This window comes from Schistocerca nitens, chromosome 6 (assembly GCF_023898315.1).
Source record: "Schistocerca nitens isolate TAMUIC-IGC-003100 chromosome 6, iqSchNite1.1, whole genome shotgun sequence".
Lineage (NCBI taxonomy): Eukaryota > Metazoa > Arthropoda > Insecta > Orthoptera > Acrididae > Schistocerca > Schistocerca nitens.
This window is the reverse complement of record NC_064619.1, coordinates 228,122,763-228,266,941: the sequence shown is the minus strand read 5'-3', so window position 1 is coordinate 228,266,941 and position 144,179 is coordinate 228,122,763. Positions and strand designations below refer to the sequence as shown.

Here is a 144,179-nt window from a genome sequence, read left to right as displayed (position 1 = left end):
CAGTACTGCAATGCGTGCCAAATGTAAAGTGGATGCTGAAGTAACTTTCAGGAGGAAGAAAAATACGTGTTAAAACGTCTATCGTTCTCCCAATACCTAAGACATATGGTGGAATAATTCCATTTCTGTATTTTAAACATAGCTGCGCAACAGCAACGGTTCCACGTATTAAGATTAAAAAACAGCCGACCAGTTGCAAAGGATAAAGTAATCTTTACCTAGGTTTCGATAGATTTAAATCTATCTTCTTCAGAAGGCGGCCTGAGGACAATGAACATCGTAATTTGTATTAAAGGTATGAAGCAAAAGTCAGGAATAGAGTTTAACATATATTAGGAGAATCTCGTATTACAAAATATGAGAAGAATTCCTGGTACTTACAGTATTACATTAACATGGAGTGATATGTCATTGTCATTTTTACAAACATCTGCATAGCTCCATTAGTCCAAATAAAATATAGCCCTGAGAATAGGATTTGTCAGACAAATAAAAATAAGTACATGGAAGTTGGAGAGCGCATAAGCGACTGAGTAAAATCGGCCTGCGTAGTGGCACTGCAGCCAGGGCAGGTGGCGCTCAGGTCGAGAACTATGTGCCAATTGGCGTACTGAAGCAACATGTAAAATATCAATATTAATTGCGTCCTTAGATAGAGTGACAATAAATAAAAGGAAAGCATTTAACACTCCCGTTATGACATTGTGGGAGCCTTAGGAATAGTAACGTAGATACATACATCAAAAAGGCAGGTGGCGCTTACGCCGTGAGTCACATGCAGTGGCATATACAGCCAGAATATAAAAGTAATATTACCATATGAGTGAAGTACATAGGATGTATATAAATCAAAACTTTAAGAATAATCAGTAATGGCTCTTAAGAAATAGATTACGAAACATGGTCAACAATCCAGTTAATATACATTCTCAGGGAGCCAAGGTTTTAGAAAAAGAGAAAATTACATGAGGGCCGATGTAGTGGCAGCCATACATCGTGAGGAAACCACATTACATAAAAGGTAGTGAGCTTAAAGATTTGAAAGTGCATTATAGCTTCCTGAGGAAATAGACTACTGAGGTTACCAACATTAATGTTATATATTAAACAGTACAGGTTTAAAGCCTTCGAAGAATTGTCTACAGGCAAGGTTCAACTGATCGTTCAGTATATTACCATCTTTGAGCTGTCTAAGGCGTGGCGACATGTCCTGAGATGTACGCAAGGTTAGTGGCAGATTGAGCGACAGGCAGGCGCTTAAGTACTCTATCGGGGTCACCGCTATTGGCCGCTGGAACCATCTGTTCCACTGTGGCACCCTCACTCCAAATGCGGGCCAGGAGGAGCCACAGCTTACGGCGCGATGGTGCAGAGACAGAGACCTCTGGGGGTCTTCGACGTCCTTGACGTCCAGCGGGGATTCAAATTCCGCGGCGCGCGGTACTGGATAAGAAAATTAATTTAATATAATGGACATAAGAAAATAAAAAAAAGAATTGGTTAATGAAAATTATACACTAGCAGTGATGAGATTTTTATAAAGAGCAGTTCGTAACTGTCTTTTTCAATAAGGTCGGTTTACAGTTTTACTACTTTCACATGTAACTTTAATTGTTTGGTAATAATATACACTTTCTCTATATATATTTCAATGTTCATCTCTTCGACATATTATCTTTATGAAAATCAGTAAAAATTTTTCATCCGTACATTGACTACATTGCTTTAGCTGTAAGGTATTGTCCATTTAAGGATTATAAATTACATAAAATATAAAAATTCACAGCATCAAGAACTCTATATGAGAAATTCATTACTTTTATCTTTAAATTTCTTCATGCTTTTACATCTCAACTTCATCTTTTCATTTTCAACCAATTCTAATTCCAAACTAGTATCTAATTTAGAAAATCTATATGGTAAAATAATCTTAAACTTAACATTAAGCTCCATAAATTTTTTTCCATATCTAGTATTCAGATATTCGTATCCAATAACAAGACATAAGACATTTGTCTCTAACTCACTTACTTTTTGAGCTCTTTTGATACACTTGCATTGTTGAGCTTCTTGATAAGAGTCTCCATTCAGTTAGGAAAAATTTTAATAGAGAAATAATTATTTTTATTTTTAACTATTAAATATTATATTTTGTAAATGGACTCAGAAAACAACAACACTAATCCTACAATGGTTTATACTGTTGAGATAGCAGAAATGCTATATAATACATCTATATGAATTTCCTTATTTTTTGAAGAATAAGATGATTATGATGATGACAATAATGAGTAATGTCAATGAGGTAATGTATCAATTTTATTTTCCAGGACATACCTTTTAATATCAAGAGGGCTCAGTACTTTCTTGTTTATTTCAACTGTGTATATCTCATGCTTTTCACTTCAAATCGTATTAATTCTTCTGTACTGTTCTCAATTGTTAAACAAACAATTTTTATAATCTTCTAAACTTATTCAATTTTTAACAACACATTTCTTAACTCCTTTAGATTTTTTCTCTATTTTATCACCAACTTTATAAGTATACATTTTTGCTCTTAAACCACAGAATTCTTCCATTATTTTGCCATTACATTCATCTTTCATTTTTCCTATAACTTTCTCGTTTACTTGTGGAATTCCATATATATTACTTACTGGAAAATCACTTGTATCAAAGCAATCAATCATCGATTTCATGTATTTGCAGAAATCTTCAGTTTATATATGTAATTTCAGTATTTTCTCCATATTTTGATTTCATTATTCTATAGTGGAAGTCAGACAACAATTCTTTAGATAAATCGACATTTCAACATAGATAGCCTTATTAAATCTGATTTATGTCTGTCCATATCGATGGCAACAAGATTTTCATTAAATATAGTTCTTCCTTTAATGTTTGGGTTTGTTATTAATTTATCACATTTTTCTGCGATACTAATTTTATATCATCTCTATTAATAAGATTTTCCAATGTTTTTCCGAAGAGCGAATTATTCATCAAATTATAGAAATCTTTCTCAAAGTCTTTTGTAGCCTTGGTCCCCATTTAAGTATTCAAATCTATACTATTCTTCAACCAATGTGACAGATTAAATTTCAAAACTCTGTGTATTTTTGTTAATATCATCAAGATAGACAAGCCCATGCCTACTACAGTAGTACAAGTTTATATGCCAACTAGCTCTGCAGATGATGAAGAAATAGATGAAATGTATGGCGAGATAAAAGAAATTATTCAGGTAGTGAAGGGAGACGAAAATTTAATAGTCATGGGTGTCTGGAATTCGTCAGTAGGAAAAGGGAGAGAAGGAAACATAGTAGGTGAATATGGATTGGGGGGGGGAAGAAATGAAAGAGGAAGCCGCCTTGTAGAATTTTTCACAGAGCATAACTTAATCATAGCTAACACTTGGTTCAAGTATCATAAAAGAAGGTTGTATACCTGGAAGAATCCTGGAGATACTAAAAGGTATCATATAGATTATATAATGGTAAGACAGAGATTTAGGAACCAGGTTTTAAATTGTAAGACATTTCCAGGGGCAGATGTGGATTCTGACCACAATCTATTGGTTATGAACTGCAGATTGAAACTGAAGAAACTGCAAAAAGGTGGGAATTTAAGGAGATGGGACCTGGATAAACTGAAAGAACCAGAGGTTGTAGAGAGTTTCAGGGTGAGCATAAGGGAACAATTGACAGGAATGGGGGAAAGAAATACAGTAGAAGAAGAATGGGTAGCTTTGAGAGATGAAGTAGTGAAAGCAGCAGACGATCAAGTAGGTAAAAAGACGAGGGCTAATAGAAATCCTTGGGTAACAGAAGAAATATTGAATTTAATTGATGAAAGGAGAAAATATAAAAATGCAGTAAATGAAGCAGGCAAAACGGAATACAAACGTCTCAAAATTGAGATCGACAGGAAGTGCAAAATGGCTAAGCAGGGGTGGCTACAGGACAAATGTAAGGATGTAGAGGCTTGTCTCACTAGGAGTAAGATAGATACTGCCTACAGGAAAATTAAAGAGAACTTTGGAGAGAAGAGAACCACTTGTATGAATATCAAGAGCTCAGATGGAAACCCAGTTCTAAGCAAAGAAGGGGAGGCAGAAAGATGGAAGGAGTATATAGAGTATATACAAGGGCGATGTACTTGAGGACAAGATTATGGAAATGGAAGAGGATGTAGATGAAGATGAAATGGGAGATAAGATACTGCGTGAAGAGTTTGACAGAGCACTGAAAGACCTGAGTCGAAACAAGGCCCCGGGAGTAGACAACATTCCATCGGAACTACTGATGGCCTTGGGAGAGCCAGTCATGACAAAACTCTACCATCTGGTGAGCAAGATGTATGAGACAGGCGAAATACCCACAGACTTCAAGAAGAATATAATAATTCCAATCCCAAGGAAAGCAGGCGTTGACAGATGTGAAAATTACCGAACTATCAGTTTAATAAGTCACAGCTGCAAAATACTAACGCGAATTCTTTACAGACGAATGGAAAAACTGGTAGAAGTGGACCTCGGGGAAGATCAGTTTGGATTCCCTAGAAATGTTGGAACACATGAGGCAATACTAACCTTAAAACTTATCTTAGAAGAAAGATTAAGAAAAGGCAAACCTACGTTTCTAGCATTTGTAGACTTAGAGAAAGCTTTTGACAACGTTAACTGGAATACTCTCTTTCAAATTCTGAAGGTGGCAGGGGTAAAATACAAGGAGCGAAAGGCTATTTACAATTTGTACAGAAACCAGATGGCAGTTATAAGAGTCGAGGGGCATGAAAGGGAAGCAGTGGTTGGGAAGGGAGTGATACAGGGTTGCAGCCTCTCCCCGATGTTATTCAATCTGTATATTGAGCAAGCAGTAAAGGAAACAAAAGAAAAATTCGGAGTAGGTATTAAAATTCATGGAGAAGAAGTAAAAACCTTGAGGTTCGCCGATGACATTGTAATTCTGTCAGAGACAGCAAAGGACTTGGAAGAGCAGCTGAACGGAATGGACAGTGTCTTGAAAGGAGGATATAAGATGAACATCAACAAAAGCGAAACGAGGATAATGGAATGTAGTCAATTTAAATTCTGTGATGCTGAGGGGATTAGATAAGGAAATGAGACACTTAAAGTAGTAAAGGAGTTTTGCTATTTAGGGAGTAAAATAACTGATGATGGTCGAAGTAGAGAGGATATAAAATGTAGACTGGCAATGGCAAGGAAATCGTTTCTGAAGAAGAGAAATTTGTTAACACCGAGTATAGATTTAAGTGTCAGGAAGTCATTTCTGAAAGTATTTGTATGGAGTGTAGCCATGTATGGAAGTGAAACATGGGCGATAACCAGTTTGGACAAGAAGAGAATAGAAGCTTTCGAAATGTGGTGCTACAGAAGAATGCTGAAGATTAGATGGGTAGATCACATAACTAATGAGGAGGTACTGAATAGGATTGGGGAGAAGAGAAGTTTGTGGCACAACTTGACTAGAAGAAAATATCGGTTGGTAGAACATGTTTTGAGGCATCAAGGGATCACAAATTTAGCATTGGAGGGCAGTGTGGAGGGTAAAAATCGTAGAGGGAGACCAAGAGATGAATACACTAAGCAGATTCAGAAGGATGTAGGTTGCAGTAGGTACTGGGGGATGAAGAAGCTTGCACAGGATAGAGTAGCGTGGAGAGCTGCATCAAACCAGTCTCAGGACTGAAGACCACAACAACAACAACATCATTCCTAGATATAAATACAGTTTTAGATTTCTATAATGAACTACATATTCATGTTTGTAATTCAGAGTAGCAAACAACTTGCTTCCTTTCGTGCCTGGCACAATTTTATTTTCAGAATCTAAAGGTAAATCTTAATGTAAGTCATGTAACTCTTTTGGATATTCTAAATCTACTTCAAAAATGTCTACTTTTAGCAGTATCTGATATTTCACTTATTTTCGTACAACCGCACTTCGCACTCAGGTCATCAGACCAATCAAAATGATTCGGTTCATTCCACTCAATTCCAGAATGTGCTAAATATTGCCTTACAGCATAACCATATAAATTTTTTGCGTCTATATATGCTAAATAATTTGATATTTTTATCATCAAAATCTCCAAAGTATTTATTACTTTTTTACATATCTTTTACAACATTGGGACATTTCTCCTCTTATTCCATTTTCAACCATAAGAATCATATCATATTCATTTAACAAATCAAGTGGTTGTTTAGTCATTTGCAACATTGCATCAAAAGATAAACCAGGTGCAGTAAAATACCAAGAAGGTTCCAAATCATATGCTTTTTATAAGGTTTTCTAAAATTTTCCAACACCTCAGATAACAACAGTACATCAGTTTTAAGATATAAATCAGGCTATTCAGCAAGATTATTCATATTAAATTTTTCCAAATTGCTTTTTGCATGTTTATAATCTTCATCACTTGTTTCACTGTCACTCAGTTCATACAGAATTCTTTTTTTTCACTGGTAATTGGTTTCTTCAAATTTTTACCAAGAATCCATGTAATCATATGAATAAACACCTTTTCTGATCACTAGATTGAACAACTAATCTGAGTAAATTTTTCTAATGCTTTTCATTTGACCCTTTTTCTGATTTGATGAAAGTTTGTCAAGTGAAGAACCCATAAATTTAAATGTGTCAACAAATCTCATCTTCAATGATTCTGTCTTCTTTCCAAAAGTAATATACCTATCTTCATTGTTTGATGTTAAATCTATGTCTTTATTATCATAACCAACATCTTTCACAAACAAATGAGAATCATATACAGATAAATTAAGTAAATAAATTGGTTCCAAATTAGGATGTTTTAACTGTAAATTATAATTATTACACAATGGATTGATGTATTTTCCAGTCAAATGAGCATGATGAGAACCTATTTATTATTATTTCTATAATAATATTCACACAGTGCAAAAACCTTAGATTTACTATATATCAGTTGTTCTTCAGAAGATAGAGGACTCATTTCTTTAATTTGAGAATAAATTTTTCAAATTTCTTCAACTTCTATTTTTATATATTCAATAAATTTTTATGGCGATTTGGTCCTCTATAAACAACAGGATCTTTATATTGGCCATTTGTATATTTAATATTATAACAGAATCCACTTGGTTCATGTGTCTCCTATTTCATTATATATGAACTTTCTGGATTTGGTTGACAGTTGTCCACCTTCAATAGTAAACTTTCAAAATCTGTATAAATAACAGAAGGAACTTCCTGTGTATGTTGACAATGTTTATGGTGAACATATGAACCTTTTTGGATCACTTCTTTTAACAATTTGTTGATTAAGTAATTTTTGTGTGATCATCTAATTTTTTCTTACTGTTGAAATGTAGTAAACATACTTGACAAATAAATTTTGCTTCTGTGTGTTTCGTATTTTGACTTGAAACAAGTGTAGATAAATGTCTTATCAATAGTGTGAACTTCCACAGTTTTTAAAATACAATAAATTTATATGTTTCTCAGTCTTACATTTCGTAATTTTTAGTGAATACACTTGATATTTTTCATCAAATGAATAAACATTAACAGATTTTTGGAATATGTTCAATCACTATAGGAAAATAAAAATTTTGAAGTTTCTGATCAAGATCAATCCCAGCATTTATAATTTTGTAACTCTTTGTAAATTTTTATCTACGGGATACAATGTAGGAAACATTTTCGATCTTTATTTTTTACATTAATACAGGCTTTTTTACTTTTTATTGTATCTGGTAGTTCAATTTAAGTTGATCCTCTCAATGGAACATATCTGTTAATTCCTAACTGAAGCCCACTAATTCTGTTTAACGTCCATCCTGATCCACGAACTTAAAATCACCCATTCTCGATGAAATGTTTCTTTTTCCTCTCTTAAATTTTTGAAATTATCTATCTTTCATTTGTGATCCTCTAGGTCTGTGTCTGGAACTGAAATTCCATGATATTCCTATCAGAAACTGTCTGGAGACTGCTTAAGAAGTCTGTTGTTTGCATTTGGTACTCACAAAATAGTAAAAAGCTATTCTGAATCGGAAACATATTTTTAGATTATCTTTCACAATTTTAAAAATTTTCGGTTTTACTGTACTCAAGAAATCATTAGGTACAATTGAGTTTATATTATTATCAAAATCTATAGTTTGTAATCTGTTTGAAAATGCAGTATTAGCTAGATAATCTCTAACTGTTCTTCTGTCTCTCAATTCCTCAAACAAATTAGTACAAAAACGAAATAATACTTCATCATTAATTCCAATGTTTTGTTTCACAAATACGTCGGTAAAGAATGGAAATACATTTCTCAGTGGTTTATCCTCTTTAATTTTGAAAACATCATCATTTTTAATTTTATGATAAGGTAATTGTTTTCAAAGATTTACTCCTTCTGTTATTTGATGTCTTTTAATAAATGTAATTGAACAACTTAGTTTAATTTAGTATAACCTCGCAAATTATTTCTTTTACAATAATCATGAAGTTGAACAAGTGTGAATCGGCGACTGTCAATGTACTCTTTAGACTGTACTTCCTCCATTTGGTCCTTCTATTTATAGAAAATAAAAAAATTCAATAGATATTTCAAAGTTAAGCACAAGATATTTCTAATTTCTTATTAAATTACATTTCTTACATTTACTTTCTGGTTTATCTTTATGTAAAGTATTTATATAAAAAGAACTTAAATTCTTAAGTTTTTGACAATATTTACATTTTTTTGTAGATGGATCAACAACAGCTTCATCATTATTCATCGATAACAATATTTTCCAAAGTTCCTTACTCGGAATTCCATGTAAATGATATTTATAATAATATTTAGCAATATTTCTTCCACATATACAAGGAATATTACTTTCATTATAATTTTTTACATGATATTTATTTACACATTGTCTGCACAGCGTTTTATAATCATCTGTTGTATATTTCTCAAAAGTAAAATTATCAATTGACTTCGCAGAATTACAATATTTACAAAGTTTGGATTGGATAGGTTGCTCCATTTATGTATCTTTTAATATATTTGTTGCCTCAACCATAAAAAGTTGTACATTTAATACCAAATAAAGATAAATCACTTTTACCAACTCTAAAAACTTTTTCTAATTCATAATATTCATAGAAAATATCATCCTAGAAAAAATACAACAATCCATTAGTGTACCTAAATGGAAAATTCATTTTAGTTGGCAATTGTGGAAATTCTCTTGTTGTAACTCTAAATGTTTGTATATAAAATTACACTCATCTAAGTCCATATACAAAAGTTCATTAAAAAGTAAAAACCTTCTTCCTGAATAAGTGTTGAATACACCATGTAACAAAATGTTTTTACTTAATACTGTACCAGAAATTGGTTACAGGTATTCTACAATTAATTGCAATGTTTGTAAATTTACCATATATATCATAATGTCAATTAATAATACGACTTTGCCACTTGGTCTTTGATCTATTCCATCAATTTTTTGGAAATAGAATGCTAACCAATTGGTTATCAATTGTGGCTTATTATCACCTATTGAAACCAAATGCTTATGAAGAATATATAAATCCCATTTACAAAAAGGATTTCATCCAACTTTATCATTTGACATAATGACTCAATTGGATCATTTGGTATAGAAAGTTGTGTTGATGAAGGCTGAACCAGTATTGTTAGTTGTGTTACTATGCTTTTACCATAAAAACTCCGAATAGCATCAATATCACCTTCAAATAATTCTAAATGAGAACCATTTTAGTATGGATAAATTATTGATTTATAAACATATGCATGATATAAAAATAATGAGTGACCAGTTTCAGAAACAAAATTTGACACATGTTTTGGTGTATTTTTGTCACTTTTGAGTACCATAACTCATCATCATCCATATGTATCTCTATTGTATCTTTATTTCTGTTTGGAAAAATGCATGACGTAACACATTTTCTTTTCCATTTAGATCCTTTGGAAATTGATCATCAAATTTTCCTTCTTACATCATCGTCTTTTATTTGAAATTAAAATAAGAGGGTTATTGTTAGTGAGATGAAATTTAAATCAGTATATTTTTGCCATAAATGAAATGCTTTTTCTGCTTTTTCTGATTCGAATTATCTTGAAATTCGTGTTATCTAATTTATCTCGCTTTTTTCATATAAAATCTCTAGGTATCTCATGATTTCATAGCATATAAACGAACTCTAATTTATCATAAAATCCTCTCATACATTTTTCTCGCAATTTCAAACATGCTGAAATCCTTGTTTCCATGTAAATTTACAAATTGGATTTTCATTTATAATAAAATCAACAACTATCTTTCTATGCATTTCATTTGTTACATACAAGTCATGTAATTAATCAACAGGTAAATGTTCACACATACTATGGATCATTTGAGCAAGTTGTTCTTCACAGGTTTTTAATTCAGTCACCTCATTTTTAATGATGATATTAATAAGCTCTTGTTTTCTCATTTTAGAATAACCTCTAATTCCTAACTGTTTTACGCTAGGTCGCAGTTGATTGACTTTCAGATTGTTTAGGCTCACCATTTATTAGAAATAAATTTTAATATTATTTAAAAAAGGGAAAGGAAAAAATGTGTTAATTGTGACTGATATCACAAAATCTACCACAAGTGAAATGTAAGTCAAACACTTACGTTTGAGAAAATACATTAAACACCACTTTTATCAACGAATTAGCTCCATAAAAAAATCCAGGTTGTAAGTTTTAAATAGTTTTTTACAAAAGGAATAAAAAAATTTCTCTTAAATGAAGGCCATTGTAGACCTCATCATCAACAAGCTTACACATAACAATAAGCAAGAGTTCATGGTAAATCATTTAAAAGAGCTGAATCAAATTATGTATAACTATATAAAAAAATCAGATGAAGTACATGATAGAACAGTAGAAATTTTAAATGAAAGAAATGAACAAATAAATACATTATTACCTCACTTTGTTCCCCAAACTACTAATGACAATCTAAGACTAAATTATGTTCTTTTGAAGTTACTTGATAATGTATGTATTTATACTTACTATGTCATTAGGACACATCAAAATAATGTAGTGAAACAGCTATATAGAATCGAAGATAGGAATCCAAATTGCGAAGAAATGTTAAGACTGAATTATAATCCTAACTAAATAAATTTATACCAAAGAATAAAAGAAACATTAAGAATTATTTGTTGACACAATTATTTCAATATTTTGAATAACTATACACAAGAACAATTGACTAATGATATTAATATACTTGCTGCTCATCAGACTGATGCAGTCTAAAACTTTTTAATTTACTGATCCTAACTTCATCACCTTCTTCAAATTTCGCTTTTTAATTAGCAACAATGGTACCTAGTTTGTAATTATTTTCATTTACTTCTATTGCTTTCATTTTTGTAGCTGAATCTCTTGTGTTGTTGTTCTTGTTGTGGTCTTCAGTTGAGAGACTGGTTCGATGCAGCTCTCCATGCTACTCTATCCTGTACAAGCAACTTCATCTCCCAGTACCTATTGCAACCTACATCCTTCTGAATCTGCGTAGTGTATTCATCTCTTCATCTCCCTCAACGATTTTTACCCTCCACACTACCCTCCAATACTAAATTGGTGATCCCTCAGAATATGCTCTACCAAGCGATCCCTTCTTCTAGTCAAGTTGTGCCAAAAATTTCTCTTCTCTCCAATTCTTTTCAATACCCCCTAATTAGTTATGTGATCTACCCATCTATTCTTTGGCATTCATCTGTAGCACCACATTTCGCAAACTTCTATTCTCTTATTGTCAAAACAATTTATTGTCCACGTTTCATTTCCATGCATGGCCATGCTTCATTCAATTACTTTCTGAAACGAGTTCCTGACACTTAAACCTATACTCGATGTTAACAAATTTCTCTTCTTCAGAAATGCTTTCTTTGCCATTGCCAGTCTACATTTTATATCCTCTTTACTACGACCATTATCTGTTATTTTGCTCCCCAAGTAGCAAAACTCCTTTACTACTTTAAGTGTCTCATTTCCTACTCTAATTCCCGCAGCATCACCCGATTTAATTTGACTACATTCCATTATCCTCGTTTTGCTTTTGTTGATGTTCATCTTATATTCTCCTTTGAAGACACTGTTCATCCCATTCAGCTGCTCTTCCAGGTCCTCTGCTGTCTCTGACAGAATTACAATGTCATCAGTGAAACTCAAAGTTTTTATTTCTTCGCCATGGATTTTAATTCCTACTCCAAATTTTTCTTTTGTTTCCTTTACTGCTTGCTCAATATACTGATTGAACAACATCGGGGGTAGGATACAGCCCTGTCTCACTCCCTTGCCAACCACTGCCTCCCTTTCATGCCCCTTGACTCTTATAAATGCCATCCGGTTTCTGTATTTTACCCCTGCCACCTTCAGAATTTGAAAGAGAATATTCCAGTCAACATTGTCAAAAGCTTTCTCTAAGGCTACAAATGCTAGATACGTAGGTTTACCTTTCCTTAATCTTTCTTCTAAGATAAGTCATAGGGTCAGTATTGCCTCACGTGTTCCAACGTTTCTACACAATCCAAACTGGTCTTCTTCGAGGTCGGCTTCTACCAGTTTTTCCGTTCGTCTGTAAAGAATTCATATTAGCACTTAGCAGCCATGGCTTATGAATCTGATAGTTCTTTAATTTTCACATCTGTCTACACCTGCTTTCTTTGGGATTGGAATTATTATATTCTTCTTGAAGTCTGAGGGTATTTCGCCTGTCTCATACATCTTGCTCACTAGATGGTAGAGTTTTGTTAGGCCTGGCTCTCCCAACGCTGTCAGTAGTTCTAATGGAATGTTGTCTACTCCTGGGGCCTTGTTTCGACTTAGGTATTTCAGCGCTCTGTCAAACTATTCACGCAGTATCATATCTCCCATTTCATCTTCATCTACATTGTCTTCCATTTCTATAATATTGTCCTCAAGAACATCGCCCTTGTATAGACCTTCTATATACTCCCTCCACCTTTCCTGCTTTCCCATCTTTGCTTAGAACTGGGTTTCCATCTGAGCTCTTGTATTGTTGTATTCATTTACTAATATCAAAACCAAGTCAACCCATTTGTAATATCCTTGAAGAGTAAAATTTTTTCCACATCTTTTCTTTCAGTGTTCTGTTAAACCTTTTGACAACACCATAATTTTAAATCTTTAAAAGTTGAATAATGGTTAATGCTATATTTTTCATTATACTTGAAAATTTTTATTATAAAATTCTTTACCATTATCTGTTTGTAAATTTTTTGGACTTCTCAACTGAAATACTTATCCAAAAGCATCAACTATACTATTGTCTCATTGGACATAGGCTTTCACGGCCAGCGTCTTCATTAGTAAACACTTCCGGGCAAAGTTGCCGTGGTCGATCTGTAGAACTTCTTCTCCCTGATGTTTCGTTCTCAACTACGGAGAACATCTTCCGAGGTGAGTCAACGACTGGCTGCTAGGAGCTGGGGCCACCGTTTATACGGATATCGTGGGGGGCGCCACCACACGTCACATGGCGTCGATGTGCAGCTATCTTTGGCTATCGTCTGTTCTCTCGATTGCAGGCAATCGATTGTCACGTGACTGATGCAACATCGACTGCCATATCTTATTGTCTGTTTTATCTTTATCTGGAATAGCCCACGCAAATTTAAAAAAAAAACATTAATAACAGTTAATAGATATTTATATCCTTTATTTATCTTCTAAATTACTTTCAGATTACCTGAATCCACTTCAACGAAGTCAGTTTGCAATAAATTATCTATACCAAAATAAACAACATTTCTTCTTTTAAATTTTTTTCACACTGGCTTATGTAATTCATCAATAATTTGTTCACAAACCTTTTTTAGACCTTCACCAACTGCTGAAGCAGTCTTAGAACTATGCTTCCCTACAAAAAAATTTTATCGAATCTGCTATCTTTAGTTTTACAAATTGAACAAAGACCTTCGATTCTTTGTCTGCCATTTTTAGTTGAAACTCTGTTAGGATTATGCATTTCAGTAAATTTTTTACTCTTTAAACAATAGATGTGATTGTGTTTCAGTATTTATGTAGAATAAAAATTTAATGATATATTTTATTATGCTTCCATTCTGTCATCATCATTATATTCCAAAAGCAATTCACTAAACATGATTAATTCACTTCAAACAGTTACAGTTTTAGGAGATTCAATTTGAAATCTTTGACACAGTTAACGCAGAATGGGGGAACAGCAATCATAAAGTAGTTACTGCATCGATGATTTCAGCCATAAATGGAAATATTAAAAAATGTAGGAAGATTTTTCTGTTTAGCAAAAGTGACATAAAGCAGATTTCAGAGTACTTGATGGCTCAACACAAAAGTTTTGCCTCAAGTACAGATAGTGTTGAGGATAAGTGGACAAAGTTCAAAACCATCGTACAGTATGCATTAGGTGAGTATGTGCTAAGGAATATCGTAAAAGATGGAAAAAGCCACCGTGGTACAACAAGCAAGTTAGAAAACTGCTACGGAAGCAAAGGGAACTTCACAGCAAACATAAACATAGCCAAAGCCTTGCAGACAAACAAAAATTACGCGAGGCGAAATGTTGTGTGAGGAGGGCTATGCGAGAGGCATTCAATGAATTCGAAAGTAAAGTTCTATGTACTAACGTGGCAGAATATCGTAAGAAATTTTGGTCTTATGTCAAAGCGGTAGGTGGATCAAAACAAAATGTCCAGACACTCTGTGTCCAAAATGGTACTGAAACAGAGGATGACGGACTAAAGGCCGAAATATTAAATGTCTTTTTCCAAAGCTGTTTCACAGAGGAAGACTGCACTGTAGTTCCTTCTCTAGATTGTCGCACAGATGACAAAATGGTCGAAATCGAAATAGACAACAGAGGGATAGCGAAGCAATTAAAATCGCTCAAAAGAGGTTAATTCCGCTGGACGTGATGGGATACGAGTTCGATTTTACACAGAGTACGCGAAGGAACTTGCCACCCTTCTTGCTGCGGTGTACCATAGGTCTCTAGAAGAGCGTAGCGCTCCAAAGGAATGGAAAAGGGCACAGGTCATCCCCGTTCTCAAGAAGAGACGTCGAACAGATGTGCAGAACTATGGACGTATATCTTGCAGACAAACATTTGTAGAATTTTGGAATACATATTATCTTCGAGTATAATGACTTTTCTGTAGACTAGAAATCTACTCTGTAGGAATCAGCATGGGTTTCGAAAAAGACGATCGCGTGAAACCCAGCTGGCGCTATTCGTCCACGAGACTCAGAGGGCAATAGACAAGGGTTTCCAGGTAGATGCTGTGTTCCTTGACTTCTCCAAGGCGTTCGATACGGTTCCCCACAGTCGTTTAATGAACAAAGTAAGAGCATATGGACTATCAGACAAACTGTGTGATTGGATTGAACAGTTCCTAGATAACATTATGCAGCATGTCATTCTCAATGGAGAGAAGTCTTCCGAAATAAGAGTAATTTCAGGTGTGCCGCAGGAGAGTGTCGTAGGACCATTGCTATTCAAAATATGCATAAATGACGTTGTGCACCACATCGGAAGATCACTGAGGCTCTGTACGGATGATGCTGTGGTATATCGAGAGCTTGTAACAATGGTAAATTGTACTGAAATCAGGAGGATCTGCAACTAATTGACGCATGGTGCAGGAAATGGCAATTGAATCTCAGTGTAGGCAAGTGTAACATGCTGCAAATACATAGGAAAAAAGATCCCTTATCATTTAGCTACAATATACCAGGTCAGCAACTGGAAGCACTTAATTCCATAAGTTATCTGGGAGTAGGCATTAGGAGTGATTTAAAATGGAATTATTATATAAAGTTAATTGTCAGTAAAGCAGATGCCAGACTGAGATTCATTGGAAGAATCCTAAGGACATGTAATCCGAAAACAAAGGAAGTAGGTTACAGTTCACTTGTTCACCCAATGCTTGAATACTGCTCACCAGTGTGGGATCCATACGAGATAGGGTTGATAGAGGCGATAGAGAAGATCCAACAGAGAGCAGTGCGCTTCATTACAGGATCATTTAGGAACCGCGAAAGCGTTACAGAGATGATAGATAAACTCCAGTGGAAGACTCTGCAGGAGAGATGCTCAGAAGCTCGGTACGGGCTTTTGTTGAAGTTTCGAGAGCATACCTTCACCGAGGAATCAAGCACTATATACGTCCTACATATATCTCCCGAAGAGAGATTAGAGAACACACAGAGGCATACCGACAATCTTTCTTTCCACGAACAACACGAGACTGGAATAGCAGGAAGAACAGATAGAGGTATTCAAGGTACCCTCCGCCACACACCGTCAGGTGGCTTGCCGAGTATGGATGTAGATGTAGATGTAGAATATAAATAATTTATCTTTCTTTTTTATTTCAAGGGATGAATTATTGAAATGTGTTGGATATAAAATTTGCAGTCATCAACATTGAATCTTTTTGTCTTTATTTTAAAATTATTAGGTGGCAGGTCACGAATTACATTGGCTCCAAATAAAATAATTATCTTGATTTTCACATCGTTCCCAAATGTGTATTTCTATATTTCTGTACCATTATTAAAATCAAATTTCAGTTTATGTTCATCACATAGTTTTTCTGAGGATCACTTATTTGACCTAGACATGGTGTTAAATCTGCCTTTAAAAATAATCTGTAAAAGCTTTTTCTACTTTCTTTTATGTAAAGAAGTTGTTTATAGTGTTGTAGTTATTAACATGAATCTGATTAATTTTTTCGTTAAGCTATGTAGCAGCGACATAGGCATTGAACTGTGTTAAAATACTTGTGTATTCAGGTTTTCTAACGTATTCTTTTTCTATGTATTGTTTGGTAACTCCATCATAAACATTTATCAGATCTTTTATATGTACGACTCTTCTACCTTTAAAATCAGTATAACTTTTAGTTGTTCTGAAAATGGTGTGAAGTTCTTCATGAAACTGTCTGATTAAACTTTTAATTTTTTCTGGATCTCCTTTTTTAATTTCTTATTATTTAATCCACTTTTAGGCACTAGTTTAGTTCCAAAAATGTGAATTCATCAGATTCAAAATATAGTTAAAATTGTAATTATCACACATAGTTTTAAAACAGACACAAATGACTGCAAATTATTTCATCAAAATTTTGAGTTTGTTATCCATTATAACAAACTCAAAATTTTGATGAAATAATTTGCAGTCATTTGTGTCTGTTTTAAAACTATGTGTGATAATTTTGAGTTTGTTATCCATTATAACTTCCCCCATGAACCATGGACCTTGCCGTTGGTGGGGAGGCTTGCGTGCCTCAGCGATACAGATGGCCGTACCGTAGGTGCAACCACAACGGAGGGGTATCTGTTGAGAGGCCAGACAAACATGTGGTTCCTGAAGAGGGGCAGCAGCCTTTTCAGTAGTTGCAGGGGCAACAGTCTGGATGATTGACTGATCTGGCCTTGTAACATTAACCAAAACGGCCTTGCTGTGCTGGTACTGCGAACGGTTGAAAGCAAGGGGAAACTACAGCCGTAATTTTTCCCGAGGGCATGCAGCTTTACTGTATGATTAAATGATGATGGCGTCCTCTTGGGTAAAATATTCCGGAGGTAAAATAGTCCCCCATTCGGATCTCCGGGCGGGGACTACTCAAGAGGACGTCCTTATCAGGAGAAAGAAAACTGGCATTCTACGGGTCGGAGCGTGGAATGTCAGATCCCTTAATCGGGCAGGAAGGTTAGAAAATTTAAAAAGGGAAATGGATAGGTTAAAGTTAGATATAGTGGGAATTAGTGAAGTTCGGTGGCAGGAGGAACAAGACTTTTGGTCAGGTGATTACAGGGTTATAAATACAAAATCAAATAGGGGTAATGCAGGAGTAGGTTTAATAATGAATAAAAAAATAGGAGTGCGGGTTAGCTACTACAAACAGCATAGTGAACGCATTATTGTGGCCAAGATAGACACAAAGCCCATGCCTACTACAGTAGTACAAGTTTATATGCCAACTAGCTCTGCAGATGATGAAGAAATTGATGAAATGTATGACGAGATAACAGAAATTATTCAGGTAGTGAAGGGAGACGAAAATTTAATAGTCATGGGTGACTGGAATTCGTCAGTAGGAAAAGGGAGAGAAGGAAACATAGTAGGTGAATATGGATTGGGGGGAAGAAATGAAAGAGGAAGCCGCCTAGTAGAATTTTGCACAGAGCATAACTTAATCATAGCTAACACTTGGTTCAAGAATCATAAAAGAAGGTTGTATACCTGGAAGAATCCTGGAGATACTAATAGGTATCAGATAGATTATATAATGGTAAGACAGAGATTTAGGAACCAGGTTTTAAATTGTAAGACATTTCCAGGGGCAGATGTGGATTCTGACCACAATCTATTGGTTATGAACTGCAGATTGAAACTGAAGAAACTGCAAAAAGGTGGGAATTTAAGGAGATGGGACTTGGATAAACTGAAAGAACCAGAGGTTGTAGAGAGTTTCAGGGAGAGCATAAGGGAACAATTGACAGGAATGGGGGAAAGAAATACAGTAGAAGAACAATGGGTAGCTCTGAGGGATGAAGTAGTGAAGGCAGCAGACGATCAAGTAGGTAAAAAGACGAGGGCTAATAGAAATACTTGGGTAACGAAAGAAATATTGAATTTAATTGATGAAAGGAGAAAATATAAAAATGCAGTAAATGAAGCAGGCAAAAGGGAATACAAACGTCTTAAAAATGAGATCGACAGAAAGTGCAAAATGGCTAAGCAGGGATGGCTAGAGGACAAATGTAAGGATGTAGAGGCTTGTCTCACTAGGGGTAAGATAGATACTGCCTACAGGAAAATTAAAGAGACCTTTGGAGAGAAGAGAACCACTTGTATGAATATCAAGAGCGCAGATGGCAACCCAGTTCTAAGCAAAGAAGGGAAGGCAGAAAGGTGGAAGGAGTATATAGAGGGTTTATACAAGGGCGATGTACTTGAGGACAATATTATGGAAATGGAAGAGGATGTAGATGAAGATGAAATGGGAGATAAGATACTGCGTGAAGAGTTTGACAGAGCACTGAAAGACCTGAGTCGAAACAAGGCCCCGGGAGTAGACAACATTCCATTAGAACTACTGATGGCCTTGGGAGAGCCAGTCATGACAAAACTCTACCATCTGGTGAGCAAGATGTATGAGACAGGCGAAATACCCACAGACTTCAAGAAGAATATAATAATTCCAATACCAAAGAAAGCAGGTGTTGACAGATGTGAAAATTACCGAACTATCAGTTTAATAAGTCACAGCTGCAAAATACTAACGCGAATTCTTTACAGACGAATGGAAAAACTGGTAGAAGCGGACCTCGGGGAAGATCAGTTTGGATTCCGTAGAAATGTTGGAACACGTGAGGCAATACTAACCTTACGACTTATCTTAGAAGAAAGATTAAGAAAAGGCAAACCTACGTTTCTAGCATTTGTAGACTTAGAGAAAGCTTTTGACAACGTTAACTGGACTACTCTCTTTCAAATTCTGAAGGTGGCAGGGGTAAAATACAGGGAGCGAAAGGCTATTTACAATTTGTACAGAAACCAGATGGCAGTCATAAGAGTCCAGGGGCATGAAAGGGAAGCAGTGGTTGGGAAAGGAGTGAGACAGGGTTGTAGCCTCTCCCCGATGTTATTCAATCTGTATATTGAGCAAGCAGTAAAGGAAACAAAAGAAAAATTCGGAGTAGGTATTAAAATTCATGGAGAAGAAGTAAAAACTTTGAGGTTCGCCGATGACATTGTAATTCTGTCAGAGACAGCAAAGGACTTGGAAGAGCAGTTGTACGGAATGGACAGTGTCTTGAAAGGGGGATATAAGATGAACATCAACAAAAGCAAAACGAGGATAATGGAATGTAGTCAAATTAAATCGGGTGATGCTGAGGGGATTAAACTAGGAAATGAGACACTTAAAGTAGTAAAGGAGTTTTGCTATTTAGGGAGTAAAATAACTGATGATGGTCGAAGTAGAGAGGATATAAAATGTAGACTGGCAATGGCAAGGAAAGCGTTTCTCAAGAAGAGAAATTTGTTAACATCAAGTATAGATTTAAGTGTCAGGAAGTCATTTCTGAAAGTATTTGTATGGAGTGTATCCATGTATGGAAGTGAAACATGGACGATAACTAGTTTGGACAAGAAGAGAATAGAAGCTTTCGAAATGTGGTGCTACAGAAGAATGCTGAAGATAAGATGGGTAGATCACGTAACTAATGAGGCGGTATTGAATAGGATTGGGGAGAAGAGAAGTTTGTGGCACAACTTGACTAGAAGAAGGGATCGGTTGGTGGGACATGTTTTGAGGCATCAAGGGATCACAAATTTAGCATTGGAGGGCAGCGTGGAGGGTAAAAATCGTAGAGGGAGACCAGGAGATGAATACACTAAGCAGATTCAGAAGGATGTTGGTTGCAGTAGGTACTGGGAGATGAAGAAGCTTGCACAGGATAGAGTAGCATGGAGAGCTGCATCAAACCAGTCTCAGGACTGAAGACCACAACAACAACAACATCCATTATAATACAGCTCATTTGAACCGAGACATTTAACAAGTTCTTCAGGAATATTTCAACAAAATGAATCAAATACACATTTTTATCATTATTCTAATAATAACAAATCCAGTGAGTACCAACATAATCAGATGTATCTAAATTAACTACTCCACATTCTAAATTTTTCGACTTATTTGGCAATTCATCAATCATTAATGAAAGTGTTTAATTTTTAATTATTTAACTAGTTTTTCTATATCAAAATTAGATACAGGATTGTCTTATTTTTAAATCATTTTTAGAAATTTGTTTCGTCATCTAGTGCCTGCTTTCTTTTCCCTTTTTAAATTATGTTTCTTCTGTTCTTCCAATTCTTTATCTGCTTTCTTTTTATTTATAACTACATTTGCGATTGCTGGAGATCCGCCAGCAAGTGAACCATTTGTTGCAAGACATGGCAAAGCTGCTAATAATAAAGGAAGAAATCCACGTTTGTTATTTGTTAGTAAAGCGCCTTCTTTCTTTTTTGTTTGGTATTCAATGATTTGTTTTTCATAAAAGGAATAGTTAGAGAAACAAGCAAATTTTCAACCATTTTTTTCTCTTTCTTTCTTTTTTGAACATCAGTCAAAAATGGTTCAACCACATTTAAATGATCTTTATTTAATTTAAGTTTAACTGATGTTGGCTTAGTCTTGCCACATAGAAGCAAAGTATAATCGATTGAAAAGTTGTTCATTTATATAGATAAACATTTTTTAAAGAATTATAAACCTCATCATTTTTATTGATATCTAAACCCATTCCTAATTTTCGTTTTCCGTACATTATTCCTCGGACTGTAGTTGCCACAGTATTTCACCTAAAGAAGAATCACTTGCAAGCATCCCTTCCATTGCAGCAAATTGAAGTTCTTTATCTGGTTCATGTCTTTACCTAAATCTTTATGATCACTATAAGCAATATCGTATTGTTTACAAGGTTCATCTAATTTGTTTACTCCTTGGTCTCCTTTAGCTCATATTTCTTCTAATTTTGTTCCTGGACCACAAAATCGATAACCAGGAAGATGCAACTCGAATGGTAATTTGTTAATTAAAGTGTTTACTAACCTTTTTCCACATTTTTCACATTTCAAAATGTTTGTGATAAATTATTCAAAAATCTAATCATCAATGGGTTGCTTCTGGATAATTGATAATAAAGTCACTACACTGATATGTCAACACCTACATTACTCCAACTTTTTCAAGTGACAATTTTATTTCCTGCTAATTCACCATGAATTACTGCTAATCTGTTGATTAAATATCTAACATCATTTATCCAAACATATTCGACTGGTTTTTCTGTATATTTTTTTAATTAATTGTTTTACCCAGTTCCTCAGGTATACTTATTTCTGAATAATCTAAATATCTGAATCTGAAGGTACTTGATATACTTTTGGAAAGCAGACATTAACAATTTCTTATATCAGTTTATCGGATTTTTTGCCTCTACTTGATGTCATTTTATTTGGATTATTTTCAGAATATAATTCACTGAGTGGTATAATATATCTACATAGTTTGATAAATCTTCACCATCATATTTATCATTCAAATCGTCTATAGTAATTTGTTTCTAGTTAAAAGATTCATTAATCCATCTGTGCCTTCATTTTCTTTTCCTCTAACTGATAAATAATCATCATCAAAATTAACAGGGAAATGTCCAATAAATTTAAATCTATCAACAGGTCTTTATCCCAAAGTTGGATCTTCTCTCTGATTAATATACTTTAATATTCTTCCACTTCATTTATGTTTTAGCATCTTCATCTGTTCCTTTCTTACTGGTGCAAATCTCTTTTAATTTTTGAACATATTAGGGCTTTTTTTCTCTTTTTCATATTTATTCAATGCATTTTGATTTTCTGATTGACTTAATATATAGTCATATTTTCCTGGAATATAGTCAGACCTATCATCTAATTTTCTTCCACTTCATTTATTTTTTAGCATCTTCATTTGTTCTTTTCTTACTGGTGCAAATCTCTTAATTTTTGAACATATTAGGGCATTTTTTCTCTTTTTCATATTTTTTCAATGCATCTTGAATTTTTGATTGACTTAATATATAGTCATTTTTTTCTGGAATATCGTCAGACCAATCATCTAATTGTCTACTTGGTGATAAATCTCCAAAACCTTCATGATCGCATTATGGAATCATTTGTTTTTCAACTTCTCTATTTTCTTCAATAGCTTTCAGAATATTGTCACCTAAGCCTTCGATTCCTTGAGTAACTTGTTCAGTACTATCGATAACTGGTTGGCCTTCTTTTTTTGTAGTTTTCATATTGTGTTCTTGGTTGTTTCTTCCAAAGCTTGAATTGTTATTTCTGTTCTTCAGCTTTCTTTCTATTTCGTTTGGATTTTTAACAGCCTCCTGATCATACATTCCAAACATTTATTAAGGATGATAAAACATTAATTATACATTATTTTTTAAGTTGAACATTGTGTTTACATTTTCTTAAGTTGTTATCAAATGTAGTATTTTATTTCTGAACTTTCATCCATTTGGTTTTCTAGTCAGGTCTATCGAAAAAAATCCAAACTCATCATTCAACATTTACTACACAATTCTTTAAAATTGTCATACTTAAGATCACCTCCAACAAATTCATGATAAATATGAGTTAAATTTGTCTCATCATGTCTGAAAATATTTAGAAATTTTTCATTATTTCTGATATACTGTTTGGGCATTTTTGAGTAAGTTTGAGAGAAGTAAAAACAATCTATTCTGTCATGTCTCCCTCTAGTAAAATATTCTCTAACTCCATCTTGATTTTCGAGACTGAAGTCATCAAATACAACAACTGAACTTTCTTCTGTATCATATAATGGAATAATTTCATCCTTATTTTGCCCTTCAGTGTTTTTACATATTTTTATAAATTCAGAGTATTTTGGCTGATCTAAACTTTTGGAGTAAACATAAAAGTGATTATTTTTATTCCATACCAGAGCTAGAGTATAATTGTCAATCATTAATGTGGTTTTCCATAACCACTTGGTCCCATGATTGCACATCAAATAGAATTTGGTAAAAGTGTACAATGTTTATTTTTTAATTTTTTTTGGGACTCTTATTTTTGGTTTCCAATCAATTTTGTTCATTTATTTAAAAATTTTTTAATAAATGGTCCAATTATTTCAATGAAGTAGTAAGTCATCTGTTCTTAAAAAAAGATTGACTGCTACAAGAATGTTATAAAAATGTTTCACTTGTTGGTTTTTATTCAACCTCTTTAACTCCAAATACGACATGGAAAAATAATAAATTATGTACCAATGGAGGAACAATAGAAATTCCAACTGGTCAATACTCTCTGAAAAATTTAAAAAAAATTATTCACTCGAAAAGGCCAAATATTCACATTAAAGCAGATGAAATTTTAAACAGAAATACTATTCCTTCATTCAAACCTAATGCAGAATGTGGTAGACTAATAATTGATGAACCACATTTTCTTGTTCATATTCGAATATTTGATCCAATTCAGGATTTAGCAATTACTATAACTGACGAAAATGATAATTTGATTGACTTTAATTGAGCTACTATGACAGTTATTTTTGAAATGTCTTAGTTTTAATAATTTTTTCTCTTAATAAATCAGCAACAGCTAAAGTAGTCTTTGTCTGTCTCGTTAATAAAATCGAGAGTTATCAATTCTACTCATTCCCTGTGTAAGAGAAAACTAAAAATAATTAAAATGCGCCAAATAAGGATATAGAAGTTGAAATAAATGTTGGCAGTGGATGGCTTCTTCCGAATCATGCACAACTTTACATGAATTTCAGTGTCTTGGAAATGATGGAACAGATTATCCAACATATGGTAGAAAATCTAACAAAAAATTAATCGATAATTATATGGCAAAACTGTTTGATTTTATAAAAAGAAAGAAAGAAAATTATATTTTATCTAGAATCGAACATTCTTTTATTTACTCATCAGCTCTGCTGCATTTCATTTCATCTGTTACTGATAAAATAAGCTTAAAAGGGCATATTCCTAATAATGGAAAAATCAAGAGTAAGAGAAATGAAGTATTTTATCCATTACCAAAGCTTGGTGGATTTTTTAAAGATTATAAGGAAATTATGTGGGAAGGAGATTTAACTATAAATTTTACTAGAAGTTCAAGTTCTGAAGATGTAATTCTTCAATGAGTTGATTATAATGACACTGGAATTGAAATATAAGAAACTCTCCCAAAAGAGGGAAAAATTGTCATAAAATCGATAGAAATTCGTGTACCAGCCATTAAATATGAACCAAATTACGACAACAAGAAAATATTCTGAAAAATACAAACTTTCCCATATCTTTTTATGATCTACAAACTATAGAAGTTGGTGGATTAAGTGGCAAGAAAAATTTGAGTTAGATACCACAAATCACTATAACTTAGTGGAATCTGGCATAACATATTTCGTATTTGTTACAGTTCAGACAAATCGTAAAAATAATCATCTAATTGATTCATCATTATTCGATCATGTTAAACTACAGGACCTATATTTGAAAAATGGAAGAAACGAAATTTTCCCACAGGAGATGTGGAATGTTAATCGTCCAGATAATTTTCTCAAAGCATACAAACATTTCTCGATTTTAAACGAGTTACTCTACTAAATGGAGATGTAGATATTAGTCCATTTACTTTTATGACAATTTATCTGATATATGTGATTTACATGACTGAAAGAAAAAATATTGCATCTTCACAGAAAATGACTATGAACCTTTGTGCAACTTTAAATGATAAAATTCCTTAGGATGTATAGTAATGAATGGGAAGAAGAATCGTATATACGAATGACAACACAGAATACTTGCTGAAAATTTTTGAATAGCTGTTTGTTAGCACTCTGAATTTTTAAAAAAATCGGTTAAGCTGATCTATTCACTTAGGATACATATCGCATAATATTAACTGAAAATTTTTTATTATGTATTTTCCAGATAGCTCTTTTCATGTACATCATGTTAGCACTTTGAATTTTTAAAATCGGTTAATATTTGGCTGAGAAATTAACTCCTAACTTTCTTCAAGAATTAAATGAGTGTAGATGTTTCTCTCTCAGTGGCTGTGTGGAGACTAATGTTCAGAGAATGTGTGTGACTCGAGTTGCTGATTGCACTTGGCCTCTGACAGATAAAGATAACTGACTTAACTCAACAAACAACAAGTGTTATATCAAGAATGGACTCATGTGTGACTAGGCAATTAGCAAGCATGAAAGTGCACAACCTCTTTAGACATTCTGCTATCCTAGTACAGTAACTCAAAATATTCAGTATCAGTTAAAATTAGTGCAAAATTCTGTTTACAGATGACAGCGCATTTAAATTAATATGGGAACAGTCTTGATTTTAAATTCCAATAACTTTTTCTCTAATGATAATTTGAGTATTTTAACTATCATTACATTTTATTTACAAATTCGAGTCTTCAAATAAAAGTATATTTTGATGAAATAATTCGTGTTTTACATAAAAACAAATTGATGAAAAATGGCACTTTTAGAAAGTACTTTGGCACTCGAATACCAACTACATATACGATTCGTACATAGAATTGCTTTGCCCTGCATGGCAAAAAGCTAAATTGCTATAGAAATTGGTTTCGCCAGCCAAATTCTGTTGTAATTTGCTATCTCGTTGTCCACTGTTTGAGCTCATCACAGAAGAAGATGTCAACATCTGACAGCAGCTCTTCCGTCCACGAAAGACATAGATGACGAGATGCAACAAGAAGAAGATGTTTGGGTGACAAGAAGCAATCCAAGTTGCAGAACAACACCGACATTCAGCAGAACTTGGAGGGTGAATGAAATGAAGAGAGAAAAGGCAAGAAAAAAACACTCCAGGTTCGAAAAGTGCACACTCATTTTGCACTTTTTAAGAATGAATTTACTTATTTTATAGTTAGGATCTTAAATTTATTTTATAGTCTTTAAATGGAACAGCTAAAGCATTGTGCTAACTGTACAGAAGAAAAAAAATTGAAGAATTTCATAAAGACATATATTGAAAGGCAGATATAGAAATAAATGTAGAGAATGTGTATATTATTACCAAACAACTAAAGTTACTTGTGAATGTGGTAAAACTGTGAACAGACCTTACCTCAAAAAAGATTTACAAACAGCTGTTCATAAAAAATCTCATGGCTGCTAAAGCAAAAAGTGAATAATTTCCAGTTTCTCAATGTGAAAGTATCATTCACCTTTTTATTTTCTTACGGTCACCTTTTACAAAAAAGCCATTTTATTTATTTTCTTAAATTCACTTTTCTTACAATCACATTTTATAAGAAATCATATTTAATTTATTTTCTTAGATTCATCTTTTATAAAAAATTTGAAATTTATTTTCTTAAATTCATCTTTTAAAAAATATAGTGAATTTGAGCTGAAAAATGTATGTAATAGTACCTACATTCTGTATGTTCTGGCTAACTTTGGTGAACTGGCGAATGAACTCGTGAGTGAACTAGTGAGCCAAAAGTGAGCAGGAACATACAGAATATAGCTACTTGTAGTACATACCATACTGTCTACCCTATTGTACACCAGACTTACAAGCAACTCTAGAAACTCTTCTCTTCCCCTCAATGGATGTGGATACATTATGCATCTGAATTGAAACTGTCATAGAACAGAAACATTAGATTTCTGGACATGGCTTGCTGTTCAAAATATTATGTACTCACTATCCTCTACAAGTCCTTAAAGTTTGTAACGGGAATTTCCGAACATCCTGTATATATATATCACAGTACCATCTGATCTCGAACACACTGGAGAGGATAATGCGAGAAATTTCAAAATTGTGCAAGCTACACTGTCACAAGCGACATCAGAGATGGGATATGTATCTGGAAGTCTTTCAGAATGTGCTGAACGATTGACAGCATGAAGCTACAGGAATGGCGTCCAGATTACGTCTAATGAACCAAGCACCTCAGGAAAAAACTGACTTCCATCCATCTTGACGCAAACGCCACGAAGAAGTCGTGAAACTAGCTCTGGATAGAATTATTGCAAAAGGAGAAAAACAGGGAAGAAGAACCAAAAAGGACCAACAAGGGAGATGAAACTAACTGTGGGAGATAAAGTTTTCTTAAAGTCAAGTATAAGATCAAAGAAGAATCTGTATTTGAACAGAAATTTTTTCTAAATATTTTGTGGACTTTACTGATTGCAAAGAATTGTCCACCACAATGCCATTGAACTGAAATCTCCACGAAGTCGAAGTCTTTTGAAACCCACCACATTTCGCACATTAAAGCAATTAAAGGAATAAGAAATATGGAAAGAACAAACAGAGACGGAATATCTAGTTTTCAGTCTGACATAAAAAAACAGTGGTCCTAACATGAGGTGATACTAGGAAATAGGACAGATATGGAGTTGAAGACGAATTTTTTTCATGGACCAAGGGCCATAGTGTCAGACAGGGTCATGAAGATGGTGCAGGAGATAAAAGGAAGAGAAAAATTAATCAGATCATTGGATGTTAGTTGCCCTGAATAGATGATGTGCATTAATTTGAAACTTAATTTTTGTAGAAACACCAGATGCAATAATACACTGAACCAGAAGCCATGGTGCATAATGATTTATTGGTTGGTGTGAAGTAATGTTTTGCACTTAGGATTTAGCATATGTTGGATACACAGCCATATGTGAGTGGTTTATGTGAATGTGTGTGAGTTTTGATATGCTGATTTAGATTATTTTGTGAGCTGATGAAAGTGTGATGTAATGATTTTACATATCTGCATAAACTGTCGAAGTGACAGGGAGCCGGAAGATGAAACTTAATCATGTAAAATTGAAAAGATAAGTGAGGGTAAAAAAGTATATAGTCCATGATGGAGGAAAAAATTATTTTTCAGAATGAAAAGAGATACAGTAAAGGGACATCTTCATTTAAGGATGTAGAAAATAAAGTGAGCAGACATAGAGTAGATATTGTATGTGTTGACAGCCAAATTATGCTTGTGATCGTTTTGATGCAGATTTGCGGTCTCCAATTTAAGGGAACCCGCAATGAGCAGCAACAGAAGTAAAATGATGGATGAATGAAAACTGCGTTTTCTGAGACAAAATAAAGAAGTAGAAGAACTGAAATAAAAGGAATGAGTAAAACTTGGGGTAAACTGTAGTGTGGCCACGGCAGTCTTGAAGTGAAGAATACCGTATAGCAAAGCACAGGTAATTGAAGGAGAGCTGCTCAGTATTGGTAGGCCTCTCATGCATAAGTTGTAGTGCATAAAACCGAGAAGTAACTGCATGAAGAACTAATCATTAATACAGGGGTAAGTCAATTATTATCTGCAAAGTAGTTATAAAATTTTATTGTAATCAAATAGGACACTTAGAAGAACATAATTTTTCGACATAGTCTCCTTGCGTTTCAACGCACTTGGTCCATCGTTGTACAAGCTTTCTGATGCCCTCATAAAAGAAGGTTTTCGGTTGAGCTGCGAGCCAGGAATGCACCGCTTCTTTCACTTCTTCGTCCGAGGCAAGTCGACGGTCCCTTAATGCCTATTTGAGAGGACCTAACAAGTGTTAGAAGGGGCAAGATCTGGACTATATGGAGGATGATCCAGTACTTCAAATTTGAATTTCTCGAGCGTTTCAGCAGTGTGGGTAGCAGTATGCGGACGAACATTGTTGTACAACAACACAATACCTTTTGGCAGCAGTCCTCAGCGTTTGCTTTGAATTGAAGACTTTAGCCTGGCAGTAAGCATCTCACTATAACATATACTATTTATTGTTGTGCCCCTTTCCTCATAATTATCCAGTACTGGACCTTGTGCGTCCCAAAAAACCATAAGCATCAGTTTTCCTGCGGACGGTTGGGTCTTGAACTTTTTCTTGCATGGCGAATTTTGATGTTTCGATTCCATAGTCTGCCGTTTACTCTCCGGCTCGTAATGATGGATCCATGTTTCGTCACCAATAATGACCCTGTCTAAGAAGTTGTCCCCTTCGTTACCATAGCGACCCAAATTTTTTTGCAGACGTTCAAGCGTGTTTGTTTATGCAACTGTGTGAGCTGTTTTGGGACCCATCTTTCACAAACTTTATAAAACCCAAGTCTGTTGTGGATGATTTCGTAGGCAGAACCGTGACTAATTTGTAGACGATGTGCCACTTCGTCACTAGTTAATCGTCTGTCTAAGGGAATCATTTCACGTGAACGTTCAATGGTTTCTTCATTCGTCGCTGCAAACGGTCGTCCGGCTTCTTAATCGTGCGTAACACTTGTGCAACCAATCCGAAATTTTTCAATCCGTTCGTAGACACTCCGTTGTTGCAAAACACTTTTCCCGTACTGTACCGAAAGTCTTCAATGATTTTCGGCCCCTGATACGCCTTCCGACCACAAAAACGGACCACTGAACGTTGCTCTTCTTTGGTTCAAATAGGCAGCGTGGCAGCCATGATTAACAGTATGGCAGTGATAACGAACCTAACCTAGCAGCTTGAAAATTGCAAAGATATAGCAGCAAATAAACAAAGCATGCGTCATCAACATAAAATGACAGTACTACCAAAATAAACAAAAATATAACTAAATTGCGGGTAATATATCCAAATCTGAGATTCCAAACAAAAGGATCTTGCACTATATTTTTAAAAACTTTCTAAAAGTTAATATTTTATAATGAAAACTTGTATAGATGGAAACTGTCAGAAGTTATTATATGAAAGAATTAGGCAATAAAAAGAAATAAGAGTTAATAAACTTTTATAGGTGTGGAGAGTTTCAGTAATAAAGGTTTCTCAGGCTTCCAGCTACGTCAACTAGCTTAAAATCCACGAGCTTTCGGCCGAGTATTCCTCGGCCATTGTCAAGTGGTGACTGTCTTCTGGTTGCTGCTGCCGTCCTTATATAGCCGCGCTGCCTTCCGTGACGTCACTGGTACCCGCTCCGACACCATATGTGGTAATGTTTGCGTTGTGCAGCCGTTGCACCCGCATCAACCTTTTGATGGCCGGGTCCCACCCTGTGCTTAGCTGCAGGCCACCGTCTTTATTGAGGCTGTTGTCACAAATTTTTATTTGGATCGTTTCTTTTATTATGCTATCCCAAAAACTGTTAGTCCATGTGATAATAGATGTCTCATCGAATGCAATACGATGACCGTTTTCTAATGCAAGCTCTGCTACCCCTGATTTCTCTGGGTACTGTAGAGGAAAACATCTCTCGTGAAACTTCCTGGCAGGTTAAAACAGTGTGCTGGACCGAGACTCGAACTCTGGAGTCTCGGTCAGGCACACAGTTTTAATCTTCCATATCTTTCATATCAGTGCACTGTCTGCTGCAGGGTGAAAATCTCATTCTGGAAACATCTCTCGTGTTCTACACAGCGCTGTTGAATGGTATGCGCAGTCTATAAGATATACTGGTATTTTATATACTCCTGGCGCTCTGAGGTCTACGTCGTCTTTCACAGGCCTCAAGAGTTGTCGAATTTTTGCTGGAGCCCCGAAGACCGAATCGATTCTATGCCTCCTTAGGAGCCGGCTTATCTTTCCTGTTATTGAGCCACTGAACGGCAACAACTCAAACTTCTTCGAGTCCTCCTTGGAGTCTTTCTGCTTACGTATTTTCGGAAAGATAGCTTGCGAAATCTGGCGGTTGTTGGAGCCGTTTTCCTTTAATACTTTCCGTAAATAGCTCAGTTCCTTCGTCAAATTTCCAGAATCTAAGACAGTTTCGGCACGATGCACTAAGGTTCTCTGAACATAACTTTTCTGCGACAGAGGTGTTAGTTTGCAGATATCCGGTCTGTGTGGGTGGGTTTCCGGTAAACGCCGTGTCTGAGACACCCATTTGCTTTTCGGCTGACGAGAACATCAAGGAACGGCAAGGCACCATCTGTCTCTATCTCCATCGTGAAGCTGATGTTGTCATCGATGTTGTTGATGCTGTCCAAGAATTCTTCCAGCTTTTCACGTCCATGTGACCAAACAACGAACGTGTCGTCGATGTAACGATAATAGCAATCAGGCTTTTCAGGAGCCGTGTCCAGGGCGATGTTTTCAAAGTATTCCTTGTACAGATTGGCTACAACTGGAGCTAATGGGCTTCCCATCGCAATGCCGTCCGTCTAGTTGAAATATTCTCCATCATACAAGATGCGAGGCGGTGTACGTGCGAACGCCCTAACTCCCATTCGACAGATCCGGGTTCATTACTCGGGTCAGCCATCCAGACATCTGTTTCCTGCGGTCACCCGGATCATTCAATGCAAACGCAGTGATAGTTCCTTAAAAGGCCCATGGCCGCTTCCGCTTCCTCCAGTGGTAAGGAATCCAAGCAAAACTCCGTCTCCATTACTCTTAATTAGTTATAGACGGAACGTAAAACGCCAATCTTCCTCCTTTTCTTTTGGTCGTGTCTGTATTTAAATGAGCAAATTTAGGCGAGTCGTTCTTCCGAAGTGACAGAGTGGATTATTCGCTTGTGGCTGATATAAGATGGCAATAGGGTATCTCAACTGTCTTTCTATACTCGCTTACCTAGACGAGTGAATGAAGCTCTGGAGCTCCTGATGATTTTATCCTGTTTTGACTCTCAGCCAGCGTTCACGACCAAGTGTCACAAGTACGCCGCGGCCCGGGAATGGGAAACTGCTTAAGTAGAAGTTACACAGAGAAACTCGACTGTGCCGGCGAGGATCCACCTCATTGGCCACGTGGAAGATGGAAAGAGAGTGAGATTTCTTTTTTCAGTGTTAATTGGTAGACGCACGTTATTGGTTCGCCGCCTAAGGAAGAGCCCAGGAAACGGAAGCAGAGTTTTCTGAGGAACATTTTTACCGGTCGACTCTCAGACGATCCATAGCCCAAACAATCCGAATAGAGTTTTCCTTTTAACAAACTCTCGGTACACGATTACTTCTTCTCAAGGCTTGTTCTAGGGACTTCTTCGGAGAGAGTTTTAAGCATATGTACTCTGGCACAAAGAGAAATTTCAGGCTGATTTGCATTTAGCCGTTGGCGACAGTCACTGGTGTGGTGCCAATGACTGATTCTGCAGCCATTTCATAATCCACCTACAATTTACTCGTGCTATGGTGAGATCGATCTGCAACCACGAGACGATGCATGGGGACATTAAAGTCATTTCATACAGTTTCATAACTTCAAGCTTCACTTTGAAGTCTTTCGTTCAGGCTCAATGATCAACTTTCTTTCAGCTCCGACCACAGGTTCGATGCATTCCCTTCTTTAGTACTATGTGTCTTTTCTGCTAATTTCAAGACAGTCACGGTACAACTTAACGGTTGCAATTTTTCATTCATGTGATTATCAGAATCTTGCCCCAGACCTTTTTATTAGACGGCCCAAGGTTTAACTAGAATAATATTATCATTGCTTGTCAAATGTTTTTTATGATGGAATAAACCAAGTTGTAATTCCTGCTTCTTTCAAAAGTCATTTCATTGCCAATTCATTATTTTAGAGGGTGTTCAGTCAATATATCTCAGATACAGGGCTCAGTTTCCAAACCTCCAACTGGAATCACACGACCATAAATTAACAAAAATGTGAGTGGACAGAGCGATTCGCGTTGTAGATACTTGCAATTCATTCAAGTCACTGCTAAGGCTTCCCGGGAAAATGATAAGACAGCAGCTTCCTTCGGAAATCCGTTCACCGCGTTGCCTGTCTGCAGGTGCGAACGGATTCGATGTGACAACACAGAGTGGATGATTCATCTACATGTTCTGAGACGTTTGCCCGCTAATGATGCGCTCTGCAACTGCGCACGGTGTAAGACGAGTCAAAATTTGCCGGGATGCTCATCCACCGATATGTCTCGTAGTTTTCGCGCAGTTGTCTTTTGAAATCCCATACATGATTATGAATAACCGTGTACTTATCCAGTAGGTTGAAACATCAAAAACCATGGGACACATACAGCATAAGGCAAGAAAAACGGCGCCCCATGAAGGAATTATCTGAATTGGACGAAAATCGATAGATGTGAGGTACATGTGCAGACAAACAAAATGATTACATGATAATTAATCGGAATCCTCAGCTGCTGACAGGTGTTGTCGATATACCTCATTGGGGCAGCTGAAAATGTGTGCCCCGACCGGGACTCGAACGCGGGATCTCCTGCTTAAATGGCAGACACTCTATCCATCTGAACCACTGAGGACACGGATGAATAGCGCGACTGCACGGACTTATCCCTTGCACGCCTCCCGTGAGACCCACATTCCCAACTGTCCACAATCTACATTCGTAATGTTCCTAATAGACATTTGCCCATCTACTCATTACTCGCGCCAACTCAGGTGACGATTCCCGTAAGAGTTTGGGCAACCTGTGCTCATTCGCATAGACAAAGTTCAATGGTCGTGTAGCCTTTAATTATACACTCCTGGAAATGGAAAAAAGAACACATTGACACCGGTGTGTCAGACCCACCATACTTGCTCCGGACACTGCGAGAGGGCTGTACAAGCAATGATCACACGCACGGCACAGCGGACACACCAGGAACCGCGGTGTTGGCCGTCGAATGGCGCTAGCTGCGCAGCATTTGTGCACCGCCGCCGTCAGTGTCAGCCAGTTTGCCGTGGCATACGGAGCTCCATCGCAGTCTTTAACACTGGTAGCATGCCGCGACAGCGTGGACGTGAACCGTGTGTGCAGTTGACGGACTTTGAGCGAGGGCGTATAGTGGGCATGCGGGAGGCCGGGTGGATGTACCGCCGAATTGCTCAACACGTGGGGCGTGAGGTCTCCACAGTACATCGATGTTGTCGCCAGTGGTCGGCGGAAGGTGCACGTGCCCGTCGACCTGGGACCGGACCGCAGCGACGCACGGATGCACGCCAAGACCGTAGGATCCTACGCAGTGCCGTAGGGGACCGCACCGCCACTTCCCAGCAAATTAGGGACACTGTTGCTCCTGGGGTATCGGCGAGGACCATTCGCAACCGTCTCCATGAAGCTGGGCTACGGTCCCGCACACCGTTAGGCCGTCTTCCGCTCACGCCCCAACATCGTGCAGCCCGCCTCCAGTGGTGTCGCGACAGGCGTGAATGGAGGGACGAATGGAGACGTGTCGTCTTCAGCGATGAGAGTCGCTTCTGCCTTGGTGCCAATGATGGTCGTATGCGTGTTTGGCGCCGTGCAGGTGAGCGCCACAATCAGGACTGCATACGACCGAGGCACACAGGGCCAACACCCGGCATCATGGTGTGGGGAGCGATCTGCTACACTGGCCGTACACCACTGGTGATCGTCGAGGGGACACTGAATAGTGCACGGTACATCCAAACCGTCATCGAACCCATCGTTCTACCATTCCTAGACCGGCAAGGGAACTTGCTGTTCCAACAGGACAATGCACGTCCGCATGTATCCCGTGCCACCCAACGTGCTCTAGAAGGTGTAAGTCAACTACCCTGGCCAGCAAGATCTCCGGATCTGTCCCCCATTGAGCATGTTTGGGACTGGATGAAGCGTCGTCTCACGCGGTCTGCACGTCCAGCACGAACGCTGGTCCAACTGAGGCGCCAGGTGGAAATGGCATGGCAAGCCGTTCCACAGGACTACATCCAGCATCTCTACGATCGTCTCCATGGGAGAATAGCAGCCTGCATTGCTGCGAAAGGTGGATATACACTGTACTAGTGCCGACATTGTGCATGCTCTGTTGCCTGTGTCTATGTGCCTGTGGTTCTGTCAGTGTGATCATGTGATGTATCTGACCCCAGGAATGTGTCAATAAAGTTTCCCCTTCCTGGGACAATGAATTCACGGTGTTCTTATTTCAATTTCCAGGAGTGTATATGAAGATAGTAAGTGATGGATAGAGCGTCTGCCATGTAAGCAGGAGATCCCGGGTTCGCGTCCCAGTCAGGGCACACATTTTCAGCTGTCCCCATTGAGGTATATCAACAACACTTGTCGTCAGCTGAGGGTTCCGATTAATTATCATTTATTCTAGAGAAACTGCACGCTCATCAAAGGTATCTGTTCTTTCGAGAACAGTTATTATCTTCATAAAATGATTACAATTTCAGAAAAGTTAGATCATTTATTTCAGAGAAAGAGCTTCACCAGCTGAGCAAGTCAATAACGCGTTGGTCCACCTCTGACCCTTATGCAAGCAGTTATTCGGCTTGGCATTGATTCAGAGTGTGAGTGAATGTCTCCTGAGGGATATCGTCCCAAATTCTGTCCATATCGCGCGTTAGATCGTCATAATCCCGAGATGACCGTTGAGCGATGCCCATAATGCTCCAAACGTTCTTAACTGGAAAGAGATTCAGTGACTTCGCTGGCAAAGATAGGGTTTGGCAAGCACATAGACAAGCAGCACAAACTCTCGCTGTGTTCAGGCAGGCTTAATCTTACAGAAATGTCAGACAGGATAGCTTGCCATGAAGGGTAACAAAACAGGGCGTAGAATGTTGTCGACTTACCGCTCTGCTGTAAAGGTGCCGCGGATGATAAGCAAAGGGGTACTGTTATGAAAAGACATGGTACCCTAAATCGGCACTTCTGCTTGCGGGCCGTATGGCGGGAGAGCGTCAGGTTGGTATCACATATATCTCCGGGGCGTCTCCAGACACATCTTCGGCCTGGAGTCTCATTGACTGGAGCAGAATTGTCTTCCGTGATGAGTTCCTCTCCATATTGAGCCCCGACGTTCAATGAAGAAGTGTTGGAGACACCCCAGACAGTGGTGGGATCCCAAGGACTCTCGCCCGCCATATGGCTTAACAGCCAGGAATAGTTTGCAATGCTGTTTGGTTTGAACAGCACAGCGCTTTAGTAGGCATGGTCCCATTGGAAAGAGAATGCTGTTGTCTTCCTCTGACCTTTGAGCTGATTTATCCAGGACTTGGAGGGACTTACAGCTTAATGTGGACAGGGAACCACTGTGCATTTCGGCATTCTTCATCTATCAACCACTGCCAGAGATGAAAGAGGTTATACGTGACAGATTAAATTCCTAATGGTGACAGGAGATCGTACCTTTGGCATTTCATCTGTCGCCCACCGTCTTCAGACTGGCGTTTATGACATTGCGTACGCAATGTCACAAATTTCCAGCCAACCCGTTGCAAACAGAATTTAGAATTCTTTAACCAGTTTTCAATGCCAACTAGGGGCGCCTTCTTCAGAAGAAACTGTTATCTTACATCTGGTTAAAAGGAAATTTGAGCGACATCGCTCTAGTCAAATAATTAAAACCACAATTGAAACATTTTCCACAAAAATGGCTCTGAGCACTATGGGACTTAACTTCTGAGGTCATCAGTCCCCTAGAACTTAAAGCTACTTAAACCTAACTAACCTAAGGACATCACACACATCCATGCCCGAGGCAGGATTCGAACCTACGAGCGTAGCGGTCGCGCGGTTCCAGACTGTAGCGCCTAGAACCGCTCGGCCACCCCGGCCGGCGAAACATTTTCGACCTGAGTAAATAACACGTATAGTCAAAATTTTAAAACTCCAGAGCCGCTGTTACTCACTCGTGTCCTACACCATTGCAGTGCACTTAGTGGCACATTTATATATTGTTTTAAAATTTTGGCTATACCTGTTATGTATTCAGGTGGAAAATGTTTTAATTGTGGTTCGAGCAATGTGGCTCAAATTTGCTTTTAACCACATGTTAGGTAACAGTTTCTTCTGAAGAAGGCGCCCCTAGATGGCACTGAAAACTAGTTAAAGAATTTTAAATGCTGTTTGCAACCGGTTGTCTGGAAATTTGTGACATTGTAATTATTATGGTTGCTGATCACAGCCATGTTCAAAACATTAACATTGCGTATGTCTGTTCATCGTCTAAGATGTCTGGATATTTTTTATTGCTCATGTAATCTCTTTATTTTCTTGCAAATAAGGATGATTTTTCTTTTCTGTTGACACACGGCTGTCGTTTTATTTTATCTTTTGCCGTGCTATTATTTTTATTATTTTTGTTTTCTCATTTATATAGCTTTAACTGAAAATTAATTAGTTAAGTGCCCATAAAATGGATTATTTTCTTGGTTTCTTCTTTTCCGTTATACGAGACATTTATATTACAAAGTAATTATAATGAAACTGAGGCTTATGTCTTTAAGCTATGTTCTATAGTTGCACATCAGTGGGATGAGCAACTGCCTTCATACCCTTAGGTATAGGTATTCCATTTGGCTTATGTTACATAGAGAAAGGGTTATCCATAAAAATAAACACAAAGGGAAAGAGAAAATGCAGTCTGTATATTTTCCTCCAGGTATAAGTTTGGGGATCATTGCGAATGTGGTTAAGTTCAATATAATATCTGCTTACATACGTAGGTCTTTATTTATGTGGTTTAGTTAATCGGTACTATCAACACTCCTGGGTCTAGAACAGTAAATAGACAGTTTTTTAAAGGACTCCTCATTATTTTTAAAGTACGATGTAAAACGATGTCCATGCATTTTTGTTGTAAACCTTCAATATTTCAGCCTCCTGGAAGTGGATGCAAAGCTAACGTCTGAAAGGAAACTTCAAAAATATTCCCTAGCCAAATAAACCAACAAGCAGCCGCTAATATTCTTTCTATGATTGTTGTTCGAACGGGTAAAACATACGACTGAGCCACTGAAACAAACAATTTTCCTCGCTACAACGTTTATTTATATCGGTAGTCATTTTTTTAAAACGCCCTTCAGTTCACTAATGCCATGAATCAGTTTTTGGTGTTACCGAATCGTTGCGATTTCACTTCTCACAGTTTTCCGCAGATAGTACGCAATGTGATACTCACTATTAAATTCGTCCTTTTAGGGTTGCTCAGGAAGCGTGTCAGCCGAAAATCCTGGACGTTGATACAGCAGGGCTAGTGAACCCGGTATAGTTGTCAAACGAGAATATTTTGAAAAAGAAAATGTTTTTTAAAAATTGATAGTCGCGTTTTTATAGAACATCAAACTACACTCGTCTAACTGTTCTACGGCTGTCTTTTCATCGGAACTCATATTCGCAGTTCCGCCGTGACCGTTCCGCTACAGCTGGGCAAATGTGAGGAACTGTCACTTCCTTATCACGTGAGGCGGGGCTCATGCGTGGTTCCTGAACGTCCCCGACATCTAGCGGCGTCGTGTTTAACTACACGACGGTTGCCTTCCTGCCCGTCAGTAGCTGCTAGCTGCTCGGAGTCTCTGAAACTGAAAACATGTCACAGGAGTAAATGAGTTTGTATTTACATACTAGCTCTACAAGAAGTGTTTCAACGTTTGAAGGTCATCGCTGTAAACAAGTCTTCTGGATGCAGTCGTCTCCATGTATGTTATTGCTAATACTTACTCATCGATTTAGCCATTAGAAAAAGTGTTTCTCGCATGCTGACGTGCCGTTCTATCGTCGCACTACACACTAACACACCGTAACTTCCCGAATAAGCTGTGGTTAAGTGACGTACCCTCTAGCGCGTCATCTCCTAAACACGCTTAGTCACGACCCCATCAGGAAACGTAGTCCGTGACAGTACGAGCAAGTCGACGGTGATCGGGTGAGAAACTTTTCAATGTTGTTTCGCCTTATGTTCGCCTTCGTTGCTATGAAACAAGTTCAGTTTTCAAAAACCTGCGATTAACATTCTAGACGTTGGCTGCGAGTGGCCAATACACATTTCGTCGATTCCGGTTCAGGAACAGGGCTCCTTGGCGTTGAAATGTGTTACCAAAGTTGGTCTGAGTGGTATACGAATATTACGTCAGCGTTGTGACAGCAAGATTAAGTGTACACAACGGAAGCAATGTCACGAACTTGGGACAGATCAGCTGAGAACTTTTTACTCGGCTAAAGTAGTGTAAGGGAAAACTGAGCGCGACAAATTTTGGATGAACGCACTGATACGAGAACTCGTCTCCTCTCGGTCGTAGGGGTGCACTTCACTGCAGTACCTCATTCGGTTTCATCTAGGACTGCAGACCGTGTTGAAAATAAATATACAGGTAATCCAAATGAATGGTGAAGTTGCAAAGCGACTTAAGTCCACATTTTCATGGTTTTGCGTTATGAATACAGCCACGTTCAGATGCCTAACTCGCCTAGCTTAGACCAAAATCACTTTAGTCCGCATTTTCTGTGCATTAATTATTTCCAGTGGCAGAATACTCGTTTTTACCAGCAAAACAGCCTTAGTCCAGGACATTAGACGTTTCGTTTATCAGGCATGCAGTTTCCTCCTCCATTATTTCAATGCCCACCAGAATAAGAACAATACTCTCATCAGGTTTTTAATGGCTATAAGTGCTCAGAGGCATTTTTTTTAACATCAGACACATTTTCCCTACCTGAGGACAATTCTTTCTGCCAGCAGGAGATGACTTACAGTTATGAAAACACACTATACAATGACATGTGAAAACCTAGGTCTACAATTGGCGGCCACATTATTAAAAAATAAATTTCAGTTCCTAGTGACTTCTTTTAAGGACCCTCCTAGAGAAAAAAAATCTATTGTTTACTATTCCAACTTTTCTGGAATTCTGCTTTTCTGTGGAACACAACGAAATAATTTTGGCAATACCATTCAGTGCCGGAAAAGTTCAACATTCTTTCATCCTCAGTTCAACATATCCTTATCTTCTGGGACTAGCAACTAGACATGCTTATCCAAATGATGCGTGTCCAGTCAATGAAATCAAAATTCAAGATACACGCAAAATCCTCAAGTACATCCTGACAGTGATGAATCCAAAGCATTTTGTGAAAAAATTGAAACTTAGGAAACAAAGTTAGATGAGTAAAATTGCAATTCCATTTTGGAAAGATTTTTCTGTATGTTTATTTCCCTTGATGATTTACTGTTCTCTGGATTCTGAATGTGATTTTCAATTAACAAAATACATATGTGTTTATATATCAGACTTTAATTGCCTGAGAAGCACAACAGAAGTTCATTTCAAAAACGACTTAAGTTCCACTTTTTTTAAGAAAAAAAGGTGGAAGAAAGAAAGTTTAACACGAAAATGGCACCAGATCTTGTTTTTTATTAACAGTTTTATGTCATTTATTGTTACGTATCATACCGTACGACAATATAAAGCGGTTTTCGCTTCAGTCAGATAATAAACCGTTCTTTGTTGTTCCTGAAAATTTACCTCTACGGGCTTAAGACGTTTTCCAAATTCATGATTCAAATATAATAACTGCCAATATTTTCTGTGGAATGTTTTCTAGCCTCCAAGTTAAGTAGTCGTATATTTAGTAGTTTAGGCCCCATACGTAATCGCTAAGGGGATTACTCTATAATTTATTTTACATGATTTCCTTTTGTGCGGCAGCATTACTTATTGATTCAGTGAAAAAGTCGCTACAATAACATTTTTGTCTTATATTCTGTATAGTTACTCAAATTCCCCAAGGAGATGAGGTAGCAAAGCCTCGCTTCAGCCAAAGTGTTAACAAACATGGTTTACCGATGTTGTATTATATAAGACAAGTGAGGCTATAATTTTGGCTTTAAAACTAAGCACAAATGACAATTTTACAAATTTTAAATACTGACGTGCAATTTAAAATACATTCTAAGACAAAAAAAAGGACGCACCACGAAGGAATTATCTGAATGGGACGAAAATCTGGAAGAGTGAAGTAGTTATATAGGCTAACAATAGATTACAATCTCATAATAATTGGGTGATTTATTCAGTAGAAAGGTTTTCTCAAGTTGAACAAGTCGATGACGCCGTGGTCTACCTCTGGCCTTTATGCAAGCAGTTATTTGGCTCGGCATCGATTGATAGAATTTTTGGATGTGGCTCCTGAGGGGTATCGTGCCAAATTCTGTCCAACTGGCGCTTCAGATAATAAAAATCTCGATTGGTTGGCGGGCCCTGTCCATAATGCTTCAAACGTTCTCAACTGGTGAGAGATCCGGCGACTTTGATGGCCGAGGTAAGGTTTAGTAAGCGCGAAGACAAGCAGTAGTAACTGTTGCCGTGTGCGGGCGGGCATTACCTTGCTGAAGTGTAAGACTAAGATGGCTTGCCATGAAGGGCTGTGCTGTAAGGTCTCTGCCTATGGCTCTCCGTAGGTTGATTGCTTTCTTCTCAAAGTTGTGTTCGGCCTTATTCCACCTATTTCTGCCAACATCGTCGAACAGTGGCTTCGCTCCTATTCAAATATCGATTGATTCGCCGGTTACTCCGGCCGGCGTCTCTGGGCCCAACTACACGTCCTCTAACACTGACTGCGTTTAATGTTCACGCACCTGTCTGCAGGGCGTAGTTACCGTCCAACTGAAAACACAGAATCGAATTCGAAAGACTTTATTTTGTATCCCGCCTGGAAGGCGGCGCATGCGTCTGCTCCTGTAAACTGAATAGGTAGGCCGAATGTAGGAAGTGAGTAGGAGCAGGTGAGGTAAGATTCTCGGTACAGCTTTTTACGTGAAAATACTTTTAATAGAGAATATTAGTCAATGACATACGTAACTTTGCAACTGAAGAGCCCGTAGGTGCGAAACTGGATAGGCATCAACGTTAATAACCACTAGTAGTAGGAACAAACTATCATTGAAGTAACAAAGTCAGTAATGGCCCCCTATGAAGTCGAAACAATGTTGCTAGGTCGTCTCCTCGGAATCAAATGGGCTGAATGCGGAGCTGCGCTCGTAGAGTTGCACAGCGCCGGCTAGAGGGCGCTGTCGTCGGTGTCGTAGTGCCAACCTACGAATTGCACCTACGTCGTGGCATCTTAGCTATCGATACCACACTTTATGTCCTGGTATTAGCATGTGCTCTGTTTACGATCCTAGCCGGCTGTGCGGTGAAACTGCACTGCAGCGCACATTCATCCATCGGCCGTCAAAATCCACCATTTTGGTTCTCCATTGATGTCTGTACTAATATGAATTTGTGACCAATCTGCATAACTCCTTCGTGGTGCGTCGTTTCGTTTGTGTTAGAGTGTACATAGCGATAACGATGTTGATGCTGCTATGAATTAATGGTGGTGCTGGTGATGTCAGAAGAAGGATCAAATTCGCGATGGACATGAAAAGATTTTTGTAGCAAGGGGATTGTGGAGGATTAGACCCGCCAGGTTAGCCGAGAGCGCTATTGCGCTGCTTCCTGGACTCGAGTAGGCGCGTTGGCCCAGGATCGAATCCGCCCGCCGGATTAACGTCGAGGGCCGGTGTGCCGGCCAGCCTGGATGTGGTTTTTAGGCGGTTTTCCACATCCCTCTAGGTGAATACCGAGCTGGTCCCCACGTCCCGCCTCAGTTACACGACTCACAGACATCTGAAACACATCTGCACTTTTCCATGATTTACACTAGACACAGACAGATGGGGTACTCTGATTCCACCCTGGGGGGTACGGGGTGGCGGCAGGAAGGGCATCCGGCCACCCCTCCACATTAACATGCCAAATCCGAATTAACCCCGTTCACACAGTGGGAACAAGACGCAAACGATAGAATAGACTGTGGAGAATTGCAGGAGGCGTATGCACTGCTGGCTATTAAAATGACGACACTAGGAAGCATAGAGCTTAGTAATTTTAGTTATTGTGTGAAAAAAGTAAAGTGGAAAGAATGCACGATGAAATGAGTATCTGAAATGAGGTGTACAGCGTGCGATAGTTGGTACGCAGGGCTGATACCCTGACAGCAACAATTGCTCCAGTCCATCTGGGCATCGAGTCGAACTGAGCTTGGATGACAGATACGAGTACTTCATTCCATGCTGCTTCAACTGCAGAGTTGACCAGTCGTAATGGCTGGCGAGTAGAGTGCCAGTTCCTCATCAACCCACGACCGCGTGGTTTCAATGGGTGAACGTGCAGGCCAGTGTCACAGTCGAACACCCTCTGTATCGAGTCAGATTAGGGCAGCATGGGCAGTATTGCCACCTTTAGTTACATTGTTGAAAGATGGCGTCACGGAGACCTCTAAAACAGATCATAGCCATTGGACTTAACATGTCAGAAATTTAACAGCCGCTGTCCAGTTTACCGGCTATTCAAACTAGAAGTGTACCCAGTGGCACCCCATACTATCACACCAAGTGCTGATCCCGGAAGACAATGACAAATGCACTAGCAATGTTCGTTCGCCACGGAGTTTCCACACACGGATAGGTCCAACCCGATGCTGTACGCATAACCAATACTCGTTTGAACAGAGGACATGATGTCATTCTCAAACCAGTTTTATTGAGTGCAACGCTACAGGCGTGTCTGTTTGCTGCCGTGTGATAGAAAGCTGGAACAATAGTTGCTATAGTGGCAACACGTGATGTTCCATACGTCGTTGCTCTGTCCATGTGTGCACTTGTCTTGCAGCAAACAATTCCAGTTGCTGACTCACGGTACGTGAATTATCTGTATGATCCTGCACAGAGGAGTTAACGATACGTCTGTCCACTTAGACCCTAGTCGCGTGAGAACGTTGAGATCCTGTACAGCGTTGATTAAGGCCCTCCTGAACCCACTGATTCCCAACTCGCATGATAGTCATCGTGTCCCCACCAATGCGCCGGCAATATACGAGAGCGGTTTGATAAGTCTGGTAAAAAAGCAAGAAAAAATGTTTATTGCATAAACAACTCACCTTAGTTCTTGAATAGCCTCCTTTGAGGGATACACACTTAGTCCAGTGATCCTACAACTTTTTCATTCCGTCGTAAAAAAAAAGGTTCTGTCAAACTCTGCGAAATATTCATTAACTGCAATTATCACTTCCTGATTTGATGTTAATTTCGTTCCAGAAAGCCAGAGTTTCAAGTTATTGAACAGTAAGAAATCACACAGGGCTAATTCTGGGGAATAGGGTCAATGAGAAACCAATTCAAAGCACAATTCATGAACATTCGCTGATGTGTGGGTTGATGCATTATCCTGGTGAAAGAGCACTTTTATGCGTGTCGAACTTGGTGTTTTTTCAGCCAACGCAACAATGAAGCAAATTAGTGTCCAGTTATGGTTCTGACTTTTTTCGGGTAATTTATGACAATTATTCCTTGAGAATCCCCCAAAAATAGCGGTCATCACCTTGCCAGCTGACAAAATTATGTTTGCCTTCTTCGTTACAGTATCAGACTCTGGTGTGTAATGATGGATCCAAGTTTCATCAAGTCACATAAAGGCGCAAGAAGTCTCGCGGATTGCGATTAAGCATCACAAGCGATTCTATTGAAGTTTGTGCCGGATGCGCTTTTGGTCGATTGTGAGCAATCATGGCACCCACCTTGCACACAGCTTCTTCATAGCCAATTCTCAGTGCTAGCTGCTATGCACTCACTCAGTTGAGATGCCTAAAGTGTCAGCAGTCTCACGAATTTTAATTCGTTGGCCCTGCGTTATCATATCATGGATTTTATCAATGGTCTACTTTTTGATGAACTGAGCTGAAAGGTCCGTAGCTCGCTTCGTCGTCAGTGTTTGTCCGACAAACGTTTAAATTGCTCTGCCCCACTACGGTTTCCTTGACTTCAAGCGCTGGCGTTCTGCTTGTGCAATATCTCGATGAATGGATAGTTGAGGATTCATCTGAATGTTATTCCGGACCTTCAGATCTTCTTATAGTTGGAGGTGCGAAACTGCTCAGAACAGTAAATCATGGAGTGTTTGTACTCCGAATACATCTCGTAATTATTTGCACTGCCATATTGAGTCGCATGTCGATCTTCTTAGTGAGAGCACTATTAATCCAGGTCGAACAGGAGTATTCACCAACAGAATATGACAGTGCTAAGGCTGTGGATCTTAAGAGTTGAGCATTAGCTCCCCATGAGATACCAGCAAGTTTTTGAAGAATTTGTTACATTTTGAAGATCTGCTTGTAAGTCGGAGTTCTATCTAATGTTATCCCTAGGTATTTTGATGTACTGCAGTTCGGCAGGATTTAGCTTCTTAATCTGACTCCTGGTTTGTAATTTGCCTGTCTGTTGGCTAGGTGAAATGCGGATATACATGTTTTCTGAAGCTTTAGGCAGAGGAACCAAAAAGTGAACATCCAAGGTCTCCATATCTGTGGATAAAGTGGCTTCAGCATCAGAAGTGTTGCAGGTCTGAGACATCAAAAAAAAGTCACAGCATAAATGAATTTTCATGAACGTGTGTGTACAGACTGAAAGGGGAGCCGGAACAGATCCTTGAGGCAAACCATCATTTGGTTTGAATGCTCTGCATCTGTCACTCTTAGAATATATCTGAAAGTACTAGTATCTATTGCTTAACGTGTCGTTAAGTAGGTCTGTAAGTTTGCGACGTGTAATAACCTTAAATCATCCTATACGTGATTCTCAGATGGTGATAAGATTGGACTGAACTGGCTGAAAAGATCCTTCGGTCAAAGGACATATAACTAGTCGGAAGGAGCCACGAGTTCATAGAATTGGACTATCTTTGTGCATTTGTTGTAGCAAGAAAGTTTAGTTTTATGTTGCACGACTGTCAACTTGATTACGGAATAATCTCGCTATACGCCTTTTTAAAACTACTCCTGTTATGTTTGTTTCATTCAAATTAATAAACCGGTATACCACTCTGTGATCAAAATCTCTCCTGTGGATCGTTTACTGCGAAGGAGAATTCATCCTAAATGTTAGAATTCCCTTGATATACCAGAAAGACATGTACTCCAACTGACGTTCCCCGTTAGCCCACTCCCACTCACTGGTATCCTTAACCAAGTCATCCATTTTGCACACCTCTTTCTGTTTGTAGAATACTTTCGAATCCAGTTCAGCAACCAAAAAACTCAGTCCCAGCTTCCTAAATTCAACACAATAATCACCCACTTGGGTCCCCTGGTGCGCCTCTACATCCAAGACTCACCTTCCATACGTTATCCATCTGTTCTTAAATCAACCCCCACTTCAAAACCACGAGAATCGTCCCCGGCATATGCCCTCCCTAACAGCCGCAACCTACAATGCCCTATCCTGTTATTCATTTCATATTGATTGATCCCTGCTTTCGAGCTCATATTTTGGTTACATAGCATGACAAACATCGATGTGTTGTACTTTGTCGGAATTGCGGGACTATCAGCTATTATTTGGTGAATGAAAATTACATTTTAGATGAAAATAAGGCGACAAACGCGGTAATGTCTAAGGGAATGCGTACTTTTTCGAACATTTTTTGGCGAGTGTCAAATTCGAGGAGCTATAGAAAGCAGACCATAATTAGGGGAGAAAGTTTCTTTGCACAGTTTGAAGATATAACCCTTTTTTGCAAGCGTATTTTCGTTATTTTCCGATATTAGCCCTATATCAAACGCAAGACGCTGCGCTTGAGCTTACCGTTGTAGCTATCGTAGCAGAGAAAGCACGGGCGTAAAGCTTGAACTTTTGCTGGTTACATCGCATGTCATTACTAGTCAGTACTTCCCACGTTTGTCACTTACGTGACTGTAAAACCTGCAGGGCTGTGATGGAGCTAGTTATCATACCGATGTGCTGCCATTATTATACTGTGTAATGAGCGCCTATTCACCCGCGAAGAATGGCAACATCGTACTCGCATTCCAGTACATTCTGCCGCTGACATTAAATGAACAATGAAAGGTACTTTAAATTTAACAATGAATGAAAAATCGATTAGCCCGAATAAAATTTTGCAGAAAAGAATTATGAATGAAATGGAACCTACCTTAACCGCTTTCGCTGCTGTCTGAGGTCTTGCTGCTCCTATTACAGTCATCTACTTGGATCAGAAAGCAGAAAGGTGGAAGGAGTATATAGAGGGTCTATACAAGGGCGATGTACTTGAGGACAATATTATGGAAATGGAAGAGGATGTAGATGAAGATGAAATGGGAGATACGATACTGCGTGAAGAGTTTGACAGAGCACTGAAAGACCTGAATCGAAACAAGGCCCCCGGAGTAGACAACATTCCATTGGAACTACTGGCGGCCTTGGGAGAGCCAGTCCTGACAAAACTCTACCATCTGGTGAGCAAGATGTATAAAACAGGCGAAATACCCTCAGACTTCAAGAAGAATATAATAATTCCAATCCCAAAGAAAGCAGGTGTTGACAGATGTGAAAATTACCGAACTATCAGTTTAATAAGCCGCGGCTGCAAAATACTAACGCGAATTCTTTACAGACGAATGGAAAAACTAGTAGAAGCCGACCTCGGGGAAGATCAGTTTGGATTCCGTAGAAATACTGGAACACGTGAGGCAATACTGACCTTACGACTTATCTTAGAAGAAAGATTAAGAAAAGGCAAACCTACTTTTCTAGCATTTGTAGACTTAGAGAAAGCTTTTGACAATGTTAACTGGAATACTCTCTTTCAAATTCTAAAGGTGGCAGGGTTAAAATACAGGGAGCGAAAGGCTATTTACAATTTGTACAGAAACCAGATGGCAGTTATAAGAGTCGAGGGACATGAAAGGGAAGCAGTGGTTGGGAAGGGAGTAAGACAGGGTTGTAGCCTCTCCCCGATGTTATTCAATCTGTATATTGAGCAAGCAGTAAAGGAAACAAAAGAAAAATTCGGAGTAGGTATTAAAATCCACGGAGAAGAAATAAAAACTTTGAGGTTTGCCGATGACATTGTAATTCTGTCAGATACAGCAAAGGACTTGGAAGAGCAGTTGAACGGAATGGATGGTGTCTTGAAGGGAGGATATAAGATGAACATCAACAAAAGCAAAACGAGGATAATGGAATGTAGTCGAATTAAGTCGGGTGATGCTGAGGGTATTAGATTAGGAAATGAGACACTTAAAGTAGTAAAGGAGTTTTGCTATTTGGGGAGCAAAATAACTGATGATGGTCGAAGTACAGAGGATATAAAATGTAGACTGGCAATGGCAAGGAAAGCGTTTCTGAAGAAGAGAAATTTGTTAACATCGAGTATAGATTTAAGTGTCAGGAAGTCATTTCTGAAAGTATTTGTATGGAGTGTAGCCATGTATGGAAGTGAAACATGGACGGTAAATAGTTTGGACAAGAAGAGAATAGAAGCTTTCGAAATGTGGTGCTACAGAAGAATGCTGAAGATTAGATGGGTAGATCACATAACTAATGAGGAGGTACTGAATAGGATTGGGGAGAAGAGGAGTTTGTGGCACAACTTGACCAGAAGAAGGGATCGGTTGGTAGGACATGTTCTGAGGCATCAAGGGATCACCAATTTAGCATTGGACGGCAGCGTGGAGGGTAAAAATCGTAGGGGGAGACCAAGAGATGAATACACTAAGCAGCTTCAGAAGGATGTAGGTTGCAGTAAGTATTGGGAGATGAAGAAGCTTGCACAGGATAGAGTAGCATGGAGAGCTGCATCAAACCAGTCTCAGGACTGAAAACCACAACAACAACAACAACTCGGATCAGCAGTAGTTTTATTGCAATGCCAAGACAGTGAGCTTTTTTTGCGTATCTGTTCTCGCGTTTGTTCAGATGACTCGGAATTCCTTCCGGGTTTGATGAAGATCGTGTAAACGCATTAATCCACAATGATCCAGGTCGGTGTACTGGACAACTAGTGGTGACGAGAAGTGGTGTCTTTATTCTGTCAGAAGGAAAAGAACGGAGTGGTTGAGCCTAAACAGAGCAACAATTCCATTTATAACGACCTGCATGTATCCACAAAAGACTGCGGAACGGCAACGGTATGGTGTAATACGAAACGCATCCCCAAGGTAACCATCACTGCTGAGAGTTACTGTCAACAACTGAGATGTCTTGCAGGCGTCATCCAAGAACAACAACCAGGGAGACAGCGTGATGTGACGCTACTGCACGATAACGCCCGCTCGCATTCTGTTAGACTGACAAAAAACGCTATACATGAGATGGATTGGCAAGTCATTGCGCAACCACCTTATTCACCTGATCTTGCGCCCTCAGCTTTTCACTTTTTCCGCTCTCTATCGAATAGCTTTCAAGAAATTTCCTTTCCGGATGAAAAGCACTCCTAACATGGCTCGACTAGTTCTTCGCCTCAAAACCACGTGATTTCTACAGTCGCAGAATCGAAAAGTTACCCCAGTGTTGGCAGAAGGTTGTAAATAGTGAAGGAGAATGTATTATTGATCAGTAAAATATTTGTTATGTGTATCTGTTGAGTTTATTCAACTTACAGAATAAAGACACGAAATTATACACCAACCTAATAAGTATGCCCACCGGTCAGTTGATCTCCATGGTTTCACATATTACTACCCGGAAGGGCAGACATATTGTTCGCTAAGCCGCTTAGGATAGCTCAGCTAAGTCACATATTTTGAATCATAAACAGGTATTTTTCAGTAAGGCATGTAATCACACAGTCAGGCCGATTTCGTTGTTATCCTTCACAGTCTTTCAGTTTTAATGGCCAGTAGCGTAAATATCTCGTAATACCGTTATCCCATGCACGTCTTAAAAAATGGCTTAGGTCATCAGTCCTCTAGACTTAGAATTATTTAAACCTAACTAACCTAAGGACATCACACACATCCATGCCCGAGGCAGGATTCGAACCTGCGACCGTAGCGGTTGCTCGGCTCCAGACTGTAGCGCCTAGAACCGCACAGCCACTCCGGCCGGCACAGGATTGCATATGTAACAAGATCGTATCAAGTTTCTATCGTACCACTACGATTATACTCAGTTCAGCCAGAACATTATGACCTCCGTCCTGGCGATAGCAGCATCACGTGGCGAGGAATGAATGCTAGTCAGACATACGCACGAGGCATGCAGTATTAGTGAGCGTGCTGTACGTGTGTAGAATGGGGAAGGCGCGCGTTCTGTCAGAGTTTGACCGGGGGCTGACCCAGAGACTCGGCACGAGCATTTCGGAAACTGCTCGACTTTTCGAGTGTTCGAGGACTGCTGTGGTGAGTGTCTTCAACATGTGGCGAAACCAAGGCCAAACCACAGTTCAGACGTCTTGAGGCTGGGCGGCCACCCCCCACTACAGATGTCGAACGTCGTGCGCCGGGCAGACTGGTAAAACAGGAACTAATATCAGACTTTAATGCTGGGTAGAGTGCAAGTGTGTCTGAATACACAGCGCACCGAACACTCCTAACGATGGTCCTCCGCAGCCGACGACCTATACATGTGCCAATGTTAACACCAGGGCATCAGCAACTACAACTGAAATGGGCAAGTGGCCGTCGGCACTGGACGCTGGCGCAGTGGCAGAACATTGCGTGGTCTGATGAATCCCGATACCTTCTTCATCATGTTGATGGGAGGGCGCGAATCCGTCGTCTTCCAGGTTAACAGCCAGAACAGTATGACCAGGTATCTAACATGTAGTGTGGATCGGAAGCAAGCTGGCGTCGGCTTCATTATGCTCTGGGGAATTTTCAGATGGGCATCGATGGGTCCAGTGGAGCTCGCGCCAAGCCCATGATGGCCCAGGAGTATCGTACACTGGTTACAGACAACGTGCACCCCTTGCTGACGACCATGTTTCCTGACAACAGTGGCATTTTGCAACAAGATAATGAGTCATGTCACAAGGCCAGCAGTGTGATAGAGTGGTTCGAGAAACACAACGGCGAGTTTCAATTGATATGCTGCCCCCCCCCCCCCCCTCCCCTACTCGTTAGACGTGAACCCGACCAAACTGGGATGTGATTGAACGTGGCGTCAGAGTTCATCGGCCCCCTCCCTGGAATTTACGGAAATTAGGTCACTTGTGTATGCAGATGTGGCTCCAGTTCTCTCAAGCGACCTACCAAGGACTCATTGCTTGCATGCCGTGTCGCGTCGCCACAGTTATCCGTGCCAAAGGTGGACATACTGGCTATTAGGTAGGTGTTGATAATGTTCTCACTGATCGGTGTAAAGGCGCCACTAAGAAGATTCACAGAAATAAAAAGCTATGCGTGTGACGTTCGGATCGAAAATAAATCCCAAAAATTCGATATACTGCAAAGAAGTGACCTGATTTGCATCTTTGCATCTGTCAGTTAGCTCCCTTCCAGCAGTGTCAAGTTATTCTCTTCAGTGGACAGTTTTGCTCTCTGGAAAGCTTAAACTCACAGATTGTTGCATTGGCACATTTAATCTCTGGGCCTTTGGTAGATAATGACTTTCTCCAACGTATTCGTTGCACACAGCCAATCCTGGAGTATAACGCGTTATAAATGGATACGTGGAAGGGCTGATATTTAAATGTAACATTCAAAAAAATTTATGTCAGTATTTGCATTAAAATTGAAAGTGCAAGTTCAATGTTTATTTTACTGTAATGTGCTTCTTCTCGGGTACAGCATCCATTTTACACTAATATCGTTTGCGAGATTATAACCTCCTTAACGCTGAAGAAGAAACAGAACTTTCCTTGAACATCTGTGTGTATGTACATTCGTACATTATACTTAATAACGGATTTGCCTGATTTGTTTTATTGTTAAATACACTGACAAAAACTTCTTTCCGATTTTGGCTAAATTGTAAACATGGAAGGGGCCACAAAAATTAAATAAACTCTCAGATCCAGCGATACTCTTTCGTTCAAAAAAGGATATTGATCTATATTAGTGTATGTACATCATTAGTCGAATGTCTGTGAATACACGCATCTGATAGTTCGCTTCTAACCCTGTTCTCCGCGGTAAGTGGTGAAGATTGCAGTTAATCATTAGAAGTCTCGATTAAAGGTGAGTTCTGTATACAAATGGTATAGCATAATTGTGATCCGAAGTGTATAAAATGAAGAGCAGTGAAGATTTCTTTTAGGTAATATTTCTCCTCTGTGAGTTATGGAGCTTCGTAGATGTCAATTTGATTACCGTGACGTGAATTAATTCCTGGACGTGGAAGTAAGGAAATCCTACTAGAAAAAAATCGAAGCTCATACTATTCTAGCACCAGAAGCTTATTTATTACAGTGGTGGCAGCACTGACAATGAGCAGTCCTCTGTGAGACTACTAACAATACTCCCGAATAGCGGTCAAATATTATCCCACGGTGAGAGTCATCCCGAACATCGATGTAAAATAGAAGATCATTTGCAGATCTAGCTCTCATCTACATCTACATCTACATGAATGCTCTGCAAATCACATTTAAGTGCCTTCACAATTCTCTATTATTCCAATCTCGTATAGCGTGCGCTGATTTCCCTTATTTTATCATGATGATCGTTTCTCCCTATGTAGGTCCGTGTCAACAAAATATTTTGGCATTCGGAGGAGAAAGTTGGTGATTGAAATTTCGTGAGAAGATTCCACCGCAACGAAAAACGCCTTTGTTTTAATGATATCCACCCCAAATCCTGTATCATTTCAGTGGCACTCTCTCCCTTATTTCACGATAATACAGAACGTGCTGTCCTCCTTTGAACTTTTTCGATGTACTCCGTCACTGCTACCTGGTAAGGATCCCACACCGCGCAGCACTATTCTTAAACAGGACGGACAAGCGTACTGTAGGCAGTCTCCTTAGTAGATCTGTTACATTTTATAAGTGTCCTGCCAATAAAACGCAGTCATTGATTAGCCTTCCCCCACAACATTTTCGATGAGTTCCTTCCAATTTAAGTTGTTCGTAATTGTAATTCCTAGGTATTTAGCTGAATATATGGCCTTTAGATTTGACTGATTTATCGTGTAACCGAAGTTTAACGGATTCCTTTTAGCACTCGTGTGGATGAGCTCACACTTTTCGTTATATAGGGTCAATTGCCAATTTTCGCACCATACATATAGTAGTAGTAGTAGTAGCTTTATTCATCCGTAGATCTCATTTTACAAGGATATAGGACATGTCAAATTATTTACAAGTTTAGACCAATTTGAAATAAGCTAATTCGTATGCGCATATATTTACAGACTTCTAGTTAGACATAATCATTAGATTTTCACCTGGTATACAATACTTTTTTTTTACAAATAATTTATTAAAATAATGTAATGCCACACCGTTCACTGATATCTCACTATCAGTCACTGCACACATCACAAACACATTGTTTCATAACACTTCACTCACTACACACACACACACACACACACACACACACACACACACACACACACACACACACACTGGTGATTTCTGGGCCATTTTATGTACCGCAACTTCCCATCCATTTGATATCCTGAAGCCCGCATCTCGTGGTCGTGCGGTAGCGTTCTCGCTTCCCACGCCCGGGTTCCCGGGTTCGATTCCCGGCGGGGTCAGGGATTTTCTCTGCCTCGTGATGGCTGGGTGTTGTGTGCTGTCCTTAGGTTAGTTAGGTTTAAATAGTTCTAAGTTCTAGGGGACTTATGACCACAGCAGTTGAGTCCCATAGTGCTCAGAGCCATTTTTTTGATATCCTGAAAAACTGAGCCAGCACCCCCTCCCCCCCATAATGAGTGAGATGTTGAGCTCAGAAAGACGAAAAGGTGTTAGTATTGTGCTATGCATAGCTTGGGGGTAAGTGTTTCTAGAAAGGAAAAAAGAAGGAAACAAATGTGAAGTGAAGGTGTTATGTGGAATGTTGGATTTTTATAATCATTATTATTATTATTATTTATTTATACAACATTTTTTATCAAACCCCTACTCTGTTTTGTCTAAGTAATCCTTCAATGTATAAAATGTATTGCATAACAGGTACTTTTTAGCTGCCTTTTTAAGTAACTGTATTTTTGCAATTTCTTTAATCTCTTTTGGTAATTTATGGTACAGTTTTATTCCTTGGTGGAAAATACTGTTTTGAGTTTTATGTTTATTTTTTCTTAGTAAATGTAAGTTGAGTCTATCTCTTGTTGTATGGTCATCGACAGAGCTGTTTGTGCAGTAACTACCAATGTTATTCTTGATGTGTTCAACTGACTGGTAAATGTGTTCACATGGCGCAGTTAAAATCCCCAGTGTTTTGAACAGATCTTTACAATGAGTTCGACTAGTATTTTTGGTTATTATTCTTATGGCTTTTTCTGGAGTTTGAAAATTGTGTTCATATTTTGTGCATTTGTTCCCCAAAAAGGAACGCCATAGCTAAGAACTGAGTGTACATATGAATAATATGTAACTAAAAGACACTGCATGTTACACACTGATGATAGGATTCTAAGGGTATAACACGCTGATGACATTCTGTTTGCAAGTACCTTTGTGTGTTCACACCACTTCAACTGAGAATCAATGTTCATTTCTAGAAATTTTGTATTTGTTACACAGTTTATAGAGGTGCCATCTACATTTAATTTAACATTGACATTTTACCTCTTCAAACTGAAAGTCATGGCATTAGTTTTCTTTATGTTCAATGTCACTTTATTGCTTATTGACCAATCATGAACTTCCTTGTGAGTTTCATTTGCTTTCTCAGCAACGAGTTCTGTTGTTTTCTCAGTGACTATAATATTGCTGTCATCAGCGAAGAGAATTTTTTCACCATGAGTAACACTAGTGGGAAACTCATTGATGCATGTCAGGAACAGTATTGGTCCTAATATGCTACCTTGCGGATCCCCTATATTAATGTATTTTGGTTCTGATAAGTGTTCTACTAAATGTTTAGATCCATTTGAAGTATGTGTTATCTCTACTCTTTGTACCCTATCTGCTAGGTATGATCGAAACTAGTCATTAGCTACCTCTCTTATTCCTAATGCTTCTAATTTATTTAATAGAATCTTGTGGTCGACTGTATAAAACACCTTAGAAAGATCCAAAAATATGCCTGTGACACACTCATCGTTATCAAGAGCATCAAGTACAACTTTTGTGAATTCTACTATGGCTGACTCCGTATTTTTGCCACTTCGGAAACCAAACTGTGATTCGCTTAAAAGATTGTATTTATTCAGGTAATTCATTAACCTGTCTTTCATAATTGCTTCTATTATTTTTGAGAAGGCTGACAACAGGGAAATGGGGCGGTAATTTTCTATGTCTTCTGCAATACCTTTCTTAAGCAAAGGTACAAATCTGGTCTGTTTTAACTGCTCTGGAAATGTCCTTGATGTGAAGGATTCATTTATCATATTTGTTAAGGGGCCTTGTATAATCCCTATGCATTGTTTCAGTACACACATTGGTACTTCCTCTAAGCCTATTGACTTTTTATTTTTTAGTTTTCGAACAGTTTTATTGACTTCATTCTCTTTGGTTGGAAGTAACATCATTTTATTTAGTGCAACATTATTTACTGGTGTTATATTTGTTTTGGGGAATTTTTGCTGTAACTTCTCTGCAATTCTTGAAAAATGCTCGTTTACAGAGTTTGCTAAGTGTTGTGGATCATTTATTACCTCATCCCCCTCCTTTAGCAGTATGTTATTTTGCGATTGTTTGCCTCTCCCCGTTTATATATTTTCTAAATCGCTTTGCAATTTGTTTTGATCTTTCGATGACTAATGATTAATAAACGACAGGGTCAACTGCAAACAACCTAAGACGGCTGCTCAGATTGTCTCCCAAATCATTTATTTAGATAAGGAATAGCAAAGGGCCTGTAACTACCTTGGGTAACACCAGAAATCACTTCTGTTTTACTCTATGACTTTCCGTCAATTACTACGAACTGTGACCTCCCTGACAGAAAATCACGAATCCAGTCACGTAACTCTGACGATATTTCATAAGCACGCAATTTCAGTACAAGCCGCTCGTGTAGTACAGTGTAAAAAGCCTTCCGGAAATCCAGAAAAAGGGGATCAATTTGAAATCACTTGTCAATAGCACTCAACACTTCATGTGAATAAAGAGCTAGTTGTGTTTCACAGGAACGATGTTTTCTAAACCCATGTTGACTGTGTCAATAGACCGTTTTCTTCGAGGTAATTCATAATGTACAAACACAATATATGTTCCAAAATCCTTCTGCATATCGACGTTAATGATATGGGCCTGTAACTAAGGGCATTACTCTTACTACCTTTCTGGAATATTGATGTGATCTGTGCAGCTTTCTCGTCTTTGGGTAAGGATCTTAAAAAATCTTTAAAAATCCAATGAATGGCAATCCTCGCGCAGCTACATCGTTCCTTCCGAAGATTTGGCAGAAAATTGACCTGATTTACATTTTAAAATATTTTTTTCGGAAATTAATTTTAGTGCATACCAAGCACAGGAAAACATCGTTTGAAAATCAGAGCTTGAAACTTTAGTAATTTACAATTCTAGTCGTTCGAAAAATGTATTTATCTACTTGTTATTATTCCCCACTGATTACTATATTAATCCTCCTGTTCCTACCTATTTCGAGACGCACAAAATAGAAATTAAAAATAACCGCAGAACGCTTTTGGGAATCGAACAATGATTACTTGTTCCCAAGTCACATGCCTTGGTCGCTACACAAGAGACGCTTTCTTGTGCGGCGCTGTCCTTAAGGGTACATAAGCGGCAGTCGTAATAGTTTCTTTCATCGATTTCTAGGAAAATATACGTTTATGGACCCAACATATGATGATGAATAATGCTCACTTTTCAATTATCTATTGATCCTGCCGGTTTCGAGTCGACTGCGGGTCATGAAATTAGGGTTGGTTTCCTCAAACCGGGGGAAGGCTGAGTCAAAGTGTCTTTCGTTTTAGGTTGTACACAAATGACCTGTAAAATATGATGGAATCGGTTGGCTGTGTCTGAGGGCCTCTCCTTGTGAGTCAAAGAAAATGGCATCTCGGCTTTGAATAAGAGCGAAAGCCTACACTCTGTAATTCCTGCGTTGAATATCTTCACCTCAAACAACAGTATCTCATTTCTCAACTAGATGTATTTCTTTGTTGTTTAGGTCTCCAGTCTGAATACTAGGTTGTTGCAGCTCTCCACGTCAATCCACATTGTGGAAGTCTTTTCACATCTGCATTACCTATATAACTAACCTCCATCCACTTGAAATTGATTGTTGTATTTAAACTTTAGCCTCCTGTACAATTTTTATTCTTCACACTCCCCTCCATTGTCAAATTAACTATTCTTTGATGTCTCAGGTTGTGTTCTATGTACTTGTCCCTTTTATCGTCAAGATGTGCAATAAATTTCCCCCCTCCCTCCGAACCCTCTTGTTTAGATTCAGTACCTCTTCATGGGTTGTCCAGAAATGTATTTCAAAAGCTCGTATTCTCTTCTTGGCTCTACTACTCATCTTCCATGTTTCACATCTGTATAAGGCTACACTGCTGACAAGTACTTTCAGAAGGGACTCCCTAATAATTAAGTTTATATTCGCTGTTAATAAATTTCTCTCATCCGAAACTCTTTTTTTCCTATTGCCCCTCTACTTCGGTCATCGTCAGTTCTTTTGTCGTTCAAATAGCAAAAATCACATACAGTTTTTGGTGTTTCATTTGCTAATGTAACTCCCTCGGCAAAGCCTGATTTAATCTGACTTCACTCTATTGTCGTAGTTTCGTTTAATTTACCTGTTATTGGGAACTGGCCATCGCCACGCAGTCTACGTTGCACGATATACTATTATTCTTAAAACAGATTGTATATACGTCCCATTCTTCGTACCGAGTGAGGTGACGGAGTGGTTAGCACAGTGGAATCGCATTCGGGAGGACTGCGGTTCAGTTCCCCGGACAAACGTTCAGATCTCCGTCTGACCATTCAGATTTCAGTTTTCTGTGATTTTCCTAAATCGCCCCATGCAAATGCCGCAATGGTTCCTTTCAGAATGACTCGTCCGATTTCCGTCCATAATCCGAGCTTGTGCTCTGTTTCTAACGACCTCTTTGTCAGCGGGATGTTAATTATAATCTTCCTTCCCTCCTTCCGTTATTTCTGCTAGCTCACTTGGACATTGAAAGTAAAGTAAATCGGCTATGTTCAAAGGAACAATACCAGCATTCGCCTGGACTCGTTTACCGAAACGACATTGAGCTTACGTGAGGTTCGCTAGACGCGCGTTTGGACTCTGATTTTGCTTGTGTGAATCCAGTGCCGCAACCAGTGCGTTACGTCACTCGATTCCGCAACGTGTTGTGCACTAGAAACTAGCGGGGCTCCTGCCGGTCTGGTGCGTTTATCAGGCAGGTCTAGCCTTGCGGCCATTCCTGGCAGCTGTTTCGCCACGGCTGCCGTATACAAGGTCAACCGCTCGTGTAAGCAGTGCGGTTTGGTCTCTGCAGCGCTGTGTAGTTTCCTTACAGACTAAGCGAATACCTTGGGAACACACACGCCTCCAGTGACAGTTTCTACATTAGCTTCCAAATCATTCTGCGCATATCGAGACTGTTAAGACAGGTCACTCCAAACATATCCAAAATAAGGAAATACACTGACGGAAAAACTCGTAGCACCAAAATATACAGAGTGGCGCACGAAATGTGTTACCATATTGTTTTTGAATATAAACTTTATTGTCAATACAATCTGAAAGGAAAATATACTACAATGAAGACCCGTCCATGGAGATTTGTTCTAATTCAGCACATACTCAATATGTCCACAGTTTCTTCAAAGAAAAAGGGTCCAATAAGTCCGTGGCTGGAAATTGCTGCCCACGCTGTATCCTCGGAGCACAATGTTGTCGTTCATGAAGCACTTACGGGTTTTCAGTGGCCCAAAAGCGTACATTTTGTTTGTTAACCACACCGTCTAAATGAAAATGCGCCTCGTCTCGAAACCAAACGTTGTTGAGAGTTTCTTCCCTATTCTCCGCCCACTGAGCAAACAGTAGTCTCTGCTGCTTGTGTTCTTCAGTGAGCTTCTGTGCACAGGTCACAGGTCGCAGGTCTTGTTTTGGTACATATGGAGGTCACTTTTAAAAATGCGTTGAATGGAGCGTCTGGATATTCCCAGTTGCACTGCTGCCTTTCCACACGATTTCCCGGGACTTCTCTGTAGAGCATCTCGTACCGCTTCAATATTCTCCGGCGAACAAATAGGCTTAGGCCGAGGTCGCTTCGCTTCCAATACTGTTCCTTTCCGTACAAATTTATCGTACATCCTGTGGATGGTCTTCTTGCAAGGGACCCATCGTGTGTTAAACTGTTGTCGAAAACGCCTCTGAGTCACTACAAGGCTTTTCGTTTCATGAGAAAGTAACATAATTGCCGATCGTTGCTGTGTCGTCAGTCTTCCATTGTCAGCCATTGCTGCTTACTAGTCTCCTAGCGGCAGTATCGTGAATTACACGTCATTTCGTAACTCATTTGTTTTTCCAAGCTCTGCTGGTACTGCTGTAGACATCCCAGAGGGATATCTAATGTGCGTCGTAAATTGTGAAAGAAACAATTGGTAACACATTTCGTGCGCTACCCTGAAATTAATGTAGAGTAATGAAATTTCGGGAATACATTGGTATAGCTAACACAGATAAGTGATTAACATTACAAGATCACAGGTTAACGTAAGAGCGAGATAAGACATTATAAATGTGAAATGCCGGTACATTAATGACAGGTGTAACCGCCGGAATGTTGACTGCAAGCATGCAAACGGGCATGCATGGTGTTGTACAGGTGCCGGATGTCAGTTTTTGGGATGAAGTTACATGCCTGTTGCACTTGGTCGGTCAAGACAGGGACAGTTAATGCTGTTTGTGGATGCTGCTTGAGTTGTCGTCCGCTGATGTCCCATGTATGCTCAATCGGAGACAAATCAGGTAATCCAGCAGGCCAAGATAATATGATGACACTCTGTAGAGCGAATTGAGCTACAAAAGTGGTGCCTGGGCAAGCGTTATCCTGTTGGAAAACACCCCCTCGAATGCTGTTCATGAATGGCAGCACAAGAGGTAGAATGACCAGACAAAAGTACAAATTTTCAGTCAGGGTGCGTGGGATAACGATGACAGTGCTCCTGCTGTCACACGATATCGCACCCCCGAGCATAGTTCCAGGTTTAGGACCAATGTGTCTAGCACACAGAAAGGTTGGTTGCTGATCCCCCACTGGCCTCTTCCTAACCAACACACGGCCATCACTGGCACCGAGGCAGAGCCGGCTTTCATCAGAAAACACAACAGACCTCCATCCTGCCCTCCAATGAGCCCTCGCTTCACGCCACTAAAGTCGTAAATGGAGGTGATTTGGGGTCAGTGAAATGGACGCTACAGGACGTTTGGCTCCGAGCTGTCTTTGAAGTAAGTGATTTGTAAGACTTTGTTGTGTCACTGTGGCGCCAACTGCTACCCAAACTGCTGCCGCAGAGGCAGCATGATGCGCCAGAGCCATACGCCGAACACAATGGTCTCTCCTGTCGATAGCGCTACGTGGCCGTCCGAAGCCCGGACTTCTAGCGACCGTGCCAGCAATCATGTACAGAGGTCACATTCCTGCCAAACCATTTAACGACCTCGTTCAATCTCAGTGAGTGTTGATAATGGCGTCTTCGTCGCCTTAAAGGCGTTCTTGACTACCTTCAACTCACCACGACAGTCTCAATGGTAACTAACCCTCCGAACGTTACGGCGTGTATTTAAAGCAAATCTGATTTGCGTCCTCAAAGTGGCGCTACTAGTGCCACTCTTTTGTAACTGGCGCGAAATTTGAATAGACATCGTCTTTCAGATGAAGAAACACCCATCTTTCGTTTACGTCGCAATTTCTTTTTTTTTCGTCAGTGTATGTCGAGATACGATTACAGCTCCTACGACGCATTTTCCAACATACGCCAGTAATTCGCAACGTTTATAGCTGCTGAATTACGACACGGATTTTTTTAATGAGGCTACATACGTAAATAAAACGTTCTCGGTTTTCCAGCCGCGACAATTCGAATAAAATCCTCGAGCTTGGTTCATAGAGCCAAGATTATCTCTGACGACGACCACTTACAGTCTGAATTGCACAACTTAAAACTTGTTTTCGGGGGAAATGGATACAGCAAGAGACATCGCAAACGCTTTTAAGGCCCGCCGACGGAAGACACCTGGTGAATCAGTAGCAGAGGCCAAACGGACTGTATTCCCGCCATACTGTGGAGCAAGTTAGGACGTCTGGCCGGCCGCGGTGGCCGAGCGGTTCCAGGTGCTTCAGTCCGGAACCGCGCGACTGCTACGGTCGCAGGTTCGAATCCAGCCACGGGCATGGATGTTGTCCTTAGGTTAGTTAGGTTTAAGTAGTTCTAAGTTCTAGGGGACTGATGACCTCCCATAGTGCTCAGAGCCATTTGAATTGATTTAGGACGTCTGCTGCAGAAACATGGGCAAAGACCAGTGTTCTGGCCCGCCCCCAAGATACGAGATATGTTGCGCCCTGTTAAAGACGACATTGCTCTTCGAGTGTCCGGAGTGTATGGTGTACCCTGTGAATGTGGCCGCATGTACATTGGACAAACAATTCGCACGGTTGCGGAGCGTTGTACTGAGCACAAGCGCCATATAAAACAAAGGGAGCTTGACAAGTCGGCCATAGCGGAGCATTGCCAAGAAAACGGACATAAAATACAGTTCGAAAATACAAAAGTGTTGGCTCACGCGGATACATATTGGGCCTCCGTTATAAAGGAAGCGGCTGAGATTCGTTTAAACAACAACAGTTTCAACAGAGACTAGGGATACACACTCAGCAGGGCATGGGGGCGGGCGTTGGACATCGAAAGAAAGCAGAGACAGATGCGCGACGCGGGAGCGGCAGTTTCAAACGTGGCGCCTGCCCCTGGCGCCACCTGACGTCACCGGTGCTGCCACGGGCAATAGCTCCGCTAGCGCGCGCCACATTGGGTCGATCTGATTGGCTGATGATGATGTCATCATGCCCATATATGCGATAAACCGTAGCAGCCCCATGGTCGAGATGGCCATCGAAAGCTCGAGGATTTTATTCGAATTGACGCGGCTGGAAAACCGTTATATTCATGTATGCCGTCGCGAAAGACTCCAAGGACAGGAGACTACATACCTTATATTCCGACACGGCTGCCGTATATCAAGGTCAACCGCTCGTGTAAGCAGTGCGGTTTGGCTCCCTGCAGCGCTGTGTAGTTCCCTGGTGGGAAACTAAATTAAATGCCCTGGTGTGTAAAACTTACAGGCAAAAGTAACTTTCGCACGATGTGTCACAACCAACTAATATAACTGGATGAAACTTGGGCCATTCACAGAAACATCTCTTACAATGTAGTGCAGAAGGAAACTGAAAGAAATAAGCAAGGAAACGAAAAAAATGACACCTTGCTTCAAAGACAATAATTACGCTTAAGTCAGCGCGATACATGATGGTACCCTAGACATTACAATGGGCGGGACATGGTGCTTAATAGGGTGTATGAGCACAAGTTTGGTAAGGAGTGCTTGTGGTAGGGGGTTTCGTTCCTCCACCAGCGCGGGTGACGACTGCTGCATGGGCATTGCTGTATGTGGGCACGCGTTCGATGTGATTTAAGTAGGGGGAACAAGCAGGCCAGTACATTCGCCGAATATCCTCTCATTCCAAGATCTACTCGATCTGGTCTGTTCGAAGCGGTCACACATTGTCATGCATAAAAAAGAAGCCAGAGCCGCTTGCACCCCTGAAAAGACACAAAGGGGAAAGAGTACAGTGCAACAATAGCGCTGAAACTTCCTGGCAGATTAAAACTGTCTGCCGGACCGAGACTCGTACTCGGGACCTTTGCCTTTCGCGGGCAAGAGCTCTACCAATTGAGCTACCCAAGCACGACTCACGGCCCGTCCTCCCAGCTTTAATTCCGCCAGTACCTCGTCTCCTACCTTCCAAACTTCGCAGATGCTCTCCTGCATTATATCCTTCTTTCAGGAGTGCTAGTTCTGCAAGGCATGCAGGAGAGCTTCTGTAAACTTTGGAAAGTAGGAGACGAGGCACTGGCGGAATTAAAGCAGTGAGGACGGGGCCTGAGTCGTGCTTGGGTAGATCAGTTGGTAGAGCACGTGCCCGCGAAAGCCAAAGGTCCCGAGTACGAGTCTCGGTCCGGTACGCAGTTTTAATCTGCCAGAAAGTTTCATATCAGCGTACACTCCGCTCTAGAGTGGAAATCACATTCTGGAAACATCCCCCATGCTGTGGTTAAGCCATGTCTCGGCAGTATCCTTTCTTTCAGGAGTGCTATTTCTGCTAGTTTCGCAGGAGAGCTTCTGTAAAGTTTGGAAGGTAGGAGGCGGGGTGCTGGCAGAAGTAAAGTTGTGAGGAAGGGGCGTGAGTCGTGTTTGAGTAGCTCAGATGGTAGAGCACTTGCCCGCGAAAGGCAAAGATCCCGAGTTCGAGTCTCGGTCCGGCACGCAGTTTTAATCTGCCAGGAAGTTTCATATCAGCGCATACTCCGCTGCAGAGTGAAAATTCCATTCCGTCAACAGTAGCGTTGATTGGTGAGTGTACCGTGTTCAAAGATGTGGATGTCAGTACGCCCATGCAACATTATGCCTCACCACATCATAACATTCGCATCACCAGTGCTTGTATATACCCTCATAAGGAGAGAGGTGGGAACATGTAACCCGCCCAGGGACGTTTTTATGGACTGCAATGCGTGACCGCATCGAACGGCGCGGGTGGAGGAGCTCATGGAACGAGAGGAAAATCGTCGAAGGGACTGGCCTGTCAGTTCCTCCCACTTAAATGGCATTGAGCACGTGCGGGATGCGTTGGAGCGACGTATTGCAGCAACTCGCCGCGCGGGATTAACTGAGCGGTCTCAGGCGCTACAGTCATGTACTGTGCGGCTTGTCCCGGCGGAGGTTCGAGTCCACCCTCGGGCATGTGTGTGTGTATTTGTCCATAGGATAATTTAGGTTAAGTAGTGTGTAAGCTTAGGGACTGATGACCTTAGCAGTTAAAAAAGTCCCATAAGATTTCACACACATTTGAACATTTTTTTGCAGCAACTCCACATCCAGGAAGGACGATCCAGCAGTTTTCCACCGCGCTGGTGTAGGAATGGATCGCCTACCCCAACAACTCCTACCCAATCTCGTGTCACTTTGCAGAGCATGTAATGTCGTCCATGGTGATGACACGCCATATTAAGAGCCATGTCCTGCCGTTTGTAATGTCCAGAAGACTATCATGAATCTTTGTGATTTCAGTGTAGTTATTCACTCTGTAGCGGAGTGTTCGCTGATATGAAACTTCCTGGCACATTTAAACTGTGTGCCGGGCCGAGACTGGAATTCTGGACCTCTGTCTTTCGTGGGCAAGTCCTCTACCGACAAAGATACCCAAGTGCGTATCACGAGCCCTCCTCATAGCTTCAATTTTGCCAGTACCTCGTCTCCTACCTTCCAAACTTCACAGAAGCTCCTCCGCGAAGCATGCAGGACTAGCACTCCTGAAAGAAAGGATATTGCAGAGACATGGATTAGCCACATCCTGGGGGATGTTACAAACTGAGATTTTCACTCTGCAGCGGAGTGTGTGCTGATATGAAACTTTCTGGTAGATTAAAACTGTGTGCCAGATAGAGACTCTAACGGGACCCGAGTTCGAGTCTCGGTCCGGCACACAGTTTTAATCTGCCACGAAGTTTCATAAAGCAACATTTCTTTTCATCTCATTGTGTGTTGTTTCCAGTTATTTTCTGTGCTCTAGTGTAGCAGTTTTTCCTTTGCGTGGTCCAAATCTCATCGAGTTTGTTCGTTAGCAGTGACGCATCATGCGAGAGTTACTTTCGTCCTTAAGTTTTGCACACCAGTGCAGAAACAATATAGCAGCACCGCAAACCACTGTCCCACAATTAGGAGAAGAGACCCCACACTTGTCTGTCCTACTTTACTAAATGTAAGCAAACTCGCAATTCAGGTACGTTTCGTATGTTTATTGTTATGACTATCATATCAAGAATTCGAATTTTGACGCTGAGTATTTACACGTGCTATAAAGCCCCGAGAAATAATACTGCGTCTCTGTATGTCCATCTTTTCAGAGATGGTTCAGGACTCAGCTGTTCGATACAAGATGTCAAATCAAACACCTTTCATCCGTCTAGTTTTCAGACTTATTTTATTTGAAGTGACCCCTATAGCAAGCAGAAATCTACTAATACCAGTATTGCTGGGCCCTGTTTTGACCGGAATCGAGGTGGAATCTTCCTACACGGCGGTCAGGGCCTGAAGATGGCGCAGTAAATCGCCGAAACTGGTGGCCAAATAAAATACGTAAGTTTGAAAACTACGCGGCTGAAAGATGTTTGACTTGACATCTTCCAATAATACTCCGCGTTGAACTCCATTAGAACTTGACGTAGAACATGCCCGTTTTATGCGGTATTTCATGTCTACATGAGTTGTCTACAAGAGTAGTATACGGGTGTACTCTGCTACCCACAGGAAACACAATAAACAACTTCAGCGTCCAAACGAACTTCTCCCTCTCTATGATAACGTACGGCCTCACACAAGTCTGCGCACCTCAGAAGAGCTCACAAAACTTTATTGGACTGTTCTTCTCATACACCCTTCAGGGCGTATCTCGCACCTTCCGAGGTCCATATGTTTGGCCCAATGAAGAATGCACTCTTCGGGAAACAGTACGTAGTTGATGGGGAAGTTATTGATGAAACAAGACGTTGGCTCCGACGTCGACCTGTAGAATGCTACCATGAGGCCATATGCACCATGTGATCAAAAGTATCCGGAGGCCCCAAAAAATATACTTTTTCAAATTAGGTGCATTGTGCTGCCACCTGCTGCCAGGTACTCCATATTAGTGACCTCAGTAGTCATTAGACATCGTGAGAGACCAGAATGGGGCGCTCCGCGCAATGCACGGACATCGAGCGTGGTCAGGTAATTGGGTGTCACTTGTGTCATACGTCTGTACGTATGATTTCCACATTCCTAAACACCCCTAGGTCCACTGTTTCCGATGTGATAGTGAAGTGGAAACGTGAAGGGACACGTACAGCTCAAAAGCGTAAGGCCGACCTCGTCTGTCGACTGACAGAGACCGCCGACAGTTGAAGAGCGTCCTAATGTGTAATAGGCAGACATCTAACCAGACCATCACACAGTAATTCCAAACTGTGTCAGGATTCACTGCAAGTACTATGACAGGCGGGAAGAGAGAAAACGCGTTTCATGGTCGAGTGACTGCTCATAAGCCACACATCACGCCGGTAAACACCAAACGACACCTCACTTGGTATAACGAGCGTAAACATTGGACGACTGAACAGGGAAAAAACGTTGGGTGGAGTGACGAATCACAGTACAGAATGTGGCGATCCGATGGCAGGTTGTGGGTATGGCGAATGCCCGGAGAACGTTATCTGCCAGCGTGTGTAGTGCCAACAGTAAAATTCGGAGCCGGTGGTGTTATGGTGTGGTCGTATTTTTCATGGTAGGAGCTTGTACCCCTTGTTGTTTTGCGTGGCACTATCACAGCACAGGCCCACATTGATGTTTTAAGCACCTTCTTGCTTCCCACTGTTGAAGAGAAATTCGGGAATGGCGATTGCATATTTCTACACGATCGAACGTCTGTTCATAAAGCACGGCCTGTGGTGGAGTGGTTACACGACAATAACATCCCTGTAATGGACTGACCTGCACAGAGATCTGACCTGAATCCTATAGAACACCTTTAGCATGTTTTGGAACGCCGACTTCGTGCTAGGCCTCACCGACCGACATCGATACCTCTCCTCAGTGTAGCTCATCAAGGCTAAGGGTGGACCAGCGTTACCGATAGAGGGCGCCATGAACTAGTAAGTCATTTTCAGCCAAGTGTCCCGATACTTTTGATCACATAGTGTAGCACTCCTAGCAAGATGGCGTAAGCCGTCGCACTGAATGGAAATTATGTTGAAAAACAGGGTTTTGTAACCAGAAGAGGGGGAAATATATGGTATATTGGAATCATGAATAAAACCAACCTGCCTTCAAAAAATGTGCTGCATTACTTATTGGGCGCCCCTCGTAGCTTAAAGTTTTTTTCTTGTAATTTATTCCATTAAGGACAGTTTCTGTTTCTCCAGATAGCAGATACAAAACTCAGAATTTGTGAAAGTAACTTTTACTTTTTGTATCTGATGTTTGCTGTGGGGTAAATATGTCGTTTATCTAATAGACAGAGAAATACGTTAAGCAATCAAGACGGTATTATTTCCAGAAGTTTCATAGGGATCGCAGACTCATTCAAGGAATTTATGTCCTTTAACAGTAACACTGCTTCTGGGAATAACTCTACATCCGGAATCGAATGGTGCATCCTGCCTCTCAGAAAATCCTCAATACAGCCTAAGCCACATATCTTATACGAACGAACTTTCATTAATAGGCGTCGAATGTTTTCAGGACCCATGCTAGTTTCCGTGGAGAATGACCTTTATTTAATGGTAGTTTAATATGTTTAAACTCAGATTATTTTCAGAATACGAGAGTCTTAAACATATTGGATTAAAAAAGACGTAAGACAGCTATGCCGGCCGCGGTGGCCGTGCGGTTCTAGGCGCTGCAGTCCGGAACCGCGGGACTGCTACGGTCGCAGGTTCGAATCCTGCCTCGAGCATGGATGTGTGTGTTGTCCTTAGGTTAGTTTGGTTTAAGTAGTTCTAAGTCCTAGGGGACTGATGACCTCAGATGTTAAGTCCCATAGTGCTCAGAGCTATTTGAACCATTTCTAAGACAGCTATGTAGTCTGTCGCCCCTGCTGTTCGGTCTATACATCGAAGAAGCAATTATGGAAATAAAAGAAAGGTTCAAGATTGGAATTAAAATTCAAGATGAAAGGATGTCAACGATAAGATTCGCTGATGACATTGCTATCCTCAGTGAAAGCGAAGAAAAATTACAGGATCTGTTGGAACGAACAGTGTAATGAGTACAGAATATGTATTGGGAGTAAATAGAAGAAAGACGGAGGTAGTGAGAAGTGGCAGAAATGAGAACTGCAAGAAACTTTACATCAGGATTAATGGTCACAAAGTAGGTGAAGGTAAGGAATTCTTCTAACTAGGCAGCAAAATAACCCATGATGAACAGAGCAAGGAGGACATCAAAAGCAGACTAGCACTGACAAAAAGGACATTCCTGGCCAAGAAAAGTCCACCTGTACCAAATATAGTCCTTAATTTGAGGAATAAATTTTTGAGACTCCACGTTTGCAGCACAGCATTGTATGGTAGTGAAACATGGACTATGGGAAAACCAGAACAGAAGAGAATGAAGCATTTGAGATGTGATGGTACAGACTAACGTTGAGAATTAGGTGAGCTGATAAGCTAAGGAATGAGGAGGTTCTGCGCAGAATCTGAGAGGAAAGGAATATAAGGAAAACACTGACAAGATGAAGGGACAGGGTGATAGGATATCTGTTAAGACATCAGGGAATAATTTCCATGGTACTAAAGGGAGCTGTAGAAGGTAAAAACTGTATCGGAAGACAGATACTGGAATACATTGAGGACGTAGGTTGCAAGTGATATTCTGAGATGAAGAGGTTGGCACAGGAGAGGAATTCGTAGCTGGCTGTATCAAACCAGTCAGAAGACTGATGATTCAAAAAAAGGCAAATAAAATTTCAAAAAATAAAAATACAAACAGCAAATCGATGTCTCTCCATATGTATGAGGTGCGACAATAAAGTAATGAGACTGGTTTTCTTTGCAAGATGTGGCAACCCTGCAGGCTTGCGTAGGCACAATTTCTTTGACACTGGTCTATAAGCTGCTTCTAGTCCAAGTAGCAGATCGATGCAACTGCTCAGTCGTGAGTTGCGCTATAATAAGTTAACACGTGTTTGTATCTCTCGTCACAGAAATGGAACCGCATAATATTGCGCAACGGTATGCCATTTCTTTTTGCGTTAAATTGGGTGAAAACGCGACGACAACTTGCGATAAGCTTTAGAAGGCTTTTGGAGAGGAGGTTATGTCAAGAGCTCACGTTTTTCGTTGGTATAAATTTTTTTAGTGAAGGCAGAACGAATGTTGAAGATGAAGACCACAGTGGACATCAACCTCACAAACGGATGTCAACTTGGCCAGGGTGCGTGAACTCGTGAGATCTGATCGAAGATTATCCGTGAAAATGATTGCAGAAGAACTGAACATCTGTCGAAAAACGGTTCGTCTAATAATAACTGAAGATCTCGGTATGAGAAAGATTTGTGCAAAAACGGTCCCCAAAAATCTCACACCACAGCAGCGAGAAACACGGAAAAATGTGGCAGCCGATCTGTTAGAGCAAAAGGAAATCAATCCAGAATTGTTGAGCCGTGTTATCACTGGTGATGAAAGTTGGTTTTTTCAGTACGATCCAGAGACAAAACGCCAAAGTTCGCAATGGTGCTCAAAGGGATCACCCAGACCAAAAAAAGCTCGCATGTCAAAGTCAAAAGTGAAATGCATGCTTGTGTGCTTCTTTGATTCCAAGGGAATTGTTCACAAAGAGTGGGTGCCTCCTGGACAAACGGTTAACCAATATTACTACAAAGAAATTTTAGAAAGACTTCGTAAAAGAATTCGTGTCGGTGCCAACATTGCTGATAATTGGATTCTGCATCACGATAATTCGCCATCCCATACTGCTCTGTCAGTACAGCAATTTTTAACCTCAAAACAATTTTCAGTACTATCACAGCCACATTATTCACCAGATATCGCTCCGTACGACTTTTTTCTATTTCCAAGAGTCAAAACGGCGGTCAAGGGACACCATTTTCAAACAACACAAGATGTCCAAAAAGCTGTGACGAGGGTCTTGGAGGATATTACAGAAGATGAGTTCCAGAAATGTTACCATCAATGACAGAAGCGCTGAAAAAAGAGTGTGCAGTAAGAAGGGAATTACTTTGAAGAAGACAGCACTAAACATGACTAAATCGGTAAGCAACGTTTTTTTCACATCAGTCTCTTTACTTTACTGTCGCACCTCGTATTGGTTGAACTCTTGAACTCGGGTTGAGAACTGCTTACTCCCTGAGAAGACAGAGTGTGCTCGTTGCGAACTTGGCTGTGCTTTTATCGCGGGAACAGATGGTACCCGCCTCAGCGAATGCTAAGCTGGCCCCTACGTGACTGATAATGCGTGTCAGTGGTGTTCTCATGTCAGCGAGCATTGTTCTCCTGCGGTGCAAGATAACGCAAGGATTACTTTATCCTCGCCTTTAACTCCGCGACACTAAAGATCGCAGCGATCTGCTGATGGTTGCAATAACCGGCCAGTGCGCAATGGCGATACAGCTCGCTGCAAACGATTTGGTGCAAAGGCGCTGTTCTGTCGTGGCACGTCACTGACTATATAACACCCGGAATACTGTCAGGTAAGCCCTGTTGATGAATCGTGTGAATGCTGTGGTTCGGATTACGTCTTACTGCTACTTCACAAAAGGTTTTCGTATTTTCTGAATATCTACCAGTGTCGGGCATTAGACGTATGACAGGTAATTGTCAACATTGACAGGAATATTATTTGCGCAGTCCAAGCTGACATTCACCGCGGTGGCTAATGGGAGCGATAGCAAAGGCATTTACCATTTACAGTCGCTCCCATTAGCCGAGTGTCAGCTTGGATTGCGTGAATAACACACTCTTTGGAACTCTGAAATTATCAGAGATAAAATAACTTGTACTGCAAACAGCCTGCACGGTTGGTTCGATAAAAATTTTTAACATAGGCATATCATTTGCTGTGCTCCCCTCCCCACAGTCATTACTTGCCTTTCCTTGGGCTCTTGGTAAGACCTTTATAAACAAATCTAAATCTGGTGATCGTGGAAATAGGTTGTTTTTAGGTTTGCGTACTTCAGTCGGTAAAAATGGAGCAGTTATCGAATCACTGTGTTGTCTGTCTCTCCGTCTGTTAATACCCATTCTTCTCAGTAACGGGCAGAGATATCAAGTTTAAATTTGTGTCAAATACTCAGGTCTATGGTCCCTTGGCGGTGTAAAAAATTTAAGCTTCTACGTCAATAGAATAGAAAAGTACGGCCATTTATGCCACATATTTTGATACTCGCAAATTGACTAATCAAATTCTGTAGATGTACACATTACATAATACGTTACTGTGTTGGCGTTGAACACTCAGAGCTTGAGTCCTACTCTGTCTTGTCCTTTTTTATTTCAAATAAGTGCTACATACGCATTCGTTTGTTGTAGAAAAATATTTATGGATATTAACAGCATGGTAAAAATTAACAGAAGAAACAATTCATTTTCATTTCAGATAATTCCTGAGATGTTTAGAGGCTGTTAGTGAGAGCAGAGAGAATTAGATTCATTGGATTGTTCTAGCTCTAATAAAAATTTACTATCTATTAAATCGAGTAGAAGAATAAAAATATAAAAGTTTTAACATTTTTAATTAACTAAAGGAAGTTTTTTAATTTCATCGGGAAAAGCAAGACAAATATCAAAATACCATCTAATTTTGTATTGACTTGCTAACCATGAGACACTGTTTATCTGTGTAGGTTGTATGTAATACGTAAAGAAAGCTTATCAGTAAGTAAATACATTTTAAAAAATTTGCCATCAAAGTATTTGAAAACTGAAAAGGTGTTAAAAATTTTTATTTATGCAACTTAAGAGAAAAATGCAAATTTTTGTGTGATACAAAAGAGAAATATTATATTAATAATGTCGCGTGTAATTCCTATTCTTCAGTATACATGCTTATAATTATATCCTAGGATAAAAAACATAAATCACAATTTTCTACCCTTTAACTCAGAAAAGTCTTTCAAAATAGATACAGAATCTATTGAGACCAAGTCTATTTACACGTAGAGTGGATTAAACTACATTCATTAGCTAACAAATTAGAGGCTACTGCCATTTTCTGTGACCTGTTAAAAGCCTTTGACTGTGCGAATCACATTCTCTTAATTAAATTAGAATATTACGGTGTCACTGTCAGTGCTGCAAAATGGTTCGAGTCTTACAAAGCTAACAGGAAACAGAGGGTGTCGTTGCGAAATACCTGTGGAGTAAGAAATCAGTCTTCATTTGACTGGAAATTAATTATATATGTTGCACCTCAAGATTCCATCTTAGGTCCGCTGTTCATTAATGACCTTTCGCCTGTTACATTGCCAGATACTAAGTCTGTTTTTTGCAGGTGATACAAACAATGCGATAAATAGCAAGTCACGTACAGATTTAGAAATGGCTGCTAATCAGATTTTGACTTACATTAATAAATGGTTTAAAGCTAATTCACTGTTATTAAACTCTGAAAAAACCCATTACATTCAGTCCAGAACCTGTAAGAGATTTTCTTCCAGCATGTATATAATGTATAAAGACATGGAGATAGAAGTGGTTGTCAGTGTTAAATTTCTGGGATCACCACTCAATAATAAATTCAGTTGGGAAGGGCATACCACAGAATTCCTGAAGCGCCTAAACAAGTCTGTATTTGCAATGCGATTAGTGTCAGATGTAGGAAATATAAATATAAAAAACTTGCACACTTTGCTTACTTTCATTATTTTGTATCACATGGGATCATATTCTTTGGTCTCTCGTCACTGCGCAATACTATTTAGAGGGCAAAAACGTGTAATGAGACTCATTTGTGGAATAAATTCAAAAACATCATGTACAAACCTGTTCAAGGAACTGGTTATTCTAACCACTGTTTCGTATCTTTATTCCTTATTGATATTTGTTGTAAATAGTACGTCTCTATTTCTAGCCAACAGCTCAGTATAGAGTATCAATACTGGAAATAAAAACAATACATAAAAACCACAATCTTAGTCCAAAGAGAGGTCCAATATTCGGGAACACTTATTTTCAGTAAATTGCCAGCGACCATTAAAAAACAAATTTTAGGTAAAGCACAGTTTAAACAGAGTTTGAAAGACTTTTTGGTAGGTAACGCCTACTCTATAGAGCGATGTCTTAACAGTAAGTGTAGACCAGATTAAGTAAAAACGTCTTAGATTTCAGTTTTGACTGCACTTGGTCACAACACTCAAGATTACGTATTTTGTGTACCGTATATTTATTAAAAGTGCGTCATTATGTTTCATTCTGACATTGTATTACTTCTGTAAATATTAGCAGTTCCAGTTTACTGCAATGTATTCATATATCTTGAAAAGCTGCTGACAGATGATCAGGAAAGTGAGTATTATATTCAAATGTTCTATGTTCTGTTTTATTGTTATACTTTCTGACATGTTCCACACCCACGAGAATCATCTCGTTTTTGGGCCTACGGAACGAAAACAGAATCTAATCTAATTTAATCAATGATTAAATTTGGCGGTCCAATCAAGCGTGCTAGAGAAACTGTTGGCGTAAAATATGTTCTTTGTTGATAGAGGTTTCTTTCACCACTGACTGCAGCTCTACAGTGTGTCCCAGGAGGATTGATAAATATTTAGGGATACGATAGGAACGATTATTCGAAGCAACAATGTCGAGTAAACATGGACGCTCTAACAATACCACCACTTGAAAATTAGGTTAGAAATCAGATTAATAATGTTGCTCACGCAGCATATGTTCGCTTTATCGGGCAACAACAAAGTTATTGACAGTGGATGGTATCGTCAGAATGGAAATAATAAAGTCACTGTAAAAAAGTCATTAATTTTGGCACTTATCTTGAATGGATTCCCACGTAGATTTCGTCGAAGTTGTTATGGTTCATCTTGTTGATTCTAGGGTGAGTCCACTTTGACTGCTAGAAGGTCCAGATCTGTATTTTAGCAATATTTGAAGACCTAACAAATGCGTTTTTCAGGAAATTCTTAATGATCAAACAATCCCAGATCAGAACAATGGTATGGTATAAATAATTTTTGACTTTGTGTTCGCGATCCACATTTTTATCAAACTTCTTGTAAATTCACATATACTTCTTCTTAATTGTCATCAAGAAAACAGTTTTGTATCAATCTTCATATATTTAATTTCGACTTTAACCAGACACAAGACTTGACTGTTCTTTTACAAAGCGAAATAACAACTTAACTTCTGCAAAGTGAAACAAAGACTGTTCTGTGCACATTCACGCCAAAACGGCTACAAGTAAGTCAAAGATTATGACAGTCTCACAGAAATGAATACATACAAGAACCATATCACTGTAATTTATCGATACATCGGAGTACCTATACATTAATAAAGCCAAATGTGAATATTGTCACAAAAATATGTCTGTTACTTCGCAGAAAAGTAGTACGATATTACTGGAATCGAGAATTGGGGTTGGAGTGCCGTAATGGTCACGTAAATAAAGAACCATTACAACGCTAAAATGCCTACCTTGAGAGCTATGAGCACTTCTCCTTATCGATAGTGTGAAACAAATCCCTGGTACTGCAAGCTCTTTGTTTCACATATTTTGGAAGGAGGTAGTACGGATCAAAACAATAAAAGATTGTCTAGTAAACAACTTTCGAAATGTGGTGCTATAGAAGAATGCTGAAGATTAGATGGGTAGATCACATAACTAATGAGGAGGTATTGAATAGAATTGGGGAGAAGAGGAGTTTGTGGCACAACTTGACAAGAAGGAGGGACCGATTGGTAGGACAAGTTCTGAGGCATCAAGGGATCACAAATTTAGAATTGGAGGGCAGCGTGGAGGGTAAAAATGGTAGAGGGAGACCAAGAAATGAATACACTAAGCAGATTCAGAAGGATGCAGGTTGCAGTAAGTTTGGGAGATGAAGAAGCTTGCACAGGATAGAGTAGCTTGTAGAGCTGCATCAAACCAGTCTCAGGACTGAAGACCACAACAACAACAACAACAACAAGAGCTATAAGTATTTGTTCAGTAGACGAGACGTGCTTCACAGTAGGAACATGAAAAAGGGGTCATAGCTCTTAAGGTATGCACTTTAGAGCCGGTGTTTACTGTACCCTATTTTCTTATCTTAGTTCATACTGCCACTTCTCGAAAACATGGAAAGCAAAGACTTTGCAGTAGCAGAAATTTGTTTCGTAGTATCAAAGATAAAGAAAAGCTAGTATCAAAGATAAAGAAAAGCTCACAGCTCGTAACATAAGCGTTTTAAAACCCGTGTTTATTAATTTTTTTTAGTTTCGAATGATTGTTCCTGTCATATCCCGGAGTACTGACCATTGCTCCTGGGACACCCAGTGTGTAAAGTCAAGATTTGTAGCTTACTGTGCTATTTCCACTGAGGGCCACTTTTGCCGACTCGAAGCCCCAGCGTCCCACGACGAGGAGAGAGGCGGATTCCATGAAGCGAGCGCCCGAGACTGGACGCTGGAGCCATTCTGCAACCACACCGGGGCTGGGATACCCTCACCTTGCTGAAGAATGGACAACGTACGAAGAGCTGGCGGACAAAGAGATGCGTGCCGAAAACTGATGGACCCCTGCAGCCACTAAGACAGAGCGAAGATAAAGCGTCAAAAACGCACACGCGGAGGCGTCTGAATCTTCGGGTTCGCAGCAGCTGTTTTTTCCTGCCTTAGAAAGCAAGAACACATCGAGAATTCCAGCATCACACAGGCACTGGGAAGGAAAGTACACAAAACACCAATAATTCGCACAGGGAGTCGTGTGAAACTAAAGAACTGCGATGAAAGTCAGTCAGCTTGAAAAAATGTTTTTGGGCAGTAGGGACGTCACTTATAAATCACGTACACAAGCAGATTCTGAGACGACACACATACATGAGACTGGACAGAGCAGAGGAAACCGTTACGAAGAAGTGTTGTGTGGTTGCTTTCACAACAACTTAGGAAAGCCAAAACAGATCGAAACAAGAGACCAACGCTGGGAACAGCCTTCACTGTGAAATCATGAGAAAGACGCTAATTATCGAATCACACCACAGCCCACGCAAGATAGACAATTTCCATCATACACTGGGAGACCTGGTCATGAAACGGCCATCAGTCACTGGGCGGCACTGCAAATTTAGTCCGCCAATGACAACGTCGAGGAAGAAGGAAAATATCGAGGAGTCGTTGAGCTTAGAAATGGATGAGGAGTGAAGGTGCAAAAGGGAGAGAAGGTGAGACAGCGCGAAGCAAGAGGAAACGAGGGCTCCTCCTTGGATCTTCAACATCCGCCCTCCGACATCACGATAACGTTGCTTTGGCTGCGGCAACACACGGTGACTTGTCAGTGGAGACCCATCAAGGCCCTTGCTACACACCGAGGCGAGCGGCCGACTCGCGCCGCACAGCTACGAGGCGACAAGCCGTCCCGACAGAGCACCTGCCGCCGTCAACATCACACGATAACGTCCATGAATAATGGTGAGATGATTCATCCCCCACTCCTTCCCCTTAATAGGCAGTCGTGTCCACGCCCAGTCAAATCGGCCCTGAGACATGCAATTTTACTAAACGTGTGTAAAAGTTACTGAAAATACAGTCATTTCATGTTTGATTCATCTAAGCAATCGGTTCTATTTACTTATCAATCCCTTAATGTTATAACCTTTTGCTGTTTGAGTTTTCTTGTTTATTGAAGTCACACATCACCACCCAGTAGGTCAATTAATACAAGAGCTCGCTAAGAATTCTCGATTCATTAAATTTTGGCGCCCAACGTGGGGAAATCTCATTAGTCATCTACATGTCATTTGATGTGGGAGAGGAAAATATATTAGTGATGGCTTTGTGCACTGCAGAGCCAAAGAAACTGGTACACCTGACTAATATCGTGTAGGGCTCCCGCGAGCATACAGAAGTGCCGCAACACGACGCGGCATGGACTAAACTGTCTGAAGTAGTGCTCGAGGGAATTGACACCATTAATCCTGCAGGGCTATCGATCATAAATCCGTAAGAATACGGGGGGGGTGGGGGGGTGGAGAGAGTGGTGGAGATCTCTTTTGAACACCACGTTGCAAAGCATAGCAGATATGCTCAATAATGTTCATATCTGGGGACTTTGGTAGCCAGCGGAAGTGTTTAAACTCAGAAGAGTATTTCTGGAGCCCCTCTGTAGCAATCTTGGACGTGCGGGGTGTGGCATTCCCGTGCTGGAATTGCTCGAGTCCGTTGGAATGCACAATGGACATGAATGGATGCAGATGATCAGACAGCATGTTTACGTACGTTTCAGCTGTCAGAGTTGTATCTAAACGTATCAGGGGTTCCTTATCACTCCAATTGCACTCGCCCCACACCATTACACAGCCTCCACCAGCTTGAACAGTCCCCTGATGAAATGCAGAGTCCACGGATTTATGAGATTGTCTCCATACTTGTATACGTCCATCCGCTCGATACAATTTGAAACGAGACTCGTCCGACCAGGCAACATGTTTCCAGTCATCGAAAGTCAAATGTCGGTGCTGACGGGCCCAGACGAGGCGTAAAGCTTTGTGTCGTGTAGTTAGCAATGGTAAACGAGTGGGCCTTCGGCTCCGAAAGCCCATCGATGATGATTCGTTGAAAGGTTCGCACGCTGACACTTTTTGATGGCCCAGCATTGATATCTGCAGAAATTTGCGGAAGGGTTTGTACTTCTGTGACGTTGAACGATTCTCTTCAGTCGTCGTTGGTTCCGTCCTTGCAGGATCTTTTTTCGGCTGCACCGATATCGGAGATTTGATTTACTGGGTTCTTGAGTTTCATGGTACACTCGTTAACGGTCGTACAGGAAATTCCCCACTTCATCACTACCTAGGAGCTGCTGTGTCCCATCGCTTGTGCGATGACTATAACACCATGTTCAAACTCACTTAAACCCTGATAACCTGCAGTAACCGATGTAACAACTGCGCTGGACACTTGTCTTGTATAGGTGTTGCTGACCGCAATGCCGTATTCTGCCTGTTTACATATCTCTGTATTTGAATACGCACGCTTATACCAGTTGCTTTGGCGCTTCAGTGTAATATCAGATAATGAGCTTCGTGGAGAACTTCCAGCAAAAAGAATGGGCGCTATGATAAAAAATGGGGACGTAAAGGAAAATTTTACGTTTCAGATACATTTATAGTAACTGGGACAATATGAAGTCAGTGAAGTCAGTGGCGGCTCGTAACCACACATTACTTCTCGTTTGGGGACACCCACATTTTTTGCTTCCATTATCGTATGCTTTCACGCTTGTCCGTTTTCGCCACTGATACGTACAGATTTTGTACTTGAGCGCCTCTGACGCCCCTCTCAGCACAGCTTGACGCCCCAGGCGGCCGCTTGTGCCTTAAGGGGGGTAGGACGTCAAACGGGACGACTTCGAGCAGGAGAGGCATCACAGGACATTTTAATTTCCAGAGTCTATACTTTTACAAATAAATTCATCAAGCTTTGTCAGCATCACCAGGAAGGATTCAGGATTCACACTCTTAGCAGTGGAAGTTCGAAAACATACGAAATATTTTTTTTTACATGTGAAATTTTTTCAATTTTTTTCACTTACTAATGGGAGCATTTGTTGCTGTAGGTACACTTTTCTTCATATGTAAGAGAGATTCTTCGATGAATTTTGCACAGCATACAAACCATACTTAAAGGTGTATGAAACTCTAGAATTTTCCAAATCTATTAAAAACTGTGGTAAAAATTGAGGTAATTAACTATAAAATTTGTGTTTTTTCTAAACATGTCCAAGTCGGCCCGTTTGACGTCCTACCCTCCTTAAACCGTCTCTGATTATAGATTTTAATGAAATTTTTAATCTTTCGCAGGTTGCCTGAAATCGACGAAGGCACTCCACTTCTGTTGCCTGCAGTCCCACGTACCTTTCAACACCAGATCAACATGAAGTTCCACATCAAAGGACTGTCAGACCGGAAAGTAGTGGTGGACGTCCTGGCTGTTCTCTTCGGGATCGGAACATGGCTGGCGATCAACGGGATGTACGTCCAGTTACCACTGCTCGTCCAGACGCAGCCAGAAGGGTGGAACCTGCCCTCGTTCATTTCCATCATCGTACAAATTGCCAACATCGGGCCCATCCTGTACGGCTTGACACAGAAGTTCCTCCCAGGCAAACTGCGGGACAGTTTCATTATTTACGGATTACTGGTAATGGGGACCATCGCTCTCTTGCTCATGGCTCTACTGTACCAGGAGACGACGTACATCGGAGGTGAGAAGCGCAGTACGTCTCTACTGGTGCTGACGTTCTTCATTGCGCTCGTCGGCTGCACCAGCTCTGTGCTCTTCATGCCCTTCATGAGGAACTACAGAGAGACGTACCTCACCTCCTATTTCGTCGGCGAGGGCCTCAGTGGTTTCTTGCCGAGTGTGTTCGCCCTTATACAAGGTGTCGGAGGCAACCCCACCTGTGTCAACCAAACTGTCGTGAACGCCACCAACCCAGACGAGTCTTATACGGTACTCGCCCCGTACACGCCTCCTCCGAACTTCTCGACTACCGTTTTTATCTTCATTCTTTTCGCAGTCCTCGCCATTAGCACAATTTCTTTCGTACTTCTAAATAATTTGAAAGTGTGCAAGGGTGAGAGAGTCAGATCGCAAAGAGAGCAGAAGGCGGAAAAGACCGTTAAAGATGGCAGCGGAGAGGGCAGCGCTGGACCGGCAGCTAGCCAGCGGTCAGACTTGCGAGAAGTGACTCGACTTCCACGCCGCACTTACGTCTACTTGATGGTGCTGGTGTCGCTGGTGGCGGCTTTCGGGAACGGCGCGTTCCCCAGCATCCAGTCGTACTCGTGCCTGCCGTACGGGAACGTCGCCTACCACCTGGCGGTCAGCCTCTCCGCCATGGCGAACCCTCTGGCGTGTTTCCTGCAGTTCTTCCTGCCGAAGACGTCAGTGAGGACAATATCCGCGCTTTCAGTGGTCAGTGCCGCCTTCACCGTCTACATCGCTGTCACCGCTCTCATGAGCCCGTCACCGCCTTTGGTCGGCCACGCGGGTGGAGAGTTCCTCGTGGTAAGCACTAGCTTCTACAACGCAGGGTCACTACCACTATAAACAGTGTTTGATAACTTCTGTGGAGTTTGGAAGGTAGGAGACGAGGTACTGGCAGAATTGAAGCTGTGAGGACGGGTCGTGAGTCGTGCTTGGGTTGCTCAGTCAGTAGAGCACGTAGGCAAAGGTCCCGAGTTCGCGGCTCGGTCCGGTACGCAGCTTTAATCTGCCAGGAAGTTTCAGTGTTTAATAATCTTGCAATGTACTGAAAGCACGTCATAAAGTACAAAATACAGGTAACTTTTCAGGCAAGCAGGGAGTGTGGCGTAAAATCAGCCCATGACAATGAACTTGGTGTAACGGACGTATTGTAAGTTGATATCCGGATTCAGTAAGATAATTTAGAATTGTTGTAGTTTTCAGTCCCAAGGCTTGTTTGCTGCAGCATTATACGCTCATCTGCCGAGCGCAAGCCTCTCCACTTCTTCCACAACCTTACGAATCTACTTACTCTAGTGAACCCTTGATCTTATTGTACGGTTTTATCCCTCCCATTCCCCACCAACTCTTCTACACTACATGACCATCTCATTTCCTTGATACCTCACGCTATGTACTGTCAACTGATACCTTCTGTTAGTCAAATGGTTCAAATGGCTCTGAGCACTATGGGACTTAACGTCTGAGGTCATCAGTCCCCTAGAACTTAGAGCTACTTATACCTAACTAATCTAAGCACGTCATACACATCCATGCCCGAGGCAGGATTCGAACCTGCGACCGTAGCAGTCACGCGGTTCCGGACTGAAGCGCCTAGAACCGCACGGCCACCACCGCCGGCTTTTGTTAGTCAAGAGGTGCCTTAATGATTCACTACTTCCAGATACTGTTTAGTGCCCCTTCATTAGTTGTTATGTCTACCCATCTAATGTTTATCCTTCTTTTACTCGTAACACCCAATATATTCTGTTCTACCACCGAGCAGACCACTACCGCAGGAGCACGTTAATGACCTCAGCTGCATTTTTCTTCTGTTATCGGGCCTCCATCCTCCCCAAAAGTGGCTTCTTTCGCTTGAAAAAACGCCATACAAAACAGTTTATTGCTTATACGAGAGTTTCCCAGAAAGTGATGCACCGCATTTTTTTCTTCAAAAATCTTTATTGAACGTAATGAGAATTACACACACGAAAGAATGGTGTTTTATCTACACACCCAATTTTTCCACGTAATCTGATCCCGTTCTATTACCTTTCTCCAGCGCGAAACAAGGGCGTGTATGCCCTGCCGGTACCAATCCTTGTCCTGGTACCTCACCAGTTCTGCACTATGTGAATTACCTCCTCATCGTCCTCAAAATCTCTTCCAAAAATGCCATCCTTTAATGGCCCTAACAAATGGAAGTACGAGGGGGCTAGGTCAGGTGTGACAGCCGTGGACGGTCTTCCAAACCGCTGTAAATCGTGGAGCTTCGCCAAACGCCTTCTGATGACCTCGCCCTCCGTGCCCAGCGACTAACTGTACTTCTGTCGACAGCAGATGCTCCATAGATTTGCACAAGCGCTTGTGAATATCCCCCACAGTTTCTTTCTCTGCAGTGAGAAATTCAATGATGGCGCGTTGCTTGGAACGTACATCACCTACAGACGCTGTTTTGAAACTGTCCTGCAGCTACGCTGTCTGTAGGAAGTGATGGAAACTTAGCGCGCTCACTCAGGAGTCTTCAAATAATACATATGTAAAGTTTCGCATTCGTAGCATTGCTTTCGGCTAAGAAAATAAATGCGATGCATTACTTTCTGGGCAAGCCTCGTATATGTGGTGTCTGTTCTTTCAGACAGGTTCGGAAGAGCAGACACCATATATGTATGAGACGGCCAATGATCTCTACAGTGCCGATGCACATCAGGCTCGAACTCTTACGGGAATCAGCGAAATGCTGCGAGTAATGAGAATAATCGGCATGGAGTACTACATTAGCAGTGTGTGGATAAGTTGAAGATTTGTGTCTAATGGGAGGCGTGCTAGGGTAGTCTGTGCGGTTACAATAAACACTGTGTGCGGAGGACTGGAACGGGTGTCGTGTGATGTCCGCCCCGGCCAAATGCAACGAACAAAATGGAAAAAAGCCTCGCTACAGAATACATTTAAAAGAAGTGGTCAGAACATCTGAATAGTAAGCAGGAAACCCGGGTTCGAATACCGGTCCGGCACAAAATTTCAACTTCCACTATTGATCCCAATCAATGCCTGCTAGCAGCCAATGTCTGTGATTCATTTGTGCCTTGAATCAACTGCTTGTCGCCAGTGCATAAGTCGTCGACCATAAACAGCTGCTTCAAGCTAATTTGGATGAGTCAATCTTCTAAACGTAACTGAACCTTGTAGTACAAGAGAATGTGAAACCAAAGTGAAATTAAGCAAAATCTAGATCCAGCTCCCATTTTAGGGAAAATGGGTGATTCAGTTTGGTTTGCAAGGGCTGACATAGTCATGGTCTTTGGGAAAGTCCAGTATTAAGCAAAATCTGCAAACATTTGTTGTAATTGGTGCTGACGTAATTCTTGTGTTGGTAGCGCTCCTCCACCAAATACAGTTTATAGTCACCTAAGGGGGTAGCCGTCTTTGAACGCAGGAAAAATAGGTGATTTCCGTGATTTCCTTTCAAATTAAATAATAAGTAATATTAAATTTGTTGTCATAGTTTTATTCCTTACATTTACTTCTTCAAGAAATTAGTTTTGTGTCCACATAGGACGCTCCCTGTTGCCGCTGCACCAAGCGGAAGGACCCCTTGCAACCGTAACATCGGTCTTCGACGGGAATTCCCGTAGCGCCCCTGTTGTACATGTAACAAAATAATTTTGTATAAGTCGTTTTCAATATATTTTCTGTCAGCGTACATAGGATAATTGAAAAATAGTAAATTCTAAAGAAATGGTGACGTGTTGAAACCAATTTCATTTTCTTCTCGCAAGAAATAGACAATGGCGTCAATTGTAAATAGAGTTTTGAAGATGGGAATTTAATTTAGAATTCTAGCATCAAATTCCGATCAAAATCGTGTGTCCGCTCTCAGGTTATGTTTCCAGCCAATTTGAAAAATGAGGATTCTAGAAAAACGCGTTTAAAGTTTTGGGCTACATTTTTTTTAGTTGGGTTAAACATACCTCTAGTCAGCGTCCATGGACCATACAGCAGTCCTTTCAGATCCAAGACGAGGTCCTTCTCCATCTTCTTCGTGGCCATGGTGGTCCTGCGGGCCTCTTTGGCAGTCTATGTCATCCGCTCCGCTGCTCGCTCGATCCGCTTTTTGTCCGCTTTTGTGCCGAAGTTGTAACAGGCTGGTCCAGTCTCAAGTACAAGCACGTTCATAATTTCCGTAATGCGTGTTAGGCGGTCGTTGAAATTACGTGCTGCCATACTGACCGCGATGTCGACTATCTTACTCCCGCTGTAAATGCTCTTCGGAGACACTTTTACGCAAATCGCATTCTAGTCGACAACGGATTTTGTGGTGAACTAGGGATGAACACTACAGTAATGTAGACAGCCCAGAGACCATTTTAAGCCTAAAAATATATTTCTTATATTTTAAAAGACGACTATCTTCTTAAGTCAGATCTTTTTCTAGTAATTGCATAACAAATTAATTATTCGGTGGGCCAGGCGTAGCTATTGTTTTTCAGATATGGGTAAGGATTCCAACTCCATTATGTTTAGGATAATAATGTGTTTTTTGTCCAGTTCTACATCTCCTGCTGACTTTTACAAATGAACGTGTGAACAAGCGAGTAGTGTTCGCAGTAAGGGCTGTGTCGGAGTTTATGTAGACCCTCTCCTGTAGATATCATCTCACTCATAAAGTCATAAAACACCAGCAAGATTCTTAATTATAGCCGGCTATTGTGGCCGAGCGGCTCTAGGCGCTTCAGTCTGGAACCGCGCGACCGCTACGGTCGCAGGTTCGAATCCTGCCTCGGGCATGGATGTGTGTGATGTCCTTAGGTTAGTTAGGTTTAAGTAGTTCTAAGTTCTAGGGGACTGGTGACCTCAGATGTTAAGTCCCATATTGCTCAGAGCCATTTGAATCATTTGAACCATCTTAATTATAGGACAGTATTGTGTCTCTTTGTCCATATGTTGGACCATCTGTTGCCAGTATAGTTCAATCAATCTTATTGTGAATATTGTATGCGTTCGGGTTTTGTGTGTCTTTGTCTGATTTGCGGCTAGGATATCGACTTCTACGTAACTTGCCGGAACAAAAATTATACTAACAAACTGTGGTGTGGGCTAATAGATGCCACATTAATAGCTGGGCTTCTTTCACTTGGTTATAGAAATTGATTCAGGTGTTTTGTCATGCCGACAAGGTTCCTTTGTATAATCTTCCGGGTATGCATGAGAAAAGTAGGTTCATAGTGTGTAGATGTTTTCCTTACTACTAGCATCCCTTCACACAAGCTGGACTGGAGTGCCAAAGCAACCTTACAGATGGTAGCTTGTCAGATACACCAGGAATCCACGACTAATTATCCTCTGTGCAACGAGCAATTTAGCAGGAATATAATATAGCTCAGAGAGGACTTAATTTTTGTAAATATAATTTCTTGTATGCGATCTAGAGTTCTAATGGCGTATTCTTCAAGTGTGAGTTGTACAGGATCAATCGTAGGCTCCCACTTCAGCTACAACATTGGTTGTGACCAATTCTCTGTGTCTGTTAAGATGTCATTCCTGATTTAGACAATTTAAGGCTGGCCCTACTTTTAGTCCCAAATTCGCGTACAAGCTTCGCAGTCTTCTACTCTTCTTCATTATGAAGTAAAATGCTGATGTCACCAGTTTATCTGTGGCAAACTGTTTCTACATTTAAATTCCTGTTGTCCTTCTAAGATCTTAGAGAACTTCCTGTGTAGAGGTTGTTGTGCGCACAGTATGAAGCTAATTAATTTTAATTATAAGAAATCAATAACAAATATATTAATAAGTAGTGAAAGGATTATTGCAAAATGTAAATAGGGCACGTTAAAATCGTTTGATTTCCAAAAAAATATTATTTAGACCACAACTAGGCTGATTGTAGTAACACTTTGTATATCTATTCTGACGCAATTAATGGCTATCCATCACTCACAATTAATAACAGTAATACCTGCGGTAGCGCAGTGAACAGCGTAACAGACTAATAGTGAGGTTTTGAAGAGTTGGTGGTTCGCGTCCCACTATAACCAAATTTTAATTGGAATACTCTCTTTCAAATTTTGAAGGTGGCAGGGGTAAAATACAGGGAGCGAAAGGCTATTTATAATTTGTATAAAAACCAGATGGCAATTATAAGAGTCGACGGGCTCGAAAGGGAAGCGGTGGTTGGAAAGGGAGTGAGACAGTGTTGTAGCGTATCCCCAATGTCCTTCAATCTGTATATTGAGCAAGCAGTAAAGGAAAGAAAAGAAAAATTTGGAGTAGGAATTAAAATCCAGGTAGAAGAAACAAAAACCTTGAGGATTACAACGACACTGTAAGTCTGTCAGAGGCAGCAAATGACTTGGAAGAGCTGTTGAACAGAATGGATGGTGTCTTTAAAGGAAAATATAAGATTAACATCAACAAACGCAAAACAAGGATAATGGAATGTAGTCGAATTAAATCAGGTAAAAAAAAAACGGTTCAAATGAGTCTAAGCACTATGGGACTCAACATTTGAGATCATCAGTCCCCTAGACTTAGAACTACTTAAACCCAACTAACCTAAGGACATCACACACATCTATGCCCGAGGCAGGATTCGAACCTCCCACAGTAGCAGCAGCGCGGTTCCGGACTGAAGCGCCTAGAACCGCTCGGTCACAGCGGCCGGCTACAAATCAGGTGAGGCTGAGGGAATTACATTAGGAAATGAGACACTTAAAGTAGTAAGTGTTTTGCTATTTCAGGAACAAAATAACCGATAATGGTCGAAGTAGAGAGGATATAAAATGTAGACTGGCCATGGCAAGAAAAGCTTTTCTGAAGAAGAGAAATTTGTTAACATCGAGTATGGATTTAAGTGTCAGGAAGTCTTTTCTGAAAGTGTTTGTATGGGAGCGTAGCCCTTCATGGAAGTGAAACATGGACGGTAAATAGTTTAGACAAGAAGAGAATAGAAGTTTTAGAAATGTGATGCTACAGAAGAATGCTGAAGATTAGATGGGTAGATTACGTAACTAATGAGGAGGTACTGAATAGAATTCGAGAGAAGAGGAATTTGTGGCACAACTTGACTAGAAGAAGGGATCGGTTGGTAGGACACGTTCTGAGGCATCAAGGGATCACCAATTTAGTATTGGAGGGCAGCGTGGAGGGTAAAAATCGTAGAGGGAGACCAAGAAATGAATACACTAAGCACATTCAGAAGGATGTAGGTTGCAGTAGTTACTCAGAGATGATAAGGCTTGCACAGGATAGCATGAAGAACTGCATCAAACCAGTCTTTGGACTAAGACCACAACATCAGCAATATCTCTACTATTTAAATAAAATTCTTACGGTATCTTTCCTAGGTGTTATTGTTGTCCAGTGACAAATGAAATTTTGCGAGACAAACTTTTACTAGACTGCTGCAGCGCATGTCGTCATCAAGCCTGACAGGTCCGCAGGAAGCGTCAAGTAACTCGAGCAGTGTCGCTGCGGAAGCTGCGTGAAGATGGTCTGATGGACTGCGCCGACCTGCTGGGCACGCACCTACCGACAAAGGCTCCAACTGATAGCCATTGCAATGGGAATGAAAGTAGTGAGCAAGCTGTGAGCAGTAGGGGAAGTACCTTACATCTGGCCTAGTAGTGAAGTGTTCACACTACGAGTACATTTCCTCCTTAGCATTCTGCAACATTTGCCCTGGGTACGTCCTTACATTTGATTCGCCACTTGACATTCTGTGTTGTCCAATCTAATTATATGTTAGAAACTTTCGTTGCTGTTGTTTAACACCTTCTTTCCTACACTGAAAGAAGTATACACATTTGCCAATAATGTTCCTCTCTAAAACCGTTCTTGCATAATACTGAGAAATGTGTCGTTTGTTGAGATCCGAAGAACTTCATATTCTGTCTAGTCTTCATGTTAGCATGTCTCTCTGTTGTACACCTTCAGATAAAAAGATGCGCTGTGTGCTTATCCGTCCCATTCAGACATAAAATGGTGCTTGAGGTTTTCGTTCCAATGTCATTGTGTGACAACTTTTTCATTGTCTCTGTCCTGTTCCATGCAGCTTGAGTTTCTCTCCGGCCAACACATTAAGAGCTTCTACAACAATATCACACAGCGTTGTGGATACTGGACAGCTCTGACGAACGCCCTTCTCGAGTGGCATTGGAACCGACAGCTGTCCGTTGATGATAAAACTGAAGTGGGCGTCGGAAACACAGTTTCGAATCAGGCGCATAAATTGGAGATAACTCCATTTTATTCAATGTGTTAACTAAATACCGATGAATAATGGTCTCAAAAGCCTTATCAAAGTCAAGGAAGTCTAAGACAAATTATCATTTTGATAACCATGTTAAACTGACTAAGTTACTATATTCCGTGGCTGTGTCAAGCAAAAAAATGACTAACCAATTTACGGTAAGTGATTGATAAGAACCGATTTATTTAGGGAGTAGAGAGTGTATCATGCTGTTCATGAGTCGCGTCAGGGATTTAAAGTCTGGAATTAAAATTTTTATACTTACACAGTCCTGTAAACCTCGAGAATTTGATTTCTTAGATATCAGAACAGTAGTAATAGTTTTGTGCATCTCAGTGGAAATCTGTTATTTTTCCATAATTTATCATATACCTTCCTGAGCCCAACTCCAATTAGATCACAAATAGAAACATAGAACAGAATCGAGAGCTCATTCATGCCCGGGGACTAATTTTAAAATAGCATTCTGAATGAAGTCTCGTTTTCCTAATTTGTAATTTTTTTCCATTTTAACTGAATTCAGAAAGAGTTATATTGTCTTCAGGAAAAATTCCGGTGTTAAATAACCGTCCAGCAGTATATTAAGTTGCCGTTCAACTTCGGCTTAGAGGAGGAGGAGGAGATTAGTGTTTAACGTCCCGTCTACAACGAGGTCATTAGAGACGGAGCGCAGGCTCGGGTGAGGGAAGGATGGGGAAGGAAATCGGCCGTGCCCTTTCAAAGGAACCATCCCGGCATTTGCCTGAAGCGATTTAGGGAAATCACGGAAAACCTAAATCAGGATGGCCGGAGACGGGATTGAACCGTCGTCCTCCCGAATGCGTGTCCAGGGTGCTAACCACTGCGCCACCTCGCTCGGTGTACTTCGGCTTAGACTTTAATATGATAGTGACTTGAGTTACGTTTCTGTTGACTTTTCTTTTATAGTTTCTTATTTCAAGTGTTATGTATGATAGTTTTATAAGTGTAATACTGCCGTTGTGTACACAAAGAAAGAGGACGAAACATCTCCACGAGGGCCCACCTCCAGATAGTGTTGCGTGGCCCGCGGTCTCAACTACGTAACATGAAAGCTGCGCAGTACAAGTCGTTGCTTCCGGCTTAGTGGACTGAATGGAGCACTACGGCCAGCACAAAACTTTAAAGAACGGAGGGCTGGCAGGCTGCTTTAAGACAGTAACTTTACTTTGAAACGTTGAATTTTGATAATTAGGCTTTAGTTGATCGGACCTGCAGTATAGATTACGTAAACGAGTGAAATGGTATTCTGTGAATGAATGGCTTTCTCTCTTACGAACTGGAGGACACATTTTTTTAAACTGCAGCTTCACATACAGCTTCTGTAACGCAGCCGTAGAGGACTACCTCAGTTGTAGGAAACGAGATTTTGAAGACGTGTTGTTATACTTCTGCCACACAGCAATACGTTTCTCATAGTAATTGGGCTCCTTCTTTACGGGGGATGACTGAACCTCCCTTGGCTCTTTTGTTTAACATTGCTTCAGAACCAACTATATTAAAAATTCGAATATTTATTATTTATCCAACGACTGGAGTACAAAATACTTTCTTACACTGTACGATCTATAGCCTGATGAAGTTATTGTTGTTGTCATCTACAATGCAAAGACTGATTTAATGCACTCTGCACGCTAATCTATACTGGGAAAGTCTCTTCATCTCTGCAAAACTACTCTAACGTACATTCACTTGAATCTGCTTACAGTAATGAAGACTTAGTCTCACTCTACTTTTAAACCCCCCACATACCACTGCCACTCCATTACTAAATTAACTATTTCCTGACGCTTCAGGAGGTGTCCAACAACCTACTCATTCTTTTAGTTAAGCTGTACCATACGTTACATTTCTCTCCAGTTTAATGCAGTGCCTCTTCTTTAGTTATCCATTCGGATCGTCAGCATTATTAAGTAGCATCAAATTTCAAAAGCTTTTATTCACTTCTCGTCTGCATTGCTTATCGTCAACATTTCATGTCCATATAAAGCTACACTCCAGACATATTCTTTCAGACAAGACTTCCTAACATTTCAATTCGTGTTGGATGTTACCGTACTCCTCTTTTTTCAGAAATGCTTTATTTTATACTGTACTATTGCTAGTCTACCCGCCTTGGATAGCCGTGCGTGTTAAAGCTCAGCTTCCGGGGAGGGGAGGTGTGCTGGCCCCAGATCGAAACCGCCCAACGGATTAACGAGAGTCGGTATGCCGGGCAGCCTGGATGTGGTTTTTAGACGGTTTTCCACATCCCACTAGGTGAATACCGGGCTGGTATCATGAAGTCCCGCCTCAGTTACAGGATACACAAACATTTCGAAAAATTTCTCTCACTTTCACATGAATAACACTACATGCATACGTTTCGGGTACACAACTTCCATCCCTGGGGGTACAGGGTTGTGACAGGAAGGGCATCCGGCCACACCTTGAACTAGGCGTGCTGAATCCGTTAACCGTGTCGACCTTGCACCGATGCGGGGCAAAAGCACAAGAAAAAGAAGAACAACATTTTACTATTGCTAGTTTGCATTTTATTTTATACTCTACAATCTTTTCGATTATCCCGTTCATAGGGTTGCATTATAAATACGCACTATAATTTTTCCGTATCTCCTGCCGCAAAATGTTGCTTTCACTTCAAGAAGGAACGTTAGGGTTCAACTTACCGTTGGAGAAGAGGTCATTAGTGACAGAATGTAAGCTCTAACTGGCGAAGGATGCAAGGTTGAGGTGCTATTACCTCTTTCACGGTACTATTTTAGAGGGAACAGGAGCACCGTCTGTTTATTGTATTACGTGACCTCTTTCTGTCTTGTCGTCTGTAAGAAGAGGAAAATCACGATTAAAGGTTAAATTAATGTCTTATGTTTTAGGTCCGGATGTTATTTGACTGGGAAGGTTCGGTGTGCTTACAGATGACTGTGCTGCAGTTTCAACCATGATGGTGTACATAGTTCTGTGGTTACCCGTTTTCATTAACTGTAGGGTGGCTTATGTTCTTTCCGTGGTGTTTTAACTAGAGGACAGCTAGTGTTGAGACAGTTCATAGAATAGCATTTAACAAACATCCTGTGTTATCTGTTAAACATAACTATGCAGAGTTTTGCGGTATTGGTTAAGTAAGAAGGAATATTCCATCGTAATACATCTTACACCATTATTTACGAAGAAATGTTTCACTGCTCTTCTTGTATTTGGTCCATTGTACCATATGATTCTAAAGATTGTTAAATACAGTCGGTGGTTGTTGAAAGGCGACGTTAAACACTCTTACACCACACAATCCTAATTCGGCATGGTTAATGGGAACTTAACTGACCTTTTCACTGGAATGCAAATAAAAAACAAAAATACTGGCTAAGTCAGTGATTCTTGTCACGATTCCCTTATAAGCTCCATCGTCAACTAACTTCATGTGGATTGCATTTAGAATAATGACATGTTGAAGCCCGGGAACGTCTATATTTCTTCAAGTAACCATTTGTCAATTTCAGAATAGCGTTAGCGTGCGCTTTCTAATAACGTCCTTCATGTCGTATATTGACTGCCAGTACTCACACAACAGCACTAGTAGAAATCAAGCGAAGGCATGTACTACCAGGAAATGGACTGCTAAAACCCATCATGTGTCACCTTCTGCTGCGATAAAACTGGCTGCAAAAATTGGTATCAGTTTAGATCTGTATGTGATCTCATTATCGGTGTCGAAATAATAGGCGAAACCATTTAGAAATTGCTGTAAATTATGCATTTAACATTGGTCTTTTATGTACAATGTACTTTATGCAAGTCCGCAGCTCGTGGTTGTGCGGTAGCGTTCTCGCTTCCCGCGCCCGGGTTCCCGGGTTCGATTCCCGGCGGGGTCAGGGATTTTCTCTGCCTCGTGATGACTGGGTGTTGTGTGATGTCCTTAGGTTAGTTAGGTTTAAGTAGTTCTAAGTTCTAGTGGACTGATGACCATAGATGTTAAATCCCATAGTGCTCAGAGCCATTTGAACCATTTTGAACTTTATGCAAACGAAATAAAATAGCCTAAGATAGCACTTGTTTGTTTCCAAAGGTAATTGCGTTGAGTTTCGTTTTAAAAAGACGTTTGTAAGATAATTTTAAATCTTGCATTACGGCCTTATACAACTGTATGCCCCATATTCATGCATAATGAAATACAGGAAATTGGGCAACAGTACATCTGTACTAGAGGTGGAGCTTCCTTCTCGAGGTGGGAACAGGTCAAAATTAACCGTTCACTAAACTGTTTGGTAGGACTGAGGAACGACTTCTGAGGAACAGTCGTTCACCATTCTCTTCAGGTAAGTCTCATTCAGCCTCAGTTCCGTTCCTCGTTCCACTTCTGCTGTTCCTCGTTCCCACCTCAGTGCCGTTCCTCATTCCAGTTTCACCATTCCTCGATGCCACTCAGTCTCGTTCCTCATTCCACTTCCACTGTTCCTTGTTGTCTACCATCTCCGGATTCGGGTAGCCTTGGTCTCACTCCTAGTTCCATTTCCACCGTTCCTCATTCCCGCCTTGGTCTCTTTCCTCGTTTCACTTCCGCCATTTCTCGTTCCCAGTCAATTGCTGATCCTGGTGACCTCAGTCTCATTCCTAGTTGCTGTTCTGCTGGTCCCCATTCCTACCTTGGCCTTATTCCCAGTTCCAATTCCTCCATTCCTTATGCCCGTCTCGGTCTCGTTCGTCGTTTAGTTTCCACCAGACCTCATTCCCAACTGACAGTGTATTCTGATAGCTTCAGTCTCGTCCCTAGGTCCAGTTTGCCGTTCCTCCTTCCCATCTCTGTTTCGTTCAGACCGTCTCGTCCTCCTTCGGTGCTGACTTGTTCTTCGTTCCATTTCCACCATTCTTCCTTCAGTTGTAGTTTCTTTCGTTCATTGGGTTCACCCATTCTCGTTCAATTTCAAACCCTTCAATAAATCTCGAGACTTAGTTCTTCGTGAACGCTATCCAACCTCTACGACCGGTCATTTGTAACTTTGTTGTAATTATATGTTAAAATTAACAAGAATTTCCGATTCGCTGGAACTTGTTTGCTTTATATACTATCGCACGATTTTGAAAACACAGTGCCCATAAAACTCCACTTTAGCATTTACAAGTAACTTCCATCAATGGTAACATATCAGTTACTGTATCTATAGCTTTCTCGAGTTGCTAAAACAACTACATTTTGAAATGGAATCAAATGAATTTATCAAAGCAGTTCCCTATACCATTTTCACTTTGCAGCTTTGAATCAGAGTAGTCGAACAACCTGGGGTCCATGCTAATCTGTTTTCCTTGCTCGAGTGACCAACAATTTTAGGTGGAATTTCGAAACTTTCTGACACTACTTGAGTTTGATACATATATATTTAAATGACAAGGGGACCTTGCGGACTGCCCTCCCCTCTGAGGTTTGTTACATAGTGATAGGGTTTGCAGATCAGTGCTTGGGCATCAGTTTGCTAACGCAGAACAAAGCAATTCTAAAAATAAATAAATAAAGTTGTGGTGAATAAGTAAGCATGAATGAGTCCAAAAGAGGACCGGCCACTAGTGAACTAGTCCCGACCATGAACGAATTTATTCCATCTCTACTCTATACAAGTACTTACATACTCCGCAAGCCAGTATACACTGGTTGGTATATGGTGCATCAGACGAATATTTACTTCTTGCTGTCCTGTTGTATTCAGATATGAAGCGGAGCAAATATGTCTGCCTCATTACGCACGTTAATCCATCTTATCATGGTCTCATGATCCCTACTCGAGATTTACGATCGACGAAGAACCGACTACAGCGAATTTTCAGATAACAGCAGGGCAGCAAAGGCCATGAGTTGGTGTGTACAGTTATCATTTCAACTGTGGACGTCGTAAGACAGAGTTACTGTACAAAATTTAAAAACAGAGACTTTGCTTACTTTCATTTCATAACGTCACACGGGATCATTTTTTGGGGTAACTCTATCAATTCAGGCAAAATTTCTCCGAGTCAAAACGCGTGTAATGCGAATTACTTGCTGTTTGAAGTCAAGGACATCCTTCAGTGCCTGTTCAAGAAACTGGGGGTTGTAACTATGTTTGCCAATATATTTACTTCTTAATTAAGTTTATCAGAAATAACGTGTCTGTTTCTTAAACCAAGAGCTCAGTTCATGGAATCAATACTAGAAGTAAGATTTAAGTCACTTATTTTTATCCAAAAAAAATGTCGATTATTCAGGGAAACATAAATTCAGTAATCTGCCAGCAACCATTAAAAGTTTCGCTGATAATGAATTTCAGTTCAAGAGGAGCCTGAATGGTTTCTTAAATGCCAACTCCTCCTATTACATTGACGAATTCCTTAGTAGAACCATTTGATGTACATACACTACTGGCCATTAAAATTGCTACACCGAGAAGAAATGCAGATGATAAACGTGTATTCATTGGACAAATATATTATATTAGAATTGACATGTGATTACATTTTCACGCAATTTGGGTGCATACATCCTGAGAAATCAGTACCCTGAACAACCGCCTCTAGCCGTAAAAACGCCCTAATACGCCTGGGCATTGAGTCAAACAGAGCTTGGATGGCGTGTACAGGTACACGTAGCCCATGTAGCTTCAACACGATACCACAGCTCATCAAGAGTAGTGACTGGCGTATTGTGACGAGCCAGTTGCTCGGCCACCATTGACCAGACGTTTGCAATTGGTGAGAGATCTGGAGAATGTGCTGGCCAGGGCAGCAGTCGAACATTTTCTGTATCCAGAAAGGCCCGTACAGAACCTGCAACACGCGGTCGTGCATTACCCTGCTGAAAGTTAGGGTTTCGCAGGGTCCGAATGAAGGGTAGAGCCACGGGTCGTAAGACATCTGAAATGTAACGTCCACTGTTCAAAGTGCCGTCAATGCGAACAAGAGGTGACCGAGACGTGTAACCAATGGCACCTCATACCATCACGCAGGGTGATACGCCAGTATGGCGATGACGAATACACGCTTCCATTGTGCGTTCACCGCGATGTCGCCAAACACGGATGCGACCATCATGATGCTGTAAACAGAACCTGGATTCATCCGAAAAAATGACGTTTTACCATTCGTGCACCCACGTTCGTCGTTGAGTACACCATCGCAGGCGCTCCTGTCTGTGATTCAGCGTCAAGGGTAACCGCAGCCCTGGTCTCCGAGCTGATAGTCCAGGATACTGCAAACGTTGTCGAACTGTTCGACCAGATGGTTGTTGTCTCGCAAACGTCCCCATCTGTTGACTGAGGGATCGAGACGTGGCTGCACGATCCATTACAGCCATGCGGATAACATTCCTGTCATCTCGACTGCTAGTGATACGAGGCCGTTGGAATCCAGCACGGCGTTCCGTATTACCCTCTTGAACCCACCGATTCCATATTCTGCTAACAGTCATCGGATCTCGACCAATGCGAGTAGCAGTGTCACGATATTATAAACCGCAACACTGTTTTACAAACGTACAACCTGTGAATTTTCTACCTCAAAGTAAGGCCAATGTTTGACAGTACTAGACTTCTTTTGGCCAAGAATTTCTTCTTTGCTCCCTGCGAGTCTACTTTTTTAAGTGCACCTTGCTTCGTCCATCCCGCATTATTTCGCTTCCGTGGTAGCAGAGTTCCTTCACTTCATTTACTTCATCGTCCTGAGTTTTGATGTTAAGTATCTCACTGTTCTCATTTCTGACAGTCTTCATCACTCCAGTCTTTCTTCGGTTTACTTTCAGTCCATATTTTTCACTCACTGGACTGTTCATCCCATTCATTGCGTCATGTAATTCTTCCTCACTCGAATTGAGGATAGCAATTTCATCACGATATCTTATCATCCATTTTCTTTCACCCTGAATTTTAATAACCCTCCTGAACCCATCTTTTATTTCTCTCGTTGCTTCTTCTACGTACAGATTGAACTGTGTTGGTGTGTTGGAGAGGAGGGGGGGGGGGGATACTACCTACCTGTCTTATAGCTTTTTTTAATTCTAGCACTCCGTTCTTCGTCTTCCATTCTTATTGTTCCTTCTCATCTCTTATACATATTGAACAATACCCGTCTTTTCCTATACCTCACGCCTATTATTCTGAGAATTTCGAACGTCTTGCACCGTTTTACATTGCGGAACGCTTTTTCTAGGTCGTCAAATGCTATGAAAGTCTCTTGATTTTTCCTTGACTTTCGTCATCAGTCACAACGTAGGAAGTGCAGCTCTGGCGTCTTTACCTTTTGTAAAGCCGAACTGTCTACCAGATCCTGAATTTTCCTATTATTCCTTCTGAATATTACTCTTGTCAGCAACTTCGATGTTGTTGTGTACATAGTTCCGCGTAGTCAGCACGTACACAACTTTCCCACTAGAGCGCGCCCCGCTAAGCACAACAGCGCAGGCGCAGCGCTCGTCCATCTCCGCACTACGAGATGCCGCTGCCATAGAGACGGACCAAATTCTGCTTCCGACGATCCGCATATTAATATGTAACGCAGTCAATGAGATTGCTGCTAACGTAGAACCTTTTCTCCTCGCGGATCACACTCGCGCAGTGATACATGAACGCGAGAGGTATTATAACGAGTGTACAGTCCCCCGATTAGTCAGTCTGCATTTGCCTGCACCAGTCTGTACCAGTCTGCATTAGTCTGTACCAGTCTGTACGAGTTCTACATTTGTCTGCACCAGTCTATAGTCCAGTTTCAGTCTGCGCCTAATAAGATTACCATATTCCTGTACATAGCCATGAAGATAAATGTATAGACACTTTTGTCAAGTATCAGAAATATATGTGAGAATAAGATTAACGTACCAATACCAAAGGAACTTCAGATTGTCAATTGTAAATAGCATCCAGAACCAAGTTAAGTAATTTTTATGCTTGTTATTATTTTAATAAATGTGTGTGACAATTAATCAAGTTCTGTTTAAAGTTGGTCACCGTCAATCTGCTACTCTAAGCGTGCAAGTGGCATTTCTATTGTCTGACCTAACGGCAGAAGATAAACACGCCACGATAAGACCACGAGACATATTGCTGACACTCGCCCACTTCGTTAGAGCGACAATTCAAACAATCTGATGGTGTGTGCTGAAGGTCTTACAGTACGCACACCACAGATGTATGAGCTGTTAAGTTGCTTGTGCAATAATTCCTGTACTTATCTGCCGTTGCTGTCTTCGGAATTGATAGATAACTTTTTCCGATAGTCTGATGGTATGTATCCTATCTCACGGATGGTCTTTTGGTTGCCACTTCCCCAAATGATTTTAGAAATTCCTAAGGAATGTTATCTCTGCCTTCTACCTTATTATATCGTAAGTCCTCCAAAGCTCTGTCAAACTGTGATAGTAAGCCTGGATTTCCTGTGTCTCCCAAATTGACTTCCATTTCTTCTTCAGTCGCGACAGAAGACAGTTCCTCCCACTCATAGAGGCATTCAGTGTATTGCCTCCAACAATCCGCTCTCTCCACTACATTTAACAGCGGAATTCCTCCTGCACTATTAATGTTGACACCTTTACTTTTAATTTCACCGAACGTTGTTCTGGCTTTTCTGTATGCTGAACCTGTCTTTCCGACTGTCATTTCTTTTCCGATTTGTTCACACTTTTACCGCAGCCATTTCGACTTCGCTTCTTCTTATTGAATATTGAAAGGAAGACCATTTACATGTGCCACACAAAACAGCGGTCGAGCTAAGATTGAACTTTGGGATACTTCATTAATGACTTTTCCCTAGCAATGTTTCTGGTTTTCTTGAGTTACATAGCGCAGTTCTCCGATTTTTACGTATCTGCCGGATTTAATTGTAGCAGTCGTGTTAACCAGTCATCTCGCCATTTCTGAAGTCTGTGGCAGGTCGTTAAAGCCACGCTTACGACGGGTTAGCTAACCTTGACGTGGAACTGTACAAATTTTGTGACGGCACTTCCTGTTACTTTATGTTCACTCGCATGAAACACGAAATAGGTTCTGCGATATATCACCAACGTGGTACGCAAGACTGAAGCAATAAGAAGCAAGAACACTCTCGACACTACAAACAGAACTTGCGATGAGCCATATTGTACTTGACGTTTTCATCTGAAGGCCATATTTCTCAAGTTTTGTGTTATAACTTACACCTTATGGATATACGCTGTTTCTAAGCATCAGTACTTAGAGGATCTTTCGAAACTGCATCGTTGTTGGTAGGATTTATTGTAATAAAATGATGGGAAACGTTATATTGCTGGTTAAAGAATTTCCGTATTTAGTTATTTTCGTGTTATGTAGGTAAGCTGCTTTAATAGTAAGGCACATTAAAGAGTCATCAAAAATGCAACACTCTTGATAGGATTTGTAATAATTAAATTTTAAGTAACCAAATATCGGTGAGTAAAGCTTTCAGAAGATCGTAACATAAAATATGAAGCTATTTGTTGTAGGAGTTCAGCGTAGCGTAGTTGATAGAGCTCGCACAATATGACTTGGCAAGCGTGCAGAAGCGCATTCCAATTCTCAGCGCCGGGCGAGTCCAGGCCTCTGTTCTGAAGGAACGACCGCCTAAACTGCCTGTAGCCTACTGAGGTGCGAGCTTCGTTCGTTACGAATATAATGGTCCCTGCCCGCCTCGACTACACTGCGGGAATGGATGCGTGTACGCGCCGATTGCACTGCAACCTTTCTCAAATGACATTAAAGAAACTTTATGATAAAAAAAAATTAGAACCACGTACCCCATAGCCCCATTCGTGAGTTTTGTGACGAAATGTCTACCATTTTATTAACGGTCATAATTACTTTGTATTTCTATATTTGGTAAGCACTGAAACTCGAATAGTTTTGCCGGCCGCTGTGGCCGAGGAGTTCTGGGCGCTTCAGTCCGGAACCGCGCTGCTGCTACGGTCGCAGATTCGAATCCTGCCTCCGGCATGGATGTGTGTGATGTCCTTAGGTTAGTTAGGTTTAAGTAGTTGTAAGTCTACGGGACTGATGACCTCAGATGTTAAGTCTCATAGTCCTTGCAAGGGAACCTCCCCATCGCACCCCCCTCAGATTTAGTTATAAGTTGGCACAGTGGATAGGCCTTGAAAAACTGAACACAGATCAATCGAGAAAACAGGAAGAAGTTGTGTGGAACTATGAAAAAAAAAGCAAAATATAAAAACTGAGTAGTCCATGTGCAGGATAGGCAACATCAAGTACTACGTGAGCTCAGGAGCGCCGTGGTCCCGTGGTTAGCGTGAGCACTTGCGGAACGAGAGGTCCTTGGTTCAAGTCTACCCTCGAGTCAAAAGTTTAATTTTTTATTTTCACACAATTATCAAAGTTCAGGCACTCACACATAATCAACTTCGCTCTCCAAAATTCCAGGACATGTTCAGATTTGCTTGGACATATGCAGAATTTGACGGTCTACACACGGAAAAATTTGAAAACGTTAAAAACATATGTTTTGACAGAGCACAGGGAAAACTGTGCGACTGTGAAACTGTTGCATTCATTTGTTGCAGTTTATGTGACAAACACTTATGTTTTCATCACTTTTTTGGGAGTGATTATCACATCCACAAGAAAACCTAAATCGGGAAAGGTAGAAGAATCTTTTTACCCATTCGCCGAGTGTATAAGTTAGGTGGGTCGACAACATATTCCTGTCATGTGGAGCACATGCCGTCACCAGTGTCGTATAGAATATATCAGACGTGTTTTCCTGTGGAGGAATCGGTTGACCTATGAGCTTGCGATCAAATGTTTTCGGTTCCCATTGGAGAGGCACGTCCTTTCGTCTACTAATCGCACGGTTTTGCGGTGCGGTCGCAAAACACAGACACTAAACTTATTACAGTGAACAGAGACGCCAATGAATGAACGGACAGATCATAACTTTGCGAAAATAAAGAAATTAAAATTTTCACTTGAGGGAAGACTTGAACCTGGGACCTCTCGTTCCGCAGATGCTCACGCTAACCACGGGACCACGGCGCTCCTATGCTCACAATATCCTTTATGGTGCCTATCCTGCGCATGGACTATTCAGTTTGTATATTTTGCTTTTTTTTTCATAGTTCCACACAACTTCTTCCTGTTTTCTCGATTGATCTGTGTTCAGTTTTTCAAGGCCTATCCACTGTGCCAACTTATAACTAAATCTGAGGGGGGTGCGATGGGGAGGGTCCCTTGTTAGAGCCATTTGAACCTTTTTTTCGAATAGTTTGCAATGAAAAATGGGGGCGCTAAGTGTTTGCGTTTGGTGCATGTTAGATCACATATTACTCCATACAAAATGGAGATAACATATTGAACTTTTATTTAAACTTGAGACAATATCAATATCTGTCGCCTGTCTTGGGGAAATGAATTGTATGTAGTGCACTCACTTCCCATCTTGTGCGTAAACGACAGAGCTGAAGTAAAATATTCACAATAGTCCTCGTATCCCACAAACAGTTCGAGATACCGAAACGAAGCTTTGGCAAATGATTGCGTGAAAAGAAGAGAATATTTCCCGACATAACTAACATGCGAAACTTTCTTATATACTGTGATGTACGGGTGACTACAAATTTTTCAATTAAGGAACGTAATTTTATGAAGAAAATACGAGAATTAGTATCAATTTCTAGCAAAGTAAATGAATAAATCACACTTTTACCCCAAAGTTGTACAGAAACACATCTTCCATGCCTTATCTCTCCAGTCACCCCTCACCTCCAAAAGTCCCAGCGTCCGGCCACAGATGAGCATTCCGCTTGTGACTCTGTATTGCCCAGGACTGGAGCAACTGAATCACATTCTCCGCCAGTGTTTCGGCTACAACTCGTCGTGTCCTGAAATGAGGACTATCCTACCCATTATCCTTCCCACCCCTCCAACAATAGTATTCCGCCTCCCACCTACACATTATCCTCGTCCATCCCTACTTCACCCTGCTCTCAACCTCTTATTCCTTGCCTCATGGTATCATATCCCTGTAATAGACCTAGACGCAAAACTTGTCCTAAATTTCTCCCCTGCGGTCACAAACATCACCTATCCTATTAAAGGCAGAGCTACATGTGAAACCAGTCATGTAATCTACAAGCTAAGCTACAACCATTCTGCTGCATTCTACATTAGCATGACAACCAACAAGCTGTCTGTCCGCATGAATTGCAACTGACGAAATGTGGCCAAGAAAATGTGAACCACCCAGTTTCTAAGTACACTGCCCAACACATCGTTCTTCATTTTAATGACTGCTTCAAAGCCTGTGCCATCTGGATCCTTGACACCAACACCAGTTTTTCTGAACTGCACAGGTGGGAACTCTCTCTGCAGTATATCTAAAGTTCCCATACCCAACTGGTCGCAACCTTCACTAGTTATCATTCTACACCTGCCTGTCCCCTTATCTGTTCCCACCCCAGAACTACACAGTCCTCTATCCCGCTAGTGGACCCGCAGTCTTTTTACTTCTCTCCTTTTCCACTGTCCCACCACCTTCCCCACCAGCTGTCTAACCTCCCTATTGCACCTAGCTGCCCTACCCACAATTCACCTCATCCCTCTATGATCCCATAAGCATCACATTATTTTCCCCCACCCCTATTCTGCTATACCTCCCCCTCATACGCCAGGTTCTATACCTGCACCACCCAGATTTCTTCTCCCATCATGCGCTGCTCACAGCCTGGCCTCAACTTAATGGCTCTGAGCACTATGGGACTTAACTGCTGAGGTCATCAGTCCCCTAGAACTTAGAACTACTTAAACATAACTAACCTCAGGACATCACACACATCCATGCCCGAGGCAGGATTCGAACCTGCGACCGTAGCGGTAGCGCGGTTCCAGACTGTAGCGCCTAGAACCGCTCGGCCACCCCGGCCGGCTGGACTCAACTGCCTAAGACTGTGGTCATCTGTGTGTGAGTTGCATTTGCAGACATGTGCGCGTGCGTGAGCACGCGCACGTGAGCGCCTGTGTGTGTGTGTGTGTGTGTGTGTGTGTGTGTGTGTTGTCTAATTCGGATAAAGCCTTTTTGCTCGAAAGCTTGCTTTTTTGACGGTCTTGTTTGTTGTGCCTATATGCGACTCGACATCTCTGCTGTATGGTGAGTAGCAATCTGTCCTATTCAGAATACTGTCATAATTCCAGCCTGAATTTTCCATTGTTTGAAATCACCCTTTTATTTTTATTCCGTGCATGAGCTTTTCATAAGCTATTGACATTACTTGTCCTCAGTTGTGTGATTAACAACAGACTCTTTCAGAGTTCTACTGCAATTGCATCTGTATTAGCATGTTATTGGTGTCAAGTTGTGTAAAACTCCGCTATGTTTCGGGAAAAGAAGCAGATTTTAACATGGCAACAACTGAAAGAAAAAATGGTGTACAAGACAGGCGAAAATAAATAGCTCCCTCTGTTGTAATTTCGGCGCCATCCTGAAACCATTGTCATTTCAATAATAAACGGTTGACTTGTTGCACTATTTGTCGTACTGCCGTAACCCATTAATACGTTCGTTTGCTGACTTGCTAGCTGTAGCTAATAAGCTCTGCGCGATGGCGTATGTGTGAAGGCGTAAGCTGTAGAACTACACCTTCCCTACAACACAGTCCCTTCCACAGAGGACCCCACACCACTACGATTGTCCGCACCCCTACCGCGCCGTCGGAACACCTATGGGACATTTAATACTGCACACACTCTACAGGCGCCTAGTTCCCTTCACATTTTCTAAAAGGTTGTGTGACTTGCTTCTATCACGTCAGGAGACAGTTCCACCCACTCGCAGAGGCCTCCAATGCATTATTTCCACCAATCCGCTCTCTCCACTATTTTTAACAACGGAATTTCTCCTGCACTATTTATGTCGGTACCTTTACTTTTAATTTATCAAATGCTGTTTTGATTTTTCTATCTCTTGAATCTGTCTCTCCGATGGCCAGTTCTTCTTGGATTTGTTCATATATTTCCTGCAACCATTTCGCCTTAGCTTTCCTATTCTTATTGTAGTTTTCCTATTCTTATTGTTTATTGAAAGGAAGACCATTTGCATGTATCATACTAAGCAACGGTAGAGCTAGGATTGAATGTTGGGATAATTCATTATAACGTATCGCTAGTAAGAAAAAATTTGTGGTTTCTTGAATACGTAGCACTGTTTCCCGATTTTTGCGTATTTCCCAGGCATAATTACAGCAGTGGCGGTAAACAGTCACATCATCATGTTTGAAGACTATTACAGGCCCGTGAAGTCTAGTTCCCTTCACGTTTTCAAAAGGTTGTGTCGTTATCTTTTCAAATTAATAGGAATAGTTTCTGCAACACTCAATTTTATTTAAATATATGTGCGCTCTCTCTCAACAGTGCGTTTGTCCGATTTTATGAAGTTTTATAAGCTTATGTCCTTACTGACTGGACATGGAGATTTCGTTTTCTTGTTGTAACGCGTACTTGAATACTGTAGTGTTTATTTTTGCATGCTGCAGACAGAACAACATGACTAGGCTATGGACAAGAGAGGAAACGTGCATTATAGGGATGTGGGGTGCAGCTGCCACTCTGAGACGAAGAAGTTGTGTGTGACACTATTGGCTACTACTAAATTTGCAGTATTCCGATAACGTTATTTCTGTTAAAGAACTTTTGTGACCGTGAATGTGTGTAATGGAAACGTATCGGACTACTTTTCGGTTCTAGAAAGATTTTTATTGAGAGGGAACGATAGCAAAACAAGAGGGAATCGAGCCAAGGTTCAATTAGTAATCAAGCAATCTGTAATTACGTAAAAGAAATGATCACGAGCCTAACTGGGCAAACTTGTAATCAGTACTAGTATGATTCGTAAAGAAAGTTAACTATGTGAGTCGACTTTACTTGATACTAAACTTCTGTTTTGCTGATAAGATAGAGGACAGAAGCACCATTTAGCAAGTAATATTCCAGTGAACTGACTTGAACTACACTTGGGAAGGTTAAATGAGTTTAGGCAACCACAGGCTCTCAACAACACTACTATCTGTAGATTAAAGTAGAAGGTTGATGATAATTATAGGTAAACGATTACTTATGAAGGAGCACTATTGACATGGACAAGGGGTTCTTTTGTCAGTTTAATTATAGGAAATTATTACTATTGAAATAGGTAAGAAATAATAGTATTTTTGTACTTATTATGATTTGCATTTTTCAAGGAACATTCACTACCTTATATTATTTAGCTCAAATGGAATATGTAGCACCTGGATCTAGTATAGTTTGAATAATTGTAGCCAGATACTTACTTTTGGTCGCTGTTATTGTAATATGACATTTAAACTTGTCTCAACAACCAGCATGGGAACCTAGAATCTAATTCATCGGTAGATTCAGATCGTGGCTGTACACTTAAGTCACAACACAAAATGGGAAACACTGTTAACTAAATTACACATTAAATTGTAAACACTATTATTTCAATTAAAAGAATCTTTGAACTGAGTGCTTTAACTGTCCATCCATGACAACTACACAGAGTATTTCAAAACTTATGCTCACTAAATAAGTATGTATACTTTACAACTCCACAAATTCTGTTGACTTTTGTTAAGGAAAATAATTGCTTTACAGTTCAGTAAAACATGATACTCGGATTAATCTTAGAACTTGGGATACGACCCTGTCTAGGGAAATGACCAAGAATCAAATATGGTGGCTCAACACGAAATTTGCAGAACACAAAATTATTATTATTATTATAAACGAAACCATATAACTGCCCACGCAGTTATACCCGTACAGTACTCGATTGCTAACGCGAGATAAAGGTAGTGGCATCTTCGATCTCCTGTGTTATTCAAAAAAGGATGGCAAAAGTATCCATGGCTCTTTCTGTGTGATGAGCTTTGGAAATTCTCTTCTTAAAGTCGGATTTTCATAGTACAGAGCTAACCAAAGTATGCCATGAACAATAAGCCGCATTACTTCCACATCCGAGGCTACATTTTACCGTCTTGCAGTTCTTCTCGCCTCTTTCAGTTCACAAAATGTGCACCCATTGCCTGCTAGCCATCGACTGACTCATACCACACAGAAGCCTTCCAGCTCGATCGCCAGATCCAGCTTTTCTATTCCCACCTAGCCAGTTCCATTACGGAGGGACTCCCCTCCAAGTTTTTCATGATTACAAACTTTCTTTAACTATACATGAATCAGTATTCCAATTAAATTTTTAGCTTTTTCATTCTTTTACAGCACATTACTTTTGCTTGGATTGGATTGTTTTGGGGAAGAGACCAAACAGCGAGGTCATCGGTCTCATCGGATTAGGGAAGGACGAGGAAGGAAGTCGGCTGTGCCCTTTCAAAGGAACCATCCCGGCATTTGCCTGGAGTGATTTAGGGAAATCACGGAAAACCTAAATCAGGATGGCCGGACGCGGGATTGAACCGTCGTCCTGCAATATGCGAGTCCAGTGTGCCAACCATTACTTTTGAATTTGTATTCATAGACTAATTACAATTACATAAATTTGTCATAAATAAAGAATAAAACATTAACATCGATGTTGTATCAAAGAGCATAGTTTTACAGAAGTCACATTTGGTAAAAACAGAAAAATAATTTAGATAAAACTAGTGTAGGTAATATAGATAATTGTGTTACACATGCCCCATGTTCCAATGATGTTTCCTATTAGGAATACATCAGTGAAACATCTATAACACCTCAAATAGTGTAGAAGGAAAGAAAAAAAATTGCGAACAAATGACAACAGTATTCACTTCATATAAATAGAAATAGAAAAACAAGAAGCATCATTTCACCTCATTCACATAAAAACAACATTAGGTACATTTGCTATAATATTTCACTGTGAGGAAGAAATTCTTAGGTACATAGACCACTGAACAGCAACGATTACATCAACATGATAATGACACATAAATAAGAGAATACTTAATACATAAATACAAGAGAGAATAGACGATACAAGCTTTTTCATAAACATTATTTAAATCTTTTCAGTATTTGCAGTTGTTTACTAGGAACTTTAAGCACTTTATTTCTTTTGCTTTCAAGGCAATATACACTCCTGGAAATTGAAATAAGAACACCGTGAATTCATTGTCCCAGGAAGGGGAAACTTTATTGACACATTCCTGGGGTCAGATACATCACATGATCACACTGACAGAACCACAGGCACATAGACACAGGCAACAGAGCATGCACAATGTCGGCACTAGTACAGTGTATATCCACCTTTCGCAGCAATGCAGGCTGCTATTCTCCCATGGAGACGATCGTAGAGATGCTGGATGTAGTCCTGTGGAACGGCTTGCCATGCCATTTCCACCTGGCGCCTCCGTTGGACCAGCGTTCGTGCTGGACGTGCAGACCGCGTGAGACGACGCTTCATCCAGTCCCAAACATGCTCAATGGGGGACAGATCCGGAGATCTTGCTGGCCAGGGTAGTTGACTTACACCTTCTAGAGCACGTTGGGTGGCACGGGATACATGCGGACGTGCATTGTCCTGTTGGAACAGCAAGTTCCCTTGCCGGTCTAGGAATGGTAGAACGATGGGTTCGATGACGGTTTGGATGTACCGTGCACTATTCAGTGTCCCCTCGACGATCACCAGTGGTGTACGGCCAGTGTAGGAGATCGCTCCCCACACCATGATGCCGGGTGTTGGCCCTGTGTGCCTCGGTCGTATGCAGTCCTGATTGTGGCGCTCACCTGCACGGCGCCAAACACGCATACGACCATCATTGGCACCAAGGCAGAAGCGACTCTCATCGCTGAAGACGACACGTCTCCATTCGTCCCTCCATTCACGCCTGTCGCGACACCACTGGAGGCGGGCTGCACGATGTTGGGGCGTGAGCGGAAGACGGCCTAACGGTGTGCGGGACCGTAGCCCAGCTTCATGGAGACGGTTGCGAATGGTCCTCGCCGATACCCCAGGAGCAACAGTGTCCCTAATTTGCTGGGAAGTGGCGGTGCGGTCCCCTACGGCACTGCGTAGGATCCTACGGTATTGGCGTGCATCCGTGCGTCGCTGCGGTCCGGTCCCAGGTCGACGGGCACGTGCACCTTCCGCCGACCACTGGCGACAACATCGATGTACTGTGGAGACCTCACGCCCCACGTGTTGAGCAATTCGGCTGTACGTCCACCCGGCCTCCCGCCTGCCCACTATACGCCCTCGCTCAAAGTCCGTCAACTGCACATACGGTTCACGTCCACGCTGTCGCGGCATGCTACCAGTGTTAAAGACTGCGATGGAGCTCCGTATGCCACGGCAAACTGGCTGACACTGACGGCGGCGGTGCACAAATGCTGCGCAGCTAGCGCCATTCGACGGCCAACACCGCGGTTCCTGGTGTGTCCGCTGTGCCGTGCGTGTGATCATTGCTTGTACAGCCCTCTCGCAGTGTCCGGAGCAAGTATGGTGGGTCTGACACACCGGTGTCAATGTGTTCTTTTTTCCATTTCCAGGAGTGTAGTTAGCTATTCTTCAAATTTTTTATCATTTTCAAAAATACTATTGAAGATTATACTTCCAGTTTGTGTGCATGAAAAGCAATTAGGAAAAATGTTACTTTCACCAGGTATGTGTTTTTGGCTGCATTAATTTATATTCAGTTCAGCAAAACTCTGTTCACAACAAGCATACGTTTTCTCACTGCCCCTCCATAACTTCAGGTAATCCACGCCAACGCCTTTCTTTACAAACCTTGCTTTACCGAGGGATCACTTGGCTGCTCACTGAGATATTTGGCAGTCCTTTAGAAGCATATTTCCATGCTTTATCCAGTTAGCAAGAAATTTTGATGCCTACTTCACACATTGGCAGTCTATTTTATCAAACTGCAACTCGTTACGCAATACAGCCTTTTAGCATGTTATTTCACTGTTTTGGGATGTCCACCTCCATCTACACATAGTTACATAGTTAAGAATTTAATGTATAAACATATATTAAAAAAACTATAACAGCATGTCATCACATATCTGTTACAAAACATATATTGTAATAAAATAAAATATTATAATACAGTTCATATTATTCAGGACACATTCTCAAACAGTGCTCTGGACATAAAGTTTCAAGTTCACTATGTTACCAACACCTGAGGACTTTGATTTTGGGTACACCAGATAGTATGTGTTAGTGTCAGGAGTTCCTTACAGTTCAAATGGACCATTGTAAATATATTTAAATTTGGAAATTTCATGATTCAATTCATTAGATTTCTCACGAGTTTCAATGAGAACAAAATCTCCAGTTCTGAACTTGGTAACTTTGAGGAGTTTATCATGCCTCTTAGATTTGGCTTCCGCTTTCTGCTTCATTCTTTCGTTCACTAATTCCTTTTTTTTACGTTCAGTCCTAAGTTTACACATGATGGAAATTCTAAGGTCTCTTCTATTATACTTTTACTATTTAGCAAAATATCTTCTGGAGTAAAGTCCTTGGACTCTTGGTGTAGGGCATTCATGACAACTTCACATTCTGAAACAAATCTGCCCCACTCTCTATGGCTGTGGTGGCAGTAACTTCTACATAATCTACCTAGGTCGTGCATATACCTAACAACAGGGCTACTTGCTGGGTAGTAGGCTGAAATATATATTGCATGGAAATTGTACTGCTCGATACTCCTTTCCAAATCTTTGAAATAAACTGAGGCACTTTATCTGTAAACGCTGATTTAGGTTTTCCTGTGGTATTTGAGTATTCTACCATCCTATTCAATATTGCTTTAGCTGTTGCCTTCTTAACAGGGAAAAGTTTTATAAACTTTGAAAATACTTTTAATACTAATAAAATATATGTCCAATTTCAAGAAGTTTTCGGAAGGGAGCTGTACAAATCCACGGACAGTAGATCCATCGTGTCTTCCAGCATGTTGTTTTGCACAGGACCTTGAGTATTTCGATTTGCTAGCTTCGCTCTTTAGCAAATGTCACACGACTTTATGCGGTCAGTTACTTTCTTGATCATATTACTGATTGAGGCTGTTATACATGAATGCTTTTCTACACATTTTTTCGACCCTCAGTGTTCTAATGCAACGTGGAAATAGTCTATCACCTTAGTCTCGAATTGAGACGGCCAACATACTTTCCAATCCTCCCTATCCAGATTTTTTTCCTTTATATAAAACACCTTGAAATTTCTTGGAACATTTATCAGTTAGGGGATAATGTACGATATCAGAATTGGCTTTCAGTGATTTCCAAACTTTGTCTTCATTTTGGTAATCTCATCTTTAATGAACCTCATCTAAAAAGAGCTGTCTTCATTACTTTCTTTTGGCACACAAATTAAATCTGGTAATCTAGATAAGGCGTCTGCAGCGTAATTGTCAGTCCCTTTAACGTGAAGAATTTCGTAATTGAACTGTTGAAGGTAAAGTGCCCATCGGGTTAATCTGCGGGTTAATAGGCGGCAATCTTTCAGAAATGTCAGTGCTTTATGGTTCTAATGTATAATTTTTTATGTCCCCATAAATAATTTCAGGTTTTTTTCATACCCCATATGATTATAAGGCTCCCTTTTCTGATATTGTATAGTTCTTTTGATGTTTAGTTAACGTCCTACTTGCGAATGCTATTGTTTTGTGATATGATTCTTCTGTTTGTTGGAAAATTTCAACCCTGATCCCATACGAACTGCTATCTGCACTCCTGTGTAAGGGTCCTATTAATACTGGGTGGTGTAAAACATTATTCCTCTTTAGTTCACTTTTTAATTTTTCAAGCCATCCTGACATTCTTTAGTCCAAATAAAAGCAATGTTCTTTCTCAGAAGGTTGTTTACATGGGGACTATCAAATGCTTACCCTTTGGAAATTTGCGATAAAATCCACTAAGTCCACGAAGGTTTTATAATGAATGTCCCAGGAACTTTACCTGCCTTCTAACAAAGTCACCTTTTTTTAGTTTTAATGTCATCCCACCAGCCCGAAGAGCAGAGAAGACTATGTGTAACAATTCACATTGCTCTTGCAATTCTTCTGTGGCGATCAACAAGTCGTCTACATATATTGTCAATCTAATACATAGTTCTCGTTGTAGTACTTAATCTGAAGCTCTGATAAATACTGAAACTAATTATTAAGACCTAAAGGGACAACTTTTTAGTCGCAACGTATCCAGCCATCAAATCAAGGCTTGTTAAGTCCCGCTCATTATGAAATTTTTGCAGCACTTCATCTAAATTTTCTGCTCTGGCTGCTCCTCTTTTGACATCTTATTTAAAGTTCGTGCATCAGTCACCATTCGCGCGCCCCCATCTTCCTTATTTACAATAATGGGAGGACTATTATATTCCCTGTTGCTTTGTTCAGTTGCCCCCCATTCAACTATTTTTTCTATTTCTACCTGTACAGTTTGTTTCTTACACAAGGGATCCGAATAAGGTCTCACGAAAAATGGTTCGTGTCTCATAGTTTCGATACAGTAGTCAAAGTTCTTAACTAGTACAGGTTTGTCCACTAATACAGCCTGGTTTCTTTCTAATATGCTAAACAGTTCAGATTATTGTTCTAGTGTGAGGTTTTGTAAGTTCTCAATGATTTCTTTACAATCATTCTCGTTCTGGTTGTCATCAATTAAGCGTTTGAAATAATACATTTCAAAAACACTAAAGAAACTTTCATTTCTAGCATGAGTTTCTAATTGCACAACTTGGTTACTGCAGTCAATGACAACATTTTCTTTATCCAACCAATGTATCTCTAAAATCATTTCGACATTAAAATTTGGAACGACCATGAAATCATGTTCAAATTTTAGTCTTATAATGTTCAATTCTGCCAATACTTGACTTTTAATTGGCTTACTCTTTTTACCTGCAGCCCCTACGGCTTTTACGCCATTTACGGACGTCATTACTAGAGATCGTATTGTATACATAATAAAAACCTTGAAATATGCATGCAAATATGCATGAAAAATGTTTAAAAATGCATGAAAGGTGTCGAAATATGCAAGTTCAAAAAATAAAAAAACATGGTAGTTATTGTGTGCATTACATATCAAAGTCGAATCGGTGCATATGAGTTACGAGGAAGAGCGCCGGCTACGCGAGAAATTGGTATATTTAGAACGCTGATATCATTTTCGGAATATTTTCTGGTAGAAGATAGGAAGGAGGCTTTTCTGCGATCATTTTCTAAAAATCTGCGAAATAGGGACGCATACCATGTTTCAAGAGTTGTTCCTTCTTTGCTATTGTTGTCGGTAACAAGCGGTTGCGTTGCGAGTATTCGCAGCGAAACAGTCGATATGTACAAGACCAACTTCGAGATATATCGCACACAGAGGGCCACGCACAAAAACTCCATAATATTTTACTTAAAAAACAACATACAATCATGAATTTTTAGGAACGTCATTAACTTTTAATTAATACTATTGGACCAAAGCATCATTTACAATTTATTCTACATTTTTCTGCTATTGTAGACATAAACGATCAAGTACTGATCCAAATATTTGGTAGTAAGATTGTGTCTTCGATCACGCAAAACATTTTTATAAGCAGAAAAGGACCGTTCTATGTCAAGTGAGGTAACTGGGCACTATTTGAATTTGGGTGCTATGTTGGCACTTATTGTTTCTGGTAAAAGTTCACCCATTCCATTAATAAAACTATGAATTTGGCACAAGGATTCAAAGCCTAGGTTATTGTTTAAAATATTTTCAAACTTTTCTTTAAGTTTTCTAGGAACACTTCCGGCAATGAGGAGTTCAGTAGAATAATTTTATTCATTAACTGAATAGATTCATTCAAGACCAAATCTTGAGTTTCAAGCTTTTTAATACTTGCAGGTTTGTGGGAAAACTGAGTGCTTATCACAGCAATGTCTTTTTTAATACCGGAATCATTAAAAGCTTCCTTGCACTGGCAAACTGCTAAAACCTCTGCACCATCGAATCGTTCATTACCCCTCTAATGGCCTCGAAACGTCCATTGTAAAACAACACAGCTTCGATCCATGTACCCCAACGAGTTACTACTGGTTCCGGAGGGAAAGGCACATTTGATAGTTTTTCTTTGTAGATCTTGATGCGAGCAGGAGCCTTTCGAAACACTTCCTTTGTGGATAAGATTTGCTTATTTGCATTCACAAAAGTGGAACAGGCTTCTTCAGCAAGGCGGTGTTCTCCATGAGCAAATCACTTCACATGAATCAAATTGGGATAAAATACTCGGAGGGATTTTCCTGCTTTGATCATATAGGGGGCAGCATCTGAAATGAACACAAACACCCTTTCATATGCAGAAGATTCTGGAACTATTTTTCTAATACCCTCATTCACAGATCTGGCGACCATACAATGATTTACTTTTTCAAGTCCTTTGCAGGCCGCTAAATAGGAAGAAGAAGGCTCTTCTTTTAAATCAGCAACAATTATATTTGCAATGTAATGGCCACAATGTCTGTAGTTTCGTCAACTGAAATCCAGATAATGCTGTTCATTGCGTATTTCTCCCAGAACATTTACGTAAATTGTCAGTATGTAATCTTCACATAATGTTGATTCATCTGGTATATTTCGATTTAAGCAATATTTGCGCAGGAAGCTTTTGAGGATGGGGTTTGTAAGTTTATGAAGAGGAATACTGCTTGCAATGAATGCTTCACATAGATCCATGTAAGACCTGCTTTTGTGGTTACCTTTGAACAAATCCCTGGTACTGCAACATGCTGTTGTCAGAAGTTGTTGTCGTGATCTTTTCTTCTTCATTCCTACGGTATGAAGACTTGTCTTGATATGTTTGTCTATTTGAAGCTTTTTTTTGCACGAAACTTTTTTCTGACAAACTCGACAATATAAAACAATTCCGTCAAATGTTAATGTTCCAGGATGGTCAGCTATCCACGAAACGACGTTTCTTTTTTCGGACGGCATGGCGCACAACACATTACACACTAGACGTCGTAAACACATTCAACTGTGTAGAAGTAAATAAAAAGCTAAACTGAAACAATGGACGTGCGACTAAAAGCTTGCGTAGTTTAATTGTTGCCGACGCGCACGGTAGAACAGCGGAGGGGATTACCCGGGGACGCGGGCGCAGGAACACTGACTGTCTGCCTATTCCTGTTCCTCTTCTGCAATGATTTCGCTAGACAGTGGCCTCTCGGTTGGCGATTGTACGCAGCTGCAGGTCGCGGGCAACCTGTGAGACATCAAAACTAGATCGAGCTAGAGGCCACATGACCTAATTTTTAAAATATTGTAAAGATAGATATGCATCGTCACTAGTTTTTAGTTAAAATATGCAATAACCGGTGAAAATGAGCCAAATATGCAAATGCATATGCAACATGCAAATGCATATAATCCGGTCTCTAGTCATTATTAATCCATGTTCGTCTGAAATGTACTCAGAAATGACTGTGATCTGGCACTGACTTGTGGCTCAATGTCTAAAAGGACTTGTTGCCTAATGTCGCAAATTTCATCAGGGATGATGGTTTCTTTAATTGTTCTACTATCGGAGTTCTTTTGTTCCTCCCATAACAAATCTTGGCCGACCTTAAGATCATTCCAAGACATGTTATTCACCTGCAAATTACATATGTCTGGAGTTTTTTTCTGTTTTCAGATTTCAGTCTTTTTTGACTTGAATTAGTTGGTTAAGTGTAATATAGTCTGGAGGTTCTTTCTTTCTTGGTTCTGTGTTTACTTCCGGATCTTGTTTTGAAGTTGCTTCGTCTGGTAGTACAAAACAACATTTCGTCACAACTTCCTCCATTTCTGTTACATCAGTATGTTCATCATTCGAACTATCTTCTGTATCTAATCATTATAGGTCACTGTTCGGTTCTAAAAGAAACGCCTTTCATAGACACATGTTAACACAGGTTATTCGTCAGAACAGTCATTTACATCGGCTGTAGAGTCGTTACCTTTACTTCGTATTTTGTGTAGTCGTCAGTAGTTCTTAAACCATCATCTTTATCTACTTCTTTTGGCTTACTGACAACAGTTTATTCCGCTGGCAATTCGTTAGTAAGGAATGCTTCCTCCTGACGCTGAGGATTTCATTTTCTTCCATTCTCCTCACTGTGACCGTATTTCTTTTCTTACTATCAGGCCATGTCTTATACTCGACATCCTTTTCCCTCTTTTCACTATTACCTAACCTTTTTATCGCACAATTCTTTTTGAAGTCCTCCCACTCGTACTGCCTTAGCCCTCGGTACAGATCATCCATCTCTTCACAGCAACTAGTAATCCCTGACAACTCATTTTCGCGAATTTTGTCGTTATCCAAATTGTCGTCAGTGCCTTCTTCCTCGCCTACAAACATGTTCACGTTTACTTGCACGGCACCTCCCGCCAGAGGTTCGAGTCCTCTCTCAGGCATGGGTGTGTTGTTCTTAGCATAAGTTAGTTTAAGTTAGCTTAAATAGTGCTTAAGTCTAGGGACCGATGGCCTCAGCAGTTTGGTCCCTTAGGAATTCACACACATTTGAACATTTTTTTGCATCTTCCATAAAAACAGCTGATCGTTCTGATGTAGTCTTCTCTGGCAGGGTTTCTGTCCGCACACTAGTTTCATCACCTGCCAGTCATGACTCATTCCTGAGCGCACCTGCCGTTTTACTTGCAGCGACCTGTGGTGCTTCGCAATCGCTCTCTCGAGTATTAGATTCACTGCGTCGATGCCAGTGTTGTTTCTTACGTTTGGACAGTGAAAATCTGCCCGCGTTAGTTTGGCCCACAACATACGTGGTCCTTAGTTCTCCGCATGTTTGTTGCCGTGCTAAAGTCGAGGGGCAAATCCTCTTCTGCAACAGACTAAAGTACCTCGACCTCTGTCCCTATCTCGTTGAACAATATTAATAAGACATATATCGCTGTCATTTTGTTGATTGTCATTGTGATTAGTTCTAGTGTTGTTATTGTGGCGATAGTCACGATTCCTTTGCCAATGGTCTTCGTCCTCTGCTCTTTCTAGAAACGGAGTAAAGGTTTTATGATTGCTTTCTACGTATCTCTTCGAATTCTCTGTCAGCTTTTTCCACACCTCCCATATAATCTCCGATTCGGGTCGTCTGTTTCTTAAGTGCGTCAGTTTTCGGTACCAGGATTCAGAGAAATCTTTCATAGAATTTCTGTCCCTACTGCCATATATTCTAGTGAGTATGAATTCCTGCCATAAACAATCTTGTTTTTGTTCTTACCAGTATTCCTCATAAACTTTTGTTTGAATTCGTTAAACAAAACCTGATTAGTGTTCAAATTTAGTCCTCATCGTTGAGCTTCACCTGCTAATGCACTGACAACTACAATATACAGTAAAATCCTTTCCAAATTTTCAAAAAATCCATTGGGCGCCAGCTTGTAGGTCTTTTGGCAGGGTCAAAGCGTTCTTCACCCTCTAATAGTTTGTTATGAGGTATCCCACCATTGACGCAAGTGGACTTGTCTCTTACTTTATTTTCAAGGTCGTAGATCATGCCTTGAATTTGTGAAGTGTTTTGGCTATACTTCTGTTTGCAAATATTTACTTGTTTTCTTATTTCTTTCTCAGAATCAACTGCGGTCTCTCTCAAATGTGAAATTTCGTTCTACATTCTTCAACAATTTCGGCTTTTAGACCGAAAATTTCTTCGTTCACTTTCGTTAGTACTAAATATTCTACTGTTTCTTGATCTTTATGATTTCTAAAGCGAGCCTTTCGTTGATATCAGTGTTCTTTCGCTGCATAGTGGCCACATTCGTATTTATGGTATTGATTTCAAGTTTCATGTATTTCTTTGCAGTACTCAAAACACCTGCTTTCTCGGCTACTTTTTCGATCTGTTTACTGATCTTTGCACTCTGTGCTTCCGTTCGATTATAGAGGCCACTAATACCACTTGCCTGTGTTTTCAATTGATTCTCAAGACCACTAACTTATGTTTTAATTTGACTATTAATGCTGCTAATTTGTGCTTTACTCTGTTCATTAATTTGTCTAGACAAAAGTTTGAATAGGTCGTTCATGCTTAATGGTTTTCGCTATCCTGCTCTACTCCATCCTCATGCTCTGATTCTACATCATGTGATTCTATCGGTTCTTTCTCTGTTTGCAAAGTGCTGAACATATCAGTCGATTCATTTACGTAATCATTATGTTCTCCGTATTCGTTCCGAACTTTGATTTCTGCTTTATTTGTGACAGGCTCATCATCTCAATCTGGTCTTTACGTACGTATGGCATGATATGTAAGCCAACCGCAGTTCTGTGGCGCTACCTGTGTACCCATTTCGGTAACTGCTATCGGGCTCCATGATGTTTCTCAGTACGCCCTGTACTACACGTTCTGCTCGCTTTGATCTACTACTGTTTTTGTATCCATTTAATATTGAATATGAATTAAAATTTACTTTCTAAACTCCCATAATATTTGCTGTTATTTGTTTTATTCAATTGCTGCAAGTTCATGCCGCTGGATATTCAGTGCTTGTAATACATTTGTTTCGCGCTTGGTACATGTGCTATGGTCAGTATCTTACCGTGTAAGAAACTAACGAATGTCCTGTCAAGTGGCCCAACGTGTAACACTACTTGCTATTACTAAATTTCCAGCGTACCGATAATGTTATGTCTGTGAAAGGACTGTTGTAACCGTGACTGTGCATAATGGAAACCTACCGAACTTTTTTCGATTCTAGAAAGACTTTCAATTGAGAGGAAACAACAGCAAAACAGATTAAAACTTTCCCGGTGTACAAATTGTTCCACAACATTTCTGGAGAACTGCCGGATGTCTGCAACTTCCTGCCACAATACTTCGGCGCAGAGTCTTCTGGCCATCTTCAGGTTATGTCAGACAGTTCTTCCGAAATGTTGTGGAATAACAGCAAAACAAACAGCAATCGAACCAGTGTTCTATCAGTAATAAAGCAAACTCTAATTACGTAAAAAGAAACGGTCGACAGCCTAATTAGGCAAAGTTGTACTCAGTAATAGTATGATTCGTGAAGAAAGTTAACTATGTGAGTTGACTTTTAATTGATACTAAACTTCTCTTTTGCTGATAAGACACACAGTTTAGCAAGCAATGTTCTAGTGAATTGACTTTAAATACATTCGAGAAGTGTGTCTAGGTAACAAATGCCCTGAAATGAGGAATGTCCTACCCTCTATCCTTCCAACCCCTCCCACAATGGTCTTCCGCCGCCAATCGAACCTACACAATATCCTCGTCCACGCCTACTCCACCTCTACACCCCTTAACCTCTTGCTTCATGGCCCATATCCCTGTAACAGATCTAAATGCAAGATGTGGCCCATAATTCTTCTTCCCGCCACCACCTACCTCAATCCAGTCACAAACATCACCTATCCCATCAAGGGCAGGGCTACCGGTGAAACCAGTCATGTAATCTACAAGCTAAGCTGCAACCACTCTGCTGCATTCTACATTAGCATGACAACCAACAAGTTGTCTGTCCGCATGAATGGCCACTGACAAACTGTGGCCATGGAAGAGCTGGACACCCATTTGCTAAGCACATTGCCCAACACAACGTCCTTCATTTTAGTGACTGCTTGACAGCCTGTGAGACCTGTATCGTTTCTACCAATACCTGCATTCCTGAACTGCACAGGTGGAAACTCTCTCTTCAGTTTATTCTACGTTCCTATAATCCTCCTGCGACAACCTTCGTTAGTTATTGTGCTACACCCACCTATCTCCTAACCTGTTCCCATCCCATCACTACACAACCCTCTATTCCACTAACTGACCCACCATCTTCTCTCTTCTTCCACTTTCCCGACCCATCCCCTGCTCACCATCTAACCTCCTGACTGCACCTACCTGCCCTACCCACTCTCCACTTCGTCCCTCTATGATCCCAAATACAGCACCTACTTTTCTCCCACCCCTACTCTGCTGTCCCTCCCCCTCGTACTCCAGTCTCAATGCGCCTACCACACAGATTTCTTCTCCCATCATGCGCTGCTCACAGTCTGGCCTCAACTACCAGAGACTGTGGTCATGTGCATTTGAATTGTATTTTCCTGTGTGTGTGTGTGTGTGTGTGTGTGTGTGTGCATTGTGTAACTCGGAATAAGGGATTTTTGGCAGGAAGCTTACTTGTCTGACAGTTTTTTTTTTGTTCTGCATGTCTGCGACTCAACATCTCTGCTATATAGTGAGTAGCAATCTATCCATTTCATAACATTGTCATTATTCCATCCTGAATCTTCCATTATTTGAAATCACACTTTTATTTTTAATCCGTGCTTGAGTTTTTCATAAGCTATTAACCTCAGTTGTCCTCAATTGTTTGATTAATAGCAGACTCTTATATGCAACTACATTAGCATGTTTTTTATGCGAAATTGGGTAAACGCCGCTGTGTGATGGAAAAAAGCTAATTTTAACATGGAACCAACGGAAAGAAAAAAATAGTTACAAGACAGGCGAAAATAAATCGTTTCCTCTGTTGCACTTTCAGCTCCATCCTGAAACCATTGTGTGTCTAATAATAAACGGTTGATTTGTTGAACGATTTCTCATATTGGCGTAACCAATTAATACGTTCGTCTTCCGACTTGCTAGCTATAGCTTACATGTTCTGCGCGATGGCGTATGTGTGAAGGCTTAAGCTGCAGAACTATACCTCCCCTACCGCACAGTCTCATGCCCACAGGAGCCCCCACCACTACGACTGGTCGCTGTCTGCACACCTAGGGAACATGTAATACTGCACTCATTCAACAGGCGCCTAGTTCCCTTCACACTTTCTAAAAGGTTGTGTGACTCTTCTATCACGTCAGGAAACAGTTCCACCCACTCGCAGAGGCCTCCAGTGTATTATTTCCACCAATCCGCCCTCTTCACTATGTTTAACAGCGGAATTCTCCTGTACTATTTATGTTGACACCTTTACTATTAATGTATCAATTGCTATTTTGACTTTTCTGTCTCTTGAATCTATCATTCCGATTGCCAGTTCTTTTTAGATTTTTTCACACATTTCCTGTAGCCATTTCGCCTTAGCTTCTCTATTCTGATTGTGTATTGAAAGGAAGACCATTTACATGTATCATACTAAATAACGGTAGAGCTAGGATTGAATGTTGGGATAATTCATTATGACGTTTCCCTAGTAAGAAAAATCTATGGTTTTCTTGAATTACACAGTACTGTTTCCCGATTTTTACGTATCTCCCGGACATAATTATAGGGGTGGTGGTATGTCACCTCACCATGTTTGAAATCCATGACAGGATAGTGAAGCCTAGTTCTCTTCAGGTTTTCTAAAGGGTTGCCTGACTTTCTTAGTAGGTTAATAAGAATACTTTCTGTAATACTCGATTTTATTGAAATATACGTGCGCTCTCTCTCAGCAGTGCGTTTGTCCGATTTTGTGAAGTTTTACAAGCTTACATCCTTACTGACTGGACATGGAGACTTCGTTTTCTTGTTATAACGCGTTCTTGAATACTGTAGTGTTTATTTTGCAATCCTCCAGACAGCACAATATGACTAGGCTATGGACAAGAGAGAAAACGTGCATTATAGAGATGTGAGGTGCAGCTGCCACTCTGAGATGAAGAGGCTGACGCTGGATTGGAATTCCTGGCAGGCCGCATCGAACCAACCAGAACACTGACGAAAGAAGCCTGACGTAGGAATTTTACGCGTTCATTTTTTATAAAGAAACTGTGTGGTCTGCAAACCAGATGCAGCCGACAGTTGCTGCTGGACTGCGCTACAATCACAAATCACGTGAACTAGCACGTTCCATGTCACTCAAGAGTTGTCTTTCTTGAAGCTGGCTTTCACGTCCGTGTACACGCCAAAGTTAGCTGCCTCGTCCCGTGTGGGAACGGCTTAATGACGTCGTCTAATCTTCCCTGCTCTCTCGTTGAACTAGTGTGTAAAGAAACTGGTTCTCTACTTGTGAAAAAAAACCTTTTAAATAATAAAACATGACTTATACAAGGAATCTGACTACCCCTGTTAGTCATGGACAAAAAAATTGGCATAGTCTTTGTCAGAATGTGCAGAATCTTATGTGGAGCTAATAAGACGTCAATTTTATCTAAATATGGTACGCCAATGTTTATGTAATAAAAAAATAAATTAGGTAATTCAGCACAATTATTACATAGATGCGATAAATTACTTTAACGGGGGCCAAATGAACAATTAAAGTCAATATAATCACAGTAAACGTGCAAAAGTAAAAAAAAGAAATTATTGTAGGGGCCTACATAGACATCGCGCATCTGCTAGATGCCCACGAAATACGTAATTTTGTTTTGAAGCTGACAGCCAATGGGAAAATAGGTGCAAAAATACTATTGGTCAGTTTTCAAGCAGTAATGGCGGACAGCATCAGCTGGTAATATACGTAATTTTATGGTAGCTAATTTTACTGCACAAAAAATGAAATATGTTCTTCCTCCAAAAGAAGTTACACACAAACATTAAAATAAAATTATGAAGAGCAGCAAAATGTCTGAGAAGAATTTTGGGAGAAAATTATTAATTGAACTTCAATGGCGGGTATTCAACACTGCCAACAAGACGAAATAATGGAAAGAATATTTATTGGAACTAAACAAAGTTGAACCTTAGTACTGCGACAGTATTTTTAAACTAAATAATTTAACTGCAATTGTCTTTAATTTCGAAATGAGAGAGAGCGTAATAATTTTCTTTTAATGTCTTAACTGTTGGTGCAGGCAGTGCGATGACGTCAGCGGTGGTCCGCGCGGACAATGTGTGAAGTTAATCCTGGTTCGTGGCGTGAAGATAATGATGGATCCTCCTGTTTCTTTAATATTCTAGTTACGGCGGTGGTCCACGTCTCCGTTGTAGTCGAATCAGCTGGCAGCACTGGCGCGATAATAATAGTTCCAGTGTGTGCGTTGCCGTTACGCGCGCAACGTTTTATTATTAAAAGTTTATTAATCACGCGGTGCGGGTAGGTCGGAATTATGCAAAAAAAATGGTTCAAATGGCTCTGAGCACTATGGGACTCAACTGCTGAGGTCATTAGTCCCCTAGAACTTAGAACTAGTTAAACCTAACTAACCTAAGGACATCACAAACATCCATGCCCGAGGCAGGATTCGAACCTGCGACCGTAGCGGTCTTGCGGTTCCAGACTGCAGCGCCTTTAACCGCACGGCCACTTCGGCCGGCTGGAATTATGCAATGTCTTTAGTATTTACGATCTATAGCCGGTTAATGCCAATACTTCGCACAGTTTTTTCAACGTGTTGCCACAGGAAAACAGTCACATGTGTTTATCACTATAACAGTCCGTTAAACATCAGTTCAATTTACGTCGTCGTCTTTAAGACAGTTTGGATGATATAATAAGTGTTTCTTGATCAAATCACAGCACTGTTCTTTTACTTAACATTTTGGTTTGTTCCACTTTCACGCAATTCTAACAGTTAGTGTCTCCACACGACAATGGTGTCTGGTTCACGGCTAATTGTCAAAAGTTCACACAGATTGTAAAATCGTCACCGCAAACACTCGATATACTTTTCAAGTTTTACTGTTCACTTAATAATACACGATCTACTACACAGCGGACGCATTGTAATTAACTGTTCCTCCACGTATCACCGTCTTTCACTCCGAACTTTGCAACGTTTCTCCATCCGCGAACCGGCCTCGATACCACAACAACTCGCACGCTCTCTATCGATAGTCGTTCGCTCTCTCTCTGGCCTAACCAAAGATTTACAAAGCATATAAAACCAGAACATTCATATTCGTACAACATAAAATATAAAACAGTAGCAAAATGAATGAAGAAACATTGTGACGCATTAACAAATAAAGAATAGTTGAAATAAATGATACGTATGTAATATGACAAGGTAATGCACAAAAACAAATATTATCGACTATCGGGGAAAACAATGTCTTTTACACGTGACTGCAGTTATTCTCGTAAATTCCAGGGAAAAGTGACGTCACTATGTCAGCAAGACATATTTTGGGAAGTTCCACTGAAGGAACTGCTGCACCATCCTAGATTTCAGACTCGTATTCGGGAGCAACTGAGTTAGAATCTAAGAGTAACTGTCGATTATCTAAATCACTAAATATGAGCTTGAAAATTGTAGTGTTGTACCAAGGGAGCAAGGGAGAGGATGTTGCTATGGGTGGCCAGTATACTCTTTCTACAACACAAATGCACACGTGGATTAACGCAGTTCTTTGTTTACAAGAACAGGAAACTGCGTATCTTGAATAGAGTCCATGTGTTTTGGTACAAGCTCAGTAATAATAGCCCTTTTGCAGACACTATTGCAAATATTGCTGTTTCAAACTTTACTCACTACAGTCCAAATGCGGTTACTGTGCACTGTCGTAGCCTGTGATCTGCTCTGTGAATGAATGACAGACGCCAAACTAGAATGAGTCAGTGACAGTGCTAGTGAGTGAGACCCTCTGGTCAGCGGCTGCAATCTAAATAGTTGCTGTCGAGATGGCGTTGGCGGCGTGTTGTTGGCGAGTCTGTCTCTGGCCTCTCTCGTGATATGTGCGCTCGATCCAGCGCCTGCTATCGACTTTCGCGCTACATCTTTGCTGGCTGGTGTGCTGGCGACAGTTTACGCCAGCACAAAAATAATTCTCCAAACAGGCCACAAGTGATTTCCCTTTGCAATCATTGTCGAATTCTGCTCGAATGAGAAGTAGTAGCTACAGTGTTTTGGAAGCTAACAGTGTCTGCAAGAGCTGTATGCTGATGACATACCCCTCCATAATGCATCCAAATGACGCAGTTGTCAGTGGTCGACAGTGCATCTACATCTATATCGCCATTCTTCAGACCTCTGTAAATAGATTTTACAGGGAACTTCCAATTGTACCACTATTAAGGTGTCTTCCCGTTCCATTCGTATATGGAGAATGGGAAGAATGATTGCTTTAATGTCTCTGTCCTTGCTGTAAGTAACGTAATCCTCTCTTCATGATCCTATGGAGCTAAGTACAGAGTGAAATCAGAATTAATTTAATAAAAAATGGTTCAAATGGCTCTGAGCACTATGGGACTTAACATCTGTGGTCATCAGTCCCCTAGAACTTAGAACTACTTAAACCTAACTAACCTAAGGACATCATACACATCCATGCCCAAGGCAGGATTCGAACCCGCGACCATAGGGGTCACGCGGTTCCAGACTGAAGCGCCTAGAACAGCACGGCCACACCGGCTGGCAATTAATTTAATACCTTCAGCTGCTGACGGGCGTTGATATGCATCAATACCTTCAGCAGCCGTGCGGTTAAAGGCGCTGCAGTCTGGAACCGCAAGACCGCTAAGGTCGCAGGTTCGAATCCTGCCTCGGGCATGGATGTTTGTGATGTCCTTAGGTTAGTTAGGTTTAACTAGTTCTAAGTTCTAGGGGACTAATGACCTCAGCAGTTGAGTCCCATAGTGCTCAGAGCCATTTGAACCAACCTTCAGCAGCTGAAGGTATTAAATTAATTCTGGTTTCATTCTAGACGGCTGCAGGTCATCAATGGAGTCTGTTCTTCCGGACACCATATCCATGAAAGTACTAAGTATCGAGGGTTGTGGTATATTATAGTGTCCTCACTGATTACTGTTTACTGAAAGTTTGCAAATAGGCGTTCAGGAAATAATGTGCGTCTATCTTCGGGTGCCTGCCAGTTCAGCGTTTCCAGCATTTACCTGATGTTCTCGCATAGGTCAAACAAACCTGTCACCATTCGTGCTGCCCTTCTCTGTATGCGTTCAATATCCTCTGTTAGTCATTCATATTTGCTTTGGGCCCCACACACTCCAGAAATATTCTGTGATGGGTTGTACATGCGTTTTATAGACAATCTTTTTTGGAGACTCATCGTATTTTCTCAGTATTTGGGTTTAGTGAACTGCACAATTTTACATTTATGAACATTCAAAGCAAGCTGAAAATCATTTTACTTGCTTGATAACTTATCAAGGTCTGGCAGTATTTGTCCTCTCTTTTTAGACAGAACTTCGTTACACAAAATTGCATCATTTGCAAGAACATGAGGCTACTATTATTAGATCATTAATATAGAAAACGAACAGCGAGGTTTGTAAGGCACTAGTATGGACCACGCCTGAGGTTGCTTCTACATCTGTCGATGGCTCTGCATCAAAGATAACATGCTGCTTCGTCCCTGCCAAGAAATCCTCAATCCAGTCATAGATTTAATTAGATGCCCCATATGATTGTACTTTCAGGTGTGATACTCAGTCAAATGAGTTCCAGAACTCAATAAATATTGCAGTTACCTGACTTCTTTCAGCTATGGCTTTCAGAATGTCACCTGGAAAATGCTCGACTTGCGTTTCGCATAAGCGATGTTTGTGGAAAACATTCTGGTTGACTTTGATGAAGGTCATTCTGCTCGAGAGTCCTCATTATGTTTGAGCTCAGAATATGTCCTGTAATTCCACAACCGATGGATGTCTCACACACTCACTAACACAAAAAAACGACGCACCATGAAGAATTTACCCGAATGTTTATTGAGGCTCAGTTCAAAGCGGAACTCATCACTGAAGACAACTCTACTCTATTCAAAGAGATTCCAGGCAAAGACGTGTTTGGAAACGCCCTGGACAGCGGTGGGACAACAACCTGACTGTTGCCTGACATTTGGTCTGACAGCCAGGAGTTTTCTTCTCGTATGCCTGTATGTTGCTCTTCATGGCAAGCCATGCTGGACTTAAATTTCAGCAAGATAATTCCCCACCCACACATGGCGAGAATTTGTACTGCTCTTCTTGGTGGTTGGTAAACCCTACCTTGGCCACCAACGTCACCGGATCTCTCCTCATTTGAGAACGTTCGGAGCACTATGAGCAGGGCCCTACTACGAGATCGGGATTTTTACGATATAGCGCGTCAGTTGGACAGAATTTGGCACAATATCCCTCAGAAGAGGTCTGGCAGTCAATGCCAAGTCGAATAACTGCTTTCACAAGGGCCACAGGTGGGCCAACGACTTATTAACTTGCTCAATTTGTCAAGTTTTTTTCCCTTGAATAAACTATTCAATTTTTCTGAAACTGTAATAATTTGTTTGTCTGTACATGTGTATCACATCCACCGATTTCCGTCCCATTCGTTTAATTCCTTCGTGGTGAGCATATATATATCGAGTCGCACAGTGCTTATATATATATATATATATTGGACAACAGTGTTATGCATTACTTTCACCACCTTTCTTGGAGACGAATGTAACCCGTGTTTTCTTCCAACTTTGGGGAAAAGTTCATTTTTTGTACAGATGTATGGTATGTTATAGTTAAGGAAAGGGACTCAGGAATTGTGTCGGGGCCGGCCGCTGTGACCGAGCGGTTCTAGGCGCTTCAGTCAGGAACCGCGCTGCTGCTGCGGTGTCAGGTTCGAATCCTGCCTCAGGCATGGATGTGTGTAATGTCCTTAGGTTAGTTAGGTTTAAGTAGTAGCAGCCGCGTGGTTGCGGACTGAAGCGCCTCGAACCGCTCGATCACAGCGGCCGGCGACCAAGTGCACCAGGCCTGAATGACCATCACACAAACTGACATCCGGCCCCTGTACGACACGTTTGCATGCTTGTATTCATCATTCTAGTGGTTACACTGGTTATTTATGTACCAGATTTTCACATTTCCAGTGGATTGTCTCGCTCTTACATTAACCTGTGATCTTGCAGTGTTAAAAATTTTAGTATGTTACGTAGAGAAATGTATTCCCGAAATTTCATTACTCTACATTAATTTTTTATTTATGTTGCGATTCTTTTCCGTCAGTGTATTTGAGGAACTACCGAATGCCAGTACTTGCTTGTTTGCAGGTTATTTCGTGGGTGATCTTCACGGGAGCCATTTCGTACATGAAGCTGGCGATAGCGTCCATCTTCCGCACGGAGGGCGGTCGCAGCCTGTTCTGGTGCGGCGCCGCGCAGCAGATGGGGTCGGCCGTCGCTTCCGTGGTCACCTTCTTCCTGGTCAACTACGCCGGCATCTTCCATTCGTACTCTCCATGCTGATCACGAGACCACAAGCTGCGCACGTCACACAGAGACTGTGCAATTTTATTTATACTGCCCAGTGAACACGATCTGCAGATGACGTTACTTTGTGCTGTGAAACTGACAAGAACATCAGTTTTGTCTACGAATTATTTACATGTTAAATGTATACTGCCATTTACAATAAATGCCGTATATATTTTTTTATTTCAACTCTGTATCCTCGCACACAAGTGTCCACCGACAGGTTACCAAGATGTGTTTCAAATATTCTTGTAGAGATTTGATATAAGAGATCCACGCAATGTCTACTCTATACAGGATGAGTCAAAAAGGACTTTACAACTTCGGATTGACATAGAAATTTACTACGATAACTTACGGAATCAGTGGATGTATCATTTGCTAGCAAACAACCTCAAGTTTGATTCACGGAGTGCATCAGCATTTAACGAAATTGTCGGAATATGAATGGAATTGATTGATTTTTCGTTAAAGAATAATAATAAATTTTATCTTTTGCTTTTAAGTTAATTTTCTTTCGTGCGAACTTTGTTGTAGAACCACTCTCTTATTTTCGTGTGGTAATAAAAAATTTTTACTTTCTTAAGAATTACGTACATTTAAAGAAAAAATATTTACGTGAACTCATATGAACTGGTTAAGAATATTTAGTTGAGAATTGAGTCCTTTAAATCATTCGGTCTTGGCATACACTTTCCAGATGCAGTGGGTTTTTTTGTTAAATATTTTTACTGAATTTTATCCCGGCACTAGCCATAGAACACAAGATTATCTCTATCAGCAGAAAATGTTTTAATTATTGCCAAGCCGATCTTTATCACTGATCAAACCTACTTTACTATGCATTTGAGTTATCTTAAAGAACCGAACTGTTTAAATTTCAATGTTAACTAACATTAACTATCCGCCTACGAATGCACAAACGTATAATTAATTCAAATTTTATCAGCCACAGGATCACTGAAAAGGAAAACAATTTCTTAATTCACTATTGATTTTTATGCATCTGTTCCCGATTTACGGGTTTGATAATTTTTTAAATGTGCCGCCTCTTCAGATCTGCGATTGTTGGTCGCGGCACAGCCCAGCAACACCGCTAAAAAATGCTGAAAAATTCTTAAAGAAATTTTATAGATGACGTGGGCAAGCTAATTTACATAAATAATTCACACTTCTGATAAATACTGATATATTTAGCTCAAACAACAATTCAACTCACATTAATTCGTAACGCATCGTCTAATGGCGGCTAAGTCCAGACAGAGACAAAAGAAGTCTACACATTCGTTAAAAGCTTCTTCACAGTGTCCTACCTCGATAACTTCTGAACAGAGAAGACCAAAGAATACATAATGCTTAGTGCTTATATAGCGTTTGCCGACTATTAACATTTCTTTGTAAATTGACGATATTATTCTCTTCTGGCAAATTTTTATATCTCTGATACCGCAAATACTGACACATTTTACAATCACATAATAAATACAGAAAAATTCCTATCCTAAATACAGAGAAATATTACAACAAAAAAATATAATGAGAATAACTAATGTATTTTATACCACATTCAGTAATATTTTTGTTCAATAATTACGATATATACAACTCGCCCAGAGCGGCGTATATGGTACAAATACACTCTTGTTGTTTAATAACGTGAAAATGCCAGGGAACGTTACATTGCCCCCTGGCAGCATTTGGCAAAGAGTTTTTACACTTTGACACAATGGTGCCAGTAACGTTCTTTACACTTCTGTATGTTTTACGGAATGGCTCTTCTATTTAGTCCCAGGGTTATATAAGTTCATGGCTCCCGCATTTGGGCGTAGGCAAACAGGAAACCTGGGCAAAACTGTGCCGGAGCCCAGCCATCCCAGTTGGTTTATAGTCACTATTGTCTTTTTAACAGTTATTCATTTGAATTAAATTAGCAGTTTGTCGCAAACGGGGTTATACAATTACACAATATCACAGTCACATACAGTTCAACGGAAGGTTTTTTGTGTGTGATACTATTATTCTTGTGATACACTACAAGGTCACTTGTCCTAGGATATATCACTCACGGACATACATAGTAAATGTTCAATGTTTATCGAAATGAAGTCATTGACATGTTATTCAGTTTATGTGAACATTTCAAAAAAGTCAATAATGTTGTATTTGGTGAGCGGTGCGGAGTGATTGTTGGGCGGCGCTCGGCGCGGCGCGCTGACTCCGTGTAGGTCACCGCCCCCGGCGTTGACAGCTACGGCGCGGAGGGGCGTGGCTGCTGGTCTGCTACGGGCTGCTGCGGTCGCTGCATAGCTGATGTAGCCGGATGCGCGTTGGATATCAGCTCGCCCGTGCGACGTCTTCTTGCAGTGCTCCAGGAAACATGCAACAAGTTCACAAACAGTGTACTATCCTTATAGGCATTTTTCCTGCTGTGGGAAAGAACGTACATAGTTAGTGGCAGTTATTACTCAGTAGGCCTTCACTAGTCTGGTTTGCACAATGTATCGTTGTCACAGTAACACGTTTTATGGGCACACAATATTCTTCACCATGTCATGACTTGTCATTAGTCACACGCAAGTTTTCACCTTAGGACAAAATCAAAATGTATTTCTGTAGTCAATGCGCTTTCCTAGCGTCCCTTGACACACAAAGAGTTAAAGTTTGACACTAAGTTGATCCACCGTCCGTTTTCGGCTCACTGTTCGTGTCGTGCTAGTTCCTTGTCCAGTTGCACACACGGCGATGATACAGTTTTTTATTACTTATACACAACTACTCCGTGACGTATTGCTGCAGGTTTAACAGTCACTGTCTGTCTCTGCCGCACAATACTGCACTTTTGTTAAAGTTCCTTTATTTTTATTTACAATGTCCGCTGCTCAATTTTGTTTGTAACAGCACATTTGTAACTCTTTACCAAGGTGTGAGATTTGCGTACATGGTAACAAATATTCAAAATTCGGTATTAGTTTGCCCAAAGTCATCTATATTCGTGTTCGATTAGATTTTATTTGTGCATTCCAGCCGGATTCAGGCATATTGTTCAATAACTCCTTTGTACTCATGTCACACTTTACTATCAACGTCCTACGTAACTACAGTGTAGTCTCTGTAGGCAAAAATTGACTTGGACTGTATCTGGCTAGCTCCTTTTAACTGATTGAATATGCACATGCTTCAATTGAAGCTTCTTTGTGCGTAACTTTGCGTTACATAAATTTGCAACAAGTTTGCCTCCCGTGGTGCCCTCGGGTCACTATTGGGTGCATTATTTTCTCTGATAATATTGGTGAGATAATAAAGTTCTCAGGGCCTCATATTACTGATATTATTCTGGGTTCGAGTCTGTCAATCTGACAGCTACACATATATACATACATACACATAATAGAAAAGATTGTACCAAGAAATATTTCAAATTTGACACACATATTGGAAATTATGTAGTACACTAACTAATCCTTACTAAAATGTTCTTCTTGACTGAACTTTGTCACAGCTTAACACTACAAAAAATTGCACTAATCAGATTATCTGTGCAAACATTTAGAGCATGGTTTAGATAACACAAATTAAAAGAGTACATAACATAAATATCCATACACATGAGAAAATCAATCATATACTTATAACTAAACACTTCTACACTAGTACACACACTATTAATGTTCATTATTTACAAAAGAGTGGTGTCCACATAGGACTATTAGTCTTTTACTGTAGGTGCTTTTACATCCTTACGCGGATACAGTCCCCGTACTCTCCCTGAGTGGGGATCTGCTAAGAGATAGCTACACTCATGTGGCACACTTACTACTCTAAAAGGTCCATTGTACACCAATTGCCACTTGCTATTCTGTTTCAAGGATGCCGAGGACTTAGGATGATTGCGTAAGAGTACCAAGTCCCCAACACTAAATTTTTGGTTATTCGTCACATGTCGATTATATTTTTCTTTCCTTTTCTGATCGCACCTGGTAAGGTTGCACCCTGCTTTTCTTATCTTCTCTTCCTTAGGCTCAGGAATGACTGGGACCTTAGGCAAAGGTGCCAGCCACTCATTCAAAACTCTATTATTATTCATTAATATCTCGTTTGGTGGATACCCCGTAGAAGCATGCGGAGTTGCGTTGTGAATTTCTACAAACTTAGGTAACAGATCTGGCCATCTTGTGTGTTTATATGCAATGTATAACCTGAAAAATTTATTTAACTCTCCAAATGTTCTCTCTACTAAACTTGCTTGTGGGTGAAAGCGGGAAATTAGTATGTGCTTTATATCTTGTTCATGTAAATAGTTTTTCCAGGTATGGCCTGTAAAATAGGAAGCATTATCCGATATTATCGCTTCAGGCTTACCTACTTGTGTAAAATATTCTTTCCCTAACCATTTAACTATTCCACGAGCAGTGGCTGATTTTAGGCAGTATATTTTTAAATATTTTGAGAAAAGGTCACACACCGCTAAAATGTACTTCAATCCACCCCTGGCTCGTGGGTAGGGTCCTGCTATGTCTATAGATACTAACTGAAGTGGTCGATGAGGCACTATAGGATGCAGTTCAAACCTTGTGGACTTATTTTGAGACTTAGCTTTTTGGCACAGAGGACAAGTCCTGATAATGGTGCGAGTCTGCTGGCTTATCCCCTTAAAATAACAGAATCTGGATAAAATCCTTATTGTTTTGCCTATCCCAGGGTGACCCCATGCCAAATGCGTGTGCCACACTACAGCTGGGATAGCCTGTTGTGGTATACACACGACTCCATGGTCATTTGACACACCTGTTTTATAATATAGGATATTATCTACTATTTTGAAATTCTGAACACTTTTAAGATTGGTTCCTTCTTTAATTTTGTTAATGATATCTCGCCAAGTCGGATCAGTTTCCTGCAATATAGACATATTCTTACACATATGTAAAAAGTCCCTCCTATGTACCTTATCTTGTACTAAGAGTATTCGATATTCCTCCGATTGTTCCAAAATATTTGACATTGAGGATTGCCCTAGTGGAAGCCTCGACAAAGCGTCTGCTACAACATTATCTTGTCCTTTTAGGTACACGATTTTAATTTTATATTCCTGTAATGCTAACCTCCATCTTAGCAAGCGGGTATGGTATAATTTGCAAGTCATTAGATAGCTCAAAGCCTGGTGGTCACTGAATACTTTGACTTCTTTACCATAGATGTAATAGTTAAATTTCTTTACCGCCCAAACCACTGCAAGAGCCTCTAATTCGGTAGCAGAATATGCTCTCTCGCAGCTGTTTAGTGTGCGGCTGGCAAACCCGATTACATTGATTGTTGTGGGGTCGTTGCTCCTGTCCCACTGAAATAAACACGCGCCCAGACCGTATGAACACGAATCTGTCGCTATACAAAAATCTTTTGTCATGTCTGGGTGTCGCAGTATGTTTGCGTTCACCAAGGCATTTTTGATAGCGTAAAATGCGCGCTGACATTCTTCTGTCCACACCCAGTGCGTATTTTTACGCAACAGGCTCAATAAAGATTCGTTAATCATTAATTGGTTTGGAACAAACCGTCTAAAAAAAGATGCTAGACCTATAAATGCTTTGAGTTGTTTCTTAGTTCTCGGACTAGGAAACCCACGAATTGCATCAAGTTTTTTGCTGTCAGGTTTGATGCCTTGTGGTGTTATTATGTGACCTAGAAATTTAATCTGATTACGTCCAAATTTGGATTTATCAAGATTCGCTGTTACTCCCGCTTGCTTAAATCTTTCTAAGACTTTACTCAGTAGTTCTACGTGCTCCTCCCAGGTGGCAGTGGCAATCACCAGATCGTCTACATACACTGTTACCCTTTGCAGCAAATCCGGACCCAAAACCGCGTCGAGGGCTGTTATGAAAACTCCTGCACTTACATTTAAGCCGAAAGGTAGTACCCTAAATTGGTAGCTCCTTCCCCCAAATATAAATGCAGTATATTTCCTCGACTCGGGTGTGAGCAGGATTTGCCAGAATGAACTTCTCATATCAATAGATGTCAAATATTGCACTCCATGGAATTTTTGAATTTGCTCATCAAGGTTTTCCGGATGAGTCCTGACAGGTACAATAATTTCGTTTATGTCTCTAGCATCTAATACTAACCGTACCTGTCCGTCTGCTTTCGCTACCGCCACCAAAGGACTACTATAAGGGGACAAAGACGGTTCTATTATTCCCCACTCGATCAGTTTTCTGATTTCTTTTGCTACTATTTCCTTCTTGGACCAAGGAATGGAGTATGAGGCTCGACAGTAAGTTTTGTGAGGCTTTACCTCGATCTTGTACTGATATCCCTTAACAATTCCTGGTCGTTCTGAAAATACCTCTGCATAATTAAATAATAACTGTACCAAATCCTGCTGTTGCATAGAATTCAAATTTTCGGACTGTGATACTTTGTTTACTAATGCGTCCATATTTGCTTTTGATTGATCACATTGTACGTCAGGATAATAGAGATTCTGTCCTAGACAATGATTGTCTAAATGTAGTATCGACTGATTCCTACATTTTATGTTAATAGCGTTACAATTAGGTACAGGTACCTCTTCAGATCTGAGCATGGACAATTCTATTCTCCTACCAGCATTCATCAAACTTAATTTTCCCCGAGAAAGGTCGATTATTGCGTCCCTTTCTCTCAAAAAATCTACCCCCAAAATGCAGGCTACCTTTAAACCCTTTACTACCAGGAATGAGCACGCTATGGCTTCTTCCCCTATATACATCTCTTCCCCCACTTGGAGTTTAATTATTTGTCGCTGTGCACTTATGGCTCCAGTGACTCTACAATTATTCACGGGAAAAGTCAGCATACGCCTTTCCTTCCCCAGTACTTTGAATAAGTCCATACTCATAACACTGACAGTAGCACCTGTATCTATGACCGCTTGCACATCAATATTGTTAATTTTGATCTCTATTATCGCTTGTACCTTGTCTTTGTGCTCCTTTATGCACGTGGATGGTTCAGTTATTAATTCATCTCCCATCTGTACCCCGTCATTATACCTAAGGATACAGATTTTGTTTGGTGTCTTGTTCTGTGTCGGGCTGCTCTCACTCCAAACCTCAGCCGACGATGGAGAGCGTATCTCGGCTGCATCTAGTTTGTTGAATTAGTGCTAGTGGATGGGTGTGGCTGCTCTGTGTCACTGACCTCCACTATGTGCACGTTGTGTTGCGTCGGCCGCCACGGTTGCGCAATTGGCGCATTTTGTGGTGGCGGTCGGTTATTGTCGTATCTTTCACTGTTTTGCCGGTCCGGACTGGGCCTCTGGTTCTGTGGCCAAGTTCGGTTTGCATCATTATAAGTATTAGTGTTGTACGGCCCCCTGGCATTTTTCCATCTATGATTGCTTGGTGGGCCTGTTTCATACCGGTCATCAAACCTCCTCTTCCGGTCATTATTCACCGGCGGACTATTGCCGTTCCGGTCTCTACCTCTATTTCCGTTTTGTGCATACTCTTGTCTCCTATTATTACCTCCGCCGTTTCCATTACTTGGTGGAGGCGTGTTATTTCTACCATTTCTATAACCATTTCCGTTACTTCTAGCCTGTTCAGAGGCTGCCTTAACGTCCTCCTGAATCAGGTCAATTGAGTCCAGAACAGACAAGAAATGTTCCATATCATTTTCAGGCACGTGTATAAGCTTTTCCTTTACATGTATCGGCAAGTGTGATTTCAAAAGTCTGATCAAATCCCGAGATGAAATCTGTTCGTCCCAGTAACGGGTCTTATTAATGTACTTCTCAAAATATTTTCGCAAATTGCCTAGTCGTGGAGAATACGGCTCTGGATTATATACCTCCTTCCGTAATCTCTCTTGAATACATGTTGACCAATATTTGGCCAAGAATGCCCTTTCGAATTGCTCATATGTATCACAACTGTCAGCTGCTTCGGTTGCCCATAATGCAGCATCTCCTTGTATGTAAGACATAACGAACTGTATTTTCTGGGTATGACTCCAAACGCTAGGCAAAATGTTTCTAAATCCCTTGATAAACACTACAGGGTGAACAGATTTCTTCTCCGTTGTAAAGATCTGAAACTGTCGGTTCCTAATCAGGCTTTCTTCAATCACTACTTTGGAATGACATTTATTTGTTTCGCTTACAGTGGTTGCCTGTCCTGTCTCGCAGTCGCAATTTTTTACTACTGTATTTATATGCCTATCATTGTTGGACATGGCTGGCGTGACGTACGCCTGTGTCTCGTCCTGCCGCAGGCTAAGCTCCATCTCGGCAAGACGACGGTCCACACTCCACTGCCACAGCGGAATGTCTTTTTGCACAATCTTTTTAAGATTCTGTACTTCCGCTTTTGAGTCCACATCTCTGGCCTCAATTGCGGCGTGCACTTTCTGATCTATTTCCTTTGTGAATTTACGTTCTACTTTGTGCACTTGTTCGATCACTTTGTCCTCAATTACTTGAGTTGTGTCCAGTTCTAGTTGTTCGACCCTATTAGTCAGGACACTGATTTCCTCTACGATATTGGCGTTAGCCACTTGAATACTATCTACCCTTTCGCTTAATTCTTGCACCGTTTTGGGTATGGTTTCATATTTTTGTTTGAAACTGACAATCTCACTTTGCATAACTTCTAAAGTTTGCATCAACTGTAAGTCCCTCTCATGCAGGCGTCGGTCACGCTCTGCTTGTTTAGCATCACGTTCTCTATCGCGCTCTGCTTGTTTGGCATCACGTTCTTTATCACGCTCTGCTTGCATACGTACGAATTCAACCTGGAAATTGAGCATGCGCTCGACCATAACTCTTAATGATTGCACTTCTGACACCTCACCACTCTCTGGTTCGTGTCCAGTGCTTGCATGTGGCACAGAATTTTCGCTATCAACTGAATCACTGGGTGGCAGTGGCAACATTTCTTGCCCTTCTGCCCCCAGATTCTCACATTGTACTTCCTGAACTACGTCACTAACATTACTTTGTGTCCCACTTTCCAACTCGGTATCACTACTTACTGACTGTTGCTCATTATCCATGTTGATATCTTTCTGACTACGCAATCTAACCATAGTAAACAAAAGAAATAAAATCTGAACTAAATATCCTAACACTCAGGTTTCACTGACATAATCACACAAGAAATGGACATTAACTAATACACACTTACTATATACTACAATGACTAACTACCTAAATGTCCTGTTATTTTAAAACAAAGTACTAACAACAAGCACACCACTAATGATCCGAGAACACTGCACTGAGGCTACTTTACTACCCACAGGACAACTACACTGTAGCTTTACCTTTTGGTGATCTATCTTGGGTGCAGCTGCCCCCTGATATTGTGGTAGGTAATTAATTTTTCGAAATATTGAGCTCTCTTCTTCAGCTTGCCTCTGGGTACATAGTGTTCTCATGCAAAAAATCATACACAGGTATTACCACACAATATTGGTTATGAAATACATACAATACATAGAAAAATTATTAAATGTTCTGCAACAAAGTTCGACTATATTAATTCCCTAGTTATCTCACGGGTATTTAGTGGCCACTGCATATTCGAGCCCCACGTTGGGCGCCAACTTGACGAAATTGTCGGAATATGAATGGAATTGATTGATTTTTCGTTAAAGAATAATAATAAATTTTATCTTTTGCTTTTAAGTTAATTTTCTTTCGTGCGAACTTTGTTGTAGAACCACTCTCTTATTTTCGTGTGGTAATAAAAAATTTTTACTTTCTTAAGAATTACGTACATTTAAAGAAAAAATATTTACATGAACTCATATGAACTGGTTAAGAATATTTAGTTGAGAATTGAGTCCTTTAAATCATTCGGCCTTGGCATACACTTTCCAGATGCAGTGGGTTTTTTTGTTAAATATTTTTACTGAATTTTATCCCGGCACTAGCCATAGAACACAAGATTATCTCTATCAGCAGAAAATGTTTTAATTATTGCCAAGCCGATCTTTATCACTGATCAAACCTACTTTACTATGCATTTGAGTTATCTTAAAGAACCGAACTGTTTAAATTTCAATGTTAACTAACATTAACTATCCGCCTACGAATTCACAAACGTATAATTAATTCAAATTTTATCAGCCACGGGATCACTGAAAAGGAAAACAATTTCTTAATTCACTATTGATTTTTATGCATCTGTTCCCGATTTACGGGTTTGATAATTTTTTAAATGTGCCGCCTCTTCAGATCTGCGATTGTTGGTCGCGGCACAGCCCAGCAACACCGCTAAAAATGCTGAAAAATTCTTAAAGAAATTTTATAGATGACGTGGGCAAGCTAATTTACATAAATAATTCACACTTCTGATAAATACTGATATATTTAGCTCAAACAACAATTCAACTCACATTAATTCGTAACGCATCGTCTAATGGCGGCTAAGTCCAGACAGAGACAAAAGAAGTCTACACATTCGTTAAAAGCTTCTTCACAGTGTCCTACCTCGATAACTTCTGAACAGAGAAGACCAAAGAATACATAATGCTTAGTGCTTATATAGCGTTTGCCGACTATTAACATTTCTTTGTAAATTGACGATATTATTCTCTTCTGGCAAATTTTTATATCTCTGATACCGCAAATACTGACACATTTTACAATCACATAATAAATACAGAAAAATTCCTATCCTAAATACAGAGAAATATTACAACAAAAAATATAATGAGAATAACTAATGTATTTTATACCACATTCAGTAATATTTTTGTTCAATAATTACGATATATACAACTTGCCCAGAGCGGCGTATATGGTACAAATACACTCTTGTTGTTTAATAACGTGAAAATGCCAGGGAACGTTACAAGCACCCCATTTCACCACCGGCAGCGCCACTATAGTGCACAGTTTAAATGGCTACTTTCACTGTTGCTGTATGTTGTGGTTTCATCAAACGAACTGTGCAACAATTTCGCACCGAATATAGTAAATAAACTGCAAGCAGGCCTACAGTTTACTCTTGGCACAAGAACTTCGTTGAGAAGGACTGTTCACTGCGATATGATAAATCGTCAGGTCGCCCACGTATTGATGATTATCTCGAACAGGCTAGGGAGACCTTTACCCGCGATCAACAAAAATCAACGTGACGTGAGTCTCACGAGACTGGCATTCCACAAACTACTGTCCACTTAATTTTCAACATTCGTCTGTAGCACCACATCTCAAATGCTTCGATTCTCTTCTGTTCCTGTTTTCCCGCAGTCTATGTTTCATTACGGTACAATGCTGTGCTCCAAACGTACATTCTGTTGTGTTGCCATTTATGAACACCAATTTCTTCCTCAAATGAAGGCATTGTTTGATACTAATAGACATCTCTCTTGACTCTGGAATGCTCTTTTTTTGCCATTGCTAGGGTGTTTTTGATGTCCTCCTTACTCCAACCGTCCTTGGTTACTTCACTGCCTAGCTAGCAGAATTCCTTAAAAATGGTTCAGATGGCTCTGAGCACTATGGGACTTAACTTCTGAGGTCATCAGTCCCCTAGAACTCAGAACTACTTAAACCTAACTAACCTAAGGACATCACACACGTCCATGCCCGAGGCAGGATTCGAACCTGCGACCGTAGCGGTCGCGCGGTTCCGGACTGTAAAGCCTAGAACCGCTCGGCCACCGCGGCCGGCCAGAATTCCTTAACTTCATCTACTTCGTCACCATAAATCATGAAGTTTCTCGTTGTTCTCATTTCTGCTACTTCTCATTGCTTTCGTCTTTCTTCGATTTACTCTCAGTCCATATTCTGTACTCAGTGACTGCTCATTCCATTCAGCAGCTCACGTAATTCTTCTTCATTTTCACTCAGGATAGCAATGTCGTTAGCGAATCGTATCATTACTATCCTTTCACCTTAAATTTTAATTTCACTCCTCAACCTTTCTTTCAGTCCCATCATTGCTTCTTGGATGCACAGATTGAACGATAGGTGCGAAAGACCACATTCCTGTCTTATATCCTTTTTCATCCGAGTACTTAATTCTTGGTCGTTGACCCCTATTATTCCGTCTTGGCTCTTGAGCATATTGTATATTATCCGTCTTGCCTACAGCTGGCCCCTATTTTTCTTAGAATTTCGAACATCTTGCACAATTTTACATTGTAGAACACTTTTTCCAGGTCGATAAATCCTATTAACGTGTCTTGATTTTCTTTAGTCTTGAAATTGGCACAGTTCAGTAGTGAGGCAGGTAAGGTTGCTCGTGTGGAATTCTGTGAAGAAAAGTTGTATCGGACAGAGGACGACGAGCCATTCCTGAACACAATAATCTTCAGCAATGAGTCAACATTTCATGTCAGTAGCGTGGTGAACACCCATAACTGCAGAATATGTGGCTGCGAAAATCCACATGCAACCCTGGAACACGTTCGTGACAGCCCCAGAGTTAATGTGTTTTGTGCCCTTAGCAAATTGGAAACGTACTGTCGCTGATATTGTGTATCTGGATGTGCTTGAAAACTTTTTAATTACACAGATCGATGAAGATGACCGAGATGGGACCGTTTACTACCAGCAAGGCGGTGCACCACCTCATTTCCTCGCGGAAGTTCGCTTCACAGATTAGTGGATTGGCCATGAAGGGCCTACCGCATGGCCAACTCCATCTCCAGACTTAACACCGCTGGATTTCTATCTCTGGGGTTTCACTAAAGACCGTATGTATGTTCCTCCCCCACCAACAATTTAGCCGACCTGAGAAATCGAATCTACGCTGCTGTTGCACTAGTTACGCCCGATTTGCTGCAACGAATGTGGGAAGAAATTGATTACAGGTGGGATGTTTGCCGCATCACAAATGGTAGTCACATCGAACCAAAATGACACTTGACACTTTTATGTAAAACGTGAGCTTGTTTGCTACAAAATGTCACATCTACCAATTCTGAAAGTTACCTCAATAAATTTCTATATCATTTCAAAGTTCTAAAATACATTTTGACTGACCATGCAGTAGCAGCGACACATCATTGACTCACGAGCCATCGACAGTGTCTAGTAGTAATTTTTATCCACAGCTGCTCAAACGCCGTCCAAACTCACCGATATTAGTCATACCTAGGTACAACATATGCGCGTCTCGCTCCACTGCGTCAGAGATGTTCTCAACACAGTGCATTCACTCAGAGAAGATCCGTGAAAATTGGTGCGGCCTTTTCATGACTGTTTCTCGCGCCTGCCACGACCACTCATGTAACAAGAACCTGTTTACGTTTCTATGGCAAATCGTCAGTTTTGCCACAGTTGTAGGCTAGCAGATGGTATTGCCAGTGTTAAGCACAGCCATCGATTAAAGCCGGGTGGCATGCATTCGCTATCTTGGGAAGTTCAAAACTTGGGTTTGTCCGTTGAAGTCCCGTGTAAAACTTGCAGCCTCATCTTAAATTCATTCAAGTGACACTCACTTTTGGGTATTTATTTAGGTACGACGTACTTCCATAGATTACTATCCAGCCGAATAGCCGTGCCTGTTAAAATGTTGCTCCCTTACGGGGGAGAGGCGCCGGCCCCGGATGGAATCAGCCCGCCAGATTAACAGTAAAGGTTGTTTTGCCGCCCACCATAGATTTAGCTTTCAGGCGGTTTCCCACATCCCCCTAAAAGAATACCGCACTGACACCAAGTTCCGCCAAGTTACGCGATTCCTTCGCTTTCACAAGAATAGCACTACATACAGACAACTGAGATACACATACACTGAGGCCACAAAAGTCATGAGATACCTGCTAATATCGCATCGGACATCCTTTTGCCGGGAGTAGTACAGCAACTCGGCATGACATGGACTCAACAAGTCGTGGAAGCCCCTGTAGAAATAATGAGTCTCTGTAGCTGCCCATAATTGCGAAATTGTTGCTGGTGGAGGATTTTGTGCACGAACTGTCTTCTCGATTACATCCCATAAATGTTCGATGATTTTCATGTAGCGCAATTTAGACGACCATATCATTCTCTTGAATCGTCCAGTTCTCAAAAACCACCCGGTGACATGGCGCATTCCAATCCATAAAAATTCCATCGTTGTTTGGGAACATGAAGTCCATGATTGGTTGCAAATGGTCTCCACGTAGCTGAACATAGCCATTTCCAGTCAGTGGTAGGTTCAGCTGGACCAGAGAAGGCTGTCCTTTTCATGTAGAAACAGCGACACCAGTTGGAGCAACCACCAGCTTGCACAGTGCCTTGTTGACAACTTAGGTCCATGACTTCGTGAGATCTGCATCACACTCGAAGCCTACAATCAGCACCTACCAGCTGAAATATAGACATCTGATCAGGCCACGGTTTCCCAGTCGTCTAGACTCCAACCGATATGGTCACGAGAACAGCCGAGGTGATGCAAGCGTTGTCGTGCTGTTAGCAAACGAACTCGCGTTGCTCGTCTGCTGCCACAATCCGTTAACGCCAAATTTCGCCGCGCTGTCCAAACGGATACGTTCGTCGTGCGTCCCACACTCATTTCTGCAATTATTTCACGCAGTGTTCCTTTTGTTTCAGCACTGACAACTCTACGCAAACGCCGCTCCTCTCGGTTGTTAAGTAAGGGCCGTTGGCCGCCCACCCGACTAGCCGTGCGCTCTAACGTACTGCTTCCCGAGCGGGAAGGCGTGCCGGTCCCCCTACACGAATCCGCCCGGCGGGTTAGTGTCAAAGTCCGGTCTGCCGGCCAGCAATGGTTTTTAGGCGGTTTTCCATCTGCCTCGGCGAATGCGGGCTGGTTCCCCTTATTCCGCCTCAGTTACACTATGTCGGTGATTGCTGCGCAAATACTCTCTCCGCGTACGCTTACACCAAAATTACTCTACCACGCAAACATTAGGGTTACACTCGTCTGGAATGAGACGTTCCTGTGGGGTTCCACTAGGCGCCAAACCGCACAATAACCCTGGGTTCGGTTTGGGGCGGCGGTGGGGTGAGTGGACTGCTGTAGCCTATTGTGGGGTTGTGTTCCACTGGGGGCTACGGCGGGGACAAAGCCTCTCCGTCGTTTCTAGGTCCCTAGTTCAATACATGCATACATACTAGGGCTGTTGGCAACTGGTGTGTCTGAAGTGAGAGGTAATACATGAAATTTGGTATTCTCTGCCCGCTCTTGATACTGTGGAACTCGAAATATTGAATTCCGTAACGATTTCGGTGATGGAACGACCATTTCATCTAGTTCCAACTACTATTCCGCGAACAAGGTCTGTTAATTCCCGTCATGCGCCCACAATCATTTCGGAAAGCTTTTCACACGAATCAACTGAGTACAAAAGACACCTCCGCTAATGCACGAGCCTTTTAAATCATTTTTACGCGATACTGCAGCCACCTGTATACATTCATATCGCTAGGACATGACTTTTGTCACCTCTGTGTATTTTTTCGTGGGGGAGGGGGGGCGCGGGGGGGGGGGGGGGTAACTGGGTGCCGACATGAAAGGGCATCCGGCCACCTCATAAGTTAACCATGCCAAGTTCGTTAACAATCAGCCGACCCCACGCCTACGCAGGACAAAGATTCAACTTAAAGAAGAAAAGAAGTAGTTTCATAGATTAGTATTTATCGTCAGATAGTCTAAAATATAATTTAATGATACGAAATCTTATTCTTTAGTCATGCCTCACCCTTAACATAGACAAATGTAATGTATTGCGAATACATAGAAAGAAGGATCCTTTATTGTATGATTATATGATAGCGGAACAAACACTGGTAGCAGTTACTTCTGTAAAATATCTGGGAGTATGCGTACGGAACGATTTGAAGTGGAATGATCATATAAAATTAATTGTTGGTAAGGCGGGTGCCAGGTTGACATTCATTGGGAGAGTACTTAGAAAATGTAGTCCACCAACAAAGGAGGTCGATTACAAAACACTCGTTCGGTCTATACTTGAGTATTGCTCTTCAGTGTGGGATCCGTACCAGGTCGGGTTGACAGAGGAGATAGAGAAAATCCAAAGAACAGCGGCGCGTTTCGTCACAGGGTTATTTGGTAAGCGTTAGCAAACTCAAGTGGCAGACTCTTCAGGAGCGGCACTCTGCATCGCGGTGTAGCTTGCTGTCCAGGTTTCGAGAGGGTGCATTTCTGGATGAGGTATCGAATATATTGCTTCCCCCTACTTATACCTCCCGAGGAGATCACGAATGTAAAATTAGAGAGATTAGAGCGCGCACGGAGGCTTTCCGGCAGTCGTTCTTCCCGCGAACCATACGCGACTGGAACAGGAAAGGGAGGTAATGACAGTGGCACGTAAAGTGCCCTCCGCCACACACCGTTGGGTTGCTTGCGGAGTATAAATGTAGATGTAGGTGTAGATCGCTGCAAAACACTCTATACTATTTTACACAAAATCAAACTATCAACTGCAGTCGTTTGTAGTACGTTGTTTCACTACCAGTGTATGTGATTTACAGAATTTCGGCTATGAAGCGACGCTTTTTCGTCTAAGACAAAGGAAATACTTTATGAAAATTACTGATTCAACCTCCATGCCATTGTACATTCCTGCTAAAACGAATTTTTGTGTACATTAAATACAACGTAAATTCTTTCTTTTTCTCTTGTTTTTTCTCTGTTCAACACTTGCTTTTCCTAAGAACATTTAGGTCACTCTACACACTACCAATTTCGTCTAGCAATTTTGTATAACCAGCGATACTTATTTCAGTCAGAGTTTCAACTTGCCTTTATACTTACTACTGGACATACACTCAGCTATGAAGTCTGTGAAAAGAACTTTCAAGAACTAATGAGGTGTACACCTAAATGATCAATGACAGCTTTGCAGAAATCTGAATACTATTTGCATATTTTTTTGTTTTTCAGTGCTTCTTTTTCGTCGCAATGTCTTGATGCACGAGCATTTCACTGGGTGCCCACTTTCATCCCGTGTCAACGTCCTGCTACCTGAGAACGCCTGAGCGATGACCTACTGGCAAATGGTGTGAATCGACTGTTGCAAATACACTTCTAGGGTTTACCACGGGATAACACTGTGCAACTTCTGGGAGCTGAAGAGAAGCTTTCCACGCGTGCGCAAACGGAAATGACAAAGTTGCTCCACGTTGCTAATTAAAAGCTGAATTAACTGTCTGAAATGTGTTGTATAGGGTCAGAAATCGGGGATGCCTGTTTCTCACTTTTCTTTAATATAATGGCAGTAAGTAGTGGAATCAAGGCTGTAACGGCCTTGCCGCAGTGAATACACCGGTTCCCGTGAGATCACCGAAGTTAAGCGCTGTCGGGCGTGGTCGGCACGTGGATGGGTGACCATCCAGGCTGCCATGCGCTGTCGCCATTTTTCGGGGTGCACTCAACCTCGTGATGCCAATTGAGGAACTACTCGACCGAATAGTAGCGGCTTCGGTCAAGAATACCATCATAACGACCAGGAGAGCGGTGTGCTGACCCCACGCCCCTCCTATCCGCATCCTCCACTGAGGATGACTCGGCGGTCGGATGGTCCCGGTAGGCCACTCGTGGCCTGAAGACGGAGTTTAATTAAAAGCCCGCATACTTGTTAATGAGACTGCCTACCGTACGGATATGTATGGTCTCCCTGATAATGCAATACCGGAATGATAATGCTGAGGATAAAAACTACACTCTTCTCATGACGCATGAGATGCCACGTGTTCAGGCAGTGCTCCGCTACTGCTCGTTTATCAGTTTAACTCACGCGTGTAAGTCGAAAGAGCTCAGCGATATGCCTGCCCAATATGTACGAAATGCTTCCCCAATATAAGATTTCCCACGCGTTTTTTGATGCAAAGATCGTCTTTGACCGAATATGACAAAACCTCAGTTTTGCCCGGTGGACGAAAATCGCACTTAATGACGTGTCTCTTGAGGATTCTTTCCGTGGTTGAGGATATGCCGCCAAAACACTGCTAGAAGACCTTTTGCAGTGGATGCCTCCGCATATTCATTTACATCCCAACAATGAACTCACTTTGATCGGAATGCATTACATATCTGTTTGTCAGAATAGCCATCCTGTTGGAGCACCATTCTTAGGCTTGCAGCTCACCTGGTAAAAAAAAATGGTTCAAATGGCTCTGAGCACTATGGGACTTAACTTCTGTGGTCATCAGTCCCCTAGAACTTAGAACTTCTTAAGCCTAACTAACCTAAGGACATCACACACATCCATGCCCGAGGCAGGATTCGAACCTGCGACCGTAGCGGTCGCGCGGTTCCGGACTGAAGCGCCTAGAACTGCTCGGCCACCGCGGCCATCTGTGCTGTGTGCCAGGGAGCGTTAAATTCTATCGCCTTGTACAGGGTAACGATAGTTTTTGGCCTGCAAAAGAAGCTCTGTGTGAGTTAGTTTGTGTTAGACACTGTGTCCTTGCGTTCCGTCGGTTTTTCTTCTATGATATACAGAAATCATAAGCAGCCACTATTTTCCATATCCATTGG

The 144,179-nt window shown here is 40.7% G+C and overlaps 1 protein-coding gene across 1 annotated transcript; it reads left to right on the top strand.

Annotated features, from left to right (window-relative positions):
• The first annotated feature begins 39,178 nt into the window (after positions 1–39,178).
• LOC126262443 (solute carrier family 52, riboflavin transporter, member 3-A-like) lies at positions 39,179–125,916 on the top strand. The gene is made up of 3 exons (XM_049959094.1): positions 39,179–39,210; positions 79,048–80,257; positions 125,533–125,916. The coding sequence occupies exons 2-3, from the start codon at positions 79,121–79,123 to the stop codon at positions 125,725–125,727; spliced, it is 1,332 nt and encodes a 443-aa protein (XP_049815051.1). The 5' UTR covers positions 39,179–39,210; positions 79,048–79,120; the 3' UTR covers positions 125,728–125,916.
• The last annotated feature ends 18,263 nt before the right edge of the window (positions 125,917–144,179 follow it).

What these genes read in the sequence shown, in the direction of transcription:
- LOC126262443 (XM_049959094.1), top strand. Translation starts at nt 79,121, where the DNA reads ATGAAGTTCCACATCAAAGGACTGTCAGACCGGAAAGTAGTGGTGGAC. An exon ending in CGGGTGGAGAGTTCCTCGTG is followed by an intron (nt 80,258 to 125,532) that starts GTAAGCACTAGC and finishes GCTTGTTTGCAG; the next exon opens with GTTATTTCGTGGGTGATCTT.